The sequence below is a fragment of the Euphorbia lathyris genome, chromosome 8 (assembly GCF_963576675.1).
Source record: "Euphorbia lathyris chromosome 8, ddEupLath1.1, whole genome shotgun sequence".
Taxonomy (NCBI): Eukaryota; Viridiplantae; Streptophyta; class Magnoliopsida; order Malpighiales; family Euphorbiaceae; genus Euphorbia; species Euphorbia lathyris.
In genome coordinates, this window is record NC_088917.1 from 80,340,131 (window position 1) to 80,484,309 (window position 144,179).

The window sequence follows — 144,179 nt, forward strand, 5'->3', positions numbered from 1 at the left end:
TAGGATATCTCACTGACTGGTCAGCACCCCAGTGCTGAGCATGCCAGCACACCTTTGTGGTGTGTCCTTTCTTCCCACAGAAGTGACACTGGACATTCTGCTGAGGATTCCATCTCTACTGACTAGTACTTCAGTACTGAGTGTTCAGAGGAATATTTCTTTTATTCGGAACTTTGAGTTGGTTTTGAATAGATGTGACGTCCTTTTTCAGTTTCTTAGAATCTGATTGGACCTCAGAGACAAATTTATGCATAATTTCTACGTTTCTATGCAAAGTTGAGTTGTCTTGGAGAAGATATCGAAGGTCACTCAGTTTGACCTCTACAATCTCGTCACATCGCCTGCTGAGTGCTCTAACCTTCTTGTTACACTTTTTGACAAGTGTGTAGAGGTCACTCAGGGCATTAATCATTTCATTTCTGAGCAAGGGTAGTGATATTACCTCAGTTGAGTGTACCTCATCGTCAGATGCAATGGAGGGGTCAGCGTGCTTAGAAATACAAGGCTCAGCAAGCTCATCAGCCATGAAGCAGATCTTTGCTGACTCAGTGGCATCAGCTTCTGATGATGATGACTCATCACTATCACTCTAGGTTGCCACCATTGCCTTCTTGCCGTTCTTCTTTTCCTTCCTCAAGGTAGGACAACTTGATTTGATATGGCTAGTTTGATGACATTCAAAGCATGTGATGGGCTTTGAGCTGTCCTTCTTGTACTTGCTGTCACTGGACTCAGCTTTGTACTTGTCAAACTTCTTGTAATGCTTCTTGGAATATTTATCATTCTTTCTGAACAGCCTTTTCATCTTTCTAGTGAACATTGCCATTTCTTCATCGTCTGTTGAGCTCCCATCAGTGGAGTCAGCTTTCATGACAAGAGACTTTTGCTTCTTGTCTTCAGACTTCTCCTTCACCTCAAAGTTCTTCATTGAGATCTCATGGGTCAGCAGCGAGCCAATGAGTTCATCATACTTGTAGGTGGTTAAGTCTTGAGCTTCCTCAACAGCAGTTTTCTTGGCTTGCCAGCTTTTAAGAAGACTCCTTAGTATCTTCTTGACTTGCTCTTCCTCAGTAAAGATCTTGCCAAGTCTCTTGAGCTTGTTGATTATGTTTGTGAATCTTGAGTTCATGTCAGAGATTCCTTCATCATCATTCATTTCAAATAGCTCGTACAACCTCATGTGTTGGTTCACCTTGGACTCCTTAACTTTGTTGGTTCCTTCGTAGGTGGCCTCTAGTTTCTTCCAGATCTCCTGTTCTGACTCACAACCTGAAATCTTGTTGTACTCTGCAGCATCTAATGCACAGTGAAGCATGTTTATAGTCGAAGCATCATTTTGTAGCTTCTTGAGATCATCTTCTGTCCACTTAGTCTCAGCTTTAACAACCATTTGGCCGTCAATAGTTTCAACAGGAACAAATGGGCCTTGGACTATAGAAAGCCATGCACTCATATTTGTTGCCTGAATGAAATTTTTCATTCTGTTCTTCCAAAAGGTATAGTTAGACCCGAAGAACAGAGGAGGCCGAGTAATGGACAGTCCCTCAGGTAAAATCTGAGTTGTCTGATTTCCTGGGAGGAAACGAGTGCTGTTTTCAGCCATTGTGGGGATCAGCTCAAGATAGTTATATCTTGCTCAGTGGGCTTTTAAGCTCTGATACCACTTGTTGGTCCCGTATAACGTGACAAGGTTAGTTCCAAGGGGGGGATAGGAACTATTTAAAATTTTGTCTGTTAAGGCTGACTTCTTTTCTTTAAGAAAAGGTTTACACAGCGGCGCTAAGTAGTTTTCAGACACAAGCTTAGTCAACTGGTGACTAAGTTTGTTTCTTTCCTTGAGTCAGGAGATAGCACTTAAGTCTATTCCTGAACTCAGCTTCTTAGTGCACTCAACTCAGCGTGAGTTCGTTACTTAGTCAGTTTTATAGCAAGCAATATATATATAAAGGAGTTTAAGGTTAGAAATATGTTACTCAGCAGACATATCCTGGTTCGGCCTCTCCGCCTACGTGCAGTCCCTGGAACTCGTTCCGAGCTTTTTGAATCCTCTACTGAGCTCTTTAAAGGTAGAGCACGAGACCTTTTACAATAGAAGCTGAGTATACAAGAGTACCTTCCTCTATACCTCTACTCACTTCTATAACTACCGCTGAGTACTATAACCGAGTACTCAGCTTCTCCTTTCTATTCTTCTAGAAATGATAAAGTGTTTGTCCTAAACAACAATTTCTAAGACACTTTAGATGAATGAAATCACTCTAGACTTTTACACAATGATTGGAAATTGGTGTAAGATTTTGCTTTGCTTTTCTCACAGAACTTCAAGTATGAATTTGGTCAGTGTTTCGACTAATTGAAGATCTGCATCGAATGAAGCAATTGAGAGGCCTTTATATAGTGACACTTCAAGCACCGGTAATTTCGAATTTTGAAATAACCGTTGGAGGCTAACGGCTTCCTATCGTTGTCACTCAGGACGTGCTCAGTGTCGTTGGCCAATGAGATTCTTGCATCTTCTGTCTACGGCAGTGCTCAGCAGCTTTTCGTCAGATAAACAGAATGTTTCGACATTTACGGCAAAATCTTCCAAACAGCTTCCTGCGCCTTCTGAACTTTACCCAAAGTAGAAATACTTTGTCTATAGGTTGGTTTTGTTCTGCCGCTGACCTGACTACATTGTCGCTTAACTCAGCAGCTTCCTCTTGAAGCTTTTGTTAGAAGGCTTCTCGATCCTTCTTCATGCTGAGTCGTCGTTTTACTTGATACGACTGCGTTTTATCTTCTTGGGCCGTGAGGTCTTGATCTGTTGACTTGGGCTTGACTTCCACTTATGGGCCTTTAGACTTTTTATCTTAATGTCTTATAAATCAATAAACTCAACATTGAACAAACACATTAGTGTGAATAAATCAAAGCATTTAAATTTAATGTGTTAGAATATTTTTTTATCATTTACTTAAATACTTTTGTCAAATCAAAATCATGTGGAAATGTGTTTCAACAACAGTGACTAAGATTTGGTGTGGGTGAAGATTGCATAGGCAGTAGTGCATTTAGTGTTAGGAGTTCATCTCATATGAAAAGACAACAAACACTTCACAAGGAGAGATCTATTTTCTTGTATTGAAAAGACACTAACCAATCAAATTAATAATAATAATAATAATGTTTTTTTAAAAAATTAAATGATATGTACCCATCAATTAATTATTATTATTATTATTATTATTATTATTAGTGTGGTAATTAGGTTGAGTTTGACAAAGAAAAAGAACTTGCCAGTATACCATCGTTTTCCTTATCTCTGTAAACTTTGGATTTCTTTTTCTTTTCACTCTAATTTCCTCCATAACTCTTTATTCCGGTGACCCCTTGAAACAAAAATTATACCATTAAATCCCTTATTTCGTAAGTAAGATTTTGAGACACTATTGTTATTTTTCTGGTCGAAAAGTATGGTGACAAAGCAGGTATTTTTTTTACCGAAAAAGTGTTAGATCTCGACCTTTTAGGAGATTTTAGTAGTGAAATGAGTGTACTTTTGGACTCCCCTAAACTTTGCATATTTTGTGGTAGTCTCAATTCGTGTTTCTAACAACTCCGATGAAATTTTAACGACCGACCACCGTGTTCCTGTGAAACTCCAGTAAGCATTTTCTGGACAGAATTTTACCCCTTTCGTATAGATTCTAGTATATATGATAATATTTCTAAATTCTTAGTCTATATGATAATTGACTTTTAAAAGGATTTTAATTTTAAATTGAGGTACAAAGTTATTGATTAATTAAACTCATATGAACCCTTTGTTAATATTGTGAAGGGTTAGGAACATTCTGAATATACATTACGTATTTATCATTTTTCTTAAACGCGAATTAATTAGTTTCGGTAATAGTAACACCTTTCACAGGTCTCCAAATTGAAGCAAAAGTATTTTTCATAGATTCAAAGTGTGTGGAACAGGCCAAAAAATTTCCCACTATGAACCTGTACTACTTAACATCATCTCCAATGATTACATCCTCTCCAATTTTTAGTTCATCATCCTGGGCTAGGGAGATCTGTAAATGGACGTATGTGGTAGCAAATCCCTTATCTGTTTCCATGGGAACAATCAAAGTATGCAAGAAGAGCGGCTGTAAATTGCGGCTAGGATTTAGTGTGGGTGGAGATTGCACGAGCGGTAATGCGATTAAGGTTAGGAGTTCATCTCATATGAGAAGACAACAAACACTCCTTAATGAAAGACGTATTTTGGTGCATTAAAAAGACACTAACCAATCAAATTAAAAATAATGATAATAATGTTTTCTAAAAAAATTAAATGATATGGACCCATCAATTTATTATTATTATTGTTATTATTATTATTATTATTATTATTATTATTATTATTATTATTATTATTATTATTATCAGTGTGGTGATTAGGTTGAGTTTGAAAAAGAAAAAGAACTTGCCAGTATACCATCGTTTTCCCGAATCTGTGCAAACTTTGAATTTCTTTTTCCTTTAACCTTAATTTCCTCCATAACTCATTTTTTCTGCCACCCCTTGAAACAAAAATTATAATAATAATGTTTTGAAAAGACCTATAGAAAAGGGATCTATTTTCTTGTATTGAAAAGATACTAACCAATCAAATTAATAATAATAATGTTTTTTAAACAATTAAATGATATGTACCCATCAATTAATTATTATTATTATTATTATTATTATTATTATTATTATTATTAGTGTGGTAATTAGATTGAGTTTGGTAAAGAAAAAGAACTTGCCAGTATACCATCGTTTTCCTTATCTCTGTAAACTTTGAATTTCTTTTTCCTTTTACTCTAATTTCCTCCATATCTCTTTATTTCGGCTACCCCTTGAAACAAAAATTATACCATTAAATCCTTTATTACATAAGTAAGATTTTGAGACACTATTGTTATTTTTCTGGTCGAAAAGTATGGTGACAAAGCATGTATTTTTTACGGGTAAAGTGTTAGATCTCGACCTTTTAGGAGATTTTAGTAGTGAAATGAGTGTACTTTTGGACTCCCCTGAACTTTGCATATTTCGTGGTAGTCTCAATTCGCGTTTCTAACAACTCGGATGAAATTTTGACAACCGACCACTGTGTTCCTGTGAAACTCCAATGAGCGTTTTCTGGACAGAATTTTACCCCTTTCGTATAGATTCTAGTATATATGATAATATTTCTAAATTCTTAGTCTATATGATAATTGAATTTTAAAAGGATTTTAATTTTAAATTGAGGTACAGAGTTACTGATTAATTAAACTCATATGAACCCTTTGTTAATATTGTGAAGGGTTAGGAACATTCTGAATATACATTGCGTATTTATCATTTTTCTTTAACGCGAATTAATTTGTTTCGGTAATAGTAACACCTTTCACATGTCTCCAAATTGAAGAAAAAGTATTTTTCATAGATTCAAAGTGTGTTGAACAGGCCAAAAAATTTCCAACTATGAACCAGTACTGCCTAACATCATCTCCAATGATTACATCCTCTCCAACTTTTAGTTCATCATCCTCGGCTAGGGATATCTGTAAATGGGCATATGTGGCAACGAGTCCCTTATCTGTTTCCATGGGAACAATCAAGGTATGCAAGAAGAGCGGCTGTAAATTGCGGCTAGGATTTAGTGTGGGTGGAGATTGCACGAGCGGTAATGCGACTAAGGTTAGGAGTTCATCTCATATGAGAAGACAACAAACACTCCTTAAGGAAAGACCTATTTTGGTGCATTAAAAAGACACAAACCAATCAAATTAAAAATAATGATAATAATATTTTCTAAAAAAAATTAAATTAAATGATATGGACCCATCAATTTATTTTTATTATTATTGTTATTATTATTATCAGTGTGGTGATTAGGTTGAGTTTGAAAAAGAAACAGAACTTGCCAGTATACCATCGTTTTCCCTAATATGTGCAAACTTTGAATTTCCTTTTCCTTTAACCGTAATTTCCTCCATAACTCCTTATTCTGGCCACCGGTTCACTACACCATAGATGGCCTATTGCAACATCCATTAAGTGTTGGCTTAGGATATAAAAGTGTTGCGTTTGAAAAATAGGCAACACTTTAGACCAAAATAAAGTGTTGCATTTTTGCTTGTTTCTATTGATGTCTATAGCAACACTTAACCATATCAATAGCAACACCAATATAAATGTTACCATACGTATCAATAGCAACACTTTTCATACGAAAGGCAACTCTAATATACGTGTTGCCATAACCATAGATGAGGTAACACTTTCATAGGAAAAAGTATAAGCAACACTTTCATACATAATTGCAATATTGTTTGATACTAACACATTTTTTTCAAAGCAACTCTTTCTTACACAATTGCAACACTTTTGAATACTTTAAATGCAACATAATGTTTTTGAAACACCTCTTTTATTTACAATTACAACACTTTTTAATTAACATTTTTTGTTCGAAGCAACTCTTTTGTATTCAATTGCAACACTTTTTTCTGTAACATATGATATTCGAAGCAACACTGTTTCTTTTACGATATAATACTTTTGAATATAACACCTTAATATATGAGCACGTTCTTTAGCTTATGCAACCCAAAAAAAAATTAAGAACCATTTTTAATTTAAATAATAAAATAACAATATCATTAATTGTAATATGATAAAAAAAAAACTAAAAGTACTATAATGTTATACAAACATAATATAGTTTATCCTTCCATGTCTTTATACGGAGTATCATTTTTAGACTGCAAAATTTCACTTGATATGTGACGCGCCTCGCGGCGTTCGGTACCGCAAGGCTCACTAAGGGATAAGTGTACCCCGTCGTTATCAAGTAATAAAATTCTGGAAAAGTCCAGGTATCGTCCATAGGATTTATTTCTGCAAGTATCAAGCTACTTGGTCTCAGGTGTTATCTAGGCTTTGGGGGTTTTGAGTTTGGTTTTGTTTAAGTTAATCTACTCCTAGTTGAATTATACTACTCCTAGCTAAGTTATTCTAATTCTAGCTAAGTTATTCTACGCCTAATTAAGTTACTCTACCCCTAATTAAGTTAAACTACTCCTAGGTGATCTTTCACTAATGCAATTACCCGAAGGAACATGGTATGAACAATAATAATGAAGATAGATTATTAGGTATATTGATTAAAAACCTAATCTAAGTCACTTGTATTCAAGGCGATTAACCCTACTTACCCTCCTGAAGTTCCTAATGCGTGATTCCCTTGTAAGGTCGAAACTAGGTCTAAGGCTCAGCAATTTGGGCTTAATCAACTAAGAGGTCGTCAATCTCCTAGGCTCTGACTAGGTCAGATTCAGCTCGCAATATGTGCCTACTAGATTTTGGGGCTTTTGAATGAGTTAAACCAATTGAATAAAGCGTAAGACAAAGATTAAACAAATAATCATAGAACAAAATAAGAGCTAAAATATTATTAAAGGCGAAGAACAATGTCACAGGATACAATTAGCCTAGGATTCATAGACTGTATCAAAGAGTACAAACAAGGAAAGATAAAAAGGAGATACGAAAATCCATTTCAGGGAACCTGTCTACTCTGCAGCCGGCTTCCTAGGTCTTAAGGACGGACCTTTGAATATTCCTCGGTGAGCGGAGCTTCGAAGGTGCTTCAATGGAGGTTGAAGGAGATGGAGGAGGTGGAGAGGAATCTTCAAGGGTGAAGGCTAAGGTAAATTTACAATAATGAAAGATATCTAATTTACAATGGAAAAGTTCTATTTATAGATGTAGCTCGGGCCCTCTTTCTGACCTATTTCGTGTCCTTATGCAGGTAGGAAGTCGTGCGACCAGTCGTGGAGTCGTGGGGGCAAAATTGGGATTTTTGACCAATTCCCGCAGGTCAGCTCGCCGAGCAGGGCGCGCTGCTCGGTGAGCTGTCCCTTGCAGGCCAGCTCGCGGCGAGCTGGCCCCCAGCTTGCCCGAGAAGGCCTCTGAGGGCCTGCTCGGCGAGCTGGTATAGCCAGCTCGGCGAGCTGGCCTACAAAGGCCAGTCCGATGAGCGGTTTTGCCCTGCACGCCTTCGCGTGGTTGCTCGATGTCCCATGATGTAACTTTCGCCTAAACTTATCCCTGCGCATGCACGAAAACTCCAAATAGCATTAGTCTCAAGGCTAAATTGACCCGCCAATCGCTCATTTTGAGCAAACGCTCCGTTTGGTGCGACTTTTGGCGGATCAATTAGCTATAAACGATAACGAAATTATAACATACATGCCATTTTGGCCATATTTACCTAAAATGATCAGAAAACGAGCCCAAACAACGAAAAGTTAATAAAACATTTCCAATTTCTAACTAACTCACACAAAAGCATATAAATGCGAGAATTGATCGCTTATTTACGAAATAACACTAAAAACCGTCCTAAAACCGTACCCAAAGATAGGGATTTTTTTTTTAAACCCGAGCACTTAAAAAAAACGTAAAAGAAAACTAAACAAACCTAAAAGTATATCTATAAAATTTATTAAAAAGTAAAAACCTGAAAGTTGTATTCAAACTTGGGTTGCCTCCCAAGAAGCGCTACTTTTATAGTCGGTTAGCTCGACATAGAGTTCCTTCCTAAGTATAAGCTTCTATCCGCGTTAGGAACTCGAATTGCTTAACAAATAATCCATACCTACAAAACGGATTAAGAGCCTCAAATGAGTTAAATAAAAACAAGAGGCCAAATTTAAACAGATTATGAAAATGTTTGGTTTGCTACCTTTTGGATTCTCTTGGTAGGTCGAAAAGAATGAAAACTTTTGAACAAGGAGTAAATCCAAACTTTTCTAACTTTTGAGGAAAAGGTAGTTCATATACACAAGCTTCGATCTGATCATTTATTTCTATCACATGATTTAGGATTTTAGGTTTTGAACCGGGGTTGCTTACCGCTTCCGGTTCCTCACTTACCTTGAGTGATGCATGTGACAGTGGGCTTGGTTCTACCTTTTTGTCGTTCCTCAAGGAGATGGCTTGAGCTGATTCTCTTTGTGGGATTTCTATGTTTTCCTTTATGCCTGGGAGAGCATCTCGGGATTGCTCTTGCATCTCATGGTTTATTTGAGCCAACCGGTTGCTCAAGTCCTTACAAACCTCCTCGTTGATTGTAAGTCGGGCTGATATTCCTTTCAAAAGGGACAGCACCTCATCTCGTGAGCTAGAGGGTTGTGGAGGAACTTGGCTTGCTTGTTCGTAAGGGAACATTCCCAATTCGTTTTCCCTGTGCTCATTAACAAACCTATTTGGAGGCCTCAACATGTTAGGGTTCCCGTAGGACAGATTTGAGTGTTGAGGTCTCCTCCAATCACTACCATAAAAGCTGTAAGAATTGGGGTTAGAATTATACCTTTGGTGATTACCCACAAAACTTACACTTTCATTGGTGTTGAGGCTCAGTTTCGCCATCAAGATATCCATTTTCTTATTTAAGTCGGCCATGGAGGGATTGGGAGCCTCATTCTCCAGGGCATGAATGTATTGTCTTGATGGGATAGTAAACTTTTGAGCTTGCCACTCGACTCTTTCTTGCCAATTCATTGATCAGAGAATGCTGCGAAAAAGTGAAGTTCTAGCACAAAAGTTGATAAGTAAAAGTATACAGTTATGAACAAATACAAAAGATATGAACAAGTATAGAAGTCTTAAAGAATTATACATAAACAGGTATAAACGATATAAACACAGGATATTCACAAAGGAATGCCTAAACTAACAAATCGACCTTTGGTTCGATATTGCAGAAGAAATAAATCCCCGGCAACGGCGCCAAAAACTTGACGCGCCTCGCGGCGTTCAGTACCGCAAGGCTCACTAAGGGATAAGTGTACCCCGTCGTTATCAAGTAATAAAATTCTGGAAAAGTCCAGGTATCGTCCATAGGATTTATTTCTGCAAGTATCAAGCTACTTGGTCTCAGGTGTTATTTAGGCTTTGGGGGTTTTGAGTTTGGTTTTGTTTAAGTTAATCTACTCCTAGTTGAATTATACTACTCCTAGCTAAGTTATTCTAATTCTAGCTAAGTTATTCTACGCCTAATTAAGTTACTCTACCCCTAATTAAGTTAAACTACTCCTAGGTGATCTTTCACTAATGCAATTACCCGAAGGAACATGGTATGAACAATAATAATGAAGATAGATTATTAGGTATATTGATTAAAAACCTAATCTAAGTCACTTGTATTCAAGGCGATTAACCCTACTTACCCTCCTGAAGTTCCTAATGCGTGATTCCCTTGTAAGGTCGAAACTAGGTCTAAGGCTCAGCAATTTGGGCTTAATCAACTAAGAGGTCGTCAATCTCCTAGGCTCTGACTAGGTCAGATTCAGCTCGCAATATGTGCCTACTAGATTTTGGGGCTTTTGAATGAGTTAAACCAATTGAATAAAGCGTAAGACAAAGATTAAACAAATAATCATAGAACAAAATAAGAGCTAAAATATTATTAAAGGCGAAGAACAATGTCACAGGATACAATTAGCCTAGGATTCATAGACTGTATCAAAGAGTACAAACAAGGAAAGATAAAAAGGAGATACGAAAATCCATTTCAGGGAACCTGTCTACTCTGCAGCCGGCTTCCTAGGTCTTAAGGACGGACCTTTGAATATTCCTCGGTGAGCGGAGCTTCGAAGGTGCTTCAATGGAGGTTGAAGGAGATGGAGGAGGTGGAGAGGAATCTTCAAGGGTGAAGGCTAAGGTAAATTTACAATAATGAAAGATATCTAATTTACAATGGAAAAGTTCTATTTATAGATGTAGCTCGGGCCCTCTTTCTGACCTATTTCGTGTCCTTATGCAGGTAGGAAGTCGTGCGACCAGTCGTGGAGTCGTGGGGGCAAAATTGGGATTTTTGACCAATTCCCGCAGGTCAGCTCGCCGAGCAGGGCGCGCTGCTCGGTGAGCTGTCCCTTGCAGGCCAGCTCGCGGCGAGCTGGCCCCCAGCTTGCCCGAGAAGGCCTCTGAGGGCCTGCTCGGCGAGCTGGTATAGCCAGCTCGGCGAGCTGGCCTACAAAGGCCAGTCCGATGAGCGGTTTTGCCCTGCACGCCTTCGCGTGGTTGCTCGATGTCCCATGATGTAACTTTCGCCTAAACTTATCCCTGCGCATGCACGAAAACTCCAAATAGCATTAGTCTCAAGGCTAAATTGACCCGCCAATCGCTCATTTTGAGCAAACGCTCCGTTTGGTGCGACTTTTGGCGGATCAATTAGCTATAAACGATAACGAAATTATAACATACATGCCATTTTGGCCATATTTACCTAAAATGATCAGAAAACGAGCCCAAACAACGAAAAGTTAATAAAACATTTCCAATTTCTAACTAACTCACACAAAAGCATATAAATGCGAGAATTGATCGCTTATTTACGAAATAACACTAAAAACCGTCCTAAAACCGTACCCAAAGATAGGGATTTTTTTTTTAAACCCGAGCACTTAAAAAAAACGTAAAAGAAAACTAAACAAACCTAAAAGTATATCTATAAAATTTATTAAAAAGTAAAAACCTGAAAGTTGTATTCAAACTTGGGTTGCCTCCCAAGAAGCGCTACTTTTATAGTCGGTTAGCTCGACATAGAGTTCCTTCCTAAGTATAAGCTTCTATCCGCGTTAGGAACTCGAATTGCTTAACAAATAATCCATACCTACAAAACGGATTAAGAGCCTCAAATGAGTTAAATAAAAACAAGAGGCCAAATTTAAACAGATTATGAAAATGTTTGGTTTGCTACCTTTTGGATTCTCTTGGTAGGTCGAAAAGAATGAAAACTTTTGAACAAGGAGTAAATCCAAACTTTTCTAACTTTTGAGGAAAAGGTAGTTCATATACACAAGCTTCGATCTGATCATTTATTTCTATCACATGATTTAGGATTTTAGGTTTTGAACCGGGGTTGCTTACCGCTTCCGGTTCCTCACTTACCTTGAGTGATGCATGTGACAGTGGGCTTGGTTCTACCTTTTTGTCGTTCCTCAAGGAGATGGCTTGAGCTGATTCTCTTTGTGGGATTTCTATGTTTTCCTTTATGCCTGGGAGAGCATCTCGGGATTGCTCTTGCATCTCATGGTTTATTTGAGCCAACCGGTTGCTCAAGTCCTTACAAACCTCCTCGTTGATTGTAAGTCGGGCTGATATTCCTTTCAAAAGGGACAGCACCTCATCTCGTGAGCTAGAGGGTTGTGGAGGAACTTGGCTTGCTTGTTCGTAAGGGAACATTCCCAATTCGTTTTCCCTGTGCTCATTAACAAACCTATTTGGAGGCCTCAACATGTTAGGGTTCCCGTAGGACAGATTTGAGTGTTGAGGTCTCCTCCAATCACTACCATAAAAGCTGTAAGAATTGGGGTTAGAATTATACCTTTGGTGATTACCCACAAAACTTACACTTTCATTGGTGTTGAGGCTCAGTTTCGCCATCAAGATATCCATTTTCTTATTTAAGTCGGCCATGGAGGGATTGGGAGCCTCATTCTCCAGGGCATGAATGTATTGTCTTGATGGGATAGTAAACTTTTGAGCTTGCCACTCGACTCTTTCTTGCCAATTCATTGATCAGAGAATGCTGCGAAAAAGTGAAGTTCTAGCACAAAAGTTGATAAGTAAAAGTATACAGTTATGAACAAATACAAAAGATATGAACAAGTATAGAAGTCTTAAAGAATTATACATAAACAGGTATAAACGATATAAACACAGGATATTCACAAAGGAATGCCTAAACTAACAAATCGACCTTTGGTTCGATATTGCAGAAGAAATAAATCCCCGGCAACGGCGCCAAAAACTTGACGCGCCTCGCGGCGTTCAGTACCGCAAGGCTCACTAAGGGATAAGTGTACCCCGTCGTTATCAAGTAATAAAATTCTGGAAAAGTCCAGGTATCGTCCATAGGATTTATTTCTGCAAGTATCAAGCTACTTGGTCTCAGGTGTTATTTAGGCTTTGGGGGTTTTGAGTTTGGTTTTGTTTAAGTTAATCTACTCCTAGTTGAATTATACTACTCCTAGCTAAGTTATTCTAATTCTAGCTAAGTTATTCTACGCCTAATTAAGTTACTCTACCCCTAATTAAGTTAAACTACTCCTAGGTGATCTTTCACTAATGCAATTACCCGAAGGAACATGGTATGAACAATAATAATGAAGATAGATTATTAGGTATATTGATTAAAAACCTAATCTAAGTCACTTGTATTCAAGGCGATTAACCCTACTTACCCTCCTGAAGTTCCTAGTGCGTGATTCCCTTGTAAGGCCGAAACTAGGTCTAAGGCTCAGCAATTTGGGCTTAATCAACTAAGAGGTCGTCAATCTCCTAGGCTCTGACTAGGTTAGATTCAGCTCGCAATATGTGCCTACTAGATTTTGGGGCTTTTGAATGAGTTAAACCAATTGAATAAAGCGTAAGACAAAGATTAAACAAATAATCATAGAACAAAATAAGAGCTAAAATATTATTAAAGGCGAAGAACAATGTCACAGGATACAATTAGCCTAGGATTCATAGACTGTATCAAAGAGTACAAACAAGGAAAGATAAAAGGAGATAGAAAAATCCCTTTCAGGGAACCTGTCTACTCTGCACCCGGCTTCCTAGGTCTTAAGGACGAACCTTGAATATTCCTCGGTGAGCGGACCTTCGAAGGTGCTTCAATGGAGGTTGAAGGAGATGGAGGAGGTGGAGAGGAATCTTCAAGGGTGAAGGCTATGGTAAATTTACAATAATGAAAGATATCTAATTTACAATGGAAAAGTTCTATTTATAGATGTAGCTCGGGCCCTCTTTCTGACCTATTTCGTGTCTTTATGCAGGTAGAAAGTCGTGGGACCGGTCGTGGAGTCATGGGGGCAAAAATGGGATTTTTGACCAATTCCCGCAGGTCAGCTCGCCGAGCAGGGCGCGCTGCTTGGTGAGCTGGACCTTGCAGGCCAGCTCGTGGCGAGCTGGCTTGGCCTGCTCATCGCGAGCTGGCATGGCCAGCTCGCCCGAGCTGGCCCCTAGAGGCCTGCTCGGCGAGCTGGCCTAAAAAGGCCAGTCTGACGAGCGGTTTTTCCCTGCACGCCTTCGCGCAGTTGCTCGATGTCCCATGATGTAACTTTTGCCCAAACTTATCCCTGCGCATGCACGAAAACTCCAAATATCATTAGTCTCAAGGCTAAATTGACCCGCCAATCGCTCATTTTGAGCAAACGCTCCGTTTGGTGCGACTTTTGGCGGATCAATTAGCTATAAAAGATAACGGAATTATAACATACATGCCATTTTGGCCATATTTGCCTAAAATGATCAGAAAACGAGCCCAAACAATGAAAAGTTAATAAAACATTTCCAATTTCTAATTAGCTCACACAAAAGCATATAAATGCGAGAATTGATCGCTTATTTACGAAATAACACTAAAAACCGTCCTAAAACCGTACCCAAAGATAGGGGTTTTTGACCCCTATCAATATGCCACCATAAATTTCTTCCACACCAACTTTATATTGGGATTATCTTCCCCAATTTGTTCATCATCCACAACATTTTCTGATTCATTTTCTCATCTATTTCTTCAAGTTGGTTGCTTATCGATCTTGTTGTCAATTCCTCTACATCAGTTGACTATTCCTTCCGTTGAAACGAAAATTATACCATTAAATCTCTTATTTCATAAGGAAGATTTTGAGACACTATTGTTATTTTTCTGGTCCAAAAGTGTGGTGACAAAGCAGGTATTTTAAAACTACTATTGTTATTCATTTCTTATCTCTTGCCTCATATCTTCAATCTTTTTTCTGAAAAATTCCATGAGTTGGCTTCCAAACTTTGATGATATCAAGTGCTCAAAGAAGTTTCGAATTAGGAGACGACAAGGTTTTGATACCAAATGATGCGGAGAGTTTTGAAATAAAGAAGATTGTTAACCTGAAGCTAACAAAAAATTCTTGACGTGAAGTTGAAGAAATTAAATCTCTAATGTTTGGTATCAACTCTAACTCTCACAAAGAGAAATACAAAATTGATAGACATTAAAAGTTGCTTACAACGTACAAAGTGATTTATTTATATTTTTATGGCTAAAAGGTAAAATTACCTCAAAACCAACCACTTTAAGGTAAAAAAACATAAATAAAAAGGTTAAAAATGTCAAAACAATAAAAAAGAAGATAAAAGATGAATTTCGACATATTTGACAAGTTGGCTTCGCCGAGTAAAAAATGGGACTTACGAAGTAACTCATCAAGTCAAGGTCAATTTTAGCTCATTCGACTTATTTCTTTCCTTTGTAATGTTCTTGTTCGCATCTCCTTTGATTTGATTGCTCGTAGTTAAACTTATTTATGGGTCAAGCCTAGCAGATTTTCGTCTAATATTACTCAGTCCAAGTCCATCCAAACCTAGCCGTCTGTTATATATTTTAAGCGGGGATGGACTTAAAAATAAATCCCCAAACCAAACCAATGTAAGCCTACCTGAAAAAGAATATATAGTTTTTAATAATAAAAAAATAAATTTTATACTTAAAATAAATATTTAAAATATAAATATATATATTTAATTATTACTAATTGATATTATAGATCAAAGTGTCCTATTTTTATAAATATTATAGCCCGCCTCAATAAATAGGCGGGTTTTAACAGATGTGAACCAGACTCTAATGTCAATTTCCCTTGTTCGGGCTTGAACATTTTGTCGGGCCTATAAACAAATCTACTCCGAATGATCTCTTTTATCATTCTTAAAAAAATAGATGTTTTCTTCATATTAATGCATGCAATTTCAATTAGTTTACTAAAAAAAAGAAATACTAAATTAAAAGATCATATATATGCAAATATCTGTAAATATTTTATACATTTCATTCCGCTACATATTAGAATTTTTAAATATTTTATTCTGTGTGAAAACAAAAACATCTCTATGGAATGCTTAGGTTCCGTCGATGCTTTTGAAATCGATAATTCGTTTCAATTTTTCCATGGCGGTGATTAGAACAATTATTTTTTTCTATTAAAATTTGCTTGTAGTTATTGTTGTAAGATTGTTGATGAATTACATTTATTGTTTTTAGATATTTTTATTGATTATCTTTTCTATTTGTTTCCATTATATGATTTAAGATATTAAAAACATCATTTTATAATTTTTAATAAATTATATTACTTATAAACATTATTTTTTAGTTATTTGAGTTGTTTCAATGACATTGATATCAAAATGTTATTTGCATATTTTTAATATATTAATCTATATTAAATAATTTTATATTATTTTATTTTATTATAATAATTTGTTTACTAATAAATAAAAATACAAATCAATAATCCTCAATAATTTCCAAAATTTTTGTTGGCCAACGTATAGTGTTTTTATAACCTTGACCGTTTATAAGAGACTAATTTTTTAGTTTTCAACAACCTCAAATCCAGCGGTTTGATTATAACACGAGAAAAATATTTTATTAGAATTATAATAACATCAAAATATTTTGATATTTCTTTTCAATCATAAATTACAAGTTTTATATTATTATCAATAATTAAATTTAATAAATAATGACAAAAGTTAGGATCATCGAGTGGTTTAAGGAGCCAGATTCAAGTTTTTGATCCTCTTACGAGGGCGTGAGTTCAAATCCCACTTTTGAGTTGCTGATTTTTTTAGTTATACTAAATCAAGGAAGATCCCTGAATACTTTCCTTAACACGCGTTCATCAACGGGATACTTCTCAAATCCGCTTCCAATTAAGATCCTTTGATGACTTCTAAAATTAAAGAATCATAATTCACGTGAAGATCGTCGAATTAAACTAAACGGGAATAATTTCCTCAAGACACGTGGATCAATAGGATGCTTCCTAGATCCTCTTTGGAGCAGGATCCTTCAGTCACATCTAAAATTAAGAAATCTCAATTCAGGTGTATTACTAACTACCTCAAATGTGCACTACATCGAAAAGCCCTTTAGACGATGGTTCAAAACTGTCGTTCCGTAAAAAATAAAACTGTCACGGAACTCGCTGCCGTCTGATGGATCTTTAGATGACAGTTGGATTCTGTCATGTGAAGGCACGTCACATGATATATGCCTATATGTAGGCTATCATATTAAGTGTGGTATGATGACAACATATTTATTATTACCGTCACCTATAGGGGGATTGCATGACATGCTAATAATTAAAAAGTCAATGAGATATATGGTAAATTGGCATATTGGTATTTACGATGACAGTTTGTATAATAATTTCTGTTATTGTAGCTTGTTTCAGATGGCATAGATCTTAATCAATTATGTCAATAGATTGGTTTTCAGATGACAGATTCGATTATTTTTGTGTCTTTATATTATTGTTTAGATGACATTTTTTTAATTACATGTATCATTTTGCTTTCTTCTTCGAATGAATTTATGGTTTTTACTTGAGTAATGAAACATATTCAAATGAACATGAAATTTTATATATCAATGGTTTTAAATTAATTGGAGACCAATGCTCATAATCTGTTTATATTTGTACAAACAATTTTCTGAATTAAAACTCAAAAAATAAGCAATACATATCCAACGGGGAAACAATATTGATTTTGATCTATCTCTGCATATCTTAAAGTCATCATTAGGCCTATAATCCCCAAGTCGTGATATCTACAAAACCATAAACAGAATATTAATACACTAACATCATTTTACAAAACCCTAGACGCACTACCCTTTCTCCTTCCATGACCTTTCACTTGCCCACCCACCTCTAACCAGTATAAATATTAAGTTTTTCACTCGTTTAGTTCTACAATATTCCTATACATTCAAACCCAGAAAACTTACACTGTATAATGCCTTCCCTTGGATGTGTTCAGCGATTGGTCTTGTTTGACCTATGCAGATTGTACCTGGAGAACCCAGTGTGGCTTATCGCCACCGAAGGTATTACTGTCAATCCATATTTTCTTCTTTCTTCCTGTTATAATGATTCTTCTGATCTTTGATGCTAACAGATCCTCTAGATATGAAAACATACTATAATAGGGAGCCAAGATCAGAGGGGCCCCAATACACCCCCTATGAAGGGGGTGTATTTCAACTTCGAATCCGCTACTCTTTGGAGTTCCCTAACAAACCTCCAATAGTAATCACAACTTATCTCATTAAGATATATAACCCTACATGATATATATATATATATATATATATATATATACTCATCAAACTATCTTCATATTCTCAGTTTTACTTCAAGACTAGGATCTATCATCTCAATGTTGCTCCTTAGGGGATGATTTCTCTTCCCCAGCTCCTTTCTTGCCCTGCCTATCCCACTGCCACGGTTAGATTTGCCATAATTTATCTAGTTATTTGATAAAAAAATTAATCATGTTTGTGATCTAATTAATCTATGCATTTTGTAGCTACTGTGGCATATATATGCGCTACTAATACAACCCCTCATTGAGGAGCCATTTCCTAGGCAAGAAGAAGTTGTTGAGCAATACCTCACCAATATGGCAAATTATGATTCAACTGCCAGGAGATGGATGCATGAGCATGCAAGGGGGCATAAGGGAAAGTGAGCATGTTGATGTAGTTTAAGTTTCCCTTGTCCTTTCTCCTTTACTATGTGCCTTCCACTTGGATTGTCCCCGTTGATAGCATTATAACAATCCATGGGGAAGGTATATAGTAAAGGAGATTTGGAATTTCAAGGAGAACCAAAACACTTAAAGAGATGGACAAAAGAGTAAGCAAAGGGGGTATGATGTGCGCATTTCCTTAAATGCTATTCGCACATCATCCCCCTTTTTTGTAATATAAAGTAGACAACTTATTCTTATAAGAGCATGGTATTCAGTTTATATATATATATATATATATATATATATATATATTCAAGTCACACCAAAAAGACATCTAATTAGTTCATTGTCTAACTTGTTTGTTGATCAGTCTTATCGTTTTCAAGTCATAACAGACCATACAAGTAGCCTAAATTGATAGACATACTCAATGAATATATAAAGTATAAGAGCATGACCAATCATTTCATACCTATCCAACCATAAATGACTAGTAAAGGAGATTTAGTTGACAATATAACTATGCTTCACTAAATGACTATGCTTCATACATGCAAGCTTTATACACATACCCAATTTAGTTGCAGCATACTTATTCAAGTCAATGAAACTAGATGTAAGTTTAGTTGTTAAATACTCATCACTAGCTTCATCATCCTTCGGAGGATAATTATCGACCCAAAAGTTAAAATCTGTATCTAGATATTTCTCCCTTAATATCCTCAACATCCGAGTCTGGTATTAATTAAATCAACAACCCTAGAGTTCACCCAAATCCTTTTAGTATTTGACCAGCTGACTCGATGAGTAAAAATGGCGACTCACTGAATGAAAGAGGTGACTCGTCGAGTCAACATGCTAAACAGTGAATGTTGCCACTCTTTGCATTGAATCGACAAGTTACTTTTTTTACTCTGCGAGTTAAGATCAAATTTGGCTCATTCGACTTATTCTTGTCATTTTTATGATCTATTTTGTGTCTTTCTTAACTTGATTTCTCTCAATGATCCAAGTTACCATTCTTCAAAAAATGGATGCCCTCGTCATATTAATGCATGCAATTTGAGAATCTTTGATTTTCTTTGATCAGGCCCTCTAGGATATTTTGACCTCTTGGACGTTTTTTGGCTACCTAAACAGTACCTATGGGGTGATGGGAATAAAAAAAAACGTTTATTATTATTGTTATTATTTCTATTATTTTATTTTATTATAATTCACTTTTGAACATTTTCTTATAGTTGTTGATGGATTGTGTTTATTATTTTCAAACATAAATACGTTCTTTATTTGTTTTCGTAATATGCTTTAATACATTAAGGGTATTATTTCATAATTTTTGATGAATTATATTACTTATAGTCATTATTTTTTACTTTTTTGTGTTGTTTTAATGACATTATTATTAAAATGTTGTTAATTACATAGTTTTAAAAATATATGTTACATTCTTCAAAATATATATATAATGTTACAAATCCACATATTAATTTATATTAAATTATTTTAAATAGTATAATATATACTTTAATTATATTATATGATAATTTATTCATTAATAAATAAATAAAATACAAATTTGATCAATCTAAAAACTATTCTTAATTAATTTCTGAAAACCCTCTTCATCTGATTAGCGTTTAGTGTTTTTTTTTATAAATTTGAGTTTTTCAAAGAGATTTTATTTTTTAGACAACCGCAACAAAGAGTATTTCAACAACCTCAAATTCAATGGTCGGATTTTAATACTAGAAAAAAGATATTTTACAGGAGTATAATAAAATCAAAATAAAAATATTTTAATATTCCTTTTCAATAGTAAATTACAAGGTTTAAATTAAACTAATATTCAATTTAACAAATAATGTTATCAAGTCAGGATGGCGGAGTGGTCTAAGGCGCCAGACTCAAGTTCTGGTCCTCTTACGAAGGCGTGGGTTCAAATCCCACTTCTGACATTTTATTTTTATCATATACGAGGCGCCAGTCTCCTTAAATTTTCGATAACTATGTCATTATTTCTTATATATCACAAAATAAGTATATTTTTATACCTTAATGTATAAATTTTAGACCCAAATTCATAAATTTTAAAAAGAATATCATAGATTCGTAATTTATAAATCTTAGTCCCTGAAATATATTAAAAATGATGATTTTCTTAGTTTGTGTTAGCGATATTTTGTGAGTAACGCTAATTTTCAACTTTGTCACGTGTGTTTAGGGTGCAGGCGTGCCAGAGAGATTATTTCTCAATTAAAATGGTTGCATGTTGCATATTCTACAAGGGATGGTGAAGCTCCCATGATCTTTCAATTTGGGGGGTAACTTGTGAATGATTATGGCCGAGCATTGCTCTGTTAGGGCCACTATTTCATTTTCCCCAAACTTCTTTTTCTTGGACAACATGTTTTTAAGAAACTTTGCATAATTTGTTATTTCCTCTAGAGCTTCCATTATTGGAATGTTAATTTCTAGCCTACTGAGGATCTCTAAGAATCTAGCAAATTTCTTATCTAGGTTAGCCTTTTTCTGTTTCTGTGGGAATGGCAGTTTTGGAACATAAGGTCTAACCACTTTCTCTACAGCTACTTCAGGAGCTGAGTTTTCAGACACAAGACCGAGGTTGCTTACCACTTCTAGTTCCTTACTTACATGAGGTGGCGGTTGAACTTCTGACTGGGGTGGTATGGGTGTGTCAACTTCCTTACCACTTCTCAAGGCGATGGCTTGAACTGTTTCCTCATGTGAGGTGATTGCCTTTTGGTACTCGCTTTCTTCCTGCCTAATTGTGGCGATTTGCTTGCTCAGGGCTCTGCAAACCGCCTTATTAGCTGCAAGTCGGGTGGATATGTCCTCTAAGAGAGCCATTATTCCTTCTGAATACCCTGCTTGCCTATCATGAAAATCAGTGTTAGGCTGGAAGTAAGAGAGATCATCTATGGGTGCCATGTATGGCCCTGACGGGTACTGAGTGTTTTTCCAATCATAATGGTTGTAAGTTTTGGGTTCAGAGTTATACCTTTGGCGATTTCCCGAAAAACTTACATTCTCACCTCTAGGCATGAATTGGTTGATAAGGCAAACCTCACCGTGGTGATTTTGGCCACATCGTGCACAAAATGGTATCCTTGCTGGGTTTTTACAACTAAGGGAAGCCACAAGGAAGTCCATCTTGTTTAAGTCAGCCATGGATGGTTCTGGAGTTCTGTTATCCATGATAGTTCTGAAAAATAAAATTTAAAAATGTATAAGAAGTGTAGAATTTACAATGTTACAGCTTTTACAATATATAAAAGAATGAATATGAACAAGTATAAGAGATATAAAATAAATACTATAAACAGAATGAATGCCTAAACTAACAAATTCGACCTTTGGTTCGATATTGTAGGAAAAATAAATCCCCGACAATGGCGCCAAAAACTTGATGCGCCTTGGGCTATCGCCCAATGGGACTAACTAAGGGATAAGTGTACCCCCATCGTTATTAAGTAATAATCTAGACAAGTCCAGGTATCAAATCCACAAGATTTACTCCTGCAAGTATCGAGCTACTAAGCTTCTGATGTTATCTAGGCTTTGGGGGGTTTGAGATTGAGTTTCTTTATATTAATCTACTCCTAATTAAGTTATTCTACTCCTAAGTGATCTTTTAACAATGCAAATACCTTGAGGAAAGCGTGGTGATACGATAATATTAAATTCAACCTAATTTATTAATCAATAGACAACCTAATCTGAGTTGCTTTTGCCTAAGGCGATTAACCTTACTTATCCTTCTATGGTTCCTAGCGTGTTATTCCCTTGTAAGGCCGAAACTAGCTCTAAGGCTCAGAAATTTAGGCTTAATCTTCCATAGGGTCGTCAATCCTACAGGCTCTGACTAGGTCAAATTCAGCTTGCAATATGTGCCAAGTATATGTTTGGACTTATGAATGAGTTAAACCAATTAAGCAAAGCGTAAGACAAAGATTAAATCATACAATCAATTGAACAAAACAAGAAACTGAATTAATATTAAAGATGAAGAAAATTGTCACGAAGATACAATGAGCCTAGGATTCATAACATGGATCAGAGGTGAACAAAATATAAAAGAGAAAGAAAATCCCTTTCAAGGAACCTGTCTACCAATGCAGGCGTCTTCCTAGGACTTAAGGATGGAACCTTGAATAATCCTCAGGAAACGGAGCTTGGATTTTCTTTAATGGTGGATGGAAGAGGTGGAGAGGATTCTTCAAGGAAGAGGCTTAGGGTTTTTACCAAAGATAAAAGATATCTAATTTACAAGGAAACTGTCTTATTTATAGTTGTAGTTGAGTCCCAATACTGATCGGATTTGTTTCCTGTTGTAGGTGGTGAAGTGGGGACGAGTTAGTGGAGTCGTGGGGCCAGGAATCAGTCAAAAGACTGATTCCCGAGACGCAGCTTATCGAGCTGGGCACCAGCTCGTCGCACTAGTAGTGTCAGCTCGCCGAGTTGGCCTATAAGGGCCAGTTCGACGAGCGATAAACGTCCAAACGCACTGAGCGACTGCCGGGGGTCCTCGAGACGCGATTTTCACCCGAAATTGTTTCTGTTTTGACCTGTATGCGCACATAAACTCCAAATGACGTCAGTTCAAAGGTTAAATTGACCCACCAATCGCTAGATTTGAGTAAAAACTCTGTTCGGTGCGACTTTTGGTGGATCATTTAGCCACAATAAATAATTGAAAGTTAATGTACGTGCTATTTTGGCAATATTTGCCCAAAAACAACCAGAAAACGACCTAAAACTACAAAAGTAAATAAGACATATACAAAACCTAACTAACACCGCACACATGCATTAAAATGCGAGAATTGCTCGCTTATTAAAGGAAAACTAAACTAAATCGTCCTAAAAACCGTACTTAGAGATAAGGGTTTTTTACCCCTATTATTGCCCATGGCTCATGGTATTCCTTGTGCATGTGAAATTAAGAAAAATATATTGATTCGAATACGTCGGTTAGTGTGGAGCGCATCCATCCTTTTTGGAGAACTCTTTCATTTGATCGTTTGAGTGACAGACCAGTTACTGCTCCCGTATATGGTGATGGGTCCGAGGATCACCGGTTTTTTCAATCTCTTGTGGAAAAGGTTGACAAATTAGATCATGCAATGGTGCGTAGCATATCTGTCTACATCCATGGTCAAATTAACCCGGATCAAGGCAGTTACAAAGAACCCGAGGTCAAAGACACAATTAGGGGTAGACCAAAGGGGAGTTCATCTATGAAGCGGAATCCGAGTGCATGGGAGTACAGTCAGAGTGCACGTGGTTGTGCTCGGCCTTCTACTTCGAGGAGTAGTCGTAGTCGAGGCCGAAGCTCATCGTCCTCTATACATAACAATGAGATGCCAGGTATATTTTATTTTCATAATAAATAAGTTCATGTTAAAGTAAATATATTATCACTGACGAACTTCATATTTTCATATTTTCATATTTGCAGCGGGATTTGATGCGGATATCAGCGGATACCAACATTTACATTGGGTTCAGGGACTAATCGTACCATATATTACTGGATACCTTGATGTTGTATCAGATGGTAACTGTGAATTTCGTGTTTTAGTCGACGCCATCATAAATAATCAGGAAGAGTGGAAGCTGATGAGAATGCTTATAGAAAATGAGGTGCGGGCCCACCATGATCTGTATGAGCCAGTGCTCTGGAACCAAGTAGATGATGCCCTCACGCATATTAGATGGACAAAAGCAGGGTGTGGTCAATCTCACGGGATGGTGAGTCTGGATGACTTATATACTGCTGTATCTATGTTGAATGTAGTGATATTCCTTTTTAATGCGCCACAATTAGGATGTTGTACTATACTACCGATGCGTTCGGACGATGGAAGACCACCGGAGCGAGAGATTGTCATTTGGGGAGTTATGAACACTGGATACGTCTTTATTTAAGACCTGGATTTCCAGTGCCTCCCATTGTCAGCCAATGGCATAGATTTCTTGATCTGAGTGTTCATCACTTAGACAATATTTATACTGACAGGAGAGCGACTTGGACTAGATTACATTGATGTATATAAATTTATGTGTTTTAATTGATAATATTTACTCATGAACTTATATTATTGTTACTGGTTTTATTTAAAATTGTATGGTATTTACAGGTTTTAATTAAAATTGTGCACTGTTTACTGGTATTTACATGTTTAATTGAATAACGGGCTAATTTTTTTTGCCCTCCCGACATGCGGGTGTGTGGCTATCACGCCTCACTATGTGGTGGGGCGTGTGGCTATCACGCTCCACCACACGCCCTCGTGTCGGGAGAGCAAAAAAAATCCTTTTTCCTTCCCCAACCCCTGAAAGGGCATTTTTGTCCTTTCACGGGTCTATGGGTGGGAATTCATGGCTGGATATAACAACACCCAAAAAAAACTTTAGTGGCTCTATAATAGTATTGGAAATACAAATGTAGTAATTGCAAGTTTATTTTGAGCTACTAAAATATCAACTGCGTTTTCATTCAAGTTTCCTAGATAAATAATAATTGGTCTCTTCAACTTCTTAGTGGCGTCTCTTGATCTTCATTGCTCAGAATTTACACTTTCTTCCTCCCAATCATGTTTTCTCTTCTCTATTCTTGTTGTGCTTCCATGTCTAGAGGTCCTCCTTCTGCGTTTTCTCTTTCAGCTGTCATGGCTGGAGGGGATCCAGCCATGGCGGCTCCTTGAGGTTTTCTGGCAGGGTCGGAGGGTCGGCTGACCCTCTCTGCCCCCTCTGGCTCCGCCACTAAAAATGCATGATGTAATTGTGTTTATTAAGTAGGCAGCTCACCCTTACCATATTGAAATTTTCATGCTAGGTTTGGAAGACTCATATTTACTAGTTTTTCTCAATTGCATTTTGCATTCAGGTTGGCCAGTACAAACGTCTTATTTCCATTAGCAAATTTTATGGACATTCAATAGAATTTTATATATCATTGAACTGTATTATTTTGTTCAGATTAAGTGAATTTTTATTTGATTGATTAAATTATTTTATTGGTTATTAGCCTATTGATTATGAGTTTTTCTATAGAGAATAATGAATAAGGAGACTTTATTTGGTAATGATGATGTTTGTACGTGATTAAGATAATTGTTTGGATTTCTTTATATTTTTAATGTGATCCGGGACGGGGGTTACAGAGATAGCCACAACAATCATGTCCAGTCAATTTTGAATTTTGCTACATAGTCCTAGGTTATTGATTCTTGGCTACACATCATCTGACCGGTGATATGGAAAACCTTGGAATTCATTTCGAGCATTAGGAACCGAACCAGTTACTCTAGGTAATATTCATCCTCTTCTTATCTCTCATATTAAACAAGTCTCATTTTTTTTTATTAGATTCTTTATTTAATTGCGCAATAGTTTACCTATTCCATCTCATCTAAGGTCATCTCCAACCCATTACACTGTCTCCGTTTCCATTTTCTATTTTCTAAACATCAAATCTTATTTTTTCTCCAACCCACTTCACCATTTATTACACTAAAAATAATATTCTCCACTTTATTCCATTTTACATAACACTTTTATTAATATTTTATTATTTTTTATATATATTATTATTATCAATAATCTATAATAAAAAAAATTCATTAAAAAATAAGAAAAAATGTTATTTAATTTTAAATAATTAATAATATATTTAACTATAAAATATAAAAAAAATATTTAAAAAATATTTATTTATAAAATATAATTTAAATTAAAATAATATATATATATATGGGTGAGATCCAGTGTGACAAGGGGTTAGGGTCTGACAATGAGCTTATTGTGTGACACAACAAAACTACGTAGTTTTGATGATGATTAAAAAGGGCAAGGTGGCAAATTTGTAAATAAAATGAAAGATAGGATAGAGAAAATTATTTTATTTCTTTTCTTTAAAATACATTTTCCCGACATCTCTAACATCGTTTTTCAAAAAAATTTATACTATTAGACTCGTCTAAATTAGACGGTCATTTTAAGATCCCTGAAGTTCAAGTAAAAAAAACTTCGGTGATCGAAATCCGGATGGACGTTTTCCGGCGAGAAAAGAAGTGCCCAGAAATTCTCAAAAAAATCCAGAAAATGTAAAACATTATTCTAAGAAACTTTAATTCTTGGGTCGAATCGGGATTTCTTACGATTTAGTCCCAATAAAATTTTTCGTTAATTTTTTGCATTTTACATGCTTCAACAATTTGTTGGGTCAAAACTGTAAGGAATCTCGTTTTGAGCCAATAATTAAAGTTTCTTAAAATGATGTTTTAAATATTTTAGAATTTTTTGATAATTTTCTGGACACGTTTTTTGTCCTACTTACATTGTTCCAAATCAGTGTACCATTTGTTCCAAACCAGTGTACCATTTGTTCCAAGATAATACTTATATTGTTCCAACAGAAAAATGTTTTATTTCTTTTCTTTAAAATACATTTTTTCGATATTTCTAACCTCCTTTTTCGAAAATTTTTATACTATTAGACTCGTCTAAATTAGATGGTCATTCTAAGATCTCTGAAGTTCAAGTAAAAAAAATTCCGGTGAACGGAATCTGGGTGGGCGTTTTCTGGCGAGAAAAAAAGTGTCTAGAAAATTCTCAAAAAATTCCAGAAAATGTAAAACATGATTCTAAGAAATTTTAATTCTTGGATCGAAGCGGAATTTCTTACGGTTGAATCCCAATAAAACTTGTTCTTTAATTTTATCCATTTTACATGCTTCAACAATTTATTGGGTCAAGACTATAAGGAATCTCGTTTTGAGCCAAGAATTAAAGTTTCTTAAAATGATGTTTTACATGTTTTGGAATTTTTTGATAATTTTCTGGGTACGTTTTTTGTCCTACTTACATTGTTCCAAATCAGTTTACCATTTGTTCCAAACCAGTGTACCATTTGTTCCAAACCAGTGTACCATTTGTTCCAAGATAATACTTATATTGTTCCAACAGAAAAATGTTTTATTTCTTTATTTTAAAATACATTTTTTCGACATTTCTAACCTCGTTTTTCGAAAAATTTTATACTATTAGACTCGTCTAAATTAGACGGTCATTTTAAGATCCCTGAAACTCAAGTAAAAAAAATTCCGGTGAACGGAATCCGGGTGGGCGTTTTCTGGTGAGAAACAAAGTGCCCATAAAATTCTTAAAAAAATTCTAAAAAATGTAAAAAATTATTCTAAGAAACTTTAATTCTTGGGCCGAAGCGGGATTTCTTACGGTTTTGACCCAATAAATTATTGAAGGATGTAAAATGGATAAAATTAAGGAAAACGTTTTATTGGGACTAAACCGTAAGAAATCATACTTCGACTCAAGAATTAAAGTTTCTCCAAATAATGTTTTACATTTTTTGAAATTGTTTGAGAATTTTCTGGGTACTTTCGGGTTTTTTTATCGGAAAACGCCAATCTAACCGCCGGATTCCGTTGATTTGGGACTAAACTGTAAGCAATCTCATTTTGAGTCAAGAATTAAAGTTTCTCAAAATAATATTTTACATTTTCTGTAATGTTTTGAGAATTTTCTGGACATTTTTTTCTCACAGAAAAACGGATCGCCGGATTCAATTCACCGGAAATTTTTTTACCCGAGCTTCTGGGATCTTAAAATGACCGTCTAATTAATACGAGTCCAACGGTATAAAAGTTTTTGAAAAATAAGATTGGAAAAGTTGGGAAAATACATTTTAAAGAAAAAAATTAAAACAATTTTTTATTTCCTTTTATTTACAAATTTGTCACCTCCTTTTGGTTAATTACAAAATTGGTTCTTGTCACACCATAAGAGATATGTCACACCTGATCTCTCCTCTCTCTCTATATATATATATATATAATGGTGGTTGGAGAAGCCAACCACCACCATTTTGGCATTTCCAACCCTCATTAGTGAGGGTTGGAGATGCTCTAAGACAAATTTCTTATCAAGGATTGGGCAACGAGGAATTTTGGAATTTTGCATCGAGACCGAAGTGAGCAGGGAAGTGTACTCATTGTCTTCAGAAATTCAACCTAATATTGCTAGTTTGTCTATTTGTTATGCGCGATTGGGACATACTTCTAATATTGTAGTTAAAAATTATTAAGCAATAATAAAATTTCGTTTTCATTTCGCATTAAGTCTACTTTATGTCATGCTTGTTCTATTAGCAAAATTCTTATCCGACATTCAATCAAATTGGGGTAGTAAGTTTCAGACATTAGCATCCGAACCGAAGTGAAGAACAACTTGGAAGAAAACGAAGACCAAAAGTCGGCGTGCCTCTAAGATAGTGTAGTATCCTTTTGCCTGCTGTCCAATGCACCTAAGTTGGAGCACTAACATATGGCAGGGTCACGTGGATCAATATCCACCGTTCACACAGAATCAATACGATAGATGAAGGAGAACCTTTGGACTATATTTTTAAGAGTTAATTATAAATAGATTCCATGTGATTTCACGGATTTGCAGATGGATACCTATTGTATTTTTCGTTACAGATACAACCATGTGGTTTGTAAAATTTCCATTTTTTATTGACCTTGTCAAGTTTATCCGAAATGACCTCAAAATTAAAAAATTCAAAAACTAAAGTTGTTTAGTATCATATTTACTATGGAACTACGTTTTTTATTTTTCAAAATCGTCATTTTTGGAATTCTCTCTCTAAACATTAACTTTCTCCCTAAAAAAAGAAACACCTAAATAACCTCAAACCTAAAAAGTTAAGAATTAAAGTTAGCTTAAAATATCAGTTAACTCTTGAAAGTTTTCATTTTGAGGTCGTTATCGGCCAAATTTGGCAAAGTAAAAAAATGCAAACCACAGGTTATGTTTGTAACGATAAATACCACAGATACCCACCAGCAAATCCGTGTAACCACATGACATCTACTTGTAACTAACCCTATTTTTAATTTGACAAATAAAATAAAGACATATATCATTATATAAACACAAATGCCAAATTTGAACTTGGCAAAGAAATAAATACATCAAATCCAATATAAAAAAAGGACGGCCCGGTCGCACTACGCGTCCCCGCTGAGCGAGGGTCCGGGGAGGGATCCCACCACAAGGGTGTACTGGGGGCAAGCCTTCCCCTACCAATTTATTTGGCAAGAGGTCGCTCCTAAAACTCGAACCCGTGACCTCTTGGTCACACGACAACAACGTTTACCGTTGCGCCAATATGATTAAAAAAAAAATTAATTAATATGATGCTAATATCTCATTTGGTGCTTTAATCTCCTACAGTCTAGCATAGCCTGTTAAGTTGTGTCTGCCAATCTCTTGTAGATTGATGCAACTTGATAGTGCAGCTATCAATTCCTTCAAATCATCTTCTGAGTGGGTTGCACATAGTGTCACTCGTAGTCTATAATTTTAGAAGAAAAAGAAAACATAAAATTAGGTTAATTACATCTATAGTCCTTAAACTATACTAAAAAGAGCAAAATTTCCATAATATTTTGATGGCTTAATATATCAGTTGTCTTTTGAACTTATCCAAAAAGTTTGATTGACCACCTGAACTTGGATGATGTCTCTCATTAGCCTCTTAAACTTGCTTAAAATGTCATGATTAAGTCCCTAAATCTCTAAAAACACTATAATGATATACAAAACAAAAAATTTATTTTAAAGACTTAGAATCACGAATTAAACCTCTATTGCTTAAGTTTTGAATTTTTTTTTACAGATTTAGACAAACTACAATATATATCTTATGTTAAACAAGTTCAGGGGTAAATGGATCATTGTAAGCAAGTTTAGGAAACGAATATATCACGTTAAACAAATTCAGGTGGCCAATAGGTTATTTTAAGCAAGTTGAGGGAGTTAACGTGACATCTTGTAAGTTCAGGGGTCAATCAAATTTTTTGGACAAGTTCATAGCGCTTTTGACGTATTAAGCCTACTTTAATGGGATAAGGTACCAAAATAGGCCAAAGGTTTTTGGGGAAGTATCAATTTAGGCTTCACGTATAACATAACACCAATGTAGGTTTAACGTTTACAAAAGTACCAATTTATGCTTCGATAACGTAACATGACACGTCATTCATATACTCCGTAAAGTTCTGTCAACTGTATGTGGAGAGAAATCAAAACTTAACAGAGTAATATAAATAACATGTCATGTTTCGTTATCAAGGCCTAAATTGGTACTCTTTTGTAAATGGTAAACCTATGTTGGTGTAATTTTGTAAGTAAGCCTACGTTGGTGTTATTTTGGTACCCTATCCCTAATTTATGTTAGGTACATACGGGTAAAAGTGTTAAGGTACGTGATCTTGTTTGGAAAAGTTAAGGTAAATACTGTTTTGTACATAAAGGGTAAATTTACACTTCTCCAAAAACAATAGGAAGAAATTTTAACCTTATCTCAACTGATTAAAAAAGCCTGAAAACGTTAATAGAATAATGAAGGATAGGATAAAAAAAAAAAAACCTGCATGAGTTTGGAGGCACTGTTGGAGGCCTGATGGCAGTAACATGAAAACCACATTTCAGCAAGTACCTGATCCATTTCAATTATAAGAGTCAATTGCTGCTGAACAAATTTTGATAATTTAAAGGCAAAAAGCATCCCGAGTCCGTTTATCATTTTAATTTTAGTGAATTGAGCCACGAATCTTTCCTTTCAAGATATTAAGTCTCTAATGTTTTAACTTTTCGCACATTAAACGCCTTATGACTAGAAAAGTATCTTTAAGCATTAAACTCTGATAAACAAAGTGTTATTTGTTACATCTACATTCGAAATTTGCATTTTTAACAATTCGAAAGGAGTTTTATATGTGTGATGTGACTACAAAGAAACTGTAAACATCTTATCTTGAAATGTAAAAAAAACATACAATTTTAGATACAGATGAAATGAGTAATGCTATTTAACTGAATTAGATATTTACAGTTTAGGTAACTAATTTGGCAAGCAAAAGGCTTAGTGCGATAAAAAAAAAAAATGATGAAGAGTCTCTAATGTGTAAGATCCACATGAGTTTCTACATTGGTAAAACTCTGCCAAATCTTGTTGAAATGGTTTCAATATGTTTCACATGAGTTTCATCAAGATGAAACTCGGTGAAACTCCTGCAACGAGTTTCTTTACGGTTTCACCAAGTTTCACAAGGTTCCACCAAGGTAAGAGTTGGTGAAATCAAGGGTTATTGCGTATATAAAGTTTCACAACAGTTTCGGAAGAGTTATTATTTATGTATTATCAGAAGCCTTATAATGCTTTTTGCCTAATTTAAATCTTGTTGAAACAGTTTCACTATGTTTCACATGAGTTTCATCAAGGTGAAACTTGGTGAAACATAGTGAAACTCCTGCACATGAGTTTCTTTAAGGTTTCACCAAGGTTCCACGAAGGTAAGAGTTGGTGAAACTAAGAGTTATTGTGCATATAAAGTTTCACAACAGTTTCGGAAGAGTTATTATTTATGTATTATCAGAAGCCTTATGATGCTTTTTGCCTAATTTAAATCTTCTTGAAACGATTTCACTATGTTCCACATGAGTTTCATCAAGGTGAAACTTCGTGAAAGCTGGTGAAATTTAGTGAAACTCCTTTAAGGTTTCACCAAGTTTCACGAGGTTCCACCCGGGTAAGCGATGGTGAAACTAAGAGTTAGTGTGTATATAAAGTTTCACAACAGTTTCAGAAGAGTTATTATTTACGTATTATCAGAGACGTCATGATGCTTTTTGCCTAATTTAAATGCATAGAAGAAAGAGAGAGCACCGGCTAGCTTCGAGGGCTTTTTCTTCACTCCCTATAATAAGGGAAACAATAGGACTTGTGATAGGGATTCCAGTTAAAGCCTGAAACTCTTGCACTCTTTTCCAAACTGCCCGTCTACGCCACACTTCCTTTCTTGCAACAATTACTGCAGCTGGCAGATCACGGTTTTAAGGATTAAGTTTCTGATCATTTATGAAACATATCTTTAATATGAATGCCAAAAACAAGTATGCATGCTTAAGGCATTTCCAAAGACTCTAGATGGACCTTCGGCACTCTTATATGTTTAGTTGAATTGAAAGTTTGGCTCAACAGTGCCATGTCAACTTCAAAGCGTGGAAAATCAGCAAATAAGAGTGTCGGATGTCTAAAATTGACAAGTTTTAGGTGTCTCATAAGTTTCAAGTATAAGTTCAGGGTACCAAAAGGTAAAAAGCGACAAGTTCAGGTGTGTAATTTATATATTAAGCCAAAAAAAACCGAAATTATATAAATTTACCATGAGCAGCAGCAGCAACTGGGACTGGGGTTGAAGTTGAAAATATAAATGAGCGGCCCCTTGATTGTATAAGTTTTTTCCACTTTTTGCTGTTCATATAGAATCAACATAACAAGAATGTTAGCAATGATAACTAGAGCATTAAATAAATAGATAGGTTGTAAATAAAGCTAGGCTCTAGTCGGGCATACAGGGTCCTTAGAAATTAATCGGGGATTGGTTGGAGATTAATCGGTGATTAATCAAATTTGTATTTTTATATTTTCTCATATAAATGCAATTAAAAATGTATTATACTATTTAAACATAATAATATAAAATGATTTAATATAGAAAAACATGTATATTCGTAACATATATCTTTAAAAATGTGTAAAAAACAATTTCGACTACAATATCATTGAAACAATTGAAATAAGTAAAAAATAATGTCCATAAGTAATATTATTAGCCGAAAACTATGAAACAGTAAGTCTTCAACCATATCATGGAAACAAGTAGAGAAAGCAATTAGATAAAAATATCCGAAATAATAAACACAATTCACCAAAAACCATGCCACAGTGTTCAAAAGCGAATTATAATAAAACAAAGAACCAAGCGGCCCCTAAGCAACTTCTAGGAGGCCAAAAAAACAGCCAGATGGCCTAAGCGGGGAAAATCGAAACAGATTCTTGATTTTGAGCGCCTAAGTGAGAGCTAGTTGGTCCAGGCGGCTTTGTTCTTGAAAACTGTTGAATGGTTATGATTCTAAAAGAGTAACACTTGAACAAAGTTCCATTCCAATGTTTCAAATAAGAAAAAAGTAAAAATGGATCAGATATGATAAGGAAAATTCATTTCCTTCTAAGATGTAAAAGCACATCTTCTATCGACTTATGCCTATTCTGCTAAATCAGTAAACACTAGAGTCTTACCTGCAAGCTATAAATCCACCGTGGCAACCAGCTGCCTTACTTAGAGTTCCAACACATATGTCAACGTCTTCTTCACAATTGAACTCCTCAGCCACTCCTCCACCATTTTTGCCACATATAAAAGTTCCATGAGCCTGAAAGAAACTACTCTCAGCAAGTTTATTTCTTTTGCAATTACGCATAGTTTCTCTGAATATTTGAGCCGATTAATGCTACTTTATATAGGCATTAGTCAAATCATATTGGACTATAACACCTTTTCTTGTATCAGATTAAGTACGGCCCTCAAATAAGCCTCGGGTGTACCAAATAGCTTGAAAAAACATCCTAAATATCATTCAACCTTTAAAACAACTTACATCATCAATGACTAGCAAAAAACCATGCTTCTTGCGAAGTTTAGCCAGCTCAAACATCGGTGCAAAGTCTCCATCCATGCTAAACAAGCTGCAAGAACACAATTTAGCTCTTCAGTAAGCTTATACATATGAACAAAGTGACCGAAATTGTAGGTTTAATCTACATTCTTAAATCTCATTCTTCATAGATTTTGCTCAACAGCAGGGCATTTGAACTTGTACAGTTCTTGAGCAAATATAGAAGAATGTATCAAACTCTAGCAGTCAGGAATACTAACCTATCAGTCACAACAACTTTCTTCTTCAACGTACTTTTTGATCTGTCAAAAGACAACACACCTTGAATGACCAAAGAAGAATTGAAACACGATTTTGAGTTATCACAAAGTGCTTAACATAAAAGTTAGGACTTACAATAATGAACTAAGATGAGACATGTCACAATGTCTGTACACATGAACTTCTACATTCTGTTGCCGTTCAGCAAGACGAATGCCATCTATTATTGAAGCATGGTTGAGTGCATCTGAAAATATTGCGACCTTTTCTTTCTTCAGAGGTATTTCAGGTGAAACCAAGAGAGAACTTATGTTTCCAAGAGCGACCATCACTGCCATATTAGCAGCAAACCCTGTAGGACAAAGAAGACAATCCTAGAGTATAAATTAGGATTGGATATGCATCAGTTTTCAGTTGAATATCATACGTGTTCAAAGGAATACGTTTTAGAGAATTTAGCCTCAAAGGAATCACAGAATTTTAACTATTTTGATTTCAATCAAAAATTTATACTTTTTATCTGTGATGTGGATGATGGATTACATCTGATAAGGCAATTGTGGCTGAATACATCAGGCCCGCCTGAACTTAGCCCAAATTTTTTAATTGGGCCCCTGAACTTTAAGCAAGGGCAGAGACAGGGAGGCTCGGGGGTGCCGGAGCACTCCCGAGCTCTTGGAACCACCCAGAGAGGGGTGATTCAGTCCCCCTGTCTCCACAAAAAGGGGCTGGTGGGGATGCAAATTTGCACCCCAGCTTTCAAAGTTTGTATTCGCCCCTGACTGATGTCTCACTAACCCCTGAACTTGCTTAATGTGACATGATTAAATTCCTACTGCTGCATGGAGAGATTTGGGCAACTTGAAGCGTGTATTACTTTAACCAAGTTCATGCGGCCAATAAGTCAATCTAAGCAAGTTTAGAAAGGGCCAATATTTTAAATAAGTTCAGAGAGGGCCATGTGTATTTAACCTTTTTTTCTTTTCTTCTATCATTTGAAAAATTAGAAACAAATGTAAATACATGTCCAAGACATACATAAACCTACGTCCCCTCAAAGTTTAAACAAATAACACAGTTAAATTCTTTCAGACATAATAATAAAAACTATTCTTGAATCTTGAGCCTTAACTATTAGCTAAGTTTTTAGTTCAATTGGCTTAGACCAAGTGGTTGAGGGTCATAATCCTGGCAACCCCATTTCTTGATTAAATTTCAACACATGGTAAGATGGCCTTGTATTCTACACGCTTCAAGCCCAAGGGGGATTCGCGTGAGGGGATGCATCAGAGATAATAATAAAAACTATTATTGAGCCTTAACTATTGGCTTAAGCTTTTAGTTCAATTGGTTCCTTTACAAATTCGTCTCTTCTTTTTTTCTAAGGATCTGGTTATTTACCAAGGAACCCAAACCTTCAAATTCTAATTTTAATTGATAAAACATAGTTAAATATAGTCACAAAAAGATAACACTTGGTGTAAGGCATTCTGAATCATCTAGGAATATACCTCTTTCTTCTTCAAGTTTGCCAAGGAAGACTCAAGTAACCTGTGGTAATTGGTGTATCCGCAAATTAATGCAGAACCTCTTGGTCCCATTCCATGTTCTAGGGCTGCCTGATTTAGCATTAAGTTCAAAATCTCTTAAAAACCTGTCAGTAAATTACAGGCTTAATACATAATTATATCACTAAACTTGTCACTTTTTATCGTTTGTCACCACCTAAACTATATTTGAACTTATAACATGCCTAAACTTGTCAATTTTGGACCTCTGACACTAGTATTTGCTGATTTGACAAACTTCAAAGTTGACAGAGTATCGCCAAGTCAAACTTTCAGCCAACACCATGCCATGTCGGCAAATAAGTGTGTCGAAGCTCCAAAATTGACAAGTTGAGTTTAGGTGTGTAATAGGTGCAAAATATAATTTCAGAGTATGAAACACAAAAAGTGCAACAAGTATAGGTGTAATTACATATTAAGGGATAAGGTATCAAAATAGCCTCAAGGTTTTCGAAGAAGTGTCAATTTAGTCCCAAGGTACACCATTTTGGCGCCAATGTTTGTGAAATGGTGCAATTATGGCCCTCGCTAACCGATCTTGACACCTCAACGTTTGTAAAATGGTATCAATTTAGCCACAAATTCAGTTAGCCTGGGTTATAATTGCACCATTTCACAAACGTTGAGGCTAAAAATTGTGCTACTTTTTAACCTCAATGTTGGTGAAACGATGCAAGTTTAGCCCTGGTGTTAAATATCTCACATTGGTTAATTGAAGAGTTCTATGCCTCCTTATATGTGTGAGGCAATCCTCTTCCTTTAAGGTGCCTTTTGAGGCGAATTAGGCCTTTGTTTATGTAGTATTTAATGTTGGGGTCCCCGCTGATATTAGCGTCACGCACCAAATGAATTGGGCGTGAGGGGGGCGTGATAAACATCCCGCATTGCTTAATTGAAGAGTTATATGTCTCCTTATATATGTGAGGCAACTCCTCTCTCTTTGAGCTACCTTTTGAGATGAGTTGTCTTTGTTTACATGCTAACAGAGCCATGGTATTTCAATGTTGGCCCCCCTTAGTGTCACGAACCAAATGAATTAGGCGTGAGACAGACATGTTAGTTAAACATCTCATATTACTTAATTGGAGAATTATATGCCCCCTTATATATGTGAAGCCATGTTTACATGCTATCAGAGCCATGGTATTCAATGTTGGGCTCCGCTAATATTAAAATCACGCACCAAATGAATTGGGTGTGAGGGGAGCATGTTAAATATCACACATTGCTTAATTGGAGAGTCATATGCCTCCTTATATGCGTGAGTCAATCTTCTCCCTTTGAGATACCTTTTGGATGAGTTAGGCCTTTGTTTACATGTTATAGAGTCATGGTATTCCATGTTGGTCCCTCATGAGGGGGCATGCTAAACATTCCACATTGCTTAATTAGAGAGTTATATGCCTTTCGGCTACCTTTTGGGTTGTGAAAAGCTAATAATTTAGCTCCAAGTTCCGGTAGCCACCATTTCACAAACATTAAAGCTAAAATAGTGCAATTTCTTAAGTTGGGGCTACATTGTCACTTCAGGAACAACCGAACTTTAAGGCTATTTTGTTAACTTATCTCTACCAACAGCATATGAACATAAGCACAAGTAAACATCAACAAACCTTTGCAGCAGCCTTCCCAATCGTAGGATGCGAACTCAATCCCAAATAATCATTACTAGAAAAAAGAAGTAGCTTCTTAGACTGCTCAACATTCAAATCACTTATCCCACCTCTACACACAATCTCATTTCCTGAAACCAGAAAAATCAAAGTCACATTACATTCCCTTCAAAAAGACATCAGAAAGTGAAAAATTCTGAATAATACCTGAACTAGGAATGTCGAGGAGCCATTTTTGAAATGTGGAGTCAGAGATAGAGACATGAACTGAAGAACGATCCCAGTGCTGCATTTCATCAAACACCTCGTACTCATCGCTTGTGTTATGTTTTGGAAGGGAATTAGGTTCGTTGGAGAGGTAAATAGGTCTCAAAGACCGAAGTAGTTTTAGAGATTGAAGCTTTGAGAGTGCTTCGTCCACCCAGAAATCCCATGAATTCTTCTCCATTTTCAGAGATTGTGTGTATGAGAGGAATGCCGTAGGTGTCAGGTGTGGATACTGTGGACTGGTGGCTGAAGTAGTTGGGATATTAAGAAGTTGAAAGCGTTTAATTATGACGCTAAAAGCATAATATTCAATTATGACGTTAAATTATGAAGTAGGTTGGAATTATTGAAACTTTTTTTTTTTTTTTTTTTTGATGAAGGAATTATTGAAACTTTATATAAAAAGGTATGGAACTCGTGTATGATTTAAAAAGGGGGTTGCTATTTACCCTTTTCTATTTACTTGTTAACATTTCTATTTTGACAATTTTACCATCTTCATATATTTCTTTTAAAAACTGTTAATTGTTTCTCTTTCGAGCAGAACTGAAATCCTAAAAATAATCGATGAGTTTGAATCCGAGAACTCCGAAAATGGACGATTTCGATGATGAGGTAAATTTTTAAAAAAAAAAATCTTTTTTCCACTAGAAGGTCGGGAAAACCGTCTGGCCAATGATTAGGCGTTATTTCTGACCGCCTAAGCATATGGACATGCCCATTTGCAAAATTTTCCGATTAATTGACTATAAAACTTGTTTTAAGTGAGTTTTCAACAATTATTATGATTTTCATTTATGTTCAGGTGCCATTAGAAGATTTTGGTAGTGACGGGATCGATTACAGTGGTTATTTCATTACTAACATGATTTTTCAGATAAGTTCAGAAAGGATTGAGTGGGCCAAAAAATTTACAATTCAACATGGTTTCGAGCTGATTATTGTTTCGCATAAACACGGAGGAAAGAAAAAGCTCTTAAGATGTTCTTGTGGTGAACGGTACAGAGGAGTTTTGAATAGTTTGGATGGGACTTTATGAAGGAAAACTAAGACAAGAGCGTGCAAGTGTAAATTCCAGTTAAAAGTCGTACAATTGCAAGGCTATACCGGTTGGGGGATCATGGTTTCGGAAGGGATTAAGGGTATGCATAACCATTTAGTGGTTGTTTATCCAGAGGGGTATTGATAGATGAGCGGACTTAGTTCCGAGTCCAAGAAAATTGTGTGCTACATGAGTTCGGCTCAAGCAAAACCGTATGCTATGAACGTTGTGGTTGTATGTTGAGAAACACTTATCAGCTTCCTTGTGCATGCGAGATCAGAAAAGCAGTAGATTCGGCTACCCTGATCAGTTTTGAATGTATCCACACATTTCGAAAGACACTTATCATCAGTCACGTTGACACTTCTGACAACGTCAGATATGATGATGGGTCGGAGGATCACCAATACTTTTACTCTCTGGTTGAGCAGGTCGACAGAGGCAACAAAACATTTGTGCAACGTATATCTTTTTATTCACGATCAACTTCATCCAGACCAAGCAAATTAGAATGAAGAAAATTTAACTCCTTAATATCAAGAAAATTTAACTCATTTAATTGGAGTTTTAGGCGTGAATCCAAACTTTTTTTAAGTATAAAATGAATTGTAAGGATATTAAATACTCCATTCATTTCAAAATAATTATCACATTTGACCAAATCGCACCTACTAAAAAACTGATTTTTCTTAAAAAAATAATTGATTTGCATTAAATTTATGGAGCAGACTAAAATAATTCTCCCTTTATTAATAATTCTCATTTTTTGTGTCACTCGTTAAATTGAACCATTCTCCATACATTAAAAACTTAAAATGATAAAGTGCATTAATATTAAGTTCATTAATAAGGATAAAATTGAAAAAATTGCACCTGATAAATAATATGAAATAAGAATTTTTGAGCAAATGTGACAATTATTTTGAAATGAAATGAGTACTTAATACATTGACATTACGATGCACGCATCTCCAATGAAAACCCAAGGTGAGAGGAGGAAGTATCTCGTGCGGTGTGTGCCATTAGCCACACGACGTGTGAGCCAAGTGCTTAGATTATAATTAAAGGTCGATCCTATACTTGTTACAAGGATTTCGATCACAATTTTTAGTTAGACATTTATGAAAAAACGCAGCTTCTTTATTAGTTTATCACGATTTCGATTACATTGAGTTAATATATTTCAAAGCAGCATTCTGTCAAGGCAAATAGAACATATAAAACTTAATAAAATCAATCACTCAAACTATAAATATAATATTTCAAGAAAATTGTTTATTACTAAGCCAAAAAATTATGAAGAGGGCATAATAAGGTTGTTTTCTTCACGACCTTTAGGCTCATTAACCAACTCACCTTCAGGAGGAAGCTCTCGATTAGAAAACTCCCTAGAGTTCGGATGATCATCGGCAGCTTCATAATTCTCTAGAGGATAAATATTAACCCAAAAGTTAAAATCTGCATCCGAATACTTCTCCCTCAACATCCTCCACATTCAGGCCCGATATTAATTTAATCAACAATCCGAGAGTTCATCCAAATCCTTTAAGTATTTGACTAGTTGAATCGCCGAGTAAAAAAGGTGATTCATTGAGTTAAAGAGGTGACACGCTAAGTCAACATGCTAAAGAGTGGATGTTGCCACTTTTTTACATTGAGTCCACGAGTTACTTCTTTTACTCTATGAGCCAAGGTCAATTTTGGCTCCTTCGACTTATTCTTGTCCATTTTGATATTATGTTTCACGTCTTATTTGACTTGATCGCTACCAATAATTATCATTCTTCAAAAAAAAAAAAAGATGCCCTCGTCATATTATTCCATGCAATATGGGAATTCGTTCCGATTTTCTTCGATTGGACTCTCTGAGATTTTTTTTTTGCCTGTTGGACGTTTTTTTGGCTCCCTGAAGAACGCATAGACGGTGATCAGAAAAAAAACGTTTATTATTATTGTTATTATTTTCAGATATTTTTATTTAATTACGTTTTTTACTTTTTTCCACGATACGATTTAAGACATTAAAAATATTGTTTCATGGTTTTTGGTGAATTGTATTACTTATAGTAATTAATTTTTACTTGTTTGAGTGGTATCAATAATATTATGATTAAAATTTCTTTCTTTTACATATTATTGATGATATATATTACAAATATACATATTAGTTTATAAATTATTTTATTTAAATAGTATAATATATATTTTAATTGTATTTATAAGAATTTTTTATTAATAAATATAAAAAATACAAATCTGATTAATTTTAAACTATTCTTAATTAATTCTCGAAAAGTCAATCAAGTAGTGTCTAATGTTTTATATATATATATATATATATATATATATATATATATATATATATATATATATATATATATATATTTACAGTAAAGGCAATTTATTGATTATCAAAGTCAAGCGCATTACAAATAAATTGAGGTGGGTTATTCACCCAAACCTCAAGGTCAGACTCTCAACCTGCTGCCCGGGCTAATAAGTGAGCAACATGGTTCGCAGACCTTCTAACAAATGAAACCGACCTAATCTCTTGTTCGGAGATCATAATCTTGCAATCTTCTACTATTATGCCAAAGGGAGAAACTAACTTAATGAGGTTGTTTATGGCTAACACCAGGAGTTGTGACTCTGATTCCATTTGAACATTTTGAGTAGCTTCCCGCTTCAGCCAGCTTAGAGCCTCGCGACAACTCATTCCTTCTGCAATGAGTGGATCTGAGGTGGTTCCCAGCATGTCGTTCCCCACCGCAAGGAACTTTCCCTTATGGTTGCGCAGCACATATCCGTAACCTGCTCTTCTAGATGTTGGAAATATAGCTGTGTCAAAGTTTAGCTTTACCTGGCCCTCCGGCGGTTTTCTCCACTTCTCATTCGAACCCAGGACTGTACGCGAACAGCCCTTTACCTGTGCCTGGCGCCATCTGCTAAGAAAAGTTGTTGCATTACTAAAGGAAATTGTAGGCGTTGTGGTGCGGTTCTCCCAGACTTTTGTGTTTCTGTCGTTCCAGATTGACCAGATCAGTGTGGCTATTTGTTCTGAGGTTCCTTTATTGTGTTGACCGATAACAACTCTCCAGAACGCTTGTAAATTACTGACCCTTGTACTGATATCGCCTAAGCCTGTGAGTAACCAAATTTGACGAGCCTCCGTGCATTCTATCAATGCATGAAAGGTTGTTTCCGTTTGTAGTTCACATCTTGGACATGATCTCGGAATTTCCACTCGTTTTCTGAATAGTGCATCTCTTGTTGGTAGTAAATTGGATAGAGCTCTCCATAACAGTTGTTTCACTTTTGGTGGTGTTTGTAGTGACCAGATACTATTCCAGATTTCCTCGTTTGCTGTCATAACTTCCGTCACTGGACTGTCTTGCAAGAAGCGGTATCCACTTTTAACTGAATAACTCCCACTTCGTTCAAGCTTCCACCACCATCTGTCTGGTATGTCTCTTGAGCTGAGGACTATTTTAGCCGCAAGTCGTCTATCTCTGGCTGATAACCACTCAGCTAAACGGTTTTGATCCCATCCCCCATTCGGTTCAGACCGTAATTGCGCCACTACTGCATCTTCAGCCCCTGGAGGCGGTATACTGTCAACGTACGGGTTGAAATCATCCGGTAACCAAGGGTCCGACCAGATCGATACCTAAGATCCTAAACCGATAAGGCGACGGGCCTGTGCTCTGATGAGAGGTAATCCTGCATAAATACTTCTCCAGAGGAAGCTTGGATTAGCTTTCAGTTGTGCTTCAAGTATTGACGTATAAGGATAATATCTTGCCTTGAATACTCTTGCAACTAGAGAATTAGGTCTGTTTAACATTCGCCAGATCTGTTTGGCTAAGAGAGCGATGTTAAAATTGTGTAAACGCTTGAAACCCATCCCTCCATACTTCTTAGGTACACAGAGCCTCTCCCATGTCTTCCAGTGAATCTTTTTCCCACTTCCGTCTTTGGAACCCCACCAAAACGAATTTAGTAGTCTCTCTAGTTCTTCACACAAGGTACTAGGGATCAGAAACATGCTCATTGCATATGATGGGAGTGCCTGGAGGACAGATTTTATCATTACCTCTTTCCCTGCTTTTGATAAGTATCTAGCTTTCCAGCTGTTAATTCTCTTTCTGAACATGTCTTCAAGGTACCCAAAGATCTCTCTTCTATTCCTTCCTATCAGTGATGGGAGCCCCAGATACTTACCCGAACTAGAAGCTACTCCTACCCCGAGTCGTGCCCCTACCAGGGCAGCTTGAGCTACGCTTACATTTTTACTGAAGTGAATGGAAGATTTATTGAAGTTTACTTTCTGACCCGAGGCTTTCTCATATTGCCAAAGACATTGCCTGACAGCTTCACTTTCTTCGATCGTAGCCCTGAAAAACAAATAACTATCGTCAGCAAAAAAAACAAGTGGGATATCGGGGGTGCCTGTGCTGCTACTGAGCACCCATGAATGATTCCTCTCCCTTCTAGCATTGATAGAGAGTTTGACAGGCCTTCTGCACATATCAAGAAGATGTATGGAGATATGGGGTCCCCTTGCCGAAGCCCTCTCTGTGGAATGATAGGGCCAATAGTATGAGAGCCATTTATAATGTTATATCGAGCTTTTGTCACACACTGCATTACTAGTTGAATCCAGAGGGGAGAGAAACCCAATTTTAACATCATCTGCTCCAGAAACTTCCATTCCACTCTATCATACGCTTTTGCCATGTCTAGCTTGAGAGATGCAAAGCCCACCTATCCTTGTGTTTTCCTATTTAAGTAGTGATTAACTTCAAAAGCTAGCATTACATTATCTGAGATTAGCCTTCCGGGGATAAAAGCACTCTGTTGTTCCGAAATAACCAGATGGAGAACCGTTTTGAGCCTATTAGCAAGTATTTTGGAGATGATTTTGTATATTACGTTGCACAGAGCTATTGGGCACGGGTCAGAGGCGTATTCAAGTAGGGACTTTTTTGGAATGAGAACCAGTGTAGTTTCATTAATCTCATCAGGAAAAATACCTGTGTTCAGCCATTCTACCTTTTCACCCACAATACTCCAAAATTTCTGGTAAAAACCCGGGTTAAAGCCGTCTGGACCCGGACTTTTGTCCGGATGCATAGAGAATACTGCTATTTTGACTTCTTCGGGGGTAAAAGGTTTGGTCAGTTGTTCATTGTCGGCTGCCGTTAATCTGCACGGTACATCGGATAATACTGGATCGGTCTGACACTGTTCAGATTTGAAGATATCCTCGTAATAATCCTTCAGAACTTGCTCAAGTCCGTTCCCTCATTCATGCCAACTGCCGTCAACCCCTTTTAGCCTGGTGAGAATGTTCTTTTTCCATCGAGCCGTAGCCGCTGAGTGGAAATATTTCGAGTTTTGATCGCCATCTTTTAGCCATAGCTATTTTGACTGTTGCCTCCAGTAGCTTTCTTTTTGTAATAATAGATCATTCAGTTCCTCCCTTGTTCTTAGATAGAGCTGTTGGTTCGCCTCATCATTTCTACGCTTAGTTGCTTTTAATGTTTCTTTACTTGCCTCAATTTTCCTTTTGAACTGACTTCGCAGCTCGTCTCCCCACCTAAGTAGTGTTTTGCCGTAATCTTTTATTCTGTATGTTAACTGTATGTTTCTGGTATTCTGCCAGCCGTTTTCCACTTTGTTTTTACAGTCAGTTTCGTGCAGCCATGCATTTTTAAATCTGAAGAGGCGTTGTCTATAATTACTCGCTCCCCCAAGAGTCAAGATCAATGCTGTGTGGTCAGAACACGAAACCTCTTCATTTGTAACTTTTGCTTCCGGGAACAGATTGAGCCAGGCATCGGTGGCAAGTGCTCTGTCTAGCTTCTCCTCAATCAAGTTTCCCGACTCTCTTCCTCTTTCCCATGTAAAAGGATAGCCTACCATCCTTATTTCTGACAACTCATATTCAACGATTACATCATTGAAGCCGCGGAGGAGAGCTGTGATGTGTCTGGCTCCTCCTTTATTTTCTGACTGAGCCCTGATGTCGTTGAAATCCCCAACAATTAACCAGGGTAAGGTAGACGCTGTAGCTAGCCGCCTTAACATCTCCTAAGAGTCTTTCCTTCTCATCCTTTCCGGAAATCCATAAAAACCTGTCAAGCGCCACGAGGGGTGGCCAGGAATTGTAACAATTACATCAATATAGTTTCTTGAGAATTGAAGTAACCTAACAACATTTTTGAGGTTCTAGAAGAGAGCTAAACCACCTCCTAGGTTGACAGGATCAACAAAGAAAACCCTATCAAACCCAAGTTGTTTCTTTATTACTTCTACTTTTGATCGGTTGCATTTCACTTCAATTAGGAATACAAATTCAGGCTTTAGTTTGGACACTAAGTCCTTCAACATATGAACTGTCCGAGGATTGCCTGCCCCCCGGCAGTTCCAGCTTAGGGTGCTCATTGGCCTAGGCGAGCCTGGTTACCAGGTCCCGCCAGATTGTTGTTGTTGATCTGCTCCTTCTGATCATCAGCCCCCTCTAGTTCGGTGAAAACCTCAGGATTGCTCTCCATGTCTGTATCCGAACTGCCTGTAATTTCATGTTGCCTCCTCTTAGTTTCAGATACTATCAACACTTCTGTGTTATTGGTAGCAGCTTGTTTGTTCTTGTGGTGCTGTGTATCCTTCAATGTGCTGTTGGTTTCCAGGTTCTGGTGGCTTTGGTACTGGATTATCAGGCTTGAAACTTGTTTATTTTGGATTGAAGTAGCTCTATGCCCTGTGCCATTGGTGTTCTGTAGAGGATGGTCTAATTCATGTCTCGCTGGGGGAGTGGATAGTAGGAATTTAGAATGAATTTGTTGCGCAGCTCGCCATGACAGGGCTCGGAGGAATTGTGTCTAAACCCTCTCCTCGGCCGTCGGGTCAGGAACATCAAGGAGAAGCTCACAAAACTTATCAGAGTGCCCTATGCATCCGCAATAGAAACAAAACGTTGGTAATCTCTCATAGCGGAAGCATGCCCACGAGAAGCTACCTCCTTCCTTGCTAATTTTTAACTTCCTCTTGAGAGGTTTCAGAACATTCACTGATACCCGAATCCGCATATAAGTTCTTCCTATCCCATTGAAATTATTCGGGTCCGATTCCACAAAACTTCCCAGAAAATTCCCAATAAGAACTGCAACTTTTTCAGACATAAAACCAGAGGGTAAGTCATGTACCTGAATCCAGAAGTCGGTGTTGTTTAGTTCTACTACCTTTGGGTCTTGTCCCTGTTCTAGCGGTGCTAGCATCAGCAGCTATTGGTCGAAGGTCCAAGGACCCCCTTTCAGAACACGGTCTCATTCTAGGGCATGGAAGAATTCGAATTGAAAGCGATTAGGACCAATCTCCAAAACACACAGCCCACGTGAAGGGCACCAGAGGTCAGCAAGCACGTTTTTCATATATTGGACTTTGATGCTTCGAACTGTTAGGAAAGAACCAACTAGGCTCCACGAGGAAGGTCTTGGCGGGAGAGCGATGTCCTCCGGCTGAAAAACTAGACATGCGGCTGCTTCATCGTCAAGAGTTATTTGCTGGATTAGATCGGAGATTCTGTCCATCTTTCGCAGAGGTCGACGATGAAGGGTTTTAGGGTTGCTGGGATGGGATCGTACTTGGACGGTAAAACTCCACAACAGGGAGAAATTCTTAATTCTTAGTTTTGCTCAATTACTTCATACGTCTGTCATACTCATACACAAATTAATGTTTTAATATATATATATATATATATATATATATATATATATATATATATATAAAAGAAACTTTAATTTTTTAGAATTCAACAACCTCGAATATAGTGGTCGGATTTCAATACTGGAAAAAAAAAATTTATTAGAAGTATAATAATATTAATTTGGGGTTGGATTTCAATACTGGAAAAAATAGGGAAAATTACAAAACTAAGTTAAATGGGAGGCCCATTTACATATTAAACTCATTTACTCAACCTACTACATATCTAGACTGATTTTGTGTGACTTTTCCATAATACCCCTAACCTTCCCACTGCCTCCCTTACGCGAACGTTCTCTCCCCTCTTCTCCTTGGTTGCGCGAAACGGTGGCAGCTCCTCCATTAATGATTCCAAGACTTTTGATCTTCCTATCTTCCTTTAAATTCCATGAAATCTGGTTCATTTCTCCAAATCACAATGAATTTCTCTTCTTCCTCTCTTCATCTCTTGATTCTGCAACTTCCTAATCCTAGAAAACGAAGTCATGGTTCTTCATCTTCCATTTCCTGCTCGTTCGAAAAAATGGTGATTCTACGTTATTTTCATCGTTTTTCCCAGTTTATCATATTGGGTTCATAAAAAAAATGTAAGTATATGCTGTTTTTTCTGCGTCTTTTCCCATAAATCCACTTAGCATATGCGGTTATCGCGAGGTCTTCGGGGAGAAATTTATCGATTTCACTTAGCGAAACGCTGATTACGCAAAGTTTGCGAGGTAATTCGATAAATTTCTCTCGCAGACTCCGCGAATTCAGCGTTTCGCGAAGCCAGAGCGTCACATTTCTCCTCGCAGACTCCGCGAAATCATTGTTTCGCGAAGTCAGAGCGTCACATTCCTTGCACATTTATGTTCGCATACTTAGCGAATCGTCGTTTCGCGAAGCCAAATCTTCCTTTTTTCTGACTAACACGATTAAATTTTTCTGAATGTGGTTGAATACGTAATATTCATTCCTGGAAGCCGGTGTGTTAAGGTTCCATGAGAGACATCCATTCGAAAACGTATGGACTTCCAACCGTCAGTTGTGAATAAGAGTCTACACCGTGGGGCACGTCCATCCCTCTGTGGTTAATAATAGCCTATGTATAATGAAGTGATTTGTTAGGAGTTTATTGTGGCAATCTTAGTGAATAGTAGCCTATGTATTATGAGATGATTTGTTAAGAGTTTATTGTGGCAATCTTATTGTAAATTTTGATAATGTTATGATTTTAATGTTAGAATCCTTTGTTGTTTGCCATTTTTTGTTATATACCACTTCGCGAATTAGCTACAAAACATATACAGGCTTCGCATATGCGAATTAAATTCATCAAATAAATCAAACTTTAGCTTCGCAGGCTTCGCATATGCGAACTAAATTCATCAATTATTATAAACATTAGCTTCGCAGGCTTCGCATAATATGGAATTTGCGAAGTCAGACGGGAGGGGACGAGACGCGCGTAAATATTGAGGGTATTATGAGAAAGTCACACAAAATCAGTCTAGATATGTAGTAGGTTGAGTAAATAGGTTTAATATGTAAATGGGCCTCCCATTTGACCTAGTTTTGTAATTTTCCCGAAAAAAATATTTCATTAGAAGTAGAATAATATTAAAATATTTTGATATCGTTAATCACAAGTTTGAACATATAACATTAATTACATTTAACAAATAATAATAACAAGTCAGGATGGCCGAGTGGTCTAAGGCGCCAGACTCAAGTTCTGGTCCTCTTACGAGGGCGTGGGTTCAAATCCCACTTCTGACATTTTTTTATTTTTCATTTATTCTAATTTTCTTGTGTCATTTTATCGGATTGGGCCTTTGTTTCTAATTTTCATGTGTTATTTTATCGGATTGGGCCTCTGTTTCTAATTTTCATGTTTGTTTATTTATTTTTTTAATTTATCGGGTTGGGCCTTATTTTTCAAACTAATATGAAAACCTTATTTCTTCACATTGGTTTTCTTTACAAATATAACTAATTAAAAAATATGTGTACAGTAAAATATATTATGAACAATTTATTAGTTGTTAATTTGTTATATAGTATAAAATATAGCAAAATGTATTATTAGGCTCTTGATCTTTCATTTTTTATTTATTAAACCCTTGATTTTTTATTTGAATATATTAAGTCTCTGATTATTTATTTTTTGTCTCATTAAGTTATTGATAACTAAAAAAAGTAATCTTGAAAATAAAATTCGGTTAATAGACTGTTATTAAATATATTAAGCCTCTAATTATTTATTTTTGTCTCATTAAATCATTGATGATCAAAAAAATTAATTTTGAATATAAAATCGGTTAAGAGACTGTTATTCATTGCACATGCATTCAAAATTTGTTTTTTTTCATCGTTTGAAAGCAGTTTTGAATGTGAAATGTGGCTACAAAAAAACTGTAAAAACCTTAATTTAAACTTTAATTATTAAATAATAATTTCAAATACATACGAAGTTAATAACATCTTTTTACAGTATTCATAACTTACTAATTTGGTTATCAAGTCAGAAACTTAATATAATGAAATAAAAGATTAAAAATTTAATAAACCAAGATGAGTGTAATGATGCTCTTTTTTCCCTAAAATAATATTATGTACTTTATGAGTTTTGCTTCCAAAAACCGCTTTGACCGCTTAGGGCCATTTATGAGTTTTGCTTCCAAAAATTATTTAATTTTTTTTCCAATATTATGTTAGACTATATTAGTACTCTTCAAAACCAACGCCGCCTTAACCATCTAAACGCTGTCTAGTCGAGAATCCACCGACTAGTCCTTTTAGGAATTTTTTTGTCTCTAGACAATTTTAAACCGTCTAAGCTCCTTCTAGATCGACTCGACCCCACCTAAATGATGTTGAACAAAAGCATTTTTTACTATAAATTTATTTATTACTTTATTATAATTAACGTTTGAGTTGTTAAAATGTTGATATTTACATATTTTTATGGATGTATGTTACAAATATACACGTTTTTTATAATAAATAATTTTATATTAATATTTTTAGATACTATAATATATATGTTAATTGAATTTATATAACAATTTGTTATTAACAAATAAAAATACAAAAAATATAAATCCGATTAATTCCTGATTAATCCCCGACTAATCTCTGATTAATCCTCGAAGGCCTTGTCCCCCGAGTTTGCCCTAACCTCTTCCTAGAAATACGTGGTTAGTTTCTTAAAAAAAATCAAAATAAATAGACCGTTTTTTTGTCCAAATGGATATTGAGGTTTTCCTTTTGCTAAAAATGAATATCGTTTAATTTAACACTATAAAAATGATCGTTAACGACCTAAAAATAGAAAATTTCAAGAATTAAAGTTATTTAGTACCACATTTTGAAGCCATTGTTTTTAGTAAAGAGAAAAACCACGTCATCTCCTAATCGCAAACGAAAACCTCAGTATCTGTTTCGACAAAAAAAAAATTCCACATACCAGTATGACAAAAAAGTGAAAGAGGTTTTTTTGGACGGAGAAAGATTTTTTCCCTAATTCATATACAGAGACGGAGATCGGGATTCCTCGAAATATTAGGGACGGATGGAGGAACCATTTCCTGTCCTTGCCCCATTTAAAACCTACTAATATCTTCTACTTGAGGGGAAGTTATCCAATGGAGAGCAAAGTATGTTAAAAATGGCTGATCTGTTGAATTTACAACACATTTTTCTACAAGCTGCTACATAATGTACAACAAAACAAGACATTATCTAAACCGGAATTCGAAAAGAAAAACAAGTTAAAAAGACGTTACCGACAAATCTTTTCGTTAGTACGAAATCCCTACGGGCTTTCGTTCAGTTGTCATCACTTTAAAACGGATGACTGTGCCAATTGCTGTAGCTGATGAACAACGTGAGACATTCTCGGACGCATAGACGGAACATTCTGCGTGCAAGCGTATACGAGATCGACCACTTTCTGAATCACACAAGCTTCCGGAATTTCTGAACACGATGACGTTATGAGAGGATCCAATAGCTCGGGGTACCGGTGTGCCTGTACTAAAGGTGTAGCCCATTCGAATATACTTTGCCAACCTACCGAGTCGACTGCCTGTGCTGGCCTGCGCCCGGTGACTATTTCTAACAGCAGCACCCCGAAGCTGTACACGTCACTTTTCGTTGTGAGCTCGTTTCGGTAGACAAATTCTGGCGCGAGGTATCCGTATGTGCCCCCAGCCATCACAGTTCTATCCTGCATTACCTCCCACTGCACGAACTTGGAGAGACCGACTCCCATCAAGTGCGCTCCGAAGTCTTCGTCGAGTAGTACATTACTGGCACGGATGTCTCGGTGTACCACGTGTGGTTTAACCTTGTCGTGCAAAAACCTGTTTAAGTAATGAAACAAAACGAAACAGATGAGAAACCGAACATATACACCATCACGCAGATTATAAGCGTAAGTAGAGATAACCAATCTAGAAGATGTACAATATTAATCCATATCCGGTCATACTTCGTCTGCATTCCGGGATTTTAGCCCGAACCGAGACTATATGAATCGGCTGCTTGTTGGACTTCTTTCAACCATGGAGTTGAGGAATTCCAACAACGAGGTTTCCGAAAGAAGATTCTCCGGCAGCCCGCTAGAATTAAAATGGTCAAAAGCGGACTTTTACAAAAGCAAGGAATCCAGCATCAATCTTGCCCAACGTCAACAGGGTTTCCGTAATTTAGCAGAAACATATTACGAACATAAAGAAAAAGAATGAACGGGGGTGGCAATTTCTGACACGAAAACACGATTTATAGAGACAATCCAACTGACACTACACGATTGACGCGAAAATCATTTTTCTAGCATTTATAACATATAAAACCATATGGAACATATATATGAGATAACACGATTTTGACACGAAATTGCCACCTAAACACGAAAACAATGCCCACAAGTTCCGGCAGAAAATCAAGATGATACATCGATACCTCTCACATGTTATACGGTTTCAAATGAGTAACATCTCATGTGTAACAACGAGTGATGAGTCATGGTAAAAATATGCAGTACGAAAATAAGAAAATGGTTACGGATTTATACGTACGCAATTCCCTGAGCTAGAGTAGTAGCTATTTTCATCCTCATAACCCAATCCAAGCTCCTACCGCCTCTCGGAATGTGATGTAGCCATCTGTCTAATGGCCCATTAGCTATAAACTCGTAGACAATGTAGCGGTCACCATGATCATAGCAACATCCTTTGATAGCCACTAAATTCGGGTGATGAAGCCTTGCGACCCGTCCAATCTCGGAATAGAATTCCTTCTTTCTTTGGAAACTGGATCTCTTCAACCTCTTAACGGCAACCTTTGATCCATCGGGCAGAAGCCCGCTATACGTGCCACCGGTTTTCGCATCACCAAGAAGACGGCTTCCCTCGCTGAAGTTTTTCGTAATTGACCTCACTTCTTCGTTAGTGAAGACTCTCCATGATGGCGGAACTAAGGCAGAAGCTGCTGGGTTAGATAACTTGCGGGACTTTCTGCGCTTCCTGCTCCGTCTATAAACAAGAAGCCATATCACTACAGCAAATGTCGTGCAGAGAATCAACCCACTAACAATTCCGAGGATAATAAGATATTCCCTGTGACACCGCATATGGTAGCATTTATTCTCTGCAACACGAAACAGGTCATAAAGTTACCTTATCAATAGCCAAAAAAAAGGCGGCCCGGTGCACTACGCGTCCCCACTTAAGCGAGGGGTCCCACCACAAGGGTGTACTGGGAGCAAGCCTTTTCCTGCCAATTTTTTGGCAAGAGGCCGCTCCTAAGACTCGAACCCGTGACCTCTCAGTCACACGACAACACGAAACAGGTCATAAAGTTACCTTATCAATAGCAACGAAAACGAAATTCTGCATTTCTAACAATCAAAGCTACAAAACGTGTAACGGTAATGTTAATCGAGATATACCGAGATCAAGCATGCAGATAAAAGCATACGACTGATTGCATCTTTCTTCTGTGAGATTAGTGGTTCGGTTATTGATCAATGTACAGAAACCAGCTGCTTTGTCGTTGTAGCACGACGAATTGGAGCACTTCGAAGCGATAGATGATCCGGAAAATATCGAATTGTTCCACAACGACACGTTATCGGACCATTTCCAATCAAACCCAACAGTAGCATTGACACGCCTTCCTCCAATCCAGCAGCCATTTACAATTTCGCGACACAGCTGCCTCGCAAAGTATAGTTCTTCATAAGATGTCAGAGCTGCCAAGTTTCCACCGTAGTGTCCGCAGAGAGCCTCTGACTCGTCCCATGTGAGGGATTTATCAATATATTTCAAGCACTTACGCTTCTTTGGACTAATGTGCCAACCCGAACGGCACCATGCTGTCAACCAGAAACATGAACCGTCAATATAGAGCTTGATGCATTAAACTTCAATAAAAAGACGAACTTCAAACAAAATCTGCTCAAGATCGTGTTTAAAGCTTCTTCTTCTTTCCAAGTTTATGACAAACCCCGAATGAGAATGGAATATTTCACAGGCAGCGAAAACCGAACTATTGCTGAAGCAGCCTTATCAGAGAAACCTTATGGTTTAATTCAATTTAAGTGATACTATGAACTATTCGTATTTTTAGTTATTTCGATTCGTAGCATAATTTCATGTCCCTATACATACTAATTCGTTCCATTATCTTTCTTAAACTTATCATCCTGAAAAGAAATATAACACGGATTCAATAGCCGAAAATGAATTTTTCAAAATTTTAGCTCATTTAGTGTCTCCGACGGGAACTAAGGTTCGCATCATCTTGAATAAGGATAATCATTCAAGAACAATATCAGCTACCAATCCATGTCTAGGAATGTCAATTTCTGACACGACTACACGACTCACAGAGACAACTCGTTTGGCACAATCATCATTCTTTTCTTTTTCTGCATTTAGTGGCGAGTACAGGATGGCTACGTTGGGGGGCGACCAATTTTACACCTATGTAAAGGGCGGCCCGGTGCATTACGCGTCCCCGCTAAGTGAGGGTCCGGGGAGGGGTCCCACCATAAGGGTGTACTGGGGGCAAGCCTTCCCCTGCCAATTTTTTTGGCAAGAGGCCGCTCCTAAGACTCGAACCCATGACCTCTCAGTCACATGACAACAACGTTTACCGTTGCGCCAAGGCTCGCCCTCAATTTTACACCTACGTATATAGAAAAAAAAAAATCCACCCTATCTTGACACCCCCAACCCCAATCTTTCGGAGAATTGAGGGCCCGAAACCATCCCTGGTAGAGGTGATTCCAGCAACTGTGGGGTCCGAGACCCGTCCAGGCCCCCTGTCTCCGCCCCTAGACATGTGGAAATATAGAAAATATAACATGGATATGACACGACAACCAGTTGACACCTCTAGTACATGGATTGAAGAAAATTACAAACATTTTCAAAGCGACTTTTAGGCAGAATCATGTTTGCCGAGCAAAATATCAAACAGCTCTATCCAATTATAACACAAGAAAATAAAATAATACTCACACCTTTACTGATTTCAGTCTTCGGAGCTGCCACTGGACTATGAACTGTGTCATTTGATATCTAAAAAACAAAGTAAAGATTATAAATTGCAATTCCATGAAGCAATAAAATTTAAGTTCTCTTAACAAATCCAGAAAGCACTTGCAATTAGGGCTGTAAATGAGCCGAGCCGTTCATGAGCCGCTCGGTGGTCTGCTCAATTTATAAATGAGTAGCTCGAGAACACGGTTTAGAAGCTCCAAGCCGAGCTTGAGCACAAACAAACTCGGCTCAAAAGCTTACGAGCAGATAATTTATCTGATTTCTCGGTTCGAGGCTCCTAAGACACCCTTTAGGTGGATCCTCTCTTAAAGAAAGCTTTCTGCGTACGCTAGGACTCGAGTTCGAACTCGAGATCTAGCTTAAACAACTTGAGGCCCTTAACTACTCAAGCCAACCTTAATTGGTAGATGTTTAATGTTTATGAATGTAAAATTGTATTTATGTCATTATTTTATTGGCTTAATACATCCTCAGTCCCTCCAAGTTGTCCAAAACCTGCAACTGACCCCGAACTTCAAAACGTTACAACTAATCCCCCTCAACTTGCTTATTTGGAACAAATAACCACTCAAGTTGAGGGGGTTAGTTGTAAAGTTTTGAAGTTCAATGGGTCAGTTGCAGTTTTTGGACAACTTGAGGGGGCCGGGGAGGTATTAAGCCTATTTTATTTGATATTATTTCATTCGCGAACACAACAAAATAAAGGAGCAGCTCACGAGCTAAGCTTGTGAACAAAAAACGAGTCGGCTCATGAGCAGCTCATGAATAAACGAGCTTCTAAATGAACCTAGCTCAAACACAAATTTAAGCTTGAACCGAGCTTGTTAACATTATGACGAGCCGGCTCATGAACAAATGAGCTTCTAAACCAGCCGAGCTCAAACACAAATTTAAGCTCCAACCGAGCTTGTTAACATTATGACGAGCCGAGCTTCAGCCGGGCAAAGCTTGGGTTACAGCCCTACTTGCAATTGCTGAAAAAGGGGATTTTATGAACTTACAGTTTCAGAAGCCACAAACTGAAGCAAAACACAAGAAACCAAAATCAGGTAAAGTTGCAGAGAATTCAATTTCAATTCCAATTCCAATTCCATGACAGTTCTTCCCCAATTCCTACAGTACAAATTTTAAAATTCAAAACCAAACTAACAAAGCAGAAACACAAAACCCTAAATTGCAGCTTGGTTAGCCAGAAATGGAAATCAGAAGCAAGATTGAAATTTTACCTGTGAAATGAATTGGGGTTTAGAGGAAAATAGTCATTTTGGGGGGTTTTAATCTGCAGAAGAGCGAAGCCGGAAGAAATTGGAGTTTATCTTGTCGGTAATAGCTGGTTTTGTGTTCGGACAAGCAGTAGTTATTATTATTCACAAGGTTGAGGCAGTCAACCGTTGAGACTTTATGATGGTAGTTAGGGTGAGCCCGTTGTTTAAATTTATTAAGGGTGTACAGTTTAATTCAAAAAGTAATGTTTTTCATTTAAACTATATAGTATTAATTATTAAATTTTTTTTTTTTTGAGAAAATTAATTATTAGTAGTATTTTTCTTTAGGAATTTTTTCAGTATGTTTGATAATTCAATTTAAAGTTTTTAATTTGACTAAAATTATTTAATATTTCACTATTTTATATAAAAAAATTAATTAATTTTTTAAGAGTTAAGGTGCAAAAATACCCCTAACGTTTTGGGTCAGGAGCAATTTTACCCCTAACGTCTAAAATTGTGCAATTTTACCCCTAACGTTGGAAGCCAAAAGCAAGTTTGCCCATAACGTTAATAAACTGGGTTAATTTGAGAAATAATTCATCATGAATATTGTTATCTACATTTCATACGTGTGTCATTTTATCAATAATCAATCACAAACATTCGTTGGGATGTGAAAAAAATAAAAAAAAAATAAAAAAATATACTGTCCTTTTGTACGTATTAGACAAAAAAAATCAAAAAATCCACCGAATTTATAAATATTAATCTCAAATTCTAGTATTAAATTATAAAAAATATGAAATCATTTTTTAGAACGAATTAAACTATAAAAAACATGAAATCCTTTTTTATTAAATTATAAAAAATATAAAATTGCTCATGGTCCAAAAGGTTAGGGGTATTTTTGCACCTTAACCCTTTTTTTAATTTGACACTCTTTTAAAATAATTTTTTGAAAAAAGTGTCAAAAACATACTCGTTGGTTTAAAAAGTTGCGAATAGAGGTTTGTGGTATATTTTTATAAAATAAAGTATTTTAAGTTACATTGTTAAATTCTAATTATAATCCAGAGCATTTTTATTATAAAAAATCCTATATTACAATTTACATATATCAACAAAACACAACCTCCTAAATTAAAATAATACGTGGGATATTTTACATTTTTTTACTAATATAACGGTTTATGAATTAAATTGATATTTAAAATCATTTTACATTGCTATTTGCAATTCGATTTTAAAGTATGTGTTTTGTCAATATGTAAATGAAATTTTTAAAAAGATAAAAATGTATTTATTGTCATGAGAGCTTAATAGTGTAATTTAAAATATTTTATTTTATAAAATAAACATTTCATAGATTATTTACTTTATTTAAGCATTTTTTTTGTAAATATTTTATTTTATTTTTTATCCTAATTTTCATAAGATAAATAATTTATTAATCTCTATATTTTTACCTTACACATTGTTTAGTTCTTGTATTTTAATAATGTATTATTAAAAATGTTATTTCAAGGGTTCCAAAAAAAATGTTATTTTAAAAATTTGAGTAAATTATATACGTGGTGTACAACATTTACACCAAATCACACTTTGGTGTACAACCAAAATTTTGTCACACCAAATCGTACGAACTTCAGGTGACCTCCCACTAAAGTGTACAACCGGTTTTTGTGACCGGTCAATGCTGGTCAACTATGCCACGTCAGCATTTTTCATTGTAGAATTAAAAAAAAGTGGGACCCAGTCTTTATGGAATGGCTAATATAACCTTATTCTTTATAAATTTACTAAAATACCCTCATCTTTTTTCTTCAACCGCTCTCTCCCATTTCTCTCTCTCACTCCTCTCTCTACCATTTCTCTCTCAACTATGCCACACCTTCACAAATGGGGAAGGCGAATCAAAGGCATAACTAAAATAAGCAGGGCAAGCCTCCTTAGAGCAACTCTAGTGGTCATATTTTGGACCACTTTGTAATTTTCAGGGAGTCTCCAACCAGTAGAGGTGAAGACTGGAGACTCCCCAAATCCTAGCAGGTCGCTTAATCCAGCGACCTGCTTGGAAAAAAAATGCTTCATCATATATTAAGAACAAAATATGGAATTGTGATACACTTGCCTGTGCTATGAAGGAAAAAGTAGGAGCGTGGGTATCATTTCTATAAATTGACGCGTTAAACTTTTGAAAAGGAAAAGAAAGTGGCCGACAAACCTGCAGTGGCACATGTTGCTATATTTTAATTAAAAATTGGTTTGAACCAATGTAATACTATATTCAAAATTGGTTGATGAACCAATTTAATAGTATATTATTTTGTTTTTTTCAGGTTTCATATATATATATAAAACAGAACGGTAATATTTTGAATTGAAATTCTTTTCATACATAATTTGATATCAAACGGTAATATAACGGTAATATTTTATTTACACTATAAAACATCTCATTTAACCCATAAAAATCACATTCAATTTAAAAACCATCTTCCACTCTTAATATATTTTTATACAATGGATTCCAATGATGAATACAGTCAATATTATTCTTACGTTCCAAATTCTCAAAACGTAGCGAATCCAAATTCCCAAAACCCGACTCCAACTACTTATAATTCTCAAAGTTCTCCAATCCGACCTATTCCACGTAATTTTCAATATGATCCTAATATGTCATATGCTTCGAGTCCTCCCATTCACTATAATCACGACGGTTACTTCCCTCATGTGAATGCAGCAGGTAATCGGCCAATGATGCCGGGATACTTTTCTCGTATCCCGTATCCTCAAGAACCATATATAGTTCCTGAAAATATGAGAAGAGACATCTTTGGATCGTCCACCATGCCAGACGAATCTCCGAACACCGGTTCCGTTGCCGAGTCTGAAGTTCCAATAGTTCAGGAACCAAATGCAAACAATAAAAAATCAACGAAAATGAAGTGGACCAATGTACGTGATGTACATTTATGCCAGAGTTGGTTGATAATAACCACAGATCCAATTGTGGGCACAAATCAAGCGAGAAGGGATTATTGGAAAAAAATTGCAGGTTACTATAATCAATGGAAGAAGGAAGGTCCTGATGTGAATGACCAAATAGCTTCCTGTCATTGGTACAAATTTAGTAAGGATGTATCTGCTTTCCATGGAGCATACACTACCATTAGGGATAGCCATCCAAGCGGTCACGATGAAGCACAGGTAATTAGTAAGGCCAATGAGCTATTTACTCAGAGATGTAATAAAAAAATTTACTTATATGCATTGTTGGGAAATCCTCAAAGGACAGCCTAAGTGGCATGTGTTGGTCCTTTATAACGTAACAAGTTAGTTCCAAGGGGGGGTTAGGAACTATTTAAAATTTTATACGTTGAGGCTGACTTCTTTTTCTTTGAAAAAGGTTTACTCAACGCGCTGAGTGAACTTAAGACACTAGCTTAGTCAACTGGTGACTAAGTCAGCTTCTTTCCTTGAGTCAGAAGATAGCACTTGAGTCTATTCCTAAACTCAGATACTCAATGCACACAACTCAGCGTGACCTCTTTACTTAGTCAGTTTTGTTTAAGCAAGCAAAATATGTATAAGGAGTTTAAGGTTAGAGAGATGTTACTCAGCAGATTTATCCAGGTTCGGCCTCTATGCCTACGTCCTGTCCCCGGAACACGTTCCGAGCTTTCGAATTCTCTACTGAGCTCTTTAACGGTAGAGCATCAAACCTTTTACAACAAGAAGCTGAGTATAACAAGAGTACCTTCCTCTATACCTCTACTCACTCCTATTCTATTGCTGAGTACTATAACCGAGTACTCAGCCTCTCCTTTCTAATTCTAGAAATGATAATAAGTTTGTCCTAAACAACAATTGCTAAGACACTTTAGATGATTGGATAATCACTCTAGACTTTTACACAGTAATATGGAAATTGGTGTAAGTATTTGCTTTGCTTTTTCTCACAGATTCTTCGAGTGTGAATTTGGTCAGCGTAATGGCTAATTGAAGATCTGCATCGAATGAAGCAACTGAAAGGTCTATTTATAGTGACACTTGAGATATCAGTTATTTCAAATTTCGAAATAACCGTTGGAGGGAAACGGCTTGATGTCGTTGTCACTCAGTACACGCTCAGTGCCGTTGGCCAATCAGATTATTGTATCTTCTGTCTTCGGTCAGTGCTGAGCAGCTTTTAGACAGACAGGCAGAATGTTTCGCCTTTTATGGCAAAGTCTTCCAGACAGCTTTCTGTGTCTTCTGAACTTTACCCAAAGTAGAAATACTTTGTCTTGAAGTTATTCCTTGCTCAGCTGCTGTCTTGTACTCTTTGTCGTCCAACTCAGCAGCTTTGTTCCGAAGTAGATAAAGAAAGTCTTCCAAATCCTTCTTCATGCTGAGCTGCGTTTTGTCCACAACGACAGCGTTTTGTTTACACGGGCCGAGTTGTCTTGGGCCTTTGACTTTCCTTTGGGCCTTTAGCCTTTTAGTCTTTATGTCTTATAAATAATTTAACTCAACATTGAACAAACACATTAGTGTAATAAATCAAAGCATTTAAACTTAGTGTGTTTTAGAATATTTTTAAACATATACTCAAATAATTTTGTCAAATCAAAATCACGTGGAAAGGTGTTTCAACAAACTCCCCCATTTTGATGTTGGCAAAACTATTCAGTGAAGAACTCAGTTTTGAGCTCCCCCATGATAGTTGACCTTTTATAACTTAATAAATTCCCCCGTAAGGGTTGAGCTACTGACACAGTTTTACTCTAAACATTTTAAGGTTTAATCGAGTAAGTCCTAGGTCAGTTTTCAAATAAAGGTCAGCTCATGAAACATATTCTATTAACTCAGTTTTAAGCGGAAGATTTAACTATCAGAGAGCGCTGAGTATTTTGTTGTTCAATGAGTCTTATAAGACAATGTTAACAGCATACAATCAGAAGACATTAAGAATGATAAACACAGTTGATGTATGCAACATATAATAGCTCAGCATCACATAAGATTTTAATCAAGTTGAAAAATTTGATGCAAGCATAGTATTAATAAGTAATCAGCATTAAACATAACAGGGATACTTAAGACTTAGAAACTAGCTATCCTAACTACGCTATTTCTTCTTATATATCAATTTTCCCTTTCCCTTAGGCTGACTACTTCTAGCAGCCTCATGCTGAGTTCTTCCTGTTTGTTCTTTCTCCCCCGTTTTGGCAGCATCGGGAGGAGGAGGAGGCCTAAAGGTGCTGTTTTGAGCAGCTTCAGATATGCGAGCTGAGAAGTCCTTCAGCTTGCTAGTGCTTTCATTTATGCCATCAAAGATACCAACACCATCGTCGAATACTTCTTGAGGCACACCAATTTCAGCAGCGCTGAGGATGCTCAGTGCGTAGGCTTGAGATTTACCCATCCAAGTGAGTGTATCAGTCAGCGCAGCATAAGCTTGATGAAACATCTTGAGCAGAGATGAGTCATAGAACTGACGCTGAATGTTGGAATGACGGACATGGGTAAAGATTTGATGTGTATACTGGACAATCTCATTCTGCTTCATCTGGTCAGTGTCCATCTCTGCCTTGTTTAGATTCAGAAGACGAACAACTTCGCCGATCTGTTCTACTGAGCATTGGGAGTAAGAGGAAAGCTGATGGTTTGTCTTCTCTTGCTCAGTTTGAAGCTAGGTGAATAACTGATGAACTTCGGTAGAAGTTGCATACCCTGAGTTCGTAGCTGACAATGCTTGAAATTGTCCCTGAAGGGAGTTGATATGTTGAACCATGGTCAGTTGGAGTTCAACCAACTTTGTTATGGACTCCTGCTTTGGTTGTTGAGCTTGGATATTGATCATTACACTCAGCAAGTCTTTTAGACCTCGAACCTCGTTGAGAAGTTGAGTGACTTATGGAAGCTGAGTGGACTCATTATCGGCAGACCCAGCAGCAGTGTCTGAAGTTTGATGAAGGTCTTGGATCAAGGCCTGAGCCGAGTTAATTATCCTTCTACCAGACTCAGTGGAGTGAGGTAGTTGTATGAGTCTTCATTAGTTTGACCAGCTGGTGGAGGAGTGAGATTCAATGCATCATTTATAGTGCCATTGGGGTCAGTGACTGGTCTTAGTGTTTCACCCTGCACTTGTTCTGTAGAATGGAGAGGTGATTGAACAACAACATTGGATGCAGGTTCAGAGTCAGGCTGAAGCTGACTTTCTGTTGAAGGTTGGATAGGTTCAGTGTTGACTGGAGCAGGAATTTCCTTAGCTGGCAAAGGGCTAGGTTCAGCATCTGCATTGAGAATTGGCTCGGTGTTAGTTGGGTTCTCAGAAGCATCTAAGTCGGCTTGCTCCTGTGGAAGAGAAACAAAGGCTTGCTTTTCAGTGTGCTCTGGCAGAGTAGTAGAAGATTTCTTGAAGAATTTTAGCTTTATAGTCGATGGATCGGTGGTTGGTCTTTTCTGCGTTAAGTCATCCATGACGTCAAGCACAGTTGTTGGGTGTGCCTTGACAAGTCTTCTTCTTTTTTTCCTGGGTCCTTGGAGGAGTGGGATCAGCGTGGATTGATTGAATTGAATGAGATGGGGAATTTACTCCTTCATCAGCATCCTGCTGTTCTGTTTGCTCAGCACCTTTTTCTATAGTCAACTCAGTGGGAGTTAGCTCAGCATCTTCTTCACTTGTTGTCTCCTCAGTGTCATCCTGACCACTCTCCTCTCCTTCTTCTTCTTGCTCATCATCCTGATCTTCCTCATCTAATTCTTCTTCCAACTGTTCAATGAACTGATCATCCAGTTCAACTTCATCGTTTTGTTGCTCAGCGGCAATACCTTGACTCTGAGTATAGTGAGAGTGGTCGGGAACAAAGAAGCCAGCAGGAATGGCATCGACTGGACTTAACTCCGAAGAGTTCTTCTGCTTCTTACTCAGAGGTTCTTCATCAATGTTTTCCCTTTCATCTGCCTCAGGCTCATCTTGCCTAGGTCTTTTCTCAACTGACTTGGGCTCAGCTTGTGCAGTCGTTCCTTTAGACACAATCTTTATCTTCTTGGGAGCAGGAACAACGCCCTTAGAGGTGCTTAGCACAGCTTTCCTTTTCTTGTCAGCTGGAGCTTTGGTTCTTCTGCTCTTTTGAACCACTATTCCCTCAGCGGTCTGATCAGCGGCACCTTTTGCTTTCTTAATTGGCTGATCAAATTTCAAGGCGAACAGAGCAGCAGTAGTTATCTCTGATCCTTTGCCCTTAGTTTCCCCCGTGAGGTCTACTCGGTGGTCAAGGAGGATTTTGGTAATGATTGAACCTAGCCTTAGAGTGCCAGTGCTCCTTTGAAAGCCGGCAATCAAGAATACTGGCATGTTGATGGGCTTGTATGTCAGCATATGCCATATGAAGCATTGCTCAAAGTTTGTTGCTGAGCTAGTGCAATTTATCTTTGGAAAGATGTAACTGGTCAGCAGGTAGTGCGCCATCTTTTGGTGTTGTCCCATTGAAGTGCTGGAGATTTTGCCAGCATGGCCAGTCGGTTTACAGAACGTAGTGGAGTACCCAGTAACGTCCTGATCTCCAGACTTTCTAAGAATGGCTCCTTCATTCTTGAGTTTCAGAAGGCTGGCTAGGTAGGTGGGATTGATGAAGATGGTTTTGTCCTTCACCTTGGTGGCTAAGTGGTCCTGGTTGTCATCAGCGACACACAGGTTGTGGTAGAATTCCCTTACCAAGTCAGGGTAGGTATTGTAGCTTATTGAGAACAGCTTGGTCCAGCCATTCTTCGAAATCCACTCACAGAATGGTTGCTCTTTTTCCACAAATTCTTTTGAGAACCACCTTGAGTAGTCAATCTTGTATTCCCTGATGTTCTCATAGACCTTGGTGTAGGTTCGCTGTTTAGGTTTCTTCGCCTTAGAAGAGTTACCTTGGTCAGTCTGGTTTTTCTTGCTCGGTGTGGTAGCTTTGGTTTGATCATGCTGGGTAGAAGGCTTAGGGTTTCCAACAGATAGGTGACCGGCATCAGAGATGTTTACAGAATCGTTCGTCATTTTCGCAGAAGATATGAATGATTTGAAGTTTTTGAGAGAGAATATTTATGCCAGAGAATTCTGTAAGCGTAAAGAGATAAAAATGGGGATTTGCCCATTATTTATAGAGGTAAGAGGTGGATCTTATCGAATCCATGTGTCAGTTTGTCCTTGGGATTGTCAACCGATAAGGATCCTGGCATTTATGACACATTCGGAGCATACGTCATCCTAGGTGGCTATTCGCGTGCTTTAACATTAAGTGCAACGGGTCTTTTACTCAGTGTTAGAATTCTAATCGTTCTATATTCTGAGTAGTCAGTTTTTACACAAACGGATGGTTTAAGTAATTGGTTTCTCAGTTTGAGATAACTACTCAGTGCGCATATTTGCTCAGTATGTGATATTCATTCATTTAGCATTAAACACTCAGCATACATCTATCCACTCAGCAAGTAATAGCATTCAGCATGGTAATTCACTCAGCATGAATATATATTAAGAACTGGAATTTACTGAAGAGGATTAAACATACCAATGGCTTCTCTCAGTATGCTGAACTGCTCATGAGCCAGTGGCTTCGTGAAGATATCCGCAAGCTGCTCATCTGTTGGGACATAGGTCAGCTTGATTTCACCCTTGAGTACATGGTCTCTAATGAAGTGATTTCTGATGCTGACATGCTTCATCCTGCTGTGCTGAATTGGGTTCTTTGATAGATCAATTGCACTTTTGTTGTCACATTTGACCTCAATTGTCTTTGTTTGAACACCATAGTCTTCAAGCTGTTGCTTAATCCATAGGACTTGAGCAACACAGCTTCCAGCAGCAATGTACTCAGCTTCAGTGGTAGACAAGGCTACTGACGCCTGCTTCCTGCTGAACCAGGATACAAGACAGCTTCCTAGGAAGTGGCATCCTCCAGAGGTGCTTTTTCATTCAAGCTTGTCTCGTCCATAGTCAGTGTCAGTGTATCCAACGAGTGTGAAATCATGTGTGTTGGGATACTATAAACCTGCGTTCACTGAGCTTTGCAAATATCTAAGGATTCTTTTTACAGCTATGTAATGAGATTCCTTAGGGTTAGATTGATATCTAGCATAGTAGCATACTGAGAACTGAATGTCCGGTCTACTTGCTGTTAAGTAAAGTAGAGAGCCTATCATACCTCGATACAATTTGTTGTCTACCGACTTACCATTCTCGTCAGCACATAGGAAAGTGTCAGTGCCCATAGGAGTAGATATTGGCTTGCAATTTTCAAGATCATATTTCTTCAATATCTCCTTGGCATATTTAGCTTGACTAATGAAGATGCCATTTTTCCCTTGTTTGATTTGAAGTCCAAGGAAGAAGTTGAGTTCTCCCATCATTGACATTTCAAACTCAGTCTGCATTTTCTTGCTAAATTCCTTGCACATTGACTCATTAGTAGCACCGAAAATAATATCATCAACATATATTTGAGCCAGCAGGGTGTCTTTACCCTTTCTCTTAATGAATAAGGTTGTATCAGCTTTACCTTTGACATAATTTCTAGTCAGCAGAAAACTGGTCAGCCTCTCATACCAAGCACGTGGTGCTTGCTTGAGGCCGTACAGAGCCTTTTTGAGTTTATAAACGTGGTTTGGGAACTTAGGGTCCTCAAACCCTGGAGGTTGATTAACATAGACTTCCTCGTTTACAACTCCATTAAGAAATGCACTCTTAACATCCATTTGAAATAATTTAAAGTTCATATAAGATGCATATGCACATAAAATTCTAATAGCCTCTAGTCTTGCCACTGGGGCAAAGGTCTCACCGTAGTCAATACCTTCTTGCTGACTGTAGCCCTGAGCTACAAGTCTTGCTTTGTTTCTGACCACGTTCCCTTATTCATCCAGCTTGTTGCGGAAGACCCATCTTGTTCCTATGGTCTTCTGGCCTCTTGGCTTTGGCACTAGATCCCATACTTCATTTCGTCTGAACTGATCAAGTTCTTCTTGCATTGCATTTATCCAGAATTCATCATACTCAGCTTCAGCGAAATTCTTTGGTTCTTGGATTGAGACGAATGCTACATTGCCGAGGTATCTCCTGAGTTGATTTCTTGTCATCAGGGTATTCTCAGCGGCATCAAGAATAGCACTTTCTGAGTGGCCTCTTGGTATCCTAATCTCCTTTGGTAGATCGATGTCTTGCGCTGGCTGTGTTTCAACAATCTTTGTAGGGGTAGATTGGTCAGTGAAGGTAATTTGAGTTTCACCTTTACCTTTACCTTTGGTCAGCCCTTGAGGAAACAACTCAGTAGCTGTTTCTTGGTCAACGGGTGTTGAGTGTGGATCATCCTCGGTCAGCGGTTGGTATCTACCTGCAGGGTTAGTTTCGTCGAACTCTACATGTACTGACTCTTCTAAAACTTGAGTTCGTTTATTGAAAACTCTGTATGCTTTGCTGTTTGTTGAGTAGCCTAAAAAGATAGCTTCATCAGCTTTTGAGTCAAACTTAGCTAAGCTATCTTTGGTATTCAAAATAAAACATTTACAGCCAAAGGCACGAAAGTATCCAATGTTGGGTTTTCGTCCTTTCCAAAGTTCGTAGGGGGTTTTCTTTAGTATAGGTCTAACAAGAGCCCTATTAAGAATATAGCACGCTGTGTTGACAGCTTCTCCCCAAAAGTACTTTGGAAGCCTATGCGCACTCAGCATTGTCCTGGCTATTTCAACCAAGGTTCTGTTCTTCCTTTCAACAACCCCATTTTGTTGAGGCGTTCTAGGAGCAGAGAAATTATGGTCAATGCCGTTGGTTTCACAGAATTCAACAAACTGTTGGTTCTTGAATTCTCCACCATTATCACTTCGGATGTGAGCTAACTTAAGGTCTTTATCATTTTCAAGTTTTCTTACCAAATTTGAAAATGTCTCAAAGGTTTCATCCTTGCTGCTCAGTAAGATGGTCCAAGTGTACCGAGAAAAGTCATCTACAATGACCAAGGAAAATCTTCTTCCACCCAAGCTCAGCGGCTGCACTGGACCGAAGAGATCCAATTGTAGTAACTCTAATGGACGCTTAGTTGAGACAATGTTTTTACTATGAAAGGATTGTTTGGTTTGTTTTCCACCTTGGCAAGCGTGGCATAATTGATCTTTTTTAAATTTAAGTTCTGGAAGTCCCTCAACCAATTGCTTTCTTGCTAATTTGGCCAGGAGGTCCATGCTTACATGACCAAGTCTCTTGTGCCATAGCTAGGAATTTTCTTCCTTTGAAACTAAGCATACAATTTTTGAAAACTTTTTCTGTAAGTTCAGCATGAAGACATTATCAATGCGAGGGGCAGTTAAAATTAACTCATTAGTCTTACCCTCGAATATTTTACATCCAGTGTCATCAAATATAACTTTTCTCCCATTGTCACATAGCTGAGCTACGCTGAGTAAGTTATATTTGAGTCCGCTGACTAGGGAGACAGACTCAATAGTAGGATTACCTCCAACGGTTCCTGACCCTACTATCTTACCCTTTTTGTTGTCTCCAAAACTTACGCTTCCTCCTCGTTTACGCTCAAATGTGATGAACTGAGTTTCATCACCAGTCATATGCCTCGAGCATGCGCTGTCAATATACCACATTTTTAACTTCTCAGCACACCTCAGGCTTACCTGCAATGTAACTAGTTACTTTTAGGTACCCAATTCTTTTTGGGTCCTGGCTTGTTAGGTTCAACAGGTAAAGCATCATATTTTATTTTATGGCGACATACTTGGACAGTATGGCCATTCTTTCCACAGAAGTCACAACTGACCTTCCGTTTAGGATGTCTCGCTGACTGGTCAGCACCCCAGTGCTGAGCATGCCAGCACACCTTTGTGGTGTGTCCTTTCTTTCCACAGAAGTCACACTGGACATTCCGCTGAGGATTCCATCTCTGCTGACCAATACTTCGGTACTGAGTATTCAGAGGAATATTTCTTTTGTTTGGAACCTTTAGTTGGTTCTGAATAGATGTGACGTCCTTTCTCAGTTTCTTACAATCTGATTGGACCTCAGAGACAAGCTTTTGCATAATTCCGATGTTACTATGCAAATCTGAGTTGTCCTGAAGAAGATATCGAAGGTCACTCAGTTTGACCTCCTCAACCTCGTCACATCGCCTGCTGAGTGCTCTAACCTTTTTATTACACTTTTTGACAAGTGTGTAGAGGTCACTCAGGGCATTAACCATTTCATTTCTGAGTAAGGGTAGTGATATTACCTCAGTTGAATGTTCCTCATCGTCAGATGCAATGGAAGGGTCAGCATGCTCAGAAACACATGGCTCAGCAAGTTCGTCAGTCATGAAACAAATCTTCACTGACTCAGTGGCATCAGCTTCAGATGATGATGAATCATCAATATCACTCCAGGTTGCCACAATTGCCTTCTTGATGTTCTTTCTTTCTTTCCTCAGCGAGGGACAGCTTGACTTGATATGGCCAGTTTGATGACATTCAAAGCAAGTTATGGGCTTTGAGCTATCCTTCTTGTACTTGTTGTCGCTGGAGTCAGCTTTGTACTTATCAAACTTCTTATAAGGCTTCTTAGAATATTTGTCATTCTTTTTGAACAGCCTTTTCATCTTTCTGGTAAACATAGCCATCTCTTCATCGTTTGTTGAGCTCCCATCAGTGGAGTCAGCTTTCATGACAAGAGACTTTTGCTTCTTGTCTTCAGACTTTTCCTTCACCTCGAAATTCTTCATCGAGATCTCATGGGTCAGCAGTGAGCCGATGAGTTCATCATACTTATAGGTGGTTAAGTCTTGAGCTTCCTCAACAGCGGTCTTCTTTGCTTGCCAGCTTTTAGGAAGACTCCTAAGAATCTTCTTGACTTGTTCTTCCTCAGTGAAGATCTTCCCAAGTCTCTTGAGCTCGTTGATGATGTTTGTGAATCTTGCATTCATGTCTGAGATCCCTTCATCATCGTTCATTTCGAACAGCTCGTACAATCTCATATGCTGGTTCACCTTGGATTCTTTCACCTTGTTGGTTCCTTCGTAGGTGACCTCCAACTTCTTCCAGATCTCCTGCGCTGACTCACAACCTGAAATCTTATTGTATTCTGCAGCATCTAGCGCACAGTGAAGCATGTTTATAGCCGAAGCATGATTTTGTAGCTTCTTGAGATCATCCTCTGTCCAATTGGTCTCAGATTTGACAACCGTTTGGCCATCAACAGTTTCAACAGGAACAAATGGACCTTGGACTATAGATAGCCAGGCACTCATATTTGTAGCCTGAATGAAATTTTTCATCCTATTCTTCCAGAAGGTATAGTTAGACCCGAAGAATAGGGGAGGCCGAGTTATGGACAGACCCTCAGGTAGAATCTGAGTTGTCAGATTTCCTGGGAGAAACCGAGTGCTGTTTTCAGCCATAGTGGGGATCAGCTCAAGGTAGTTAAACCTTGCACAGTGAGCTTTTAAGCTCTGATACCACTTGTTGGTCCCTTATAACGTAACAACTTATTTCCAAGAGGGGGGGGTTAGGAACTATTTAAAATTTTGTACGTTGAGGCTGACTTTTTTTTCTTTGAAAAAGGTTTACTCAGCGCGCTGAGTGAACTTAAGACACTAGCTTAGTCAACTGGTGACTAAGTCAGCTTCTTTCCTTGAGTCAGAAGATAGCACTTGAGTCTATTCCTGAACTCAGATACTCAATGCACACAACTCAGCGTGACCTCTTTACTTAGTCAGTTTTGTTTAAGCAAGCAAAATATGTATAAGGAGTTTAAGGTTAGAGAGATGTTACTCAGCAGATTTATCCAGGTTCGGCCTCTATGCCTACGTCCTGTCCCCGGAACACGTTCCGAGCTTTCGAATTCTCTACTGAGCTCTTTAACGATAGAGCATCAAACCTTTTACAACAAAAAGCTGAGTATAACAAGAGTACCTTCCTCTATACCTCTACTCACTCCTATTCTATTGCTGAGTACTATAACCGAGTACTCAGCCTCTCCTTTCTAATTCTAGAAATGATAATAAGTTTGTCCTAAACAACAATTGCTAAGACACTTTAGATGATTGGATAATCACTCTAGACTTTTACACAGTAATATGGAAATTAGTGTAAGTATTTGCTTTGCTTTTTCTCACAGATTCTTCGAGTGTGAATTTGGCCAGCGTAATGGCTAATTGAAGATCTGCATCGAATGAAGCAACTGAAAGGCCTATTTATAGTGACACTTGAGATATCGGTTATTTCAAATTTCGAAATAACCGTTGGAGGGAAACAGCTTGATGTCGTTGTCACTCAATACATGCTCAGTGCCGTTGGCCAATCAGATTATTGTATCTTCTGTCTTCGGTCAGTGCTGAGCAGCTTTTAGACAGACAGGCAGAATGTTTTGCCTTTTATGGCAAAGTCTTCCAGACAGCTTTCTGTGTCTTCTGAACTTTACCCAAAGTAGAAATACTTTGTCTTGAAGTTGTTCCTTGCTCAGCTGCTGTCTTGTACTCTTTGTCGTCCAACTTAGCAGCTTCATTCCGAAGTAGATAAAGAAAGTCTTCTAGATCCTTCTTCATGCTGAGCTGCGTTTTGTCCACAACGACAGTATTTTGTTTACACTGGCCAAGTTGTCTTGGGCCCTTGACTTTCCTTTGGGCCTTTAGCCTTTTAGTCTTTATGTCTTATAAATAATTTAACTCAACATTGAACAAACACATTAGTGTAATAAATCAAAGCATTTAAACTTAGTGTGTTTTAGAATATTTTTAAACATATACTCAAATAATTTTGTCAAATCAAAATCATGTGGAAAAGTGTTTCAACAGCATGAGTTTTCAGATAAAAACAAAGCACAAGGTTCTTCAAAAAGAACAAAAAATTCTGCTTCAGGTGCCTACACTTCTTCAAGCTCAGCTCAGGAGGCAACTGAGAGTGGAACATAGGAAGCGGTCGAACGATGGCCAATTAGTCAAAAGGCATCAAAAAAAGCCGCTAAAGCTAAAAACACGGCCAATATACCCGATGACTTAAATTGGGATGAGTTAAAAGTGGATAGAGAGAAACGACAATCATCTATTGATATTATTGCTCGTGTAGTTCAACAACGGGAAGTAAACCGTCTTCAGGAAATTCGTGTACAAGATTTCGCAATCCTCGGTAAAGATACCTCGACCATGGATGAACATATCTTTCCATGCATCAAATTGGTGAACATATCTTTCCATGCATCAATAGGCATAAACCATTTTAGGAATGCCTCAACATTCGCAGGAATATTACCTCCGATGAAAGCGTTACACCATTCTAGCATGCAAAATTCAAACGGAATGTAATGCATATAACATAGGAACCACAACATGTGAAGAGATCGGACTGGAAATTGGCCATCGACCGGAAGCTTAAAACAAAACATATATGGGAATAAAGGATGAAACATGCCTGGAGTAACAAAAGTATTTCCATGAAAACGAACAACATCATATTGATAAGATAACATGTGTTCAGTGCAAGCTGGTCGGTCGAGGGTTTCGACAATACTCTGTTCAGGCGGAAAATTAGGGAAATTTTCATCTGTATTAGCATTAGGGTGAGATGCAGCCATTTAGGAATTTTTCAGTTGAGTCTTCTCTGAATGTAGAAGTAATTATTTCGAGTGAGTCCTAATTTATAGATGTAGGATAAATTATTATTCCTTTACATGATTTCAATGTTTGCATCATTATTCTTTGACTTCAAACTCCCCATAATTATTCGTATGACTTCAAACTCCCCATGAATGAAAATTTGACTTCAAACTCCCCATGATTCATAATTTGACTTCAAACTCCACATGATTGATAATTTGACTTCAAACTCTCCATAATTATTTGTATGAATTCAAACTCCCTATTATTGATAATTTTACTTCAAACTCCCCATTATTGGTAGTTTAACTTCAAACTTTCCTATATATACATCTAAAATATGCAACAAACACTCATAATCTAAAATATCATCACTATCTCACCAAAATGTCTTCTGATGGTAGTGGAGAATACGAGCTAATGATACAGAGTGCGATTGAAATGATTCAAGAGGATGATGAACTTGATCTTTATTTACTTCAACAAGTACAACAATAAGCCGGCCACAATTCTAAACCTCGAAGGAGAAAATATATAAGACGTGATCGAGAAGCTGATGCAGAATGTCTGTATAATGACTACTTTGCTGCTGAACCAGTTTATTCAGCTGAAGTTTTTCGTAGACGGTTCCGGATGAGTCGAAATTTGTTCCAACGTATAGTGGAAGACCTTGGAAATCACACAACATATTTCCAATAAAAGGTCGATGCGGCAAAAAGAAATGGCTTGTCTCCACTCCAAAAATGTACAGCAGCTATGCACATACTTGCGTATGGATCTCCGGATGATGCTTTTGATGAATACATAAAAATTAGTGAGTGCACAACATTAGAATGTGTGGAAATTTTTCATCGTGCTATTATCGAGGTGTATGGGCATGTGTATATGAGGAGGCCTAATGCTGCCGATGTACAACGTTTAATTCAGATGCACGAGGAACACTATGGATTCCCTGGGATGCTTGGCAGTCTTGTCTGCATGCATTGGGCATGGAAGAATTGTCTAGTTGCATGGAAGGGGCAATATACCCAAGGAGATTATGGATATCCAACAATCATGCTTGAAGCAGTCGCTTCAGTCGATCTTTGGATTTGGCACGCATATTTCGGTGTTGCTGGGTCCAATAATGACCTTAATGTTTTGAGCAGATCCAATTTGTTCCAAGATAATTTAAAAGGAACAGGACCAACGGTTCAGTTTACTGTTAACAACAAGTCATATAATATGGGCTATTATCTAACTGATGGTATCTATCCCGAATAGGCTGCTTTTGTGAGAAGCTTTCCACATGTTAACGACCCGAAACGAATATGTTACAAACAAAGGCATGAGAGCGCACAGAAAGATGTTGAACGAGCATTTGGGGTACTTCAAGCCCGATTTGCAATAGTACATGGACCAGCACGTACTTGGCATAAAAAACTCCACGACATTATGGATGCTTGTGTAATATTACATAACATGATTGTTGAAAATGAGAGGCACACTTACTCAAGAAACTTTCCAACTGAGGAATTTTCTGAGCCCATAGTTTCTGATGACATTCAACATGGGCCTGTTCCGGATTTTGATGCTTATCTCGCAAGGGATTTACAAATCCGCGATAGAAACATGCAAGGTCAACTAAAATTGGATCTAGTTGAGCACATTTGGGAACGTTTCGGAATCACCGACATTACTATTTGAACATCGGAAAATTTTACTCTTTCAATCATGTTTTCCTTTTAATTTAATGCATTTACATTGTTCGTTTTTTTCAAATGTATGTTTCCTTAATGTAATGCACTTTTGTTAATTACTAAAATCGATTAAAATTCGGAGAAAATAAATTATATTTACCTATTAATTTTTAAATCTAATTAAATAAATTATTCAAATTATATAAATTTATTCGATTAATATTAAATATTGGTAGATTTTTATTTAATTAATATTAATTCATTAATGAATTTTATTATTATTATAAAATAGGTTAATTGATTAAAAGTAATGAAAATTAAATATTATATGACGCGTGGGACCCGTGATTGTGACTAACCATTAGAGAGGATTTTTTTTTTAGAGTTGTTTTGTTGAGAGGGTTGTTAGAAATTGGTGAGGTGGATTGGTTGGAGGGTGTGCAACCCTCCAACCACTAGAGTTGCTGTTAAACATCTTAGAATACACACTTGGCTTACACTTATCAAGGCTACCATACTTATTCCTGCAGCAGAAGTTATCCAAATTGAAAGCCAAGCAACCACTTTTACAAGCCACAACTTCACCATCCTTAAGCTCTTCGTGCATCCTCTGATTATGCATTTTGGTGTCATTTCCTTATTTGTTACTGAAATTGGAAGGTTGTATCCATCAACTAGGCTTACATCATAGAAATTAGGGTTTTTTTTGTTGCAAAGAGAGTTCAAGGAGAGTGACGGGGGGTTTTCCAATTGTGCCGTTACAAGCTAATTTTCCATGGCAGTCGCCTGTTTCACAGGTGGATTTGGAGGTGAAATTGCAGGAAGTTCTTCCCCAAATTCTGCCGTTCCAATCCCATGGAGCGGTAATGCGGTGTGTTTGGCCTGAAGGTAAGTAGAATCTGCCGCCTTCTGCTATTATTGGATGGCCTGTGTTTGGTGTTGTTGCTGGCCATATTGGAAATTGGCATTTGTTCCGGATGTTTAATGTTACTTCATGTGCTAATGTTGGCCCTGCATATCACAGTGTTTTGGATGAGCACATAGAAAAGTTATAAAATTAATTGATTAAACAACAAATTTAGAAACTAAATTAATAGACAAAATGCATTTTAAGATAAATGGGTCAAGATGAAAGATCAAATTTATCAAAAAGAGGGAAGAATTACCGGATGAGAAAGAAATGATGAAGATGAAGAAAAGAAAGAAAGCAGGTCCGGTGGGGTAGAGCAATTTCATTTTGAATGAGGAAAATAGGTGTAGAAGAAAACTGAATTTATAGCTGAAGACTTCATATATAATATGGGTTGTTTAAATTTTAATTGCAGTATTGATCAAAAAAAATTTTAATTGCAGTTTAAGGTATGATACAAGGACAAATATTGAGAGACAAGAAAGAGGGATGACTCAGTTATCTTTTAATTTGTGAAATGGTAGAGAGAGGAGTGAGAGAGAACATGTAGAGAGAGAAATGGGAGAGAGGGATTGAAGGAAGAACATGAGAGTATTTTAGTAAATTTATAAAGAATAAGGTTATATTAGTCATTCCATAAAGAGTGAGTCCACTTTTTTTTTAATTCTATAATGAAAAATGCTGACCTAACATAGTTAACCAGCGTTGACCGGTCACAAAAACCGGCAGTACATTTTAGTGAGAGGTCACCTGAAGTTCGTACTGTTTAGTGTGACAAAATTTTGGTTGTACACCAAAGTGTAATTTGAGGTAAAGGTTGTACACCACGTATGTAATTTACCCTAAAAATTTAGAAATTAACGTTAGAGCTAGAGGGGACAAAATAATAAATTAAGTCCAAAATTAATTTTTGAACTTCTTAGATTAAGAAAATTAGTAAAAAAAATTACTCATACTTGAATTTGTGTTAATTCCTAAAATTATTACTGGTATTTTATAAATTAAGCTATATAAATTGAGCACTATATGGACATGTCTAGATGAGTTAATTCTTCTGATGGTAATTTTACTTATAAGGATGTGTATTCTCTTTTGATTGCTGATCGTGGTGTTGAGGAGGTGGATGCTCGGTTTGATGCGGTTTGGAAGATTAAAGTCCCTCATCGTATCCGGACTTTCCTTTGGCCTGTGTCTTCATGATAGGATTCTCACCAATTTGGAGCGGAAAAGAAGACATTTGAGTGAGGTGGATGTTTGTTCTATTTGCCACAGGGATCCTGAGTATATTATTCATGTGCTCAGAGACTATCCTGTGAGCGTTCTTATTTGGCGGGGGCTTCTTCCACCGAGTTCGTGGGGGTGGTTCTTTGAGATAGCTAAAGAATCTTGGCTTATTGACTGTATGGTGAGTTCTGATAAAATGTTTGGGATTCGGAACTGGGTGAGTCTTTTTGCTGTGACGGTTCATAAACTTTGGACTTGGAGGAACTTAAAGATCTTTTGTAATGGTGAAGGTATCCCGGGTGATCGAATTGCTTCGGTCCATAGAACTTTGGATGGTGTTACTGCGGCTTGGGAGGTCTGGTCGAAGTTGACTCTAGGAGGAGGCAGGCGGAAATTACTTTAGTGGCAAAAACCGGATAAGGACTGGTTTAAACTCAATGTGGATGACTCCTCTAATGTTTCGACGGGTCAGATTGCTTCAGGTGGCGTGATTAGGGATAGTTCGGGGAACTGGTGTAGGGGGTTTACTCAAAATCTCGGTCATAGTGATATTTTAACTGCTGAACTGTGGGGGATACATGTTGGTCTTAAGTTAGCGTTGGATTCTAATTGTCGGAGGTTGATTACGGAGTCTGACTATCTTCAGACGATTAGTTTGGTTAATTCAGATACGCCTCTTCATCACCCGGTTCGTACTTTGATTCAGGGGTTTAAATCTCTTATGTCTCGGTTTGAGAATTGATAACATCGAGATATTATCATGAGGACCAAAAGAGATATTTGCCTTTAAGTAGGCCACGTAGCAAAGGAAGTCAGCTGGCGGATCTCCCTGGACTAGCTCTAAGAGATCCGTTGGCGGATCTATAAGGCGAATCTCTCCATTCACCTTGGTAACGGCTGGCCGCCGGCTCGGCCATAAAGGATCATTAAATGGGTCATTAACTGTCTTACCCGCCAGGTTAAGAGTAACTTGTAACTGCCATTAAATGAGCATTAATGGGGACTTTCTAGTTACCTAGAGGTTACGAACTTCTCAACTATATATAACCTACCATTCTAGGCTATCAAGGTACTCAGACTTTTCTATATTCTCTAAGCTTTGTCAATACAGTTTATCCTTCATATTCTCTACTGACTTTGGCATCGGAGTTTCCCCCGTCGAACCCAACGACGCCCCCCACAGGGACGAGCTCCGATCAGAAGTTTTTCCCTTGTTATCAATTGGTGCGGTGAAGGTGGAATCCTTGATCAAATAAAGGGTTTTTCGTTCACACTGAAACATCATGACCGATGGAGGACAAAATCCCTCCTCTGGGATTGAATCACCGATAATTACACCATCTAGTGCTGATCGCACTAACACAACTGCTCCTGTAACAAATATCGATGGAAACATGCCCACTGCTTCTTTCATCGATATGTGTGCTCGGGATATCGAGGCACGATATGGGCTTGAAATTGGGAACCGCCTCTGGGCGTTCATGACTCTTCCTCCTCGTTGGAGTACGGTATCTACGTCAGATGTCTCATCTTTACCTCCATTAAACTTTGGTCTGGGACCAGGTGCCCATAGCTCTTCATTCCTTCAAGCTCACAACATTGATTCCATGATAACTACTACGGCATCGGGTGGCGGACGACCGGTTATCAGGGAGTTATTTCCTGGCGAGGGAAGTCGAAGGAATGATACGGTCCCTCTTGTCGGATCAGGGATTCCAAGGTTTAATCTTGATGGACCAAATGTACCTAGGCGTCCGCGGACAAATTCGTCTCTTGGCGGATTTAAGGAGCCCACTCGGAAAAAGCATAAAAAGGATAAAAATAAGCAAGCAGGATCCCCACGCCGTGGCAGATCACCTCCATCTACTGGTCGTAGAAGAAGTAAAAGGCCAGAAAAAACATCTCATATAGGTGGACCACCGCCACATCCATCTTCAGGAACTGGTGGACGCACCTCGTCTGGAGGCCAACAGGGAGGAAATGGTCCAACTCCCCCAGGCAGAGGAAGTGGTGGGGGAGATGGTGGAGGAAGAGGAGGGAGCGAACGTGGTAATGATGGAAGACATTCGCCATCGGATCCATCGTCTGATTCAAGTTCTTCTTCTTCTTCTTCTCTAAGTAGATCGCCACGAAGGGGTCGCCCCAGGGCGGATCCGGAGAATTTTGATGATAGAGTGAGGGCCCTAGTACTCCAAATGAACGAAGAAAATGCTAGGCACAATCCATTCGCCAATAGGGATTCGCCTTTTGCAGCCTGGATTGAGGCAGAGGAAACCGACAGAGCTTTCAAGATTCCTAATCTTGCAATATACACAGGCAAAGATAATCTGGAAGCTCATGTTCGAAAGTATCGAATCTTGGCCAGGCTCAATCGAGCCACCGAACCCGTGCTCTGCAAAATGTTTGTCACCACACTAGGAGGTCCAGCTTATTTGTGGTTTCAATCTCTACCTCCAGGATCAATAAACAGCTTTGATCAATTAAGCATGGAATTTTGTGCTAAATTTGCTGGTTGTATTCCTGCAGTGGTGAAATCTGGAAAGCTTTTTGAATTAAAGCAGAAGGCGAATGAACCCCTCCGAGATTATGTGGACACTTTCAACCAATTGTGTATACAAATCGTTGATGTAGATATCTCCGTAGCTGTGGAGTGTTTTGTGAGAAACACTACTTGTAAAAGTTTGCAAGAGGATCTCATTCGTAAAAAGCCCACTAGCATGGCAGAGTTAATGGAGCGTTGTAAAGACTTTATAAAAGTGGATGACATTCGCCGAGGTTCGCCATCATCACCAAAAAAAGACAGAGGCGAATCTCGTCCTCGGGACCGGGACAAGGACAAACGTCAGGATTCTTCTTCTCGGAACAAACGAAGGGATTCTCGGAATAAATCAACGTTTGTTACCTCATTCACACCTCTCAATGCCTCTAAGAGTGAAGTTCTTATGTGGATTGAGAACAGTCAGCACAAGCGGAGCATTTCATACCCCGAGCCAAAAGGGGGGGAGTACACCAATAAAGGTAAAAATCCTAAAAATTATTGTAAGTATCACAGGAAAAATGGCCATGATACGGATGCTTGCTGGGAGTTAGCTCGAGAAATTGAGCGACTCATTGAAAGAGGTAAATTGGATCGGTTCATCCAAGCTGAAGGAAAAGAAGAAGATAGATCCAAGGAGGACCCAAAGAAGAAAGGAAAGGGTACCATCAATGTCATAGCAGGAGGACCTGGTTATCAGTCAGCAGCGAAAAAGGCAAAGACGACCGCCCTTGATAGGACATCATTAAATCGCCCTTTCTCAGACGCAGGTCCTGAGATTCCACCCCATGCGGATGCACTGGTCGTCACCATAATGGTCGAAGGTTGGGAAATGAAGAGGGTAATGATTGATATGGGAAGTTCATGTAATGTTATTACCCGAGGAGCATTCGCCAAACTCCGGATAGATCCCATCCAGGTAGAGCCGACGGTGGTTGACATTTTGGGAGTGACAGGTCATACCATTCAGACAAAAGGCCAAGTTACTTTAGATTGCGAGCTTGTGGATAATGATCAAGTTTGGAGAGGAGATTTGGAGTTCTCGATCTTGGATGGACAATTAGCTTATAACATTATCCTCGGACGAACTTTTATCTCCGAAGTTGCAGCTCTTATCTCTGTTCGCCATTTGACACTTTACATTCCCACGCTCAAGGGAGGTGTGATGGTCAAAGGTTGTCAAAAGGTGGCCCAAGAAACATATTCGGCATCCTTAATGATTCGCCCTCAATCTAAGGAAGAAGATGAAGAGGAGCGTGTCACAATGGCCTTAGGCGAAACCGAAATGTACTTTATGGCAGAGGAGAAGCAGGTACGAATAGCTAAGGGGCTACGGGGCAAGATCAGAGATGCAATCACCAAAGTACTTTGTGAAGCTGAAGATGTCTTTGCATGGAAGGACGAAGTTCTCCTAGGAATTAGCCTAGATGTGATCACCCATAAGCTCAACATCGATAAAGATGCAGTTCCTGTGGCTCAAAAGCGGAGAAACCATTGTCCGGAAAGGCAAAAGGTGATAGAGGAAGAGATCGCCAAGCTCCAGAAGGCGGATTCCATTGAGGAGGTACTCTACACACAGTGGTTGGCGAACGTCGTGCTAGTCAAGAAAGCTGACGGATCTTACCGCATGTGCATTGACTTTACAGATCTCAATAAAGCTTGCCCCAAGGATAATTATCCTTTGCCATGCATAGACATGCTTGTAGATGGAACTGCCGGTCACGCAATGTACTCCTTTACTGACGTGAAGTCAAGCTATCATCAAATCCCCATGGAGCCCTCAGATAGAATTAAGACCTCGTTCGTAACGCATCAAGCTACTTATTGTTTTAAAGTCATGCCCTTTGGGCTTAAGAACGCAGGTGCTACCTATCAGAGGATGATGAACAAGATATTTGCGGACAATAAAAGCGGTAATTATTCTGTCTATGTAGACGATATGATCATTAAAAGCACAACTGTAGAAAGGCATGCAGAAGATATAAAGGAGGTATTGGGCGTACTTCGGCACCACAACATCAAGTTGAATCCAGAGAAATGCACTTTCGGGGCAACATATGGGAAGTTTTTAGGGTTCATGATCAGCGAAAAAGGAGTCAGCCCAAATCCTGACAAGGTCAAAGCAGTCCTAAAAATGCAAGCGCCCCCGAATATCAGAGAAGTACAGTGCCTCAACGGACGTATCATAGCCTTGGGCAGGTTTATCTCTTGCTCAGCTCGTAGATGTCAGCCTTTTTTCGAAGTCATCAAGAAACAAAAAGCATTCGAGTGGACTGAAGATTGTCAAAATGCCTTTGAAGGAATCAAGCGGTTCCTCACAGAACCACCCATGATGAGCCGACCTTTGAAAGGGGAGGATCTTTACATGTACGTATCGGTCACGGATAAAGCCGTATGCACAGTCATGATACGAGAAGAAGATGGCCAACAATTCTCAATTTATTACGTGAGTAAAGTTTTGAAAGACGCTGAAACCAGATATTCAAAGCTGGATAAAATGGCACTGGCTGTTGTAACCACGGCAGTTCGCCTTAGGCCATATTTTCAGGCGCATACTGTAATAGTTCGAACCAATATACCAATGAGAAAAGTATTACAAAAGCCAGACACTTCAGGAAGGTTGATGGAATGGGCGATTCGCCTGGGCGAATTTGATGTAAGATATGAAAGCAGATCATCTTTGAAAAGTCAGGTCCTGGCGGACTTCGTGAATGAATTCACTGACGAAGGGATATCTCATCCCAAGCCTCCGTTAGAAGAATGGTCGATGTACACTGATGGAGCTTCCTCGGCGGATAGAGCAGGCGTGAGAGTTGTGATCAAAGGTCCCCACTACATAAGATTGCGATACGCAGCAAAATTAAATTTCCATGCCACTAATAATGCTGCTGAGTACGAAGCTCTAATACTGGGATTACGTCTACTTTAGGAAATCACCCTAGAGCGGATCGTGATATATAGCGATTCAAAACTAATGGTCAACCAAGTAATCAAGAATTACGAGGTGAAAGACGAGGTTCTGGCCAAATATGTAGCAGAAGTCAAAAAGTTGCTGGATCACCTTGAAGTTAAAGAAACGAAGTGGGAATTGATTCACATACCAAGGGAATCCAATACGGAGGCTGATCAATTGGCCAAAATGGCTTCTAGTGAAGTAAACTGGGCGGATCTAGATTGTCCCTTCGAAGTAAAAATGGCTCCAGCGTTTGCTGCCGAAGAAGTGTCTGTACTCACAACGGTGGAAGATGATTGGAGGACAGTCATCCGCCAATATCTATTAAATGGAGCATTACCTGAAGACAAGGAAGAGGCGAGGAGGATTGTCAGGAGATCAGCTTACTTCTCCTTGATCAATGATGGTCTTTACAGAAAATCCTTTAGTCATCCTTGGCTGAAGTGCATTCTACCAGAAGAAGGGCAGCAGATCCTCAAGGAGCTACATGAGGGATCTTGTGGGTCGCATGAAGCATCCGCCACGATCTTGAGGAAATCCAGGATAGCAGGTTTCTACTGGCCTACAGCTGAGTTAGATGCCCAAAGTTTGGTAGAATCTTGTCACAGTTGTCAGATTCATGCAAATGAGTCACACACTATCAAACACATTCAAAGGCCAATCATTGAGGGCCGTCCGTTCGCCCTTTGGGGAATAGACATTGTTGGCCCGTTTCCTCCAACTCGTCGGCAAAAGAGGTATGTAATAGTAGCGGTCGACCATTTCACCAAATGGGTAGAAGTCGAGGCTGTTTCCTCCATTACAGCAGAACAGATAGTGGAGTTTGTCAAGGACAACATCGTGGGAAGATATGGCATTCCACATACCATCATCACTGACAACGGGACACAGTTCAACTGTGGCCAATTCAAGGCTTTTTGTGAAGGATTGGGCATCCTGAACAGATTCGCCTCCGTTTATTATCCCCAGTCCAATGGAATGACCGAAGTGACCAATCAAACGATTGTAAAGGGGATAAAAAAGAGGTTGGGAGAACACGACAAAAAATGGGCGGACCAGCTTACAAGTGTTTTATGGGCCTATCGTACCACCCCAAGAACTGCTACGGGAGAAACGCCATTCGCCCTTTCTCATGGAGTGGAGGCCGTAATTCCCGTTGAAATACAAGTCCCCAGTGATCGAGTGGCCTTTTATTGTGAAAAGGACAACGATAAGCGATTAAGGGAGCGTCTGGATCAGGTTGAGGATCACAGGAATCAATCCTATGTACGCATGGCAGCATACAAACAGCGGATCGCATCCTATCATGATAAAAATGCCAAGCTTGTGGATCTAAAGATAGGAGATCTTGTGCTTCGCAAGGCTGATAAAGTCCAATCTCGAGAAGGCAAAGGCAAGTTGGGGATCAACTGGATAGGTCCATACCAGATAGTGGAGAAGGTTGGATCAGCCACATTCAAAATACAAGATATGGAGGGAAATACGCTGCCACGCACATGGAATCTCCAAAACCTCCGCAAATACTTTGTTAGAAAATGAAGTATGACCATGGTCTTGAGTACTCTTTTTCCTTTAAACAAGCTTTTTCCCATGTGGTTTTTCTTGTTAAAGGTTTTAACGAGGCTCATTTATAAAGACCTATTCGCTGTAATAAGGTGTTTCTCTCATTAATAAACATTGTTGGTTTTATTATTCATGTTCTTTTTATAGTTTACTGCTGCAATATCAATATTCCAGTCTTAAAAAGAAGGGGGGCATCCAACGCTCTCCACATTCAATGTAGATCCTCCACTTGGCGGATCCTGATCACCGATTGAGTTAAAACGATCCTTGGACGCAAGGTCTTTACACTCTCTTATCCCTCCCAGAGAGGGATTCACAAGTCCTACGGGCGGATCATTTCACCTCAAAGATAGGTAGCAAATTGAACCCCTGGGCAGCTTTACTTCCTCCAAGAAGGAATAAAACAGCTTCAAACCTTCACAAAGGTTCATACCATGGAGTATGGCTGGCCACCTACTCCAAACATAAAATCCTAAACATGCTTATGTTTAACGTACTTCTCTACGTAAATATGAGAGTAAAATAAGTAGATAACAGTGTAAAAGATTAACCAGATTGTACTTAGAAGATTTTTTACAAAAAGATCTTTAAACAGAAAACTAAATAATAATAGGGGCATCCTCTTTCTTGCTTCCTTCGCCTATGATACTTGCTTGAGGATCCTTCTTCTCCGCAGTCACAGATCTGCCACCAGAAGATACCTCCTTAACCTTCGAAGAAGTAGGACCCGGTGGAAGGACAGAATCAGGAATGGGCTCTGTGCCTACCTTGAGCGGCATCTCTTCAGAATTGTCCGCCACAACTGTGGTTGAAGGTTTGGTCTCCTGCGGGGGTCCTTTCATCCATTTCCGTACATAATTGCGAAGATACTCCCTGACATCTGGCATTTTGTTGAACCTCGCCACGTCTTCCGGTTCGGGGACGGCGAGCAGAGGATCCGTGAAGTCAACTTCGGGATGGGCCAGGGAGAAGTACGCCATAAGCATCTCGCCGTAGTAAAACGCCTGTACACCCACCGTGTATTCAGCTTCTCCGAGAGCATCCTCATGGCTTTTGGCATCAGAAGCCATCGTTGCCTTTAAACTTTTAATCTCTTCATCCCGAAGAACTAAGGCCGCTGTGGCGGAAGCAAGATCCGCGTTTGCAGAGGCAATGGTGGAATTGGCATTCGCTATCTCTTTTTCTAACCTTTCAATGGTTGCCCTGTCCTCCACGTTCTGAAGGAGTCCATTTTCCAAAGTACGCAGACGGGCATACAGCTATAAAAGACAAAATGATTTAGTCTAAGGGCGAAAAAGAGGTGAAGGAATTATCATTATCTACATTCTTTTTGAACTCACCGAAAGAAGCTCCGATTTCCCCTTCTGGACATGAGTTGGCCCAGGGATTTGGTTGTAGTTCCTTTGTACCTCTCCCACCTGACCCAAGGCCTCATCCAGATCATTCAGAAGGGATTCGTTCTCAAAAGAACCTTGGGCCCCCAATTTGGCGGACCAATATCCTCCAATATCGGGCTTCGCCATCTGCACAAACAGAGAAGAGCCATACATCACTTTAGAATAGGATGAGCAACAGAGGAAATCAAAAGATGGATTACCTGAACAATGTTCTCAGCAGGTTTGGCGGATCGTATCGCGTCCGCCATAATCTTGGTACTACCCATAGTGTTGGGCCGCCTCTTCTTCAGTGGCGGATCAACAGCTATCTCTGCAGGACGTTTGCCCGTATTGGCTTGAGGATTAGCCGCCTGACTTTTCTTGCGCGCTTCATCTTCCAAAAGCTTCCTGCGCGTCTCTGCAAGAGCGTGATTGGCCTTAGATACACCCCTGCCAAAGAAGACATCAAGACAATCAAGACTTTTGAAGTAACGGAAAGGTACCTTGATCAAACTGAGTAATTTTCGAATAAATAAATTGATCCCCTTCTCGACGAATCAATGGAATGTCACTCATCATGAAGGCTAAGGCATCTGCATAAGTCCATGCATCCGTCTTGATCTGCTTCATGAGATCCACCACCTCTTCATCACTGCTTGTTAAGATCCGCATGTCACCCGCCATATGTAGCGGACGAGAATTCCAAACTGAAGGGAAACCTAACGGTTCATCCTCCTTTATCTTCACATAGAAGAAACTCTCATCCCAGCTATGAACGTTGGACATTTTGTCGTAAAAAGGCGAATAGACACCAAATTTGGCGAATGTAAGATATGATTATGACTTCCTCTTGGAAGGTTTATGAAAGGCCCTAAAAATACGGCCCGTATAAACAACGCCTAAATTTGAAGCGAGATAGCAGTCTAGGGCCATGTCGAGCCAACCATTCGGATGTAGCTGACTGACGGCAATATCAAAGTATGAGAGGATATCCGCCATCATCTTGGGAAGAGGAAGGCGAAACCCTCTCTCTACATGACTACAGAATACAATAAGGAAGCCGTTAGGCGGATTGGAGGGGCGTTGATGAGAAGCAGCAAGTTGGGTTTCGTAATTTTTGATCCACGAAAAGCGATCCGCCAGATTCGCCAAATCCGCGACATTCATACGGGATGGAGTGGACTCCGCTCGAGGATTCTTTTTCTTAGCAGGGAGGGAAGAAGTGGCCATGGAACCCAGAAATCGGTTACGAGCACCGGCCGGAACGGCACCGAAAACAGGAAAAAAGAAAGAGGGATTTCTGGTTGAACGAGTCTGGTAATGGTTACGCGCCGAGTTATTGAACTCAGCTAAACCGGAATTAATCGCACCTACAGAAGATTGGGAGTCCTCCGACGATGAAGTGGTCCAACTAAAATCTACTTCAATCTTAGGAGGGGATGACGAGTTAAAAAGTTCAGAAGTCGACCCAGAAGACGAGGATGAACTTCTAAACATTCAAGATGAAAAGAAAGGGCACTTACATGGAAACGTAGAAGGTTGAAGAAGAGCTCTGGAAAACTTCTAGGAAAAGCTTCGAAAACGGAGAGAGATGAAGAAATGAAGAAGAAAGAGAAATTAGAAGGAGAAAAAGGTTTCTTTTGAACCTACCTGGGACAGTGTGCCACCACACGTGTCAACCATCAAATGGCGTTGAACAGAGCGCACATTAATGATGGAGCATATGACGGCGCGCGGAAGTCTAAAAGCCCTAAAGGACTTTAAAGGCATTTTAGGGGGGGGCTTCTGATAACATCGAGATATTATCATGAGGACCAAAAGAGATATTTGCCTTTAAGTAGGCCACGTAGCAAAGGAAGTCAGCTGGCGGATCTCCCTGGACTAGCTCTAAGAGATCCGCTGGCGGATCTATAAGGCGAATCTCTCCATTCACCTTGGTAACGGCTGGCCGCCGGCTCGGCCATAAAGGATCATTAAATGGGTCATTAACTGTCTTACCCGCCAGGTTAAGAGTAACTTGTAACCGCCATTAAATGAGCATTAATGGGGACTTTCTAGTTACCTAGAGGTTACGAACTTCTCAACTATATATAACCTACCATTCTAGGCTATCAAGGTACTCAGACTTTTCTATATTCTCTAAGCTTTGTCAATACAGTTTATCCTTCATATTCTCTACTGACTTTGGCATCGGAGTTTCCCCCGTCGAACCCAACGACGCCCCCCACAGGGATGAGCTCCGATCAGAAGTTTTTCCCTTGTTATCAAGAATATTGCGGTGTGCCACATCTACAGGGAGTGTAATAAGTGTGCGGATTTCCTTGCCCGTTCTGCTATCGGTCTGGCGCCAGGTATTACGGTGTTACAGACAGCTCCTACTTTGTTATCTTCTCTTCTTTATGAAGATCGTGCAGGCAGGTCCTATTTGAGGCTTCTGGCTTCTTGATTTTTTTTTCGGTTCTGTTACTGTTTGTTCTTGTTTTGTCTGTTATCTACCAAAAAAAAATATAAATATTAAAGGAGAGTAGACATAGTTTCTACATATAAAGTATTCATGATTCTAATTTCAAATTTTTATTAATGAAAATATAGTTTTTTTTCATATTTTAACAATTTTTCAATTTTCAGACCACTCAGTAATATTTGAAATTGCAAATATTTTAAAGAAAAAAATGTTAATAAAGTTTAAAATCGCACCAAATAAACATTATATTTACAATTACACTACTAGAATATGCTAAATAACTATGTGATTAAATTTATATCTTATTTTAAATTACGCAAAAAGCAACATAAGATGCCCGATGGTGCATTAAGCCGCTAATATTTTATTGGACAGATTAGACCCTGATCAATTTTTTTTATCACTTTGAGCGATTGCTCGCTATTTAGTTGTAAACTTATAATTGAATTAAAACTATATTATCATAGCATTTAAATTTATATATTTTACGGTTTGAAATAAAAAGTTTGTTTATTATTATGAGCTAAATATGATCAAACTTAAATGATTTAGGCCCTGTTCTTTATTACTTAATTTCAGTAATAATCAGTTCAGTTCAGTTCAGTTTCAGTATTCAGTTTCAGTATTCAATAATTTATCATTATTTATTATAATTATTATTATTTATATATAATTTATTATTATTATCATTATTTATTTATAATTTCAGCAATTTATTATAATTATTATAATTTATTATATATTAATTTATCTATTTTCATTATAATTATATTTATATATAATTTATGCTTTGTCATTATATATATTATCATTATTTATTATAATTATAATTATTTGGTGCAACTTATTTGCAAATTTTGCGAAAAGTAAATAAATATTATATTAACACGTTTACATTACAATGCTCTAAAAAATTAACTGGCTCAACTACCTTAATATCTCAAATAGTGCAATTTTATCCCTAATATTAGAAGCCAATAGCAATTTTACCCTTAACATTGATAAATTGAGTCAAGATTTTGTATTCATATGAAAATTCATATTTAGATGTTAGGAGTAAAATAACCCCGGACCCAAAACGTTAAAGGTATTTTTGTACCTTAATACTTAATTGTAATAAAAATATAAGAGTGTGTATTCATATAAAATTTGTATTTAATTTCATAGGCTTTAAATTATATATAAATTTGTGTTTGTATGTAATTTATATTTTTAATTTAAATTAGACTCATTTTTATTTAATGTCATAGGATTTTATCGAGCCTAGATTTTATTTGATATTTAATTTAGTTTAATCTTTAATAATATGTTTATTTATTATTGATATTATTTTTTTTGGTAGAAATATTATTATTATTATTATTATAAGCTTATTAATGTCCAATATTATCATTAAATTATTTTAAAGTCTAATCTCTACACAGCCCTAATTCAAGCAAGAATTCGAACATTCAGAGACGACGACGAAATCGTGAGAGGCGAACTTATCGAATTAGAGATCACAAAAGCAATTCGAGAATCAAAAATTTCAGTAATCGTGCTTTCCAAAGACTACGCCTCTTCTAGATGGTGTCTTGATGAACTTGCGATGATAATGGAGAGAAGAAAAACCGATGGGCATATTGTGATTCCGCTTTTCTATGATGTAGATCCGTTTTTAGTTGGGAAGCAGACGATGGAGAAGCAAGACAGAGAGAAGTAGAAATGGATAGGTTAATTGATAGGACTATAAACGCAATGATTGTTCTGGCTGCGGGTTCTTATGCCACAACCAAGTTGCTAACGATAGATCATGATTACTGGCATATAAGCATAAATGCATCTCCTCTTTCTGTGTTTTTTTACATTGCAAAAGTAGGCTTTGATTTATGATGCCTTATGCTCTAAATTTTACTGTTATGACAGACTTGTATAATGCTAACCTGCTTGAATCTTACCATTTTTATCATTTAAAAAAAAAAATAGAGTTGTTTTTGTTGTAGATGCTATATGGTATAGGTTTCTGAACATTTTTTTTTGCCTTTGCTTATATACTAGTTCACTTGATATATGACTGAGTATTGAGTAGGTTCTTTTGTTGTATTTTTCCACTGGATGCCTAACTTTTGGTTCTTCAGATGTGTATGTAAGATGTAGAATTGGTAAGGAGATACTTCAAACTTCTGAGATCCAGTGATCACCTGCCATGTTTCCAAGGTGGATTAGGGAAGCTATGATCAAAAGTGGCGATTCAGCATGCGAAAGAGATTGTATTATTTTTTAATATACTACATACAAGTTGTGTTTCGAGGGTGTTTAATTAGACATGGAAAGGTTTTGAAGATCTGTTGCAAGAGAATGCCGTTAAAAGAAGAGAAGTGCAATGGTTTTATTTTAGAGAGATAAATTAACAGACAGGGGAGAGAAAGAAAAAAAATTAAAAAAAGATAAAAAAGATGATATATTTGATTTTTATTTTTTATTTTAGGATTTGTTTGTGATAATTAGATAATAAGGGGTCAATTTATAAAAATAAATAAATATAAAGACCAAATTAACTTTTTTCCCTTTGACTTTTAACACCGTTAGTCAATTTGGTATGTGTTTGCTAACGGAATGAAGTACATAGTACCACTTTGCAAACTTTTAAACCACATATGTGTTGTTCGAAAATGAGTGTAACCACAAAGTTTATTTTTGTACTTTTCCCTATTTATTATAATACAATTAATTAGTATTCTTGTCAATTAAGATTTTATATTTGGTTTTTATCAATGATTCCATTACTACTAAATTTCATTGCTAATGTAATATATGGAAACTAAAAGTAATTGGTGCTATTTTATAAGTGAGGCCTAAATTGATAATATATTATAAAGGGATAAGGTACCAAAATAGGCCTAAGGTTTTTGGGAAAGTACCAATTTAGGCTCAACGTTCAAAATAGCACCAAAATAGGCTTAACGTTTACAACATAATATCAATTTAGGCTTAACGTTTACAACATAACATCAATTTATGCCTCACGTACAAAATAGCACCAATATAGGTTTAAAGTTTACAAAATAATATGAATTTAAGCTTAATGTTTACAAAATATATACAATTTAAACTAAACGTCATAATTAAATTAATCATATTATATTATTTCCCTATTAACTTTATATGTTATCTTTTTTATTTAGTTTTATATTTTTATTTATTATAATACAATTAATTGGTATTCTTGACAATTAAAATCTTATATTTGTTTTTCATCAACCATTGCATGACTCCTAAATTCTATGGCTCGTGTAATATATGCAAACTAAAAGTATTGATACATGTCAGTGTTCGAAATATTGTGGATATTCAATTACTTTTAGTTTGCATATATTACATGAGCAATGAAATTTAGTAGTCATGAAATTATTGATGAAAAACAAATATAAGATCTTAATGGGCAAGAATACTAACTAATTGTATTATAATAAATAAGAATATAAAACTAAATAAAAAGATAACATATAAAGGTAATAGGGAAAGAAAATATGATTAATTTAATTATAATGTTTAGTTTAAATTGTATATATTTTGTAAACGTTAAGCCTATATTGGTGCTATTTTGTACGTGAGGTCTAAATTGATGCTATATTATAAACGTTAAGCCTAAATTGATATTACGTTGTAAACATTAAGACTATATTGGTGCTATTTTGAACGTTGAGCCTAAATTGGTACTTCCCTAAAAATCTTAAACCTATTTTGATACCTTATCCCTATTATAAATATTAAACCTAAATTGATATTATATTATAAACGTTAAGTCTATATTATTATTTCTTTAAAACTCTTAAACCTATTTTGTTACTTTATAAAAAAAAAAAAATTTCAGCGTTCGGTAAATATTAAAATTACTAAAGTTCAGTGCCAACCATTTTTAGAAGTATAAAAAAAAAAGTCAAAAGATGAGAAACTTCTTGGAAATTGGAAGCTTAGAAAAGAGTGGTTGACTTACAAATTATGATTCCCCTTCTCCATTTTAGCTTCCTCGCATTAATTCTTAACACCTCCATCTGATTCAGCAAATTAAACTCCGACTTTCTTCTCATTCTTCGCAAATGAGTATCACAACAAATCAAGCTTCATCTTCCTCATCCTCAACTCGATGGGTTTACCATGTCTTCTTGAGCTTCAGGGGCGGAGACACCCGCAAAAACTTCACCGATCATCTCTACACAGCCCTAATTCAAGCAGGAATTCGAACATTCAGAGACGACGACGAAATCGTGAGAGGCGAACTTATCGAATTAGAGATCACGAAAGCAATTCGAGAATCAAAAATTTCAGTAATCGTGCTTTCCAGAGACTACGCCTCTTCTAGATGGTGTCTTGATGAGCTTGCGATGATAATGGAGAGAAGAAAAACCGATGGGCATGTTGTGATTCCGCTTTTCTATGATGTAGATCCGTTTTTAGTTGGGAAGCAGAGTGGATTCTATGGTGAAGCTTTTGCTAGACATGAAATTGAGTTTAGAGGAGAAATGGGTATGGTTGAAGGATGGAGAAAAGCTCTTAGAGAAGTTGCAGATATGGGAGGAATGGTTTTGGAGAACAGGTATGCTTCCAAGGATATCATGTAAATCGTGAAAGAAAATTCTGATATTTTACTAGGCCGAATCATGTTATAGAATTATATGACTTATGCTATAGCGAAAAGAGTGAATATTGTTTTTAGCCAACTGACTGACTTGTGTATGATTAATGAGGCGATAAGCTACCAAAATAACCTCAATGTTTTTGGAAAGTGTCAATTTGATCGTAACATACTAAATAGCACCATTTTAGCCCATTTTAGTCTCACTGTTTGTGAAATGGTATCAATTTAAATATAAATAATGAAATTTGACTTTTAATATTTGTAAAATGATACCAATTTCCCAAGTTCCGTTACCTAAAGCTATTTTATATGTTGGAGCTAAATTGCTACCAATTAGCTAAAAGGTTGTTATTTTATATGCTGAAGTTAAATGGGTACTTTCCAAAAACCTTGAGTTCATTATTGTCATAATGATAAGAAGGTAGAGATTCTAATCCTTGTATTCTTAGTTGGTAACTTGGTTTACATGCATTAGATATCCTACCTCGCTTAATTGGAAAGTTTAATTAGGAAGCTATATGGCTTTGAGGTAATCATTTGTCTTTGCGTTAGCTTTTAGGATGAGAAAGCTCAATAACATCTAACACCTGGTATGAGAGCCCATAGTTACAACATCTTCATCCTATAGACGGTTAGGACCAGGGGTGTTAACAAGCCGAACTGAGGTTGGGTAGACCCGGTATTGGCTCGTTAATATCTCAAGTTGAGCTTTGATCGAACTTGACTGAGATTTGATTGAGCCGAGCTTTTAGCGATGTTTGAACAATGTGAGCATACATGCATAGGATAAGTAGCATAGCAAACAAAAGCCTATAACCTACTCTAAATGAGTTTAGAAGATTATATAAATAAAACATTCACGTTATGGCCAAGCTCCAAGAATAGTAGCTGATTGGTGGGCAAGAAGTCAACTCACAAATAGTTGATGGTCTTGTAGTTGGTGGTTGCGTAGATGGTAGCGGCGAGTGCTACTTGTGTGGATGACAAAGTAAAGAGAGAAATTGGGAAGGGAGAAGCATATTTGTCTGTAGGGTTTGAATTTTGAACTTCAATTTCCTAGATTTTCTGACTAGCCCAAACCCCAAAGCAGCCATTAAGTATTTCTTCAGGACAGGCCTTGCAACTTACTACTATCCCAGCCTTGGACCGATGTGTGAGGGAGAGAGAATGGTGGGTTTTTTCACATTGATTGTGGAAGAGGCGAGTGTATAGTTAACAAGTGCGTGGGAAAATCTCATCCTTTGACCTAGCTTTTTAGGACTTCAAAGCCTTCTTTTTATTAAATGGTCGTGGTTCAAATCCTGGTAACTCCATTTACTAATGGAATGTCAACACATTGTAAGATTAGCTTGTGTTGTGCACGACAATAATCAAAGCTCTTATTTAGCCTAACTTATTAGTTTAAGCATTTGGATCAAATAGTTCCTTGACATGGTATCAAAATCTCATATTCAGTATTGGGTCATATTTGTTTCACGCTCCATATGGTTCTGGACGTGAAGGGTGTGTCGGATATCTTATATTGCTTAATTAAGAAGTTATATGACTCCTTATATATGTGAGACAATCGTCTCCCTTTGAGGTACCTCTTGGGGTGAGTTATTCCTTCGTTATAACATGAATAAAGCGTAAATTTGGTCCTTTAACTTAGATTGTATGTTTAAACTTTTATATAATTTGGTCCTTTATCTTAGCATTTTTTGACAAATTAGTTCAAAATGCAAGTTGTTTCTACATATGTTCCAAAATTATTATTCTTACCGCATGTTATTTTGGACTAATTTGTCAAAAATTAACAAGTTGAAGGACCTTATATCCAGGTTTGTTCTTTAGATTGTTTACCAAAATTCTAGTTTTAGAGCTCTAACATGTTAAGACATTTGTTTCTTATTTCCATTTTGGCAGGTACCAATCACAGTTTATTCAAAATGTTGTTAAAGAGGTTGGGAATAAGCTGAACCGAGTAGTGCTGAATGTCGCTCCATATCTAGTCGGAATACCTTCTCGTATAGCTAACATCAACTCGTGGTTGCAAGACGGATCAAACGATGTTGGTGTAGCAGCAATCTATGGAGTCGGAGGAATCGGGAAGACGACTATAGCAAAGATTATTTTCAACCAAAACCAGAATTTTGATAGATTTAATGCTGCAAGCTTCCTTGCTAATGTTAGAGAAACTTCCGAGCAGCCGGATGGTTTAGTTCGCTTGCAACGGAAACTTCTTTCTGACATCTTAAAGGGAAAAACTCAGAAAATATACAATGTAGATGAAGGAATTACAAAGATCAAAGATGCTGTATGTCGTAGACGAGTTCTTCTTGTGCTCGATGATGTTGATCAGCTCGAACAGTTCAATGCGATAATCGGAATGAAAGAATGGTTCTGTCCTGGGAGTAAAATCATTGTAACGACTAGACATGAGCGTTTGTTGAAGCCTCGTGAAGTTAAGAGAATGTTTAGAGTTAATGAATTGGATGAAAATGAATCACTTCTGCTCTTCAGTTGGCATGCCTTTGCACAAGAACATCCTTTCGAAGATTTCAACGAACAATCCGTAAGGTCTGTGAATCTTTGTGGCGGTCTTCCGTTGGCTCTGCAAGTTCTTGGTTCTTCTCTTTCAGGAAAAAGCATAGATGTGTGGGAAAGTGCGTTGCGGAAGCTGGAAGCGATTCCTGACAGTAAGATTCAAGAGATTCTTAAAGTAAGTTATGACTCTTTAGAAGATGATCATGATAAACGTATATTCCTCGACGTAGCTTGTTTCTTTAACGGGAAAGATAAAGGTTACGCTATTAACATATTAGAAGGATGTAAGTTGTATGCAGTAGTTGGAATTAATAATCTCCTTGGTAGGTGTCTTTTGACAATCAATGAAGAAAACAAGCTGATGATGCATCTATTAGTTCGAGATATGGGAAGAGAAATCGTTCGCCAAGAAGCACCCGATGATCCTGGAAAACGTAGTAGGCTTTGGCGTCACGGGGATGCATTCGACGTCTTAAACGAAAATTCTGTAAGCAAAATAGCTCATAAACAATATATGAATAGTTTATGTATTTATCAGCTATGTTTCCGCGTTTCATGTCTGTTTCCGTTTCAATTACCGTTTCCTAGCTAATTTTTCTTAAAAATAACATTTCCCGTTCTCCGTTTCTGTTTCCTGTTTCCATGCAACATATTAGATATGCATTTTCACTTTTTCTTTTGGCGAAGCAGGGGACCGAAGCAGTCAGGGGCCTCGCGCTAAACATGCAGACGTTAAACAAAGAGATCACCGGTATTGGAAATTATTCGAGAAAACCTTTCTTTCATTTCGTGTCGAAGCAACGAGGGAGCAGTGAAGTAAATCTGAAGGCGAAGGCGTTTAAAAGGATTCAGAGACTGAAGCTGCTGCAGCTGAATCATGTCAAATTCAGCGGAGAATATGGAGATTTTCCGAAAGGTTTGGTGTGGTTGTTTTGGCACGGATTTTCGTTGAAATACATACCGAATGATCTTCACCTGGAGAAGCTCGTCGTTCTTGACATCCGAAACAGCAGCCTAGTAAATGTTTGGAAAGGAACAATGGTATAATTCTAATCTCTCTTTCTCTCTTTACATCTAATTAACTATCTAGCACGTATTCTTATCGAGCGCCTTTTATGTTCAACAGATGCTTCCGACCATAAAAATCCTTATCCTCAGTCATTCGCATAGCCTCATCCGAACCCCCGATTTCAAGGGACTTCCTTGTCTAGAGACGTTGAAGCTAAAAGATTGTACAAACTTGGTTGATATTGATGAATCCATAGGCTACCTTCAAAGACTAGTTGTGCTCAATCTAAAAGACTGCAGAAACCTGAAGAGGCTTCCTCGAGAAATCGGGCTGTTAGAATCTCTCGAAAGGCTTAATCTGTGTGGCTGCTCGAAACTCGATGAGCTGCCTGAGGAAATACAGCAAATGCAATCTTTGAAAGTCTTTTATGCAGATGGTACTGCCTTAACTCAACTCCAGGCTGTTCATTCAACATTTCGGTTTCCTTCTTGGTTATCTCCGCGAAAAGATCCACAATCGATCACATTTTCCCTCGCTATTCTACCGATCCATTTGGTAAATTTGAGTCTAGCTGATTGCAATCTATCAGACACTGCAATTCCAAATGATCTAAGTTGTCTTAAGTCTTTGGAGTTCTTAGATCTCAAAGGAAACCCTCTACATACCATTCCGGATAGCATTAGCAGCCTTACGACGCTGCAGTACCTTCGGTTAGACCAATGTGAAAGTCTCCGGTGTCTTCCAGAGCTCCCGACGAGTTTGGAGGAATTGAGAGCGGAGGGTTGTACATCACTAGAAAGGATAACAACTTTGCCTAATTTGCTAACTAGTTTGTGGGTGGAACTTTTTGGCTGTGATCAGCTAGTTGAAGTGGAAGGTCTTTTCAAGCTCGAGCCGATCATGAACATCGGTGAAGAGACGATGAATAATCTCGGAATGGATATCGACAACTTGGCGCGGTTTGGGAATGCTGAGATGACAATGTTCAATGCTATGGCAAACAGGGAAAGGATTACTACTCCACAGGTTTTTGAAATTCCTTGCCAATCTCATTTACGTTTCATGTTCATAAGTGTTAGATTATAAATATTATGCTTAAAATGTTGCTTATCAGCTTCCAATTACGTAATTAAAGCTGGACCTTGAGTTCTTAATTAGAGAAAAAAGTTCAAAACAAATTATTGTATTCATTTTCCTTGGGATAAGGGCCAAATTGACTCTAAGGTTTTTAGCCCTATATTACCAAAAATTTGAAAAGTCGAAAAAGTGGGTTTGACTTGTTATTTAACTGTCATATCAACCTTTCAAACATCAATTATGTCTAAAATATTCAATGAGTTACTGACACATTTAGAAAAATTATGTTAAAAAGCTAACGACTAAGCCTGCTACATATAAGTTAATCACAAATTCTTTTGTAGAAGTGACTAAAATGTTTACTATGCTAGTAATATAGTTAAAAATACCAACAACAAAATGTATGAAACTGTTTCGGTTTATTGAAAGTCTGATGTGACTGTTAAATAACCGTCAAACCAGCTTTTTCAAATTTTCGTTATTGTAGGGCTAATGTTAGAGTTAAATTTGCACTATTTCATACGTTAAGTGCACTTCTTAAAAAACGTTAGGGTCAAATTTGATCTTTATCCTCTTTTCCTTTTATAGTTTAAACCCTGTTAATTTTGGGGTAAATTACATTATTGCCCTTTACTAATATAAAAAGTCTCTCAACTTTTGACCTCTCTAGTAACCTTCTAATGTAGAGCGGGTGAAAATGACATCCTAAGCAATTTTCATTCTTGAATTTTTTTTTTTTTTTTTTTTTTTTTTTTGAGGTAATTTAAGCATTGTTTGGTTAGGATAGATAGTTGTTTGTTTAGAAAGAGAAAGTTCTGAAAATATTAATTTAGACAATGGAAAACATAGTTTCACGGGAAATGTTGTCTTAAAAGAACTTTAATTTTTGGATTTTTCTCTTTTGAGGTTGTCACCTTTTATTTTTATAAAGGTCTTTTATATTAGTAAGGGTAAATAATTTATTAGTCCTCTAGTTTTTACCTAACACACTGTTTAGTCCCCCTATTTTGAAAAACACATTTTAAGGTCCATATCTTTTGCTAATATTAACTTTGTGGTCCTTTTATCTATTTTTTTAGATTTTTAACCGAAAATATCTTAGCTTTTAGGACAACCACAATACAATACAAGTTGACCATGTTACTCTGTTATTTTATATATATATGTTTATGCTAAAATATAACGATTACAAGTCTAAAAAAACTAGACAAAATGACCAATTGGTTAATATTGGCAAAAGTTAGGGACTTTATAATGTGTTTTTCAAAATAGGGGAACTAAACAGTGTGTTAGGTAAAAAGTAAGGGACTAATAAATTATTTATCCTATTAGTAAAGATCAAAGTTCAGGGACTTTTATGTTCAATTTTGAAGTTCAGGAGCCATAAAAAAAAAGACCAAAATTGAGGGGTCACGGGTGCAATTTACTCGTTAATTTTGTTACGACTCAGAACACTATGTCATCAAGTCAAAGTACCACGTAATACAGTCAATGTCCCGTATCATCTTCACTAAACTTAATTATTGAAAAATTCTTCAATTTGCTAACCATGTAAACCACATGTATTCTTTTATCTCGTTTTCAAACAGTCCCGAAACTGTTATAGATCGAAACCCGATGTTTTTCTCAATTGTGCCCTTACTTAAATTTAATAAAACTTTAAGTTTTCAGATCAAGTACTTCTTTAACTTATATTTTCATGCCTCAGGTATTGCAAGAATGTGGCATATCCAGCTTCTTCATTGCAGGGAATAACATTCCATACTTCTTCCCCCAAAGAACCGCAGGCTCCTCATTATCTTTCACAATAACTCCCCCTTCCCCCTCCGCCTCCGCCTCCGCCCACACGATCCACGGTATAAATCTATGCGCAGCCTACGCGCGAGACGAGCAGATATTTTGGTTGCACGCGGCCGGACACTACGCGAAAATCAAGAACGAAACGCAAGGTGTAATCTGGAGTTATAGTCCAACATTCTATGGTATACCTGAAGAAAATGAGGATATGTTATGGTTTAGTTATTGGAAGTTTGGAGATGATTTAAAAGTAGGAGATGAAATTGATGTTTCGGTACGTATGCCGCCTGGATTTTACGTGAAAGAGTGCGGAATTCGGGTTTTATACGAGGAAGATGAGACGGATATGGTATTGAGGAATGATGGAATAGAAGAGAGTTCATCTGTTTGGGGGAAATGTATCAGTGAAAGAGATTTGTCAAGGTACCAAGTTGAAGAGAATGTTTATTTTTTGCATCATCATCCATTTACAGTTCCTGATGGAATTCTGAATTGATTGTTGAATATTTGTATAGACTATAGAGTTTAAACGGTCACGATAGAGACCGTGATGGATCCAGGATTCACGGACACAGGGTGCTTGGTTAGGGCAGTAAATGAGCCGAGCTGCTCATGAACGGTTTAGTGGTCAGCTCGATAAAAGCTTGGCTTGATTTATAAACGAGTGAATATTTGTATAGACTATAGAGTTTAAATGGTCTCCAGACGTGATAGATCTAGGATTCACAGACACAGGGTGCTTGTGGTTAGGGCTGTAAGTGAGCCGAGCCGCTCATGAGCGGTTCGATGGTCGGATCGATAAAAGCTCGGCTCGCAAACACAATTTAGAGGCTCGATTCACAAACGAGCCGAGGTTGAGCATGACACAGCTCGGCTGGAAAGCTCGCGAGCAGAGCAGACTTGGTTATAGGCTCGTGAACAAGTTCATGAACAAGTTCGTTTATAATGTTCACGAACAGTCTCGATATAGATTAGGAGGATAAGGAAGGGATTTAAGTTTTTTTTTTCTTCTTCTTCTGAATCATCATTACTCATATCTTCATCGCATTCACTTCTCCTATTTCTCTTTTTATTTCTGTCTCTCTATCCTCTGTATTTTTTATTTAATGAATAAAATGAGGTTTTTAATGTTTGTGTATTTAAAATTGTGTTATTTCATTTGCTAAACATGCTATTATTTCGTTCCTAAACAAAAAATATGAGCTGCTCGCAAACAAGCTCGAGAATAAAATAAACAAGCAGCTCGCGAGCTAAGCTTAAGATAACGAGCTGGTTTGTGAGCAGCTCGTGAACAAACGAGTCGAGCTCAAATACAAATTTGAGCTTGAATAAAACTCAAAGCATGACTCGAGCTCATTAAAATTATGATGGATTGAGTATGAGCAAGTCAAAGCTCGGTTCGGCTCAGCTTGATTACAGCCTACTTATGGTGGTCTCTTATAATTTATGGGTGTTAAATCGATATATATATATATATTTTTTTTTTTTTGGATATCTGGAGTTATAGTCCAACATTCTATGGCATACCTGAAGAAAATGAGGAAATGTTATGGTTAAGTTATTGGAAGTTTGGAGATGATTTAAAAGTAGGAGATGAAATTGATGTTTCGGTACGTATGCCGCCCGGATTTTACGTGAAAGAGTGCGGAATTCGGGTTTTATACGAGGAAGATGAGAAGGATATGGTGTTGAGGAATGAAGGAGTAGTAGAGAGTTCATTTGTTTGGGAGAAATGTATAAGTGAAAGAGATTTGTCAAGGTACCAAGTTGAAGAGAATGTTTATTTTTTGCATCATCATCCATTTACAGTTCCTGATGGAATTCTGAATTAAATGTTGAATATTTGTATAGACTATAGAGTTTAAAGGCTGGCGGATGTAGTCACGGATCCAGAATTCACTGACAGAGTTGCTTATCGTGATTTATGGATGGTGATAGATATTTTTGGAGTGTTTTTGCATAAAAAAAAAAGAGTACAGCCTATTTCACAGTTCCAATAGAATTTGTTGTTTTTTTCGAGCGATCAGTGGGTCCGCAAGCCCCCTAAATCCTCCGGATCTCCCCTGGATCGTTCCCTACATGGATGGAGAGAACATTTGTTCCTATTTTAACAGTTTTAAAACAAAGTAAAACTGTTAAAGATCGAAACTGAATGTTTATGTAATTTTGTCAGGTAAGGATAAAAAATGACCTAACGTTTTTAAAGAAGTGTAAATTTAGTCCTAACGTGCAAGATCAATTTTAGTTCTACTTTATAGAAAAATTAAAAATCATGTTTTTTTTTGTAATTGTTTGAATGACACATTAAATATCTCAGACGTAATTAATATTTGGAAGATCCGATTTGACAATTAAATAATAGCCAATCCATCATTTTCAAAATTTTGGTAGGCATGGATCTTATATTAATCTCTGACACACCTCTCAAATGTAAATGCTCTTTAGACTTGCAATGTGTATAACACAGGCTCGAACCTTTGAACTGTTGGTCCAAGAGGCTCCGATACCATGTCATAGAGCCAATTGACTCTATAGTTAAGGTCCAATCATAAATCTTAGGGCAAATAATTTATTAGTCCTATTCTTTTTACCCAATACACTGTTTAGTCCCTATATTTTGAAAAACACATTATAAGATCCATATCTTTTGTCAACGTTAATCATTTGGTCATTCTGTCTATTCTTTTTTAGAAATTTTACCGTTATATTTAGCATAAACAGACACATAGAAAATAACAAGAGTAACATGACCATTTTGTATCTACTATGACTGTTCTAAAAGCTAAGATATGTTCGGTTAAAAATCTAAAATGAACTACATAACCATAAGCTCTTCATTATCTTTCACAATAATCCCATCCCCCACTTCCACCCACACAATCCGTGCTATAAATCTATGCGCGATATACGCACGAGACGAGCAGATATTTTGGTTACACGCAGTCGGACACTACGCGAAAATCAAGAACGAAAAACTGGAGTTATAGTCCAACATTCTATGGCATACCTGAAGAAAATGAGGATATGTTATGGTTAAGTTACTGGAAGTTTGGAGATGATATGAAAGTAGGAGATTCAATTGATGTTTCGGTACGTATGCCGCCCAGATTTTACGTGAAAGAGTGCGGAATTCGGGTTTTGTACGAGGAAGATGAGACGGATATGGTATTGAGGAATGAAGGAGTAGTAGAGAGTTCATCTGTTTGGGGGAAAAGTATCAGGGAAAGAGATTTGTCAAGGTATCAAGTTGAAGAGAATGTTTAATTTTTGCATCATCATCCATTTACAGTTCCTGATGGAATTCTGAATTGAATGTTGAATATTTGTATAGACTATAGAGTTTAGACGGTCTCGAGACCGTGATAGATCCAGAATTCACGGACACAGGGTGCTTGTGGTTAAGGCGGTAAATGAGCCGAGCCGCTCATGAGCGGTTCAATGGTCGGCTTGATAAAAGCTCGGCTCGCGAACACGATTTAGAGGTTCGATTCACAAACAAGCTGAGCTTGAGCATGACACACCTCGGCTCGAAAGCTCGCGAGTATGTTTGTTTATAGGCTCATGAAGTTCATGAAAAGCTCCATTCTAATGTTCACAAACAGCCTCAATATAGATTAGGAGGATTGGGAAGAGATTTAAGTTTTTTTTTTTTTTTTCTTATCATCGTTAGATTAAAGTCTGTACACCGTTTCCACAGGAATTTTGGCGTTATGGCGACTAGTGGGTGCACCCCTGCCCATCTCCCTTGATGGAGAGAAGATTTGTCCCTATTTTCGGGGATAAATTAAACCAATGGCCCCTTGTATATGTACTTTTATTATGGACCTCAAACTTCAAAACCGAATATTGAATATTATAGCTCCTAAACCTTATATTGTATTCATGTAATGACTCTTTTTAATGTTAATCAATATGATCATTTCAATAGCAAGTAACCTTCTATTATAGAACAGATAGAAATGATATTCTAAGTAACTTTATTTTGAATTAATTTCAAATAAATGCTTTCTGGTTTCACATTTTTTTTTGCAGAATGGTATTTCTCGTTGGTAAAATTTTCATTTTTCTAAATTTGATTGATAACGATCTTAAAATGAATTTTTTTAAGAATTAAAGTTGTTTAGTATTATAAAGTTGCTTAAGATGTCATTTAATTCTTAAAAAATTTCATTTTGAGGTCAATATCGGTCAAATTTGGAAAAATGAAATTTTTACCCATCTGCAAAAAGAAAATGTGAAACCATAAGGTTTTATTTGAAATTAACTCTTTTATTTTTTGAATTTTTTTGGTTTTGAAGTCATTTAGGTATTGTTTGGTTAGAAAAGAGAAAATAATTGTTCTGATAGCCTTTTGAACTTACATAGAATGTTCAGTTAGCTCTCTGAATTTGCGTAAATGTAATCAATGGATCACTCGGTTGTAAAAAAAGTAAGTTAAATGCCGAATATGTATTGCACGTGTCTTAGAATGCTATTACATAATTCACATAATAAATTAAAAATGAAGTCCTTCATTGCTTAACTATAAAACTTGTCTTCTCTAATGATAGACCAGAATACCCCGATCTTAGTCGTTTTACTTTTTTTAAGACGCGTGTAATACATCTTTCGTATTTAACTTACTTTTTTACAATTGAGTGATCAATTGATTACATTTTACACAAATTTAGAGGCTATTTGAACATTTTATGCAAGTTTAGAAGGCTACCATGACACTTTGAAAGTTCAGAGGACCAATCAACTTTTTGTACAAGTTCAGATTGTGCGTATTAAGCCTATTTAGGGAAAAATACAAAAATAAACTTTATGGTTACACATGTTTTCGATTGACACCCTTGTGGTTTAAAAATTTATAAAATGGTACCTTAAGGTTCATTCCGTTAGCAAACACATGCTAAATTGACTAACGGTGTTAAAAGTCAAAGAGAAAAGAGTTAATTTTATCCTTATATTCATTTATTTTATAAATTAACCTCACTTATTATCTAATTATCACAAACAAACCACAAAATAAAAAATAAAAATCAAATACGCCATCTTCTCAATCTCTCTTTAATTTCTTATTTTTCTTCTTCTTTCTCCTCTTTGTTAATTTCTCTCTCTAAAATCAATTGCATTTCCATCTCTCTAAAATCAATTGAATTTCTCCTCTTTTTTAATGGATTCATTTGAATTTATAAATAAATATATACATGACTTGCCACATTGCTGTTCTAGTATGTCAGAAATTGGGTTAAAGGCGTGAATGCAAATAAAAAAATATCTCCTGGATAAGAAAATATTCAAGAATTAAAATTATTCAGAATTAAAATTATTATGTGAATTATGTAATAGCATTCTAAGACGTGTGTAATACATATTCGGCATTTAACTTACTTTTTTTTTACAACCGGGGCTGAAACTCCTAAGAAGGTGACGAGAAAACGACCAAAAAAAAAACTCGCTGCTATCATTTTACACAACACCACCAATCCCTAGGACCCCGGACACTGCAAACACCGAAACATCCTTATTCAGGTTTAGCTTAAGAAGGTCGCCCGAAAGACTACGCAGGAGATCCTAAGAAGCAAACCTACGATTACGTTTAGGAATCCCATAAAAACTAGTAAACCGTTAAGGCATATTACTCCCCAAACTAACTTCTGCATCCACAAAATGTCAATCAGAATTTAGAATTTTAATCATTCCCAGCAAAATCAGAATAGACCCAAACTGTTACCTATTCCCTCACACACCTAATAAACTTAATTTTTCTTCGAAATGCATCTAAATGATTCAGACAGATGTAATAAGTCTCGAAAAAGAAAACGATATCAAACTTATATCGATGGGCCATAAAACTCCTACTTTGTATAGATTGCCTACCATATAATAATTGGAGACTATTAGATTTATAAGAGTAATCAAACAAAATTTGCAAATTCGACTATATAACCAAAACTTGATTAATGTTATAATATGACATACTGAATTTGAATTTAATAACTTAATATGTTAACTTTACTAATATGATACAGTGAAATATTGACTTTTTTTTGTATGACATTTTGATTTGATCAATATTTTCTTAAATCGTTTTTTTATACGTGAATATATAATAGTATTTATTTCGATTGAGCTGAGCCGATTTGTGTTTATTAAAATTGAACATATAATTGAAACTAAAAAGCCATAAAATACTAATTAAAATCAAATAAAAATTATTATTTTTATAGAAATTGGGACGAGACAGAACTTGGACGGGGTGAGCACCCGTGGCCCAAGAACTGACAAACCCGCAATATATTAATAAACGAAAAATGAGTGTTTGAACAAGAGAAGAGGAAGGAGAACAAACAAAAAGAAGGGGAGGAGAAAAATTTAGGAAAGTCAAGAAAAACGCAAGTGAGAAATACTACAAATGGTTGAGGATATAATTAGTGATTTTAAAAGTGGGTAAATTATATTTATGGCCATTGAACTTTACTTATTTTAATATTGTGGCTACTGAATTCAATTCTTAACGGTATGGTCATTGAACTTTATACTTTTTAATATCGGTTACTACTCAATGCCTCAAAACGACCGTTGACGACTTCAAAATAAAAAATTCGAAGAATTAATGTTATTCTAAGGAACTTGACGACCTCAAAATAAAAAATTCGAAGAATTAATGATATGCTAAGGAACTTTAATTCTTGATTTTTTTTGTTTTGAGGTTATTTAGGTATTGTTTGGTTAGGAGAGAAAATGAATTTTTAGAGAGAGAAAGCTCCAATAAAAGTGATATTGGAAAATAAAAAATGTGGTTTCATAGTAAATGTCGTTCTGAACAACTTTAGTTCTTGAATATTTTTATTTTGAGGTCATTAACGGTAATTTTGAGGAGTTAGTTAAAGTTGAGTAGCCACCAATGTTAAAAAATATAAATTTAAATGATCATATTGTTAAGAATTAAAGTTCAGTGGCTATAATATTAAAATCAGTAAAGTTCCGTAATCATGTGTATAATTTATCCTTTTTAAAAGTTTAGAAACCTAATTACCTTTCTAGATATAAATTAAGGAGCTAATTAATAATTTTGAAATATTAAATATCTAATTGATTTTATTTTGTTTTGTTAAGGACTTAATTGGACTTTAAAGTCTTAATTTCATTTAATATATATATTACGTAAGTAGTATATAGACATTACATTCATTTCAGTCCCCCAAACCAAAGTTTCAAAATTAATTAGAATCTTAAACTATCAAAATCGTTAATTAGGTTTCTGAACTAAATAAAAAAACATCAATTGAGTCTTTATTCTATCCTAAACTGTATTAATTTATGTCAGGGTCGATCCTGATACTTTAGAGACTTATGGACGAGTTACCAAGTGTGACCCTAATAAATAAGTATAAGTAAACAATAAAGTATAAAAGTCAATTGTATAAAAAAAATATTACTTAAAAATAATATTTTTTATGTTACATTTAACAAACGATCTAATAAAAACATTTTATATGAAAAAACATTTTATATTGCTTTAAGTACCAAATTTCTTATACAAAATGATGTCTATGAGCATTTCTGGATGCAAAATTCTCAAATTTAATAAATTATGAAATAGTTTTAATAGATTTTATGTTCTTCACGATACAAAGCATGATAACAGAAAAATAAAAAAGCAAATCTGAAAATCATCTCACTTAACGGGATTTAGGGACTAAGTTTTTGAAATTGGAAAGATTTTGATGCGTTTCTCTAGGGTTGTAATCGAGCCGAGCTGAGCTTTGGCCTGTTCAAGCTCGGCTCGCTATAAAATTAACGAGCTCGAGCCCGAGCCGAGCTTGCTATAAAATTAACGAGTCGAGCCCGAGCCGAGCTTTGGCTTGCTCAACGAGCTTGAGCCGAGCTTCGAGCTTGTTTCGAACCCAAAATCCTCTTTTAGACTTGGTTCATTAAGAAAATTATCTAAACATAAATTGTTTGTGAGTAAATCGTTAATTATATTTGTGAAGTTTGCTCGCAAATAACTCTTTAATTGTGTACATAAACAAGCTCACAAGCAACATTCGTGAATAAATAAACAAGATGCTTACAAATAGTTCGTCTATTACTAATTTATTATGTTTGTGAACGAACTCATCTAATAGCAAATGAAATAATATTAAGTTTAGATATTTGTGAACTAACACAAAACTATATAGTTTTCTACAAAACTAAAATTTGTTCATAAATGTTCTAATCGAGCCTGCTCACGAGCTTTCGAGCCGAGCTTTGGCCTGCTCAAGCTCGGCTCGTTTACGAATCGAGCCAGTAAATCGTGCTCGTTTACAAATCGAGCCGAGTGGAGCCGAGCTTTTATGGAGCCGCTCATGAGCGGCTCGGCTCATTTACAGCCCTACATTTCTCCCAAATGAGTTGTGGGAAGATGGTGTAAAATTGCTCAACCTAATGATTTCAACGAGACCTCCATTGATGATTTTTGTTTAGACACATAACTCAATTGACAATTTTTTACTTAGTTTAGGGATATAATTGATGATTTTAATAGTTTAAGTTTCTAATTGAATATTTTTACTTAGTTTAGAGATATAATTGATGATTTTAATAATTTAAGTTTCTAATTGAATTTGAGAACATAGTGTAGGGAGCTAAATAGGTATTATGACAAGTATATATACAAGGAACGTGATTTAACAAGAACACATAATCATAATTCATAACTCCCCACCCAAAACCCCCACTAACTTCTTCATGTCTCTCCCCACCACCACCACAACCGCCACTCCCTCCTCCTCCGCCGCCGCCTGCAAAACATACTCCGGCAAAGACAAAGCCTGCGAATGCTTCATCAGTCTCTACATAATCACATTACTAACTATAATCTTCTGCGCAACTCCCGCCATTACAAAACTCCTCATCTTTCTTCAACCAAACACCTCCGACTTCACCGTCGACTCCTCCACTCTCTCCGTCCTCAACATTTCCTCCACCGGCATCACCGCCGACTGGAATCTCACCTTATCATCAACTAACCCTAACAAAAACCCTATGTTTTACAATTCTATCTCCGCCGTAGCCCTAATGGACAACACTTTAGCTCTATCAACCGCGGCTCTTCCTCCGTTTTCCCAAATTAGTTTCCGCCGGGAAATTGTGGAAGTGAATTTCTCTGGCACGGTGGTGGAGAAATTGAATTGCAGTGGGATTTTGAGGCTTAAAATGGAGATTCGAGCTTGGGCTAGCTATGGCGGATGGACGTGGCCGGTGAAGAAAGATGAGATTAAAGTTGTTTGCGGCGGTTATGAGATGGATTTTCCGGTGAATGTTAGTACTTTGAAGTTTGGTTCTAGTAATTGTAGTGTTAATGGAAAGTGGAAGAACATTGTGGAAAATTGCAGAAGGATTTTCTGGAATTATGTTTTTATTTCTGTTATTGTTTTAGGTATTTTAGCTCTTTCTTTGTAAGATTATAATTTCTTGATTTTGTTTTTGTTCATAATTTTTTGTTTAATTATTATATAATTATGTTTCAATTTTGTTGAGTTTATGATTATTTTTGTTTGTATAGAGTTTCTGGATTACTATCTGTAGTTAAAAAATTGCATTGCATATGATATGAGTCGCAGATGAGATGAAGTCGTAGATATCCATTTTTGTTTGGAACAATTTTTTGGTTTTAAATAAATTTTGCTCAAAATTCGAACAATTTATAAATTATCGGAAAAATTATGATGTTAAAGCTAATTTACCGTATTTTGATATAAAGCGAGTGAAAATATCAAATTATATTAAAAATGTGACTTAATAAAATTACGGTATAATTTTAACATTTTGTTCGAGATATAATTATTTTGAATAAAATTGAATTTGTTCGATTCTGAAGTATGATTTATTAATTAAAGTTCAAATGTCAATAAATCGGATTAATATCTTAATTTTTATTAATTCTTCGTAACTTATATTTGGTAACGTCAATGATCTAAATCATGAATTATGATGTAATGTCATGTTTTAAAATATATATTAACTTTGATCGTGATTTGTATTATAATTAAACGCTTAGAATATGCTTGATTTCTAGATAATGATTTACAATAAATAAATTCAAAATTCAAATGTAAACGTTTAAAAATAAAATTTTATTAATAATAATAAGATTACATTTTACATATCTATGCGTTTCAGGAAAAGGAAAATAAAAAATGTTGGTTGTACCCGGAAAACAAGCCGTTTACTATTGGGGTCGAAATCCCTCGCTAAAATAACAAAGTGGCAACCAATTACAACCGAAAGGCAATCAAAATTAAGCCACTTGCAACCGTTTTAATTTAGGTCCGAGTCCATTAACCGAAGCAAAATCGAATCAATTATGGATCAAAACCATTTTAATTCGGGTTAAGATCTAAACGAACAGGCCGAACTCAATCCAGTCCGGGTCCACATCATGTTCGGGTTAGATACAAGGGAAAAGTCCATTCTAATAGGCACATTACTAACAATAATTTAATTCACAAATTAATGAGGTTGCCAGGATTCGAACCCTCTACCGTTTGGTTCCAAGTGGACCAGATACCATGTTATGGAACCGATTGAACTAAAAACTTAAGCTGATACTTAAGATCCAATCGTATATCTTATATTAATCTCTGGTGTTATCAACTAACCCTAGCAAAAACCCTATATTTTACAATTCTATCTCCGCCGTAGCCCTAATGGACAACACTGTAGCTCTCTCAACCGCGGCTCTTCCTCCGTTTTCCCAAATTAGTTTCCGCCGGGAAATGGTGGAAGTGAATTTCTCTGGCACCGTGGTGGAGAAATTGAATTGCAGTGGGATTTTGAGGCTTAAAATGGAGATTCGAGCTTGGGCTAGCTATGGCGGATGGACGTGGCAGGTGAAGAAAGATGAGATTAGAGTTGTTTGCGGCGGTTATGAGATGGATTTTCCGGTGAATGTTAGTACTTTGAAGTTTGGTTCTAGTAACTGTAGTGTTGATGGAAAGTGGAAGAACATTGTGGAAAATTGCAGAAGGATTTTCTGGAATTATGTTTTTATTTCTGTTATTGTTTTAGGTATTTTAGCTCTTTCTTTGTAAGATTATAATTTCTTGATCTTGTTTTTGTTCATAATTTTTTGTTCAATTATCATGTAATTATGTTTCAATTTTGTTAAGTTTATGATTATTTTTGTTTTTGTAATTTTCTTGATTACTTTCGGTTAAAAAATTGCATAGGAGTCGTAGACGAGATGAGGTTGTAGATACCCATTTTTATTCGAGCATTGTTTAGGTTTTAAATAAATTTTACTCAAAATTCGAATAATTTAAATTATCGAGAAAATTGTGTTGCTAAAGCTAATTTATCATATTTTGGTATAAATCGAATAAAAATATCAAATTATATTCAAAATATGACTTAATAAAATTAGTGTATAATTTTAAAATTTTGTTAGTTTTATTCGTATTATTTTGAACAAAATTGGAGAAGGATTTTCTGGAATTATGTTTTTATTTCTGTTATTGTTTTAGGTATTTTAGCTCTTTCTTTGTAAGATTATAATTTCTTGATTCTGTTTTTTGTTCATAATTTTTTGTTTAATTATTATGTAATTATGTTTTTAAGAATATGATTATTTTTGTAATTACACTTTAGTTCAAAGATGAGATTATTTGCTTGGTTTGTTTTGATTTTTCGGAAGTAATTTTTGCCGCTTTAATTCTAAACACTAGATAATGTATTCGGTAAAATTTTCGAAGCAATTGTTTTTAATAACAACAACAACAAACAAGAACAACAACAGTAAATTGGGACATACTAACTAGTCGCGCCCTAAGTTTTCCTGATATAAAATGTTGTGTTTTTGTGTTTTATAGTTGGAGTTTGTTTTCGTAGAGTTTCTCGATTACTATTTACTAGTTAAAAAATTGCATAGGAGTTGCGGATGAGGTCGTTCCTTTGAAACGTTTGCAACACTGCCTTTAAATTATGTGAACATACTAATAGTTGATCTCCTTTATGATAAAACAACTCAGTCAAAACTGTAATTAGATTCTAAATTGCACGATAAAGAATTGGTCGATTAACTACAGTCAAGAAAAATTGATCGATATTCGAAATGCTCAATTAAATAAATTTTTTATTAAACAATTAAAATAATAAATTAATAGAAAAATTATTATTAAATTAAATAATTTTTCTCTAAAAATATAAAAATTGTATTAAATAATTAAAATAATAAATTAATAAATTAATAGAAAAATTATTATTTTTTTTTTGGTAGGAAAAGGTGTCCTTAATCATATTAATGGCCTCCAGATTATCCGATTCAATAGTCAGACTCTTAATACCTAGCCTACCAGCCAGCTTGATCCCAGTGAGGATGCCCCAGAGCTCAGCAGAGAAGGAAGACCCCAAACCCAAATTCTGGTAAAAACCAGAAAGCCAAGCTCCTCCAGCATCTCTGAGAACTCCTCCTGCTGCAATTTTACCATTACTGAGGCAAGAGCCATCAGTGTTCAGTTTCACCACCCCTTCTCTGGGCCTAACCCAACTAACCAAGTGGACACTCTTACTCAGGGAAGAGCTGGCCAGGGAATCACCTTTAAAACTGTCCAAAATGGAGAAGAACTTATTGGAGAAGAATTCAACTAAGTTTGGCACGAAAATAGTTTTACTATCAAAAATTTCCTCATTTCTCCATTTCCAAATTTGGTGACAGATAATGGCAAAGAAGATGTCACCATGCTCCATGAACGAGAGGAGCTTACCTTTAACTCCATCAGAGAACCAAACATCTTCAGGATGGGCCAGGAAGGAAGATAAAGAATTAGGAGGAAGAATATTCCCCCAAACCTCTTTACTCTTTGAACAATCCCTCAGGGCATGGCATAAGGACTCAATATGGTCCCTGCATCTACTACAAGCTCCAGACTCCGATAAATGCCTCCTGTGCCTATCCAAGTTAGTCAGTAACCTGTCCTTGACGCCCAGCCACAAGAAACTCCTAACACGATAAGGAACTTTAAGGGCCCAAATGGACTTCCAAACCTCTGAGGAAGGAACCGACAAAGGGGGGGAAAACGCTTCAAAGGCAGACTTGCAAGAGTATGCTCCATTATTAGTCAGAGACCAGCAGTGTCTATCCAAATCCTCCTCATGAATACTCACCTTGAAGCCCCGCATTTTAAGAAGGGTCTCAAGACCTAAGAAAGGCTCAATCTTGGCCCAGATCCAATCCCCTTCAGAGTCCACCACGTCAGCAATCCTCCAGTTCCTGAAGTCATTAGGCAGGGGAGTAGTACACACATCTACCAAAGGTTTGTCCCCTAACCAGGTATCAAACCAGAAACTAATGGATTTACCATTGCCCACCTCTAGACCAACCTCAGAACAAAATTCTGCAAAAATGGTGCTAATCCCTTTCCAAAGAAAGGAACACTAGGTAACTCTCGCCTTGGGGCCCCCAAAGATTTTATCTTTCCGATACTTACCACAAAGAAGGCGAGCCCAAAGAGAAGAGGGGCACTGCCACATCCGTCAAAGGAGCTTCATTAATAAAACTTTATTGTTAAATAATTTTTCTATAAAAAAATATAAATGCGTTCTTAAAGAATTTACTGTTTTCTTTAACCCATTTTAATCCAATTTCAATAGAATTTTTTTGTTGAGTATTTTATTTCAAAGGATTTGAAGACAAAGCAGGTGATCTGTCGAGAGATAAATGAAAATGAACTTTACACCATGGCACTTCCACACGCCTTACCTCACTGTATTCAAACTTATCATATTTCTCTTCCTTTGTAGCATTTTCGTTTTGGACATGCAAATTTTTCTATTGTTAAATGAACTATTGCTATGAATAAAATTCAATTTGTTGATGATAATAAAAATTCAGGATTATGTAATTCTTGTTATGTTAACAAATCTCGTCATTTACCTTTTTCAAAATCTGATTTTGTTGCTTCGTATCCTTTGGAATTAATATGTTTAGATGTTTGAGGACCAACACCGGTTATTTCACATGATAAGTGTTGTTATTATGCGTCTTTTATGATCACTACAGTAAATATTCTTGGCTTACTTTTGTTCGATATAAGTCTGAGGTGTTAAATGTCTTTCTTAAATCATGTACTCTTGTGGAAAAATATTTTAATCGTACTATTAAATCCTTTCAGGCCAATTGGGGTGGAGAATTTCAGGTATTAACTGATTACATGACAATCAATAGAATTAATCAACGCATAGCTTATCTTTATACACCTTAATAAAATGGATGTGCTGAAAGAAATCATGTAGTTGAAACCAGGGTATTTATGCTTCATTAAAAATAGGCTTAATGCATCATTTGTCCCTGAACTTGTCCAAAAAGCTTGATTGGCCCCCTAAACTTTCAAAGTGTCTTGACAGCTCCCTGAACTTGCATAAAATGTTCAGTTAGCCCTCTGAATTTGCGTAAAATGTAATCAATTGATCACTCGATTGCAAAAAAGTAAGTTAAATACGGAAGATGTATTGCACGTGTCTTAAAAAAAGTAAAACAACTGAAATCGGAGTATACGGTGCTTAGAATAGAGAAGACAAGTTGTATAGTTGAGCAATCAATAACTTCATTTTTAATCTATTTTTTTAATTATGTAATAACATTCTATGATGTGTGGAATACATCTTCCGCATTTAACTTACTTTTTTGCGACCGAGTGATCAATTGATTACATTTTACGCAAGTTCAGGGAGCTAACTGAACATTTTATGCAAGTTCAGGGGGCTGTCAAGACACTTTGAAAGTTCAGGAGGCCAATCAAGCTTTTTGGACAAGTTCAGGGGGCAAATGATGTATTAAGCCTTAAGAATATTTTGATTAAAATTGAAAACTAAAACACAAGTTATATATCTAATGAAAATTTGGTACTTTCAAATAAAAAAACAAATGAAGAGGTTAAATAGTAAAAACTCGTGGACTAATAAATTACTTACCCAATTAATTATAATGATAACCTTGTCATTTATATAGGGCCTAATACGTTATCAGCTCCCCGAACTTGTCCAAAATAGTAGATTGGCTCCCTGAACTTCGCAAGTGTTTCACCGACTTCCTAAACTTGTTTATTTCGTATCACCAACTCCTTAAACTTGTCCATAAAAGTATATTAGCTCACTGAACGTTGCAAGTGTCTCACAAACTCCCTAAACTTGCTTATTCTGTAACAACTAAATACAAAAACTTATTAAACCTAAATTCTAAAAATACGTCGAGGTAATTTTTTCGTTTCTCCTACCTTTCAACCTATTATAAGAGTTAGTGTTGCAGGTTTGATAGATTGAATGGATGAAGACTGAGAGTTAGTATTATGGTTTTTCTATTTAGTTGTTACAGAATCAGCAAGTTTGGCGAGTTGGTGAGACACTTGCAAAGTTCATGGAGCTAATCTACTTTTATGGACAAGTTTAGGAAGATGGTGATACGAAATAAGCAAATTTAGGAAACTAATGAGATACTTGCAAAGTTCAGGGAGTCAATCTACTATTTTGGATAAGTTCAGGGAACTGATGATGTATTAAACATTTATGAATGAAAAGACTAAGTCAACAAGTTTATCGTATGTTTTTTAAAACAAAAAGAGTGACTAATGTAATATGTATAAACTTACATACTAATAAATTACTTGTTCATTACTAATATTAATAGGACGGACTAGTCCGAACCGACCTGTCCTAAAATTTTGAGGAACCTAGACTGGATCAAAGTTAATACCTACTTCCGTATCCAAGTCTCATCCATTAGATGCGAACCTAGGCAGACCATACAGATATGTAGAGTCATTTTAATATTTATTATTGTTATGGTTACAACTGTGTTATCTTCGTAGGGAATTCAACGGAAACAAGGTATTTTCATTAACATTCCTAGGGCTGCAACCGAGCCTAACCAATACCGAATAGGGCAGGCTCGGCTTGGCTCGGCTCGAGAAGTTCGAAGATCGGGCTCGGCTCGAGCTCAAAGCTTGCTGAGCCTGAAATTTTGGAGCTCGGCTTGAGTTCGATATAGGTTCGGCGTGAGCTCGAAGCTCGTCGGAGCGGCTTGTTTTGAATTTTTTTTTGAAACAGTTTTGAATTACTTAATTGTGATCCTATAAAGTTATGGAGATTCAAATCTGCCTAAAAAGACTCCAAAACTTTCCTTACTAAATTCCAAATCATTTAGGAATCACTCTTTATCCACCATGGATTATCTAGATAACTACCTCGGTATAGAGGTTCTCTTTAATCCAAAGGTCCCTTTTCATAATTCGTAATCGCGTATCCCGCAACCATAGATTGCTTCGATTTCACAGGATCCTTTGAGAAAGCCTAATTTGAAGGTGCAGGGCAGGTCATTTGCGAAGGTCCTTGGTGGGAATCTGGATCCGACTCCTTGCTCATCTGCTGTGATTTCTGATATTGGCGGTCTTCGGTCGGTTAGAATTTCTCAATCTGCCTATGATAGGCGTGCGGCCCTTTGCTCCTCATCTCTAATTGGCAGGTTAATCTTAAACAAAGGAGATGCCCCATGTAAGGTTCTTTCTCTTAAGGAAACTTTAACAAAGGTTTGGGGTTTGAAGGATTCTTGGCGACTGATATCTATCGGGAGAGGCTTTTTTCATGTGGTTTTGGGATCCCAGGAGATCAAGAATCAGTTGCTAGCACGGGGCATTATCAATACTAAGCCAGGTACTTTCCGTTTGCAACCATGGGTTCCGGACTTTGACCCCTATGCTGAGAAGTCTACAAATGCTCAGGTTTGGGTTAGATTATATTCTCTTCCATGGGAGTATTGGGATCCTCAAATTCTTTCGGATATTTCAAAGGGTATTGGAGGGCTTATACGATTTGATAATACCACTCTTGAAGGTGAGTTTGGTCATTATGATAGAATGTTAATTGATGTGGATTTGATGAATGAGCTTCATGTTAAAATGGGTATTGAGAGAGAAGGAAAACAAATTTGGATAGATGTGGTGTATGAGAGATTACCAAGCTTCTGTAAAGTTTGTTCAAACATTGGCCACATGGCTTATGACTGCAGGAAAAATAAAAACCATTGGAAAAGGTTCTAGAGGCTCCGGTTATTGAAAGAAAACGTACAATGGTTTCACAGGAGAGGAAGTTTGTGAAAAAGCCTAATGCAATTCAGACCGAGGTGCCTGTTCAACATGCCACTTCACGGATTGTTTCTGAGCTTAGGCCTCCTACTGATACTGGTTGTGTGGTGGAGGTTGTTCTACTTGGCAGCCCGCAACTTAGGAAGGAGGATGAATACAGTTATGATAAAACTGATAGGCCGAATTCACCTGGAATGGACAATATTCTCACTAGATTTGAGGGAGCTGATTCAGCATCTGAATCATCATCCCATACTAAATCGTGGGCTGATATGGCAGAGGAGGATGACAATGTTGAAACACCTTTCCACAGGATTTTGATTTGACAAAATTATTTAAGTACAATTAAATATTGTGTAACACACTAAGTCTAAATGCTTTGATTTATTGTTACTAATGTGTTTGTTCAATGTTGAGTTTATAATTGTTATAAGACATAAAGATCATAAGGCCCAAGCCCTACATAAAAGTCAAAGCCCAAGTCAAACAAGGCCAAGACCACTCAGCCCGCGTATTACAAAACGCTGCCGTTGAGTGTTGAAACGCAGCTGAGCAAAGAAGGATCCAGAAGATCCACGTAGACAACTTCGGTAAGAAGCTGCTGAGCTGTCTCGACAAAATGTACAAGACAGCCGCTGAGCACAAGGCAACTTCCAGACAAAGTATTTCCTCTTTCAGTAAAGAACAGAAGACGCAGGAAGCTGTCTATTTGACATTACCTGAATTGGAGGAACATACTGCCACACTGACCGAAGAACAGAAGATGCTGGAATCTGATTGGCTAAGAGAACTGCTAAACAGACAGAGTGAAAACGACATGAAGCCGTTTCCCTCCAACGGTTATTTCGAAATTCGAAATAACCAGATGCCCTCACAGCTCTCTATAAATAAAGCTTTCAGAATCCTCATTATACACAGAACTTTGAGCAAAAGCCATTACGCTGACCAAAAGCATACAAAAGTTCTGCATCCAAAAGCAAAGCAAATCTTACACTACAATTTCATATCTGTGTAAAAGTCTAGAGTGATTGATCTTCAATCATCTAAGGTGTTCTAGCAATTGTTGTTTAGGACAAATCTTAATCATTTCTAGAATTAGAAAGGAGAAGCTGAGTACTCGGTTTTAGTACTTAGTGAATTAGAATAGAAGTGAGTAGAGGTATAGAGGAAGGTACTCTTGTTATACTCAGCTTCTGATTTGTAAAGGGTTTTTGAGTCTCCACCTTTAAAGAGCTCAGTAGTGAATTTGAAAGCTCGGAACGTGTTCCGGGGACAGGACGTAGGCTTAGAAGAAGCCGAACCTGGATAACTCCACTGAGTGAAGTATTTCTAACCCTTAACTCCTTAATATATTGCTTGCTTAATATAAACTAAAAACTGACCAAGTAAAGAGGTCAAGCTGAGTTGTGCGCTGCAAACGACTTAGTTCAGGAATAGACTCTAAGTGCTATTTTCTGACTTAAGCAACGTAACTGACCTAGTCACCAATTGACTAAGCTAGTGTCTTGCTGATTACTCAGCGCCGCTGTCATATACTCTTTTCTTAAGAAAAAGAAGTTTGCCCTAATTCAATTAAAAAGGTCAAATAGTTCCTAACCCCCCCCCCCTTAGAACTATATTTGCAACCTTACAAGGGACCAACAGACAATAGTTGGAACATAGTTAGCACTAAGAAAGTAAGGCGGAGGGAAAAAATTATGAGAACAACGGAGAATTTGCCAGCTCGAAACAAACGAGCCAGTAAACCTCCGCTCTGTTTTAAATGATCTTTCTTTACTGGAATTGTAGGGGTATTCTTAATAGGGATACTCAGGGTTACTTGCATCGTTTGTGTTCTCTTCATAAACCGGATTTTCTTTGTTTAGCTGAGCCTATGGTGGAGTTCAGTTCTGTTAATGAGGCCTTCTGGAGAAGGCTTGGTTTGTCTTTAATTGCTATGAACAATAAGGAGCTTCCAACTCTATGGGTTTTTGCAAAGATTAATTCTTCCATGGTTACCAATATTTGTTTCAGACATGAACAGTTTGTTATTCTGAGTTTGTCTAATTTAATACTTTTGTCTGCTTTGTTTACGGGAGCGTTTGGGCAAATAGACGTGTCACTATGTTTGATGATATTTTGGCTCATCAAAATAGGTTGAATGGGCATTGGGTGCTTCTTGGAGATTTTAATTCTGTCCTTGGATCTCATGAGAAATCGGGACCGGCTCCTGCTTTGCGTCCTTGTAGGGAGTTTCGTGATTTTATTGATTCTGGTTCTTTTGTTGATGGTCCTACTCATGGGGCCTTCTTTACTTGGTCTAATGGCAGTTCTGGCTCTCCGCGGGTTGAATGTCGGCTGGATAGAGTTTTATTATTTGCTTTATTCTCGGACTTCTGGGAATCGATTTGCAGTTTGGCTTTACCGCGGCATCACTCTGACCATTGCCCTTTGATGTTTAGCTGCTCCAAGGGGAATCGCCCTATCTCTAGATTCAGATTTCAGTCTATGTGGATTCTGCATCTGGGGATTAGGGAGGTGATTGTTGATTTTTGGAATGGAATGCATCCTAGCTTACCTCATATGCAAGCTTTATGCGATAAACTCAGGCGACTTCGGCCGGTGCTCCGTCACTGGAATAAAGTGGTTTTTGGTAACATTGATATGTGTCACACTGATGCTGAGACGGATCTGGCCCATGTGCAGGTAGAAATCTCTGAGAATGGGTTTACTCCTGAACTACATCATGAGGAGATGAATGCTCATGCACATTTGGATAATATTTTGCATAGAAAGGAGGTCTTTTTGCGTGACAAGAGCAGAGTTAGATGGCTTAAGGAGAGAGATCGAAATACCAGCTTCTTTCATCGTATGGCATCTATTCGAGCTGCTGCCTCTGGGATTTCAGTGCTTCAAATTGAGGATGAGCTGGTCTTTAATCCGAATCAAATTGGGACACATATTGCTGAATTTTATTCAAGTCTTTTTAAAAATGGTGAGGTCTTGCCGCAGAATTATGATCTAGTTTATGAGGTTGTTCCATATCTTGTCTCTGACTTGGATAATGATTTGCTTACTCGTTGCCCGGATATGAATGAAGTTCGTATGGCAGTCTTTGCAATGGATAGCAGTAGTTCTCCTGGACCTGATGGGTTTTCTGGGGTCATTTTTCAGTCTTTCTGGGATATTGTTTGTGCTGATGTGTTTGCTGTTATCAAAAGCTTCTTTATGAGTGGCATGATACATCCTGGCCTGTGCTCCAGTATTATGGTCCTTATCCCGAAGGTGGACGGTGTGATATCTCTTAATCAGTATATGCATATTGCAATGAGCAACTTTAGTTATAAAATAATTGCAAAAATTTTGGCTGATAGACTCACTTCTATTGCATCTCGCATTGTTTCTCAGAATCAATTTGGATTTATTCCTGGACGAAGTATTCACCAATGCATTTCGTTTGCTTCTGAAGGCACTAATATGCTTCGTAAAAAGTGTTTTGGAGGGAACTTAGCCTTGAAGGTTGACATCAAGAAAGCTTTTGACACTTTAAATTGGAATTTTTTACTTGTCGTGATGGACGCTTTTGGTTTCTCTATTCAATTCAGAGACTGGATTCTGAATGTTTTATCTGCATCTCGGATTTCAATTTTGAACAATGGAGCCATTAGTGGATATTTCAGATGTTCAAGACGGGTTCGACAAGGCGATCCGTTGTCTCCTATTTTGTTTGGTATTGCCGAGGACTTTCTTAGCCGTTGGTTGCTTCACCTCGTGGATACTGGGCGACTTGCTCCAATGCAATATACTTCTGCAAAGGTGTTTCCGACTCATTTATTTTATGTTGGTGACATTCTTCTCTTCTGCAGGGCCTCTTCAAGTAATCTAGCTGTTATTAAGGGTGTATTTGAGTTGTATGGATCTATCTCAGGTCAGTGTGTTAGTTGGAACAAATTTGAATTATTTCTGGGCTCATTTGTTTCTTCTAGACGTGGCAATCGTCTTGCTGATATTATTGGTATTCGTCAAGGGTCTATTCCATTTCGCTATCTTGGAGTCCCTTTGTTTTTTGGTTTACCAAAGACACGACATCTGACTAGTTTGATGGATAGGGTGCTTGCTCACTTTGCTAAATGGAAAGGGCATTGTTTGTCTATGGCTGGGAGAGTGGCTCTGGTAAATTCTATAATTACTGGTAGCTTCATTCACTCTTTTAGTATTTATGAGTGGCCCTCTGCGCTGCTTACACGTATGACTAGGCATATGAAGAATTTTATTTGGTCTGGGTCCATTAATTGCAAGAAGCTTATCACTGTCCCTTGGGAAATTTGTTGTCAAAACTTCAAGGATGGAGGTCTTGGAATCAAGAATCTGTCTATTCTAAACAATGCATTGAATGGAAAGATGGCTTGGGGTCTTCTTCAAGAAAAGTCTCTCTGCTTTAAGTTACTTAGAACTCATTTTCTCAATAAAGCGGGACAGTCACGACATTATATCATGAATTCTTCTATTTGGGGCTCGATAAAATCCATTTATTCTGAAGTTGAGCATCACTGTTTTTGGTGGATTGGTCAGCACTCTGAACTTAATTTTTGGAATGGGGCCTGGATGTGTCCTTCACTGGCTGCACAGGTTGGCCTATCTGCTAGTCAACAGCGTCGTTCTTTTGATTTGGTGGAGGATTATTTGGATGGTAATAATTGGCATAATCTGCCCGCGTTACCTGCGGATGTGGAGAATAGATTGCAGAATATTAGGCGGGGTAGGGACGATGTTGATATTTGTGTTTGGAAGCCTGCTACGAGTGGGGTTTATACTGTTAAGCTCATGTATGCTTGGCTTAGATCTCCTCCTACTCAACAGCCTTGGAGTCGTTTTTTAAGGTGTCAGAGTGTTCCTCCTGCACACTCGCTTATTAGATGGCGGGCTTATCTTGGGTATTTGCCAACACATGATCAGCTTCAGTTGCGCGGCTGTCAAGTTGTTTCTCGTTGCAATTTGTGCTCGTTAGATTCTGAAACGTTGGACCACCTTTTTGTCTCCTGTCGGTTTTCCAAATTTATTTGGCATGGTGTTAGCTCATTGTTTGGAAGACGAATTAACACAGACTCGACTCTTAAGAATCTGGTTGATCATGCTGTTATTCAACGTTTCAGTACTCAAATCGCTGATTTGTGGGCGGCAGCAATTGTTAATACAATTTGGGCTATATGGCTTGCTCGTAATAGGTCCATTTTTGAGGATGAGAGGGTTAATACTTACGTCACGCTGAGACGGATTTGGGGAGTTGTTCGTGAATCTGCTCACACTGGACGAGGCTCCGTTTGGAATTCGCTAGTTGAACTTCAAATCTTAGGTGAGCTCGGGATTGAAAAGCGTCTTCATAAAGGCTCCGCACATTACTCCGATTTTTTGGCAACCACCTCCGAGGGATTGGATTAAGATCAATATTGGTGCGTCTATCACGGGTGCTCCTGGTCCTGCGGGTTGCGGAGGTATTTATCGCTCGCATACTGGCATGTGCCTTGGTGCGTTTGCCTTTCCGATTGAAAGTTCCTTTGCTTATCTTGCTGAACTATCTGCTGCTATTTACGCCATTGACATGGCTATCAGCAAAGGTTGGCGGAAAATTTGGCTTGAAAGCGACTCAATGTATGTTGTGCAGATGTTCAAATCTAAATCTTGTTCGGTTCCTTGGTTGCTTAGACAAAAATGGTTCAATTGTTTAAATCAGATCGATTCTGTGGCTCTTGTGGTGTCTCATATTTTTCGTGAAGGAAATCATGTTGCGGATTCGCTTGCAAATTATGGACGGACGACAACAGCTTCGACTTGGTGGGATGTTGTCCCGGATTTTTGTGGATCGGTCTTTTTTCATGATCGTGTAGGACGTTGCATTTATCGCTTTTCCTAATTCTTTGGCTTCATTTTATTCTTTATTCTTTTTGTATTATGACATTTATTTACTCTTTTAATAAATTTGGTTCGTGGCTTTTTTTGGGTCTGTGGTGGGGGTGCCAGCATAGCTGGGATGTCCGCCGCTTACCCTTCCTCGCTAACCAATCTTTAAAAAAAAAAACATTTTATTATCTAAAATCAGTCTTTTAATGAAGGAATACCAAGTTTAAACTCCAAAAAACAAATATAACATACAATCTACAACAAATTTTAATAAAGTAATAAGATTAAATAAATATAAAATCTAACAAATTCGAATTTAACATGTAGTCTACAACCATATAGTTTCAAAAAGGCTAAACATTTATGTGTGGTTCAAGTTAGTAGTTAAAAAATATAATAAAAATTACATAATTTAAATTATTTAAATTAAAAATAAAAATCAATAATAGATAATATTAATAAATAAACTCTCAAACCTGCTCACGAGCTTTCGAGTCGAACCTAAGAAAGCTCAAACTCAGGTTCATTAATGCTCGAATCGGTCTCGAATCGAGCCTAAACGATCCGAACTTTGACCGAACCGAACTCGAACAGTTTACGAACTAGACAGGTTGGTTTGCACTCCTAAGAGGTACGGATAAGGGACAAAACATCCCTAAAGGGCAGGGGTGGGGACAACGAAGATCCCCATCCCCACTTCCACTATATCCTCATGTAGATTCTGAAAAATATATATATAATCTGATGATTCCATCGTGAAAATAATAATGATTGAATTAGTATTATATTTTTCTAATAGTTATATGGTAAAATTTTAAATTATACTAAATAAATGATATATGAAATTTGAATAATGAGAAATAAGGATCCCAATTCTAAGGTCCCCTGATTTTCAGCAAGCACGGAGACAAGATAATAATCTTCATCCTTATTCCGTCCATTATTAATAATAATTGAAATTAATTGATTTAAAAAAAAAAAGAATGGGTTAAGGTGTAAAAATATCCCCTAACATTTTGGATCAGGAGCAATTTTACCCCTAACGTTGATAAATTTGATCAATTTCAGACACTATTATATAATACAGTCATTTTTTTTTTCTTATTTTGCACCAATTGCATATCAATTTGTTCTAAAAAAAGGATATAATGTTTTTGTAATTTAATAATAAAATTGAAGATTAATATTTATAAATTCGGTGAATTTTTTGAATTTTTTTTTGCCTAATTCGTACAAAAGATAGTATATTTTTAATATTTTTTTCTTATTTTTTTTACATCCCAACATATGTTTGTGATTTGTTACTGATAAAATAACACATGTGTGAAGTGTAAATGACAAGATTCATGACCGAGAAGACAGTTTGATGAATTATTTATCAAATTGACCCAATTTATCAACGTTAGGGGTAAAATTACTCTTGGCTTCCAATATTAGAGATAAAATTGCACAATTTTAGACTTTAAGAGTAAAATTGCTCCTGATCCAAAACGTTAGAGGTATTTTTGCATTAATTGATTTTTTTAAATAAATATAAATGTTTGTTTTTGGATTCTAACCTTACTCGAAAAACCAAAAAGGAATTATCGAAAAACAACCAAACTTGACATCAACGTACCCAAACTACACTTTTTATATTTATCCTTACAACTCTCTTCAATCTTCAAACTAAAAATTACAAAATTGCATCATTATACCTAGAAGAAAATTTTCATTTACTACCTTACTTTCGCAACTAGATTCTACATCCTTATACCAGCAAGTTCATTAAGTTTACTGATACACTAAAGTAGAAGGATAAATAATTTATTAATCCCTACATCTTCACCTAATACATTGCTTAATCCTCATATTTTAATAATACACTATTTATTTCATAATATTTGTTCTATTCATCAGTTAATCCCTCAAATATTTGAATTATTAAACAGTTATCGCAACCGTAAATATCAATGTTGAGGGACTAAAATGTTGAATAGAACAAAAGTTAAAAACTAAACAATTTATTATTAAAATACGAGAATTAACGTGTTAGGTAAAAATATAGAGACTAATAAATTATTTACCCAACAAGGGAATCAAAGTTAATATAAAAGCCTGCCCCTTGAACTTATCACTTTTGGTCATTTTGCCCTCTGAACTTACGGAACGACCTATTAACTATTTAAAAGTGGTATTACCAACCTCTCTTTTCATTATAACGAAAACAATCATTACATGTTCTCGTTGCAATCACCAAAGTCATAATAAAAAAAGTTATGCACTATTAAAACAAGCTTCAAATGAAGTTAGTATAGACAGTATGCAAGTTCTCTTTGTAAAAATTGCATATAGCTTTAACTCCTAAATCGTCTACATATATGCAGGCTGGTTCCAATACTTCCATGAACACTTGTACCAATGTTGGAACTTCATCTTGTTTCGGTTATAATGAAAATAGGTCGTCCCGTAAGTTCAAGGGGCAAAATGACCAAAACTAACAAGTTCAGAAGGGTGCGTATGTTTTAGGCCTAATATAAATGTAGTTAGAAGTATTGCTACACATATTTTCCTCTATACTTAGGTTTCAGTTCTTTAAATGTCTTTGAATCAGCTCCACCAGCTATTTGATCAGCAGGACTAAAAACAGAAGAATGTAGATTTCCATCTTCTAACCACTTCACATGGTTCTCCCTAAACTCAACATGTTGTAATCTCGCTGCTTCCGCGATTTCATCGGTATACGGACTGATCTTTACCATGGTTAATAGAACTCGGCTGTACCGTGAACTTAAAATTTGTTCGGAAGATGCAATGAGTTTGAAACATTGGTGTTCTGGAAATTGAACTTCAACTGTTTCGTCTTCTCGTAATACCGGATAAAAGCACACGAGTCTTCCCCCGAGTACGAGCATTTTAGCAGCAAGGTCAAGTAAGTCGTGCATGCATTCTGCTAAGCTGTATGGTGCGGTTGAAGGTATGTGATCGGTTCGCTTGTCGTCGGGGACGGTGTACGGGCCAATTACTCCTTTTAATAGTTTACGACCACCAGACTTGCGTCCGCCAGCACGAACTCCGTATGGGGGGTCACAGATTATGGCGTCGAAAACCTGAGCAATGCGAAGATACTTGAGATCAAGAGAGATGCAGAAGATTTGAAAAAGAATGAAATTTCAAAGAACATATCAATTGGACAATTGCAGTCTTCTACATTTCCAGCTTGATACAGATAATTCAAGAAGAGTATTAAAGATGTTCAAAACGAAAAATAGCAAAACCGCAAAGAAAACTCATACGACTACAATTAGGATTCGCATGATACGGCTCCCGGAGTGAAGCAGAACACTCACTAAAAAATCTCCAAACTCGATCCGGCTCTTAATTCTACCCCTGTAGTTAAGGGTGGACATCAGTCCAGCTCCGTTAATCAAACTGAAATTCCCTTTAAAATTAAAATTGAACCGAATCGATTTGGTTCGGTTTTGATTACTAACCGATAACACTGACGGACCAAAATTTATTATAATAAGTTAAAAAATTATAAAAATTATAAAAAAATCTATAATAAATAGAAAACAAAAAATAGTTGTTTATTAGTAGTAAATATATTAAATAAGGAAAAAGCATCATGAGGCCCCGGACCTTTCATTTTTTATTCATTAAGCCCTAGATCTTTTATTTGGATACATTAAACCCCCGATCTTTTATATTTTGTCACATTAAGCCTTTGATGACCAAAAAAGTAAGGTTTGAACATAAAACTCGATTAATAGAGAGTTATTCATTTCATCTATGCTCAAAATTTGTATTTTTCGCAGTTTGAAAGCCGTTTTTAATGTGTAATGTGGCTATAAGAAAACTGTAAAAATCTTTAAACTATAAAAAATATAATTTCAAAAACAAATGAAATGTTTTTAATTGAATTAGATGTTCACAATTAACTAATTTGGCAAGCAAGGGCTTAGTGGGACCAAAAATAAATGATCAAAATGTTTCCAAATAAAAGATCAAGGGCTTAAGAACCAAAAAATATGAAAGATCAGGGCCTCAAGATGCTTTTTAAATAACCATGTAAAATTATAAAAATGTAGAATAAATATATATACAACAAAAAAATCATATTATATACATAATCCGGTTCAGTTTTCGGATACACCGATTTTTTTTTTTAATAACCGATTACCAAATTACCAACCGAACCAAACTACATTTTCGGTTCAGTTTCGGCTTGGTTATCAGTTATTGGTCAATTTTGCTCACCCCTACCTGGAGGGAGTAAGACCCAAAGTGAAGCAGAATGCTTACTATAAATATCCAAACTGTATCCGAACTTTGATCTGTCCTCAGAGTGCGACTTCGAGTTAGCAGAATTTTGTACATTTCATCTTAAATTTTGCATGTTTTGTTGGATTATCGAACAAATAAGTTGTTTTGACCCCACTCTCATCAGGTGGGAAGATACAAAATACTTCATCCAACATAAATTTTATGCACATTCCTACTTGGCTATTAGCCTATTACCATTGTATTAAAAGGCAAGACTAAACAAGTATTGTATGCACTAGGCAGGAATTTCAGTTTAAGAATGACTTCAAAAAAATTAAAAAAATATAAAATAACGCAAATAATGTGTATGCAGCCATAATAACAACTATCAGTAGAAGATTACCTCTTTCAGTCCAGGACGCCAAGGAGGAAGATTATTGTCCGCCCTCAAAAGACCAATTGGCATCGGCAGTCCATACTGCAAAGATGAATGGAATTTGTTTTAATAAAACACTGTACAATTCAGGGTGGAGTTCATTGGGAAGTTAAGAATGAAAAAATCTAGATTCAATACACGAACTAAAAAGGTCTAATCTAATCCCAAATACTCTTTAGTTTACTCTTTAGAATTGATTGAAACTTTAACCGGTTGGAGTTTCAGGAAGAGAGGAGCAATAAGCTTTTTAAACCATTAATACAATATATAAAACTGATGAAAGATTTCACTGTTCATCAATTTCATCCTCCTAGTTACTTCAATCCATGCTGAAAATAAGGGCATGATCGTCATTGTACTGCATTTAATGTTATATTATACACCTGGACTATTTTGAGATTAAAAAATTATTAAAAGTAAATAGAGTTTCAGATTATGTTTCCATGAACAAAAAGAAGAGGTGAATATCACAAGGAGACATAGTTTCACCTGCTTGAAATTGCTCCAAACATTACAGTCAGGGCCACGTCCATCACGAACTACCCTGATATCAATATCAGCACCCTGAACAATTCATAAGTTGATATTACTGCAAACAAATTGTTCATATAGATTTTACAATCTAAAATTCAAAGAAATATTGGAAAAGCTAAAATTCAGTCCTTGTACTTCACAATTTAGCGCCTGTACATACTTCAATTTTGGCACATGATGTATTTTAATTTTTCGGAAAATATGACTTTTAACATACAGGTCTGTTTGCAGTGTATTACTCGCCCCATTACACAATTGGAGAAAATAGTTTGACCATGTGCTATGGCCTGTAACATATTGTGAACAAAAATGTAGGGCTAGATTTTGTGGAAAAACAAAGTAGATGGGTCAAATACAACAACAACAACAACAAAGCCTTAGTCCCGAAATGATTCAGGGTCGGCTAACATGAACCATCATATAAAACCGTGAAATCAAGTTGTGTCGGATGGGTCAAATGTGTAAATTAAAATATAGGGGATAAAATGACAAATTGTGTCAAATACTAGGACTAAATTTCAACTTCCGCCAAGATAAATCAAAGTAAAACAACAGGGAGAGGGGAAAAAAAGCATACCATTGTCATTGCTCCAAAGTGAGCTGCAGCAACAAGAATGCTTCCAGTGCCAACAAAAGGATCAAAGATGAGTTTTCCTGGTGTGACTAATGCCTGATTAGCCATTAAGAATGCCATTTCTGCATCCATGGCAGTTGGACCGAGATATTTTCGGCTTTTTAACTGATAAGTTGGGAGAAGCTTCCTGTCAGCACCACCAATCTCCCGACCGAAGAAGATTCTTCTTTGTGCAACTGGTGGCAAACCATTATTAACTCCATAGTCATCAGTTTCCATGAGCCAGAACTTGTGCTCAGGAGCTTTTAAATTAACACGCCCCTGTAACATATCAAGACAATTTACAAACATTGAAGGATTTTTCTTTTTTCCTTGCTACAAGTTATATTGGATAGACCATAGTTGTTAAAGGTGCAAGGCTAAGGCGCTAAGGGTCTTGGATAGCCTAGGCTCAAGGCACGCACCTGAGGAACATGAGGCGCAGAAAAAATATATATACACTCTATTACTAGTTAAAGCATATCAATATTTGATATCAATATCACTAATACTCTATTAGTAGTTAAAACATAAATAAATAAAAAACACTTATGACCACACGAACAAGACAAAACCGCATAAAAACATAATACTAACTGTCAAGGCCTAAACCATACGGAGTCCCCTAAAGTTGTTCATTTTGATCACTTTGACCCCCAAACTTAAGGGACAACCCATTAGCCACTCCAACTCCTTGAAAGTGACATAACGTGCCCCTTTTTTTTACTCAATCGGAGAATAAGTTGACCCTTAAGGACCACTCACCTTTCAATTGAGTTCCCATATGCAACGTGGCTTTTCCTCTTATAAAAATTTGCAATGTGGCCCTGGGAAGTCAACCGAAAGGCGCGTGGTCTAAATCTCCTCTGATTGAGGAAAAATAAGAGGCGTATTATCTCACTTTCAGGGAGTTGGAGTGGATAATGGGTTTGGGGGCAAAATGGACAACTTTAGGAAGCTCAGTATGGTTTAGGCCAAATGTCAAAATCACCAAGTTAAGTTCATACTTCATAGAGACATTAACATAAAACAGTTAAAAATAAATAAACCCTAGTGAAAACAGTATATGTTACTATTCTTACTTGCGTCTCTTGATATTCTTATTTACATCAAGGGTTAAGATTAAATTTATTTAAATAAGATTAGTGGTTGAGATTAATCAACCATTTGTTTTACACAAAACAGGCAAAAAAAAAAAAAACCTAGTGAAAACAGTATATGTTACTGAGGCGGCTTTGACGAAGTTTCCAAAGCCCAGGCGAGATCCTTTTAAACTGTGCCTCGGCCTATGCAATCAAGGCTCATTACCTTGAGCCTTGCCTAAGGCGCGCCTTTAACAACTACATGACATAGGGTTAGTCGCGACCATAAACTTGCAGCCTGATTCTACTCCTGTTCCTATTGCAAAAAAATTATGCAATCCTAATTCTAGTTAATCATTAAAGTTCTATCCAGACAAAAAAAAAATTCATAAACAAGAACCAGACCTTGAAAGGGATGTAAGTAAATGCTTGAATACGATCGTTTTGCTCTTCAAAGCTAATGACCTTTCCAAAGGTATCAACTGTAATTTTGAATGTACTTTCTGACGTCAAGTATGGCAACTTTCGTTCATCTGGGTAACTCATTATAGACTCTTCCAGTTCCTCATAGCTACTTCCTTCTCCCCAAAGTTCATAGATACCTTTCACAAGTATACCTACAAATTTTCATGTAAGAAACAAGTCATTTTTTACACATCTAATGCTTCAACAAACAGCCTAAAACTTAAGATCATAAGTTATCATATCCATAGTTGTCAAATCAAGATTCAACCCGTGAATCGAAATCCTAATTTTGTGAATATTGACTCATGAATCGAATTGAATAGGATGATTCAGTTCAAATTCATAATATTACAAAAAGTAAAATATTTAGGATTAATACATCCCTAGCCCCCTGTACTTGTCCAAAAAAGTAAAATGCCCCCTATACTTTTAAAATGTCCTATTTACCCCTGAACTTGTTTACAGTAACCTATTAACCCCCTAAAATCCACGTGGAGATTTTGGAAAAGTTGAAATGTGTATGCTTTAAGCAAGTTCAGGCAGGCAATAGATCACTTTAAAAAGTTCAGGGGCTAATAGGTACCTTTGAGAGACTGCATCGGTCACTTTAAACAAATTTAGGAGGTAAATAGAACTTTTGCGGCAATTGACTGTTTTGGACAAGTACAAGGGGCTAAAGATGTATGAAGCCGAATATTTACCATGTTGAACTTAAAATATTATCAAATATTAGTCTAGAAATGTAATTTTAATGTCAAAAAAAGAAACCATATCAACCAAGTAATTGAAATTCAAATCCAATGCAAATGTGTGCAATCATATCATGATTCTTTTAGCATATTTCCTGAATCCGTGGAATCAGCCTATTCACCACCGATTTCAACTATTCACATCCAAGTCACTTTTTCATGTAAGAAACAAGTCATTTTTGACACATCTACTGCTTCAACAAACAGCCTAAAACTTAAGATCATAAGTTATCTTATCAGTATATCAGCAGAACTGTTTCCTATAACATCAACATCCATGACATGCTATAGTTTGTTGCATAATACGGGACAAAAGTTAGTTCAGTATGCACAATTTGCCACTATGGCCTCAGTACTTCAATTTTGATACATTTGGCCCCTGCACTTTAAGTTTTAGTAGAATTATGCCCTTGACAGACATTTCCATTCACAATGTATTACACGCAACCTATGTTACACTGACACTTCCCTTTAATAGTGTTCCAAGTTTCGCATACGTCTGTGTCCCTTTCGTGTCTGTATCCATTTTCGTTTGAAGGCTACTTTATGAAGGTTATGTTTTAGAAATAAGTTTCCCGTGTCTCTTTCCGTGTCCATGTCTGTGCAACATAGCACACAATGCTATAAAATTGGAAAAAAAAAAAAGTTTGACAAATTGATGATGCGTATAACACGATGCAAACGTAATCATCAGGAAGAACTTCCAGTTAAGTGTCACATTTTACAGAAAAATTTAGAAGTACAATTAAAGCATAGAGGCCAAAGTGACAATAGCGGTCAGTATATAGGCTAAATTTTAACTTTTGCAAATAATTTTAAGGTAAAGGTTTAATACATTAGGCGCCCCTGAACTTACAAAGTGTCTCGTTAGCCCCTAAACTTGCTTAAAATGACATGATTAACTCCCTAAGTATACATGGCCGAACAAGATTGGTTTTGGACAAATTGAAATGTACATCACTTTAAGCAACTACAAGGGGCAAATAGATCAATGTAAGCAAGTTCAGAAGGCTAATAGACCACTTTAAACAAATTAAGATGGTCAATAGGTTATTTTAAGTAAGTCCAGGGAGCTAACGAGAAGTTCAAGGGGTCAATCAGCTTTTTGAGCCAAGTTCAGGTGCTAGTGATGTATTAAGCCTAAGGTAAATGAAGATTGTATTAATGTAGTTTGGAACAAAGAAGCAAGGTCAGCAATTATTAACAACATAATTTAAAAGCTAGTATTTCATTGAATTATTAATATAAATCTCCCAAACCTATGCATTTTCTATTAATGATCACAAGGGATATAAAGAATCAGAAACAACAATTCTCATCTTAATGCAACCAATTCACAGTATCTACATTAATTAGAAAAGGAAAAGGAATACTCCTTTTAGAGCCAATGTTTACTTGATGTTTTCTCCTATGATTTTGATAATCTATCGAGAATAATGTATGAAATGAGAAAACCGAATCCCTCGTTAAATTTTCCGTTTCCATTTTCCCCAATCTCCCCTTCAAAAAAACACAATGTAATTGAATATTGATCATTTATGCAGAGAAATCAACAGAACAACCAATACAATAATGATAAAAGATGAGAGAGAAGAGATGACCAACTTCGATTAGCGATGTTTCGAGCGAGATCTTCATTAGGGAGATTGACAAAGTGAAAAGGAGAATCGGGATGGTGATAGAGAGGAAGCTTCCATTCCAAAGAGTCTGAAACACCGAAAAGCTGAGCCAGAGCCTCCACTTCTGGTTTCCGGTAATCTAACAATCGGTGAAAGAAAACGCAAAGATACCACATCCTGCTTTCTCCTTCTTCTTCTTCGTTTAGCTATGGAGTACTGTTCGACAGAGATGGCAGCTGAGCTGAGCCGCCAAGCAAAAACCCTAAACCCTTTCTCGCTTATATACCTCCAATAACTACGCTGCACGTGGTTGTTGAAAAGTATTAGGAGAAAATCCCAATTAAGAAACGAACTAAGGGTGAATTAATTAGAAAGTTGCAAGACATGGTGGTTAATTACAAATCTGAACCTATTTATTAGGACTAATTGTCTCACTTCTTACAGATTTAGATACTTTTATTTGATTTGGATAACCCTCACTTTCTCCCGTCCTTCATGAACGATCGAGAGCAGGAAAAAAGAAAGTTGGGTGACTATGAATTCGCACAAACCAGGTCAGTAGGAAATTCTTCATTTTTTAATATATCAAATGAAAATGATTTAGTTTCATGCATTTCGAAACCCTATAACTCATCAAAACTCTGCATTTTATTGAAAATTTCATAATACAGTCGAGATCTGCAATTCGAGACAGTTGTTGCATCTGTCGCATTCCCTCACTGCAATCTAATGTGACAATGGTAATGTGTTTTCAATGTTGTCGCATTCGTCGCATTCGATTTAAATGCGACAGATGCGACGAATGCGACAATATTGAAAACACATCACTATTGTCGTATTAGGTTGCAGTGAGGCAACGCGACAGATGCGACAATTGTCGGGAATTAGAGATCTCGACTGTATTACGAGATTTTCACAAAATGCGGAGTTTCAATGGGTTGTAGGGTTTTGAAATACATCAAATTAAACTATTTTCATTCTCTTCATTGTTGTCTAAATTGTTGTAGGCAATTAAATTATTTTCATTCTCTTGATTGTTGTCTAAAATGTTATAGTTATGAGGCTTAATACCTTCCAAGTCCCTCAAGTTGTTCCAATACTGCAACTGACCCCAAAATTTAGACTTGTGGCAACTAATCCCCTCAACTTGCTTATTTGAAATAAATAACCCCTGAAATAGGTTATTTCGGAAGTTTTATTGCCCTTTAGTTAATGTATTAGTAAATTAGTTAGATGTAGCAACCGATATTTTGAAATCTTTATTTCTGATGTAAGATTATGTTGAATTTTTTGGGGGGTTTATGAGTTATTTGTCCTAAATAAGCAACTTAATGAGTTATTTGTTCCAATTGAACAATTTGAGGGGTTTATGTTCTAAATAAGCAAGTTGTGAGGGTTTAGTTGTCACAAGTCTAAGTTTTGAGGTCAGTTGCAGTATTGAGACAACTTGAGGGGTCTGAGAATATATTAAGCCTGGTTAGGAAGAATGTGAGGGTATTTTGGTCCAAATTAAGTGAAAGTGTCTGAATTTGTAAGAATTGAGGCAACTAGTCTTAATATGTAAATGAACTTTCAAATAGGCCCATATTTGTAATTAACCCTTTATTTTAGCCTAAATAGAATTAGGGTGGTAATCGAGCTGAGCTTTAGTCTGCTCCGGCTCAGCTAGTCATAATGTTAATAAGCTCGAATCGAGTTTTGGCTCGGTTTGAGTTTAAATTTACATTTGAATACAATTTGTTTTGAAGTTTGGTTATTCACGAGCTTAACTCGCAAAGCTATTTATATTTGTCCACGACCTTGGTTGCATTTTGTTTTTTTATTTATGAACATCTCGTTAAGTATGAACACAAACTCTTCTATTGTGTTAGTGGCGAAATAATATTAAATAAAATAATAGCATGTTTAACAAATGAACAACTTTATATACATAAATATTAAAAACCTCCTTTTAGTCATTAAATAAAGGGTAATTAATTTATTAGTCCCTATATTTTGACAAAACACACTGTTTAGTCCCTGTATTTTCAAAAACACATGGTAAGGTCCCTAACCTTTTTCTCAGTGAACTGTTTAGTCCTTCCGTCTGTTTGTTACATTTTTTACCGTTTATGACTTCGGAAATGACTAAATTACCATTTACTATTTACCTTCAAACTTCAGAAGAGTAATCCAATTTAGAAGAAGAAGCTATTTGCATGGAGAACAATAAAAAGAACAGACTCAACGCTTACGAATTTGAACGATTAAGAAGAAAATTAAGAACAAGAACACTCAAAGTTGATTTCAGATGCATTAGAGTTTAAAGGAAAGCAAAATAAAGGAAAAGAAGAACACAAATCCAAATTGACTAACAGAATCTTCATGAGAGTCTAACGGCAGGGACTAAACAGTTCACCAAGAAAAACATTAGGGACTAAACAGTTCACCGAGAAAAACGTTAGGGACTTTAGTGTGTGTTTTTGAAAATACAGGGACTAAACAGTGTGTTTTGTCAAAATATAGGGACTAATAAATTAATTACCCTTAAATAAAAAAATAGTGCCAGTAGAAAGAGGCGGAAATGGAAACAGGAGTGAGAGAATGAGTAGTGAATGTGATAAAAAAAAATATTAAGTAATCAGATGGAAAAAAAACCTAAATCCCTTCTCTATCCTTTTAATCTAATTTTTATTTTACCGTTTATCGGTGGTTTTCACCTGGTGAGTCACTGTTAAATTTAAGCTCATTATAGTCGAGATTAAAATCATCCTAATGTCTAAATATAACGAGCCTACATCTAATGGTGAGCCAATAACCAAGTGAAACTCATATTACCTCACAAGGGACTAACAACGCCGAATCCCAAGAATCATGGGCTTAGTGGGCTTGAGGAATATCAGGCTCCTGATATCTGGGTACACGTCCTCCTATCAATAGGAGACACATGTCCACCCCGCTTCTCAACTCATAACCGTCTTCTACAACTCAACAATGATATAAATAGAATGAGTTCAGCTCAGGTATACTACTTTATTCATTCTATTAAGCTTATATTGCAATTTTTGTTTACTGCTTGTGATCATCCTTTAGTCCTTTCATAAATCGAGTTAGGTTTGGAGTAAGCTATCGGACAATGGTCGTCTTTTGACCTTATTTCTATGTAATCGTGAGTTGACAATTGGACTTTCATAATTCCACCATGTCAATATGTATTATATTAAATGTATAATTAAAATTTAATTACAAGATTAGGCCTAATTGTCAATCAAATTAAAGGATTTAGAAACGTGGGAGAGCTAAACAAAGTCCGAGCATCGAAATAACTAATGTTAAATAAGAACTTCCCATTTCTATTGGGATAAGGTGTAAAAACACTCTTAGTATTGAGAGTCAGAAGTAATTTTATATTTATCATTTAAAATGGTACAATTTTTTACCCCTAACATCAGCAGTAAGAGCAATTCTACTCATACAATTGGCAAGTGAGTCAATTTCAAACATCATTATAAAACAAAGATCTTTTATTCCTTATTATGCTCCAATTGCATATTAGTTGATCTAAAAAAATCACATTTTTTGTGGTTTAATAATAGAACTAGAGATTACAACAACGACAAAGCCTTAGTCCTGAAATGATTCAGGATCGGCTAACATGAACCATCATATAGGACCATGAAATCAAGTCGTGTCAGCAACATAAATCTCTCTCTCCATCTCATCCTATCCACTGTCATATTTTCCTCAATCCCCAATAAACTCATGTCGCTTTCAATCACCCTCTTCCAAGTTTGTTTAGGTCTTACCCCTACCCCTTATCATTGCATCCCTTTGCCACTCTTCAATTCTTCTAACCAACACATCAAACATTCTTCATCTTACATGACCAACTCGTACAAAAAACAATATAATTTTTAAATTTTGTTAATAATAATGTTTGTGATCCGTTACTAATAAGTGATGATTTGGGATATGAAGAAGGCCCAATCAGGCCCGTTCGGACAGATAGGCCCAGTCGGGCAGGCGGGCTTCAGGCCCAAGCAACCTCTATAAAAACACACCTCACATTCAAGAAAGGGGGAGGTGAGAACTTGAAACCACTTTGGACACTTTACTTTGAATAGTTTCTTGAACCTCTGACTGTCTTGCTCGTCGGAGTATCCGCAGGGACCATTCCCGGCGCAGGGACGATCCATCGGGAAGCAAAGGCCTCTTTCCGGAGATCCAGATCACGGAGTTCACTTACCTAATTATTTGGTGCGGTGAGCGTGGACTACGAGTGACCCCGGATCTTCAGCCAAGATGGAAACCCCTAATGACCCGACGCCAACGACGCTACGAGAAGCTGGAGCGACCAGCTCCATCACGCACGCCGGTGGCGTGGTCCTGAACGTTCCGATATCCCCCAGAAACCTTGGACCGTTATTGGAAGAGGTAGGCCCGGAAGAAGAGGCGACCTTTAACGCTGCTCAACTCCTTATCGCAGTGCAAGGTTTTCAGACGACACAGGCCGTGCACACGGCGGCTCAAATGAAGATCATCGACCAGCAGAGAAGCCTGCAGGAGGAAAACGCTAAGATTTGGCAGTACCTGAAGGAAGCAGCGGAACTACAGAGGGAAGGAACTGCCCCAGAAGAAGTGATCATCGCAGGGAGAGGAGCTGCAACCGCAGTCACCGGCGAAGGCGAGGGTCGAGGAGTTGGAGCCACGGCAACAAGCGGTGAAGATTTGTTGGAGCTGAAAATCCAGCGTTTCCTGGACAAGAGGGCGCTCGGGGGCGTGATGGGAGGCAGCGTTACATCTAGCAAAACGTCGTTGGTGCAAAGGATTATCGAAAAGAGATTTCCGCGTGACTGGAAAGCTCCTCGACTGGCCCAATACTCAGGAACCGAGGACCCCAATGATCATGTGGCGTCCTTTATGAGTACCATAAATTTGTACTCGAAAGACGAGGACATCATGTGCAAGGCCTTCCCCACCACTCTCTCCTCCAGCGCGCAGGAGTGGTATCGGGGACTTGCCCCGGAATCTATCGACTCTTTTGATCTCCTGAAAGACCTTTTCCTCTCTCGGTTTGCCGCGGCGGCAAAGGTTAGAAAAATCAGTTCGGACCTCAATGGCCTTAAGCAGCGAGCAACTGAGCCTCTGCGCAACTTCCTATCAAGGTTCCATCACATGGCATCGCAAGTCAAAGGTCTTAATCTGGAGGTGGCCCACGATGCCTTAGCAAAGGGGACCACCTGCGAGCCTCTCAAGCAGAAGTGTTTCCGAAAAATGCCCAGGTCTTTCGAAGAGCTGATGACTATGGCACAGACCTTTGTCCGGTACGATGACTGCGACCGGCCGGCCGGTTATGAGGAAACGGAGAAGGATAAGGCCAAGGGCGACTCACAGAAGCAAGAAAGGAGCCGAGCAGTCCCGGAGTCGCGTGAGGACGTCCGGGTCCACGGGGAGGCTCCAATGCCCTATCCCACCCGGACAGAGCGCAGCCACCCAGAGCGGAGAGGGGATCGGTCCAGGGCCAAGGAGGTCCATTACGCCACTCAACATCAGCCACGTCGATATGCGCAGCAGGTCCCGATCGGTGAGAAGGGCAAGACCCGAGCAGAGAAGGAGTATTGCAAGTATCACAGGTCCTCCGGACATTCTACAGACAACTGTTTTCAGCTACAGAAGGAAGTCGAGCGAATCACGGAGCAGGGGGCGCCGCCCAGGTCGAGCAGACAAAGGGAGCAAAGCCCGAAGCAGTGGGAGACGGGGCGGGCAGAGGAATCAAAGAAACCAAGATACCAAGGAGAGATACACGTGATCAGGGAGGGAGCGCCGGCACTCCCCGCACGGCTCCCGAAAGAGAAAGGCGAGTGGGCAGACATTGACACTGCAACCTCCACTCCGGACTAGTCACTCGGAAGCACTTGTGGTCACCGTGAGCATAGCAGGTTTCAAAACTCATCGGGTACTGATTGACACCGGGAGTTCGGTGAATCTGCTCACGTGGTCGGCCCTCCGCGCTATGAAAAATACTCACACTGCCCTCCGGGTGGAGACTTTCCCTCTGGTCGGGCTGTCAGAGATCGAGGTGCCAGTAAAAGGAGTCATTTCACTACCAACAAGTTTGGCCGAAGAGGTTGAGAAGACCGAGCAAGCCGTGGAATGGGTTGTGGTCGACATCCTCCTGGCTTACAATGCCATTATCGGGAGGCCGCTCCTCATCGCCCTGAGGGCCACGGTGGATATCTCCGAGTTATGCCTGACGATTCCCTCCCCTCGTGGAAAGATCACCATCCAAGGGGACCGATTATTGGCCAAAAAGCTGCAGTGGGAGGCGACTCAACCTCGAGCAACACTCTACCTGGAGGACGGGCTGATGGACGTAAGGGGATACAATCCCGTACCTATTGAGCCTGTCGGGGATTGTATCCTCGGAGACGGCATGATAGTAAAGATGGGAACGAAGCTCACTTCCCCGATAGCCGAGAAGATCAAGACCGTTTTGGAAGAGCATTCAGATGTGTTCGCCTGGCGCACCGAGGACATCACAGGGGTCGCACCTGAAAGCGCAATGCACAAGCTGAATATCGACCCAGCCGTCGAGCCCATCAAACAAAAGATGAGAGTGCAAGCTAAAGATAAGCAGGCGGCAGTCAAGTAAGAGATCGACAAGCTCCTAGCTGTAAAATTTATCCGTGAGGTGAACTATCCGGACTGGCTTTCTAATGTTGTACTTGTAAAGAAAGCCAGCGGAAAGTACCGTATGTGTGTAGATTTCACCAATGTCAATAAAGCCTGCCCCAAAGATTCTTATCCGCTGCCTAACATAGATCAACTCCTTGATCTAACGGATGGTCGAAAGATTTTGTCACAATTCGATGCCATCGCAGGTTTCCAGCAGATCCCTTTGGACCCCGACGACGCCGAGAAGACCTCCTTCATCACACACGAAGGAACATATTGCTATAATGTCATGCCTTTCGGTTTAAAAAACGCGGGGACCATATACCAGCGATTGGTGGATAAGATGTTCGCTCACCTCATCGGGAAAACCGTGCAAGTCTATATTGACGACATGGTGGTCCTAAGCTCTGAAGAGGCCGACCATTCGCGAGATTTAGCGGCAGTACTCAAGATCTTCAGAGCCTATAATCTCAAGCTCAACCCGGAGAAGTGTTTTTTCGGAATTCGCAGTGGAAAGTTCTTGGGATGTGTAGTATCGGAAAAGGGCATCGAGCCTAACCCCGCAAAAATAGAGGCCATTTTAGCAATGGAGCCGCCACGCGACCTGCAAGGCGTGCAGAGGCTCAATGGAAGGATCATCGCTTTGGGATGTTTCATCTCCTGCTCGGCTCAGCGGTGTCTCCCGTTCTATAAAGCGATGAAGAAGGAGCACCCCTTTAGGTGGTCGACTGACTGCCAGGCCGCATTCAGCGCCATAAAAACTTTCCTCGCAGCTCCCCCCTACTCTCGGCGCCAAAACCTGAGCGGGATATTCACTTGTATTTCACTATTTTAGACGAAACTGTAGCCGTCATTTTAACTCAGGAGGAAGGGGCGGAGCTCTTCCCAATATATTTCCTGAGCAGAGTGCTGAAGGGAGCTGAAATCAGGTACTCCGAGGTGGAGAAAGCTTTATTTTCCATCACTCAAGCCTCGGAGCGCCTGAGACCATATTTTCAAGCACACACAGTCATTGTCAAGACGAATTATCCACTGAGGAGGGCTGTGCAGAGACCAGAGGTTTCCGGACGCATCACAAATTGGTCTGTTCGTCTCTCCCAGTTCGACATCCGTTTTGAGCCAAGAACGACAATCAAAGCTCAGGCACTATCCGATTTCATAGTCGAATTCTCCAGCCGCGCAAACACCAAGCTTACAACACCGTCTCATTCGGATGACGTCTGGACTATGAGCGTCGACGGGTCATATGCCCCGGGGCGGGCAGGGGCCGGGGTAGCAATTCAAGGGCCCGGTAACCTTCATTTGCGATATGCCATTCGACTAAATTTCCCGACTACCAACAATCGAGCCGAATATGAGGCCCTCATCGCAGCCCTCCGGCTATCAAAGGCAATGGTCACGGGAACTGTGACAATATGCTCTGACTCGAAGTTAGTAGTCAGCCATGTCAGCGGAGCTTATCAAGCAAAGGACCCCGTAATGAGTCAATACTTGACCCTCGCCACATCTCTGATCAACGATGTGAAGAGCAAAGGTGTAACTCTAGACCTGGTGTTGGTTCCGCGAGAAGAAAATGAGGAGGCTGACGCTATCGCTGCTCTTGCAGCAGGGGAACAATCTAGCGACCCGCTCACCTGGATTGAGAGTGCAGGCGCCCCAGAATTCAAACTCAGACTCTATTACCGATTGAATCCGCGGAGTCCACGCAAGGAGGTTGGAGAGGCCCGATTATCGAGTACCTTCAGGACGGGACTCTTCCGGCAGATCGGGCGGCGGCGTCACTAATCGTCCGACGTTCTTGGCGTTATGCATTACAGAATGGCTTGCTCTACCGCAAATCGGCCACACACCCCTGGTTGCGTTGTATATCTGAGACAGAAAGAGATCACTGCCTAAAGGAAATTCACCAAAGTGTCTGCGGCTCGCATCAAGGAGCCCGAACAATTGCAAGGAAGGCCCGGCTCCAGGGATTCTACTAGCAGACAATGGACTCCGACGCAACACGTTTGGTCCGCAGTTGTCAGGCTTGTCAACTACACGCCAATATTCATCGCACCCCAGCGGCACCATTTAAGGGTATCATCACTCCATGGCCTTTCGCAGTATGGGGCATTGACCTGCTCGGCCCTTTCCCAATGGCTTCAGCGCAAAAACGTTTCATGGTCGTAGCGGTCGATCATTTCACCAAATGGATTGAGGCTGAAGCACTAGCCAAGATAACTACTAGCAACGTCATCAATTTCCTCAAGCGCGCTATCGTATACCGCTTTGGGGTCCCCCATTCGTTCATCACCGATAACGGGAAACAAATCGACTGCGGCCAGTTTCGCGATTTTTGCGCAGACTGGGGAATCAAGGCCCGATACACATCGGTAGCTCACCCTCAGAGCAACGGCCTAACAGAAGTAAGCAACCGCACACTCCTTCGAGGGATCAAAGCGTGATTAACCGATCAGGGCAGGGGATGGCCCGATCACATTGCGGCAATCTTATGGTCATACCGAACCACCCCGCACACTGGGACTGGGCGCACCCCCTTTTTTCTCACTTACGGGTCAGAGGCGATGGCACCATCGGAAGTCATTATCCGCTCCCGTCGACAGGTAGATTACGAAGAGTGCGACAATAATGCAGAGCTGCAGGAAGCCAGTGACAGACTTGAAGAAGAGCGCCTTAACGCCCTGTTGCACGTTACGAGCCATAAGCAGAATATGGCGCGATATCATGATCGAAGGGTTCGCCCACGCATGTTTCAGGTCGGAGACCTGGTGCTCCGAGACGCTGCAGCTGCACAGTCCCCTTTGGCACAAGGAAAGCTCGGCCAATCGTGGGAGGGTCCATACAAGATCGACACTGTCCTCCATAATGGAGCTTATAGAATTGCCTCTCTCGAGGGGGTAGTTTTTGACAATAGCTGGAATGTTCAAACGTTGAAAAGATATTATCAATAATATGCGAAATACGTTTTATCAGGCAAAGGATACAACTAACTCACCCTAACGTGCTCTCCGCCAATCTAGCATACGGGATGCTCATCGGATAGGCTCTTCGATCAAATCGAACGCCTCCATCATCGTCTAACTTAGTTAACGATTCTAGGCGCTCAGAACCCTAACGTGTTCTCCGCCAATATAGCATTCGGAATGCTCATCGGACAGGCTCTTCGATCAAATCGAACGCCTCCATCATCGTCTAACTTACTTAGTTAATGATTCTAGGCGCTCAGAACCCTAACATGTTCTCCGCCAATCTAGCATTCGGAATGCTCATCGGATAGGCTCTTCGATCAAATCGAACGCCTCCATCATCGTCTAACTTAGTTAACGATTCTAGGCGCTCAGAACCCTAACGTGTTCTCCGCCAATCTAGCATTCGGAATGCTCATCGGACAGGCTCTTCGATCAAATCGAACGCCTCCATCATCGTCTAACTTAGTTAACGATTCTAGGCGCTCAGAACCCTAACGTGTTCTCTGCCAATCTAGCATTCGGAATGCTCATCGGACAGGCTCTTCGATCAAATCGAACGCCTCCCACATCGTCTAACTTACTTAGTTAACGATTCTAAGCGCTCAGAACCCTAACGTGTTCTCCGCCAATCTAGCATTCGGAATGCTCATCGGACAGGCTCTTCGATCAAATCGAACGCCTCCCACATCGTCTAACTTACTTAGTTAACGATTCTAGGCGCTCAGAACCCTAGCGTGTTCTCCGCCAATCTAGCATTCGGAATGCTCATCGGACAGGCTCTTCGATCAAATCGAACGCCTCCCACATCGTCCAACTCACTTAGTTAACGATTTTAGGCGCTCAGAACCCTAACGTGTTCTCCGCCAATCTAGCATTCGGAATGCTCATCGGACAGACTCTTCGATCAAATCGAACGCCTCCCACATCGTCCAACTCACTTAGTTAACGATTTTAGGCACTCAGAGCCCAAACGTGTTCTCCGCCAATCAAGCATTTGGAATGCTCATCGGACAGGCTCGTCATCTAAATTCTGGGAGTTCAGAACATCTCATTTTCCGACAAATCAAGCAATTCCAAAGTAAAGAGCACCGAGCAAAAATGCAAATAAGAAAAGTTTTTTAAATAACGACAACATTCTTTCATCTAAAAGCAAGAAGTACATAGTAGACACTACAAAGGCCAACAAATGCCACACAAACACAGTAGTCACGCAAGCTGCTCAGATAAGTTTCGGACGGTCGGGGTCCGGTATCTCCTCCTCGTCCATCAGATCCTGATACATCGCTCTCCAATCCACACACTCATCAGTATTATGACCATTTTGCCTATGATACAGACAGGCTTTGCCCACATGAGTCACATGGTGGTTAGGATTAGCCGGAACGGGACCGAGGCTCCCTTTCCTCGCGAATTCCAGGAAGACTACGCTTCGCGGTTTGAGCGGGTCGACAAAGGTCGGCCCATAGGGATGTGAGGGGGAAGCATGGCGCCCTACCCGACGATACTCCACCTCATGGGGCAGATTCAGCACCCTTTCCATCTCATCCGCTAAAAGCCTTTTTATCCACGAAGGATGAGGGTTGAGTACCGGGGCGACAGTCTCGTCAGGAAGAAGGTATCCGATGCCTTCATGAGACCAGCTTTTCTTTTTCGTGGATGAATGTGCACTTACGGCAACCTCGTAAGAATCAGTAACGGACCCGGTATACGGCATGGAATTCTCACTCTCCACTCTTCTCTTCGGCAGAGCTAAATCACGGTTAAACCAAATAGGGGACGAGTACCTAACTTTTCTCTCCGCATCGATCTCCTCAGACGGAGGACAGTAAACATAAGGATGCGGCATCGCCGATATGGCTTTCTGGACTTCGAGCACCCGAGCAGGATCAACAACATCCCGAAGCGACATTTTCTAAGAAATTTGTTAAACAAATAGAGAGAGCAAAGAGGCACACAAATTGCTAGTTCATACCACAGCAATCCAACCCTTTTTATAGCAGATCGGGGAAAAGACATGAAAGACGGCACAATACAGAAACAATCACATCAAGCAAATAAAACATCATTGAATGCAAAAAAAAAGATATCCCATAAAGATCCAAATTGTACGGAGCCATCATTACATCTACGAAATAGAAAAGCAAACTCCCTATCACTTCTTGAAACGATTGCAAAACTCAACAGCTTTCACTTGGGCAGATTTATCGTAGATATTCGGAGAAAAGATCACCTCCGGAGGAACATTGTAACCCGTAGAGTGGACTGCAGTAATCAGCATCATACGATCCAGTTTCACTAATTTCTCCTCGCGTTGTCCTGCCAAGGCACGAAGATCGGCAGCCTCTTTGCGCGCAGCCTCTAGTTGTCGCTTCAGAGACTCATTCTCCTCAGCCAGCTCCGTCGAGCGTCTCGTCTTCTCCTTCATAATACCTGCCACATGACGGGTCCACCCGACCGCCATCTTCAACAATACCCGATATGCGCAGATCTCCTCAACATCCTTCTTCAAACGCTGCGACAGTTCCACCCGACCGGCAGTTTCTACCTTCAGCTTCTTCGACAAGACCACTATCTTAGCTTCGCGATGATCTAAAATCTCCCGCGCAGTTACCAGCTTTTGGTTTGCCTCCTCAAGGTCCTGGACAGATCTTCGCAGACCCGCTTCCATATCACGAAAAGAGTTTTCATCATTAACGCACATATCGAACACTCGGGTTGCATTTTGAATAGACTACAAGTAAGAATGAAAGTAAAGATAAGACAACGAAAATCGAAGCACTCGCTACAGCGAAAACAAACACAAAAAACTCACCATGCCAAGGGCCGATAGGGTCTCTAAACCCAAGTTCATTTTCGACACACCATCCATCCGCTGTTGCTCACCGGGAACCCGGGCCACGCGGGCCATCGCACGAGCCAGGTCGGAGGTCATCATATCAGAATGGACTGACAAATCCATCACATACTCCTTGAACTTGGCAATTTTCATCTCCATTCTCTTCACCATTTCCGGATGGTCCCGTATCCGATCCGTTACATCAGCAGACATTTGTTTGGCACCATCAGAGGAAGGTTTCTCCCCACATTCGCCAGCACCAGCGATTGCTTCCTCGGCATCTCTCTCTCCGCCCACATCTTCAACAATGGTCTTCCCAGCGTCCCTTTTCCTTTTTCGAGCAACCATCCCATGATTGGGACTACCAGATACCTCTTCGCCTAGCTTAATCATCTCCACCCCTCCCGAAGGCTCCTCGGCATCCGGAACAGTTACAGGTTTCCCCTGTGGAACATCAACCTCCCCATCAGCACCTTCTCGGGCAGCAAGAACCCCCCCATGCTTTGTACCACTTGGTTCGCATCCTCAAGAGAGGAATATGATACTAGCGACCCTGAGGCTCCTCCGAACGCCTCGTCAACGGTCTCCAGACCAACGCTGAATTCATTCGGATCGAAATCCATACTGACGCGGGGATCTCCTGGACCTGCACGAACCAAAACAAAGGAAAAGAAATGTCAGACTTCGAACTAATAAACACACTGCGTAATTGACAAAGCAGAAAAATGATCCCAGCCCCTCACCTACTACGGCAATATTCACGGAGATTGCCTCCAATTCTGCCAGCTCACCAGCCTTGAAGTTATACCCCTTTTTCCATTTCTCAAAGTCGTCCGCCGACCACCGCTTGACATCCGCCATTCGCCATTTATTCCAGATGTAATAACCAGCAGAAAGGAAGTGGCGGACCAGCTCGTCAACATCCTGCTTATGGTCTTTGTCAATCGGGAGACCTTTTAAATGCGAAATCAATTTTTCCTCGAAAGGAAGCATTGGTCGGGTCTTCAGCCACCGACTGGAGTCCATAGGATCGTCGTTCCAAACAACCCGAAAGGGAAAGTCGCCGTCACGCTTTCTCACCAAGAAGAAGCGGTGACGATACTCCGATAGTTTATCCTTCAGACCACCCATCACTCTGAATTTCTGATGCGAAAATGTAACATGCTGCGATCTTTGTCCTCTGCTCGGCTTGAAGAATTCACGAAACACTAAGCCTGTGGCTCGATATCTGGCGGAACGACACAAGGAGTAGAAGGCGACCATCATTCTCTAGCCATTCGGATGTATTTGGCCGGGGCATAAGTCATATTCTTTCAGTACTTCCACAAAGAAGGGCAGGAGAGGCAGCCGCATCCCCGACTCCAACTGCTCTTCGTAGACAATGAGTTCATTGGCACTACCCGCGTGATGAGCTCTGGTGTCCTCGTTCAACGCCGCTAATTCATAGGGCTCCCCGAGCCGGTACACCGCAGAGATCGCCGGAAGATCAGCCGCAACTATTATGCTATGCGCATCTTCAACGACGAGGGACTCTGGCCTTCTAGGGCGCTCAGCTTTTTCGAAACGCTTACCCTCGCTTCCAGCAGGACCAGGTGCTCGTGACCACCCCTTTTCACGCATTTCCTCGTAAATTGCGGCTAGAGGATGATCGGTAGTAATTAACCCCTCCGAAACCGTCACTACCACCTCTAGTACACCGACGGCTACGCCCCTGGCCGGACGGTCAACGGTGGGTAGCGGGCGAGCAACGGGTATTTTCCTTTTTTTCAAAACTTCACCCGCCGCGCTATTTTCACCTACCTTTTCAGCTCGCCTCTTTCGCACGACTGACCGGATTCACGCAGACTCGCGGAGCGTGAAGTCACCTGGGGCGACCGGCGGCAGTCTGCTTAGGGCTCCCCGAGAAGACTCCTCTGACATAATACCCCTACCCCGAAGTCGAAATAAAGCGAAAAAACGCAGAAATCAGAGAAAAAGTAATACGACTAACCTCACGAAGACCACGGCTAGTTCTGCAGCAAGGAAAGAGATCCCGACAATGAAAAATGGACGATAAGTGAGCAAACGGATCCTTGCACGCACGAACAAATAGGTAGGGAAGATACGGTTGCAAAGAGCCGGAATAAGACGAACACAAGATTTTTCAGAAGAGTTGGAAAAGAAGAGATTTCCTTTTCCCCCTCAAACTATTTATAGTTGGGGG

The 144,179-nt window shown here is 37.9% G+C and overlaps 4 protein-coding genes, 2 non-coding genes and 1 pseudogene across 7 annotated transcripts; 3 read left to right on the top strand and 4 right to left on the bottom strand.

Annotated features, from left to right (window-relative positions):
* The first annotated feature begins 20,477 nt into the window (after positions 1–20,477).
* On the top strand, positions 20,478–20,561 carry TRNAL-CAA (transfer RNA leucine (anticodon CAA)). Its single transcript has one exon. It is a non-coding gene; the product is annotated as a tRNA-Leu (tRNA).
* An 8,997-nt stretch (positions 20,562–29,558) lies between these two features.
* LOC136202856 (8-amino-7-oxononanoate synthase) lies at positions 29,559–38,148 on the bottom strand. 2 transcript variants are annotated; one of them, XM_065993794.1, is made up of 11 exons: positions 37,829–38,148; positions 37,622–37,752; positions 35,952–36,059; positions 34,576–34,814; positions 34,440–34,481; positions 34,162–34,249; positions 33,803–33,936; positions 32,886–32,974; positions 32,387–32,537; positions 31,088–31,156; positions 29,559–30,010 (listed from the first exon to the last, which is right to left on the bottom strand). In XM_065993794.1, the coding sequence occupies exons 1-11, from the start codon at positions 38,067–38,069 to the stop codon at positions 29,884–29,886; spliced, it is 1,419 nt and encodes a 472-aa protein (XP_065849866.1). In that variant the 5' UTR covers positions 38,070–38,148; the 3' UTR covers positions 29,559–29,883. The 2 variants fall into 2 exon arrangements, with proteins under 2 accessions (XP_065849866.1, XP_065849867.1); XM_065993795.1 differs by lacking the exon at positions 37,829–38,148 and having other exon boundaries at positions 35,952–36,094; positions 37,622–37,742.
* Positions 38,149–48,374: 10,226 nt separating this feature from the next.
* On the top strand, positions 48,375–48,458 carry TRNAL-CAA (transfer RNA leucine (anticodon CAA)). The gene has a single exon. It is a non-coding gene; the product is annotated as a tRNA-Leu (tRNA).
* Positions 48,459–50,341: 1,883 nt separating this feature from the next.
* On the bottom strand, positions 50,342–55,655 carry LOC136203007 (C-type lectin receptor-like tyrosine-protein kinase At1g52310). Its single transcript, XM_065994035.1, has 6 exons — positions 55,480–55,655; positions 55,255–55,366; positions 54,214–54,271; positions 52,636–53,061; positions 51,764–52,334; positions 50,342–51,046 (listed from the first exon to the last, which is right to left on the bottom strand). The coding sequence occupies exons 2-6, from the start codon at positions 55,345–55,347 to the stop codon at positions 50,521–50,523; spliced, it is 1,674 nt and encodes a 557-aa protein (XP_065850107.1). The 5' UTR covers positions 55,348–55,366; positions 55,480–55,655; the 3' UTR covers positions 50,342–50,520.
* Positions 55,656–57,337: 1,682 nt separating this feature from the next.
* On the bottom strand, positions 57,338–73,972 carry LOC136204024 (thaumatin-like protein; annotated as a pseudogene).
* Positions 73,973–89,724: 15,752 nt separating this feature from the next.
* LOC136202463 (disease resistance protein RPV1-like) lies at positions 89,725–97,344 on the top strand. The gene is made up of 5 exons (XM_065993104.1): positions 89,725–90,338; positions 92,286–93,393; positions 93,597–93,947; positions 94,033–94,941; positions 96,701–97,344. The coding sequence occupies exons 1-5, from the start codon at positions 89,842–89,844 to the stop codon at positions 97,283–97,285; spliced, it is 3,450 nt and encodes a 1,149-aa protein (XP_065849176.1). The 5' UTR covers positions 89,725–89,841; the 3' UTR covers positions 97,286–97,344.
* A 24,831-nt stretch (positions 97,345–122,175) lies between these two features.
* On the bottom strand, positions 122,176–129,963 carry LOC136202998 (uncharacterized). Its single transcript, XM_065994026.1, has 6 exons — positions 129,504–129,963; positions 127,090–127,301; positions 125,567–125,884; positions 124,945–125,019; positions 124,423–124,497; positions 122,176–122,863 (listed from the first exon to the last, which is right to left on the bottom strand). The coding sequence occupies exons 1-6, from the start codon at positions 129,691–129,693 to the stop codon at positions 122,312–122,314; spliced, it is 1,422 nt and encodes a 473-aa protein (XP_065850098.1). The 5' UTR covers positions 129,694–129,963; the 3' UTR covers positions 122,176–122,311.
* Between the last annotated feature and the right edge of the window lie 14,216 nt (positions 129,964–144,179).

Coding starts and splice junctions, on each gene's coding strand:
- LOC136202856 (XM_065993794.1), bottom strand. CDS start 38,069: ATGGAGAAGAATTCATGGGATTTCTGGGTGGACGAAGCACTCTCAAAG. Junction 37,753..37,828: donor CCTCGACATTCCTAGTTCAG/GTATTATTCAGA, acceptor TTCTGGTTTCAG/GAAATGAGATTGTGTGTAGA. Junction 32,538..32,885: donor AGTTGCTGCTGCTGCTCATG/GTAAATTTATAT, acceptor GTGATCTGCCAG/CTGCAGTAATTGTTGCAAGA.
- LOC136203007 (XM_065994035.1), bottom strand. CDS start 55,347: ATGGAATTGGAATTGGAATTGAAATTGAATTCTCTGCAACTTTACCTG. Junction 53,062..54,213: donor GAAGACTGAAATCAGTAAAG/GTGTGAGTATTA, acceptor TCTGGTTGACAG/CATGGTGCCGTTCGGGTTGG. Junction 52,335..52,635: donor TATCTGCATGCTTGATCTCG/GTATATCTCGAT, acceptor TTCGTGTTGCAG/AGAATAAATGCTACCATATG.
- LOC136202463 (XM_065993104.1), top strand. CDS start 89,842: ATGAGTATCACAACAAATCAAGCTTCATCTTCCTCATCCTCAACTCGA. Junction 90,339..92,285: donor GGAATGGTTTTGGAGAACAG/GTATGCTTCCAA, acceptor CCATTTTGGCAG/GTACCAATCACAGTTTATTC. Junction 94,942..96,700: donor AAAGGATTACTACTCCACAG/GTTTTTGAAATT, acceptor TTCATGCCTCAG/GTATTGCAAGAATGTGGCAT.
- LOC136202998 (XM_065994026.1), bottom strand. CDS start 129,693: ATGTGGTATCTTTGCGTTTTCTTTCACCGATTGTTAGATTACCGGAAA. Junction 124,498..124,944: donor TTTGGAGCAATTTCAAGCAG/GTGAAACTATGT, acceptor TCATCTTTGCAG/TATGGACTGCCGATGCCAAT. Junction 122,864..124,422: donor GGCGTCCTGGACTGAAAGAG/GTAATCTTCTAC, acceptor CGCATTGCTCAG/GTTTTCGACGCCATAATCTG.